At 38.5% G+C, this 144,179-nt stretch overlaps 3 protein-coding genes across 3 annotated transcripts; 1 reads left to right on the top strand and 2 right to left on the bottom strand.

Moving 5' to 3' along the window:
* Positions 1-2,556: 2,556 nt before the first annotated feature.
* On the top strand, positions 2,557-44,565 carry dachb (dachshund b). The gene is made up of 12 exons (XM_077205224.1): positions 2,557-3,141; positions 27,576-27,691; positions 32,640-32,759; positions 35,720-35,839; positions 37,882-38,051; positions 38,483-38,624; positions 39,799-39,870; positions 40,680-40,810; positions 40,896-41,043; positions 41,147-41,284; positions 41,375-41,440; positions 43,462-44,565. Exons 1-12 carry the CDS (start codon positions 2,699-2,701, stop codon positions 43,497-43,499), a joined length of 1,704 nt encoding a protein of 567 aa, XP_077061339.1. The 5' UTR covers positions 2,557-2,698; the 3' UTR covers positions 43,500-44,565.
* Positions 44,566-54,345: 9,780 nt separating this feature from the next.
* On the bottom strand, positions 54,346-60,534 carry cnpy3 (canopy FGF signaling regulator 3). The gene is made up of 6 exons (XM_077205227.1): positions 60,318-60,534; positions 59,547-59,673; positions 59,319-59,415; positions 58,925-59,047; positions 56,621-56,738; positions 54,346-55,876 (listed from the first exon to the last, which is right to left on the bottom strand). The coding sequence occupies exons 1-6, from the start codon at positions 60,415-60,417 to the stop codon at positions 55,611-55,613; spliced, it is 831 nt and encodes a 276-aa protein (XP_077061342.1). The 5' UTR covers positions 60,418-60,534; the 3' UTR covers positions 54,346-55,610.
* A 993-nt stretch (positions 60,535-61,527) lies between these two features.
* Positions 61,528-134,595, bottom strand: trpc5a (transient receptor potential cation channel, subfamily C, member 5a). Its single transcript, XM_077205223.1, has 11 exons — positions 134,415-134,595; positions 118,446-118,843; positions 106,036-106,557; positions 80,586-80,922; positions 76,911-77,050; positions 74,702-75,024; positions 70,355-70,550; positions 69,235-69,447; positions 66,313-66,354; positions 66,008-66,097; positions 61,528-64,785 (listed from the first exon to the last, which is right to left on the bottom strand). The coding sequence occupies exons 2-11, from the start codon at positions 118,830-118,832 to the stop codon at positions 63,904-63,906; spliced, it is 3,132 nt and encodes a 1,043-aa protein (XP_077061338.1). The 5' UTR covers positions 118,833-118,843; positions 134,415-134,595; the 3' UTR covers positions 61,528-63,903.
* Positions 134,596-144,179: the final 9,584 nt, after the last annotated feature.

The following is a 144,179-nucleotide window of genomic DNA, read 5'->3' as shown; positions in this document are numbered from 1 at the left end:
ACTCCATTTTCAAATCATTCCTTCACCTCTAAATGATTGAGTGTTTCTGCAGCTACAGCTTTCACACTTTTCATTTACTGTCCATTAACCATTTAAAGAGCAGCATGTCAGTCTAAGACTATATACAATCTCTCCTTTAAATTGGATTTGAATGGATTAACTCCAGCCTTGTTTCGCAGAAAGTCTCATTCTTACTGTTCATAATTATATTTCACACTGATATGCAAATTCAGGTCAAAGTGTCATTTAAGGTCATTGGCATCTTCCTTGCACTTTATCCTAATCCCACATGTTTTGACTTTGGTCTACAATGCAAAGTTGTGAAAGTGCTTCTCGTTATCCAAAAGGAGTTTTTCAAGTGTTCATAATGTTAAATAAATTGTTTAGATCATGCATTTAAATCAGTTTTGCATCAGCATGCTGTTTTATAATGGTTTTTCATGACTACTTCACTTATGTCGTCTGAGTCAGTTAGTTTCTAAATGTGTATATATATCAAAATCTCATGCTGAGATAAGACCATTGTTCTAGACATTATAATCTCGAGATAAATAGCCTGAAAGCTCTATAACAAAATAGTATCTACTGTAATTAGCAAACTGCTTCTAAAGCCTTAGGCCACTAATAAAAAATGCCTTTATTTTCCGGTTTATCTAATTGAATAGTACTTTTGTCCTATTAATATACAGTTAAATCATATTTTGCTACAAATTCTACAGCAACAAAGGTGTTTCTATCAGTGATGTTCAGGAAAATCGATTTAATGAGATATAAGGTTTAGGTAATCGATGACACAATTTTTGGTTGAACTATAAATTTTCCATTACAGAACACTTCAAAAGAGATTTTACAACTTTATTAATGTGAATTAAGAGATGGCATGCCTGATGGGAACACACATGTTGTTAGGGAGATGTGAGGGGTATTTTAATGGCATTTTTCTCAAAGGATTTCTCACGAGTCCCAGGAGAGGGGTGCACAGAAGTCTTTCCACAGACACATCCAGATGTGTGAGCTTGTTTTCCCAATGATGCTGAACAGATGGCATTCAAACGCTTGAGTACCTGACTTAGCCTGACCTATAAAAGACAAAGCTGATTCTTCTATTGCCTAAGGATCATGCTTCTTAATTCACGCTTTATTTTCTTGACATAGGACTATCGCGCACAATTTAGTGTGCATGAACAGTTTAGTGCGTATAACACAGTGGATTGCTGGGGCAGTTCCCCTTAAAAGGACATCTGTGTACCTTTTTTACTCCAAAAGGTGCATATACCTATACAAATATGTACCTTTAGGTACTACTATGAATTTGTGGTAAAAAAGGTACAAAGATGTCCTTTTTAAGGGTACTGCCCCGGTGATAAGCTTTTGCACCCCTAAAGGTACAATTTTTGCACCTTTTTTCCTGTGGAAATTTCAGTTACACTTTATTTTAAGGAGTCTTTGTTACCGTGTAATTATACATTTAAGTACTGAGTAATACATGTAGTATGTACCTACTATAGCATTAGGGTGGTTTAGGGTTAATTTATGCACTTAATGCATAATTTACTGTTATTACAGACATGTACAGTAACATATGTAACAAGGACACTAAAATAAAGCGTTACCAAATATTTTGGGAATATTGTATTTTTTTGGACAGAGGTTCATGTTGAAAAAATGGTTCAAGAGTACTTTATCGGATGGATGGATGGATGGATGGATGGATGGATAAATAGATGGATGGATGGTTAGAAATGTTGCCATAACTTAAAATAAGTTTGAAATACTAAAATTACTCAAACTGAAATATAAATAAATGAAAGCTAAGTACAAATATTTTTTTAAATTGAAAGCACATCAAAATTACTAAAATTAAAATTAAAGTTAATTCAAAATATGAATAAGTAGGCTACTATAATAGTAGCTATATAAATACAACTAAAATAGCGATATTTTAAAGAAATATGCTATAAATATTCCCTGTAAGTTTTGTTTACATAGTGTAAATGTTGTTTTCAACATGTGCAAATAGCATATCTGTGTTTATACTTTACAAAGTGTAAATAGTGAAAGAAGCTATTCATACAAAATGTAAATAGAAGTAGGCTAATGTGCTATTTGTATACTGTGGTAAATTGTGTGAGCAGAGTGGGCAGGATCTGTGCAAATAGCCTTCAGCAATAAAGTTTCATATTTGTAGTTACTTCAAATAATCATTGCCTATTAATAATTAGAAAAGCCTATATATATATATATATATATATATATATATATATATATATATATATATATATATATATATATATATATATAAGAGAAAAAACGTTTAGAATAATTTTGAAATTGATGGATGGTTTCAGATATGGGTTGGGATGTCTCGTCTGAATTATCATAATAGCTTGAGAGAAGCATTGAGCTGGACACTCGTTCAATAGAGGAGGAGGGCTGTAATTTCTCTCCCTCCAGTGAAGTCTTTACGCATAAATTGGAGCACATGTGGTTGGCAAAATGGTGCATCATTCTTCCAATGAGAGGCGGAGTCAACCGAACCGTGAAGCGCTCCGTTCATCTGAATTTTCACACGGGTAAAGAGGGGCGCGCGGCTCGTTGCTGCCAGTTTGCTCTCTGAACGCAGTGCATTAGAGAGTGAGGGATGAGAAAGTAGACGAAGTAAAAGGGCACAATAAGAAATTTAATTGTAATAACCACTATGGCCGTTCCTGCGACTCTTCCGGTTCACTCTGGGACTTCTGTGGTGTCCGGTAAACTCTTCAGAGCCGACCCGTTCTTCTCGAGTCCCACGGACTCTCCGCGTCTGATCAACTCGCTGAACGCGACGCTTCCGAGCGGCGTAGCGACAAACGAATGCAAAATCGTGGAGGTGCACGGGGTGAAAGTCGCTTCTTTCAACGTTGATGGCCAGGAGCTCATTTGTCTCCCGCAAGTCTTCGACCTGTTCTTGAAGCACCTTGTCGGCGGATTGCACACCGTGTACACGAAACTCAAGCGTTTGGATATAAACCCGGTGGTGTGCTCCGTGGAGCAGGTGCGCGTGTTGCGCGGACTCGGTGCCATCCAGCCCGGAGTGAACCGCTGCAAACTCATTTCCAGAAAGGATTTCGAAGCGTTGTACAACGACTGTACCAATGCAAGGTTCGTTTGATGATTTTTAAAAAATATATATATATTTATTTTTTCGCTGTGAGTTTAAATAATTGGTGTACATGCATTAACTTTTAAATAGCAGATCTTGAAGTAAACAAATAATTTACAAACTTTTTTTTACAATATTAAAAGCACCGCACACTGCGCACAGAAGCAAAAATGTGTGAAATAGACTGTATTTTCCATCAGGGTTGGGTAGAGAAACATAGTATCCCGTTATGTTGCTCTTGAGTCCTTTCAAATGGCGACAGAAAGCAACAAGTGGAGACCCAGTTTTGACTTTGTGGCAAATGAAAGAAATAACGCTATTAAGAATATAAATAAATATTAAGAATAAATCTATATAGTTTAAAACTCAAAAGCTCTAAGAAAGCTCTTAGAAATTAAATCCTTGTGTTTTTTTTAAAGAAAATTTCTGCAGATATTGATTTAATAGCAGTTGTCTGTTACTTTGATTAACTTTGGTTAACTGATTTTGTTTTACGGTTTTCCTTCCAAATGACAATGTGGCTTCCTGAATGTTGGTTACTTACATCCCATTGATTTTTAGTTTCATCCCAATTTTTTTTTTAAATATTAACATTTTAAAACTAAATTGCAAATAAAATCAATCAAATATTATGCCAACTAATTATTCCAACATTTATTTTTTAGAGAATTTAAACTTAATAAGACTTCATTTTTACAATCTAGAAGGTTACATTTGACATTTTTTACTTGAAGCAACAAAAGATATTAAATTACTCTAACTTAGAAGGTAAAAAAAAGTTCATGACAGAAGGAATGTTTGCAGACTGCATTCGGACCATCTCCGATATTCTGCCAATGCAAGGTCCCGCAACCCATGAGGGAAATTTTCATGATAAAACTTTTATCAAGGAAGTTTGCTTACCTTACAATGTGCTTATCTGTCTTCTCCATGGACACCCTGGAATACTTTCAGGGACCCCCAGGGGTCCACAGACCCCTGAATGAAAACCCATGGCTCTAATTGGATGGAATAGTTCCGTCAGGAACTATTAGTTCTGTGAATACACGTTGTGCGTCAGCTTGTGATTTTCTTTGAAGCCCAGTGCATGCCTGTCCTGTTCAATCCCCTTAGATCCTCACATACGTGACACAGATCAATTTTCCAGATCAAACGCATATGCATTGGTCAACTGTTTATCCACTTTCCGATCTCACTGCTTGTTTTTTATTAAGGACATTTTGAGCATCCTACGTTAAGTTGCATTACTAATATCAGTAATAACAGTCTTCTTCCACACAGAGAGAGAGAGAGAGAGAGAGAGAGAGAGATAGAGGGAACCAATTTGTTTGCATTTCCTAGTAAAGACCATATTAGTTTGGAGCCTAATACTTTAATGCATTTAAAAATTTAATTTGAGTAATGGCTCCTGTGTAATGACTAAGTGATCAACTACATGACTGTATATATTTTAGTATGTTTTGTACAGTGCTGTGAAAACACTGGGATCGTGTAACATCTACAGAGTCATGTTACGGTCGCGCTTTATTCACAGCAGACAATAGGTTAAAATATGGTGCTTTGAATGTGATGTCCTAATCCTTCTCTTTGTTGCGGTCTGTTTGTGCAGAGACCATGACTGAATAGAGGGGAGATATACTGTCATATTAGGTCATGTGTTTTGAAGAAAGTCTGTCATCAGGTTTCAAAGGGACTTTTGGATACATTCACAGGTTTGCAGGAAATATTTTTATGGGGTGTGAATGTCAGAACTGTTGCCTCTGGTGATATTAGGAGGCTAGTAATTTGAAGAAGAAAAAAGTTTCGAAATTTAAAACTATGATCCTTTAAGAAAATGATGAGAGAGAAAAGCATTTAATAGCAGTCAGGGTTTTTTTTTTTTTTTTGCTTGTAGATAATCATGTAATACGAACACTGTTTTGTGACTTTTAGTTCATGTCTGTTTGAGGCCATCTATTTGCTAGTGTACCGCTTAAGAAATCATAATTCATTGTTAATTAAGTTATTAATAAGAAAGTATCATTATAACTGAATGATTCCAGGAAGAACAATATACTTTTTGATTATATTAAGAATTTAGTATTGGTCACATTTCACCTTTGTGTTGTCTGGATTATGTTTCCTAGCTGATGGTTTACACTGCTTTGCATGAGTGAACTGCTTATTGACCTGTGAATTATTGTGGAGAAAACACACATACACTCGTGATTTTATTTCTCTGTATAAACAGTGATGTCTCACCATATGTGATCCTAAGAATACAGCTGGCTCAAATGGTGGCTTGTTTTATTGCCCAGCTTGTCATGCACTGAACATTACCATTATTAATAAGAATCTGTAGTAAAGCCATTTCTCAATTCCATCAGTGCACTTTGCTTAAGTGGATACAGTGTGAATACAGTAACCTGTTACAGTTTTTTTTATTCCCTTTTGGTACTATTTTCACAAGTAAAGTGTACATTTTCAAAACTTGTTCTAATATCACAACAGATCGTCAAAAGTGCACTTTTTTTCAAACATTTCAGCCTATTTTCAATTGTGTTAGTACAAAACACAAAATCACAAAGTATCCTTTTCACTACACAAATACAATTGATCAATATAAAGGCATGTTTCATTCACTGTAACTGCCTTTCATAAAGCTTTTACTATCAAACTTTATTTGCATCTCTTCTTGTTCAGTTTAATACATTTGTCTATTATTTAATCCAACTGATCTTAATGGTTAATCAATGTATCATTTAGTACACCTATAGATATTGATTCTAAAGACATAGTTTCTATAGAACTTGTTTGCAATTTACGATACAGATAACCAAATATAATATATTAAACAAATATACTGTGTACAGTAACATCAGATTGACCAGAGATGCATCAATAGAAGGGTCATACTTCATCACACCTTTTGTTAACACATAACATTATGGATTCAATTACATAAGTTAGGTAATGTAAGTGTATTTTCTAATGTGGCAACTTTAGCCTGTATTACAGTAATTCATTCAGCAACAAGGGTGATTTGAAACATCTTGCATTGTTTGCTATTAAATGAACTGATTGTTAAAAGTACTAAACTGTAAAAAGATCATTCTGTTGTGTTTCGGTGATTAAACCAAATGTTCTCGTTACATTATTACAATAATCTTGTGTTTGAAACAATGATTGAAAATGATGTGCAACTGAATGAAAACATTACACCGGGTTTTGCGAGAATGACTAGATGTGTTACAAGTGTGATCAGTTTGGATTTTTGTTCTGAGAGTTTTGAAAATGTACACCTTACTTGTGAAAATAGTACCAAAGCGAATAAAAAAAAAAGTTCATATTGGTGCCGCTTTAAATGCGTGCTCTGTAAAACAGACCACACTATGTGCTGCTTCAAGCAGTGAGTGTGAAAGACCAGGAGAGCAGCAGTCATTCATTTGATTCCTTATTGAGTTGTGTCTCAGCTGAGGTCATTCAGTACATTCAGTACTAATGAGCTTCACTAGGGGTGCAGTTGCACTCAGCGAGGTTAATGTGTAGCGTGAAGTGGACATTTTGATAACACTTAATTACATTTGTCCACATCAGAAGCGGATGTTGGATGGTACGACTTATGCGTCACAGCATTGTGCCTCTCTATCAAGAATCAGGCTGTAAATATGAGAAACTTCCTCTTCAGAAAGTTATTGTGTAGTCCAGGTGAACATCAGGAACATATGGATAATAAAGCACCTTTATAATGTTAGATTGCAGGTTCGGATAATAAAGCCCCTTTATAATGTTAGATTGCAGGTTCAGATAATTAAGCAACAACACTGTAAAAAATATATAATCAATAAGTTATGACAACATATGTTTTTACATTGCTCATCAAAATAATTTAAGCAATTTTCAACATTTATAAGATTCAACTAATTTTATTAATTCAGTTTGATGTAATTTAAGTTGAAATGATTTAAACATCCAAGTTAAAAATGTTACCTTTTTTTGTACAGTGAAGGTATGCTTTATACTGTAGATACTTTGGTGCCTGATTCGAAATTATATAAAATCACTTTGCTGTATATTTAGTCTTAAAAAAAAAAGTTTTAGAAATAACAACCTATAAATACAGTACACTACCGTTCAAAGGTTTGGGGTAAGTATACTATATTTAAAAAAAAGAATAAGAACACATTAAATTGATCAAAAGTGACAGTAAAGACATTTATAATGCTAATTACGGAGCCCCACACATGACATGTGGGAAAGAAACACATGTATATCGTAGCCACGGATTAAAAATTTGTTACCATGACTTACTAATTTGTCAGCACAAATTTACTAATCGTTCCCTCATTTTAAATAAATCATGTGCACCATAAAATAATTTGTTTTCTCGTTTTACTAAATCATGGCCATGTTGTTCGCATGATTTGCTAAAACGAGGGACTTAATGGGAAATGAGAATGAATTCTTAAGTCATGGCCACAATTTACTTAAACGCGAGAACGAATTCTTAATTTGTGGCAACAATATACATATTTTTGTCTGCATGTCATGTGCAGGGCTCCAAATAAAATAAATGCTGTTCTTTTGAACTTTTAAGTCATCAAAGAATTTTCCACTAAAATATAAAGCAGCACAACTTTTTTCAACATTGATAATAATGAGAAATGTTTCTTGAAACATTTCACCAAATCAGTGTCACGGGGCTGTGTAGTTATGATCCGAAGGACGATGTGTGACAGAATGAATGATTGATCATTTTAATAAACACCTAACATAAAAAAAAGGTAAGGTACAGGACCTACAAAAGGACCTACAAAAAAAGCATTGATGACACTGAACAATGAACAGAAAAAACTGAGGGTAAGGAATGATCAACAGAACAAGAAATAGGTGTATAACTCAGTCAGAAACTATGGTAGCAAACTATGAACGAGGCAAATGGCAACAAGGAACACGAAACCGAACATGACCATTAAACTAAACAGAACCAGAAACTAAAAATGACATGATAGTGACAATCAGCATATTAGAATGATTTCTGAAGGATCATGTGACACTGACGACTGGAGTAATGATGCTGAAAATTTAGTTTTGCTACCACAGAAATAATTTATATATGAAACCTAAAACCTTTCTTTTGTTTTCAGTTAGAAAGATACAATCCTTTACAGTCATAGGTAGGTTAAACCAAACAGACAATTAAAGCTTTAAGAGCTTTTTACAACTTGTGAGACAATAGCTCTGTGTAGTTATTAGAACACAAAGAGAAGTTCTGTATGTTACATCAAGCGATTAGCTGATTGTGAGGTGCTAAGTGACAGGTTAGCACGTTAAGTACCCGAGAAACTGAATGAAACGGGAGGAATCTGGCATCTTTTTTTCATGACCGGACGCTTGTGCGGTTCACAGACGCATAAATGAATGATCTCGTCTAGACGCAACAAGAGTCAGCTTGTTTTCAGACTAACAGATGCCCCATCTCACTTGTTTTAGCCATAGCATCATGACCTCCTTTATGACTTCTGTTGAGATCATGCGTCAGTGTTTGCATTGCGGACATGTAGACGGGTAACATGCGGATGGATAGATGCGTTGTGATAATGTTTCGGGTAACATGCGGATGGATAGATGCGTTGTGATAATGTTTCTCCGAACAAAATAAACCAGACTTCTGTTTGGGTCTCTTATCTGAGTGAGGGAGATAAGCTGTTGTAAAATAGTCTGTTTCCCCTTAAGACAGTCAAGCAGACAGACACACACTCCCTCCCCACGCTTTTTCCTGTTGAGGTGTGGATGTTATGGATGGATGTTAGACACATGATAAGCCCTCTCTTCCTACTCACCTCTCCATTAGAGGCTTGAAGAAAACAAAAATGACAAAATGGTAGTTGACAGTATATGTTTCAAAGACTGTTTTTTTTTCTCATGTCTTCCTTTTAAAGGAGCAGTTCATAATAAAAATATCTGTGATCATTTACTTATCAGCCACTTTTTTCAATGCAATTACAATGAAAGCTTTTAATACCTCAAAAAGTATGCAAAAGCATTGTGAATTTATCATCATGGTAGTCCATGACACATGCTCTAATGTGTGTGTGTGTGTGTGTGTGTACGCCTGTGTGTACGCCTGTGTGTACGCCTGTGTGTGTGCATGTGTATGCTCGTTTGTGTGTGTGTGTGTGTGTGTGTGTGTGTGTGTGTGTGTGTGTGTGTGTGTGTGTGTGTGTGTGTGTGTGTGTGTGTGTGTGTGTGTGTGTGTGTGTGTGTGTGTGTGTGTGTTTAAGTCATATAATAGCTTTGTGTGAAAAAAAGACCTTGGATTAATTAATCAGATAGAATTTGATTACTCCAATTTGTGAACAAATTATACAGAAAGTTTTTGTTAACCAGATGAATTGATTCATTGAAAAGAACTGATTCAAAACCATGATTCGCAAAATCAGACATTGCAATTTTTTTCTTGTGAAAACGCCAAGGAGATGTAGGGCAGGTGTCAAGTATTTCAATGAAAAACCACTTATGTTTTGGTGTGTTTCTCACACAAATCGTCAGAGGACTTAGAATATAAGAATAAGAGTTGTGTGGGCCACTTTTATGATACTTTAACGGTGCTTTTATGAAGCTTCTTTCCCTGTTTATTGTCATTGTATGGAAAAGAGCATGTCTTTTTCACTTTTCTGTATTCTTGTAAACAGTTGTTTTGTCTACACTTGGATGGAGAGTTTTGAATCTGAAATCTAACTGAATAAGCCACAGTGAATTAAATTACTTTTGGGATAAGTTGTTCACTTTTTTTAGCGGCCTTAGGGCCAGATTCTCTAAACAGGGCAATTTAGCGAGAGAGCTATATTTATTTATTTATGTATGTTTGTATGTATGTATGTATGTATGTATGTATGTATGTATGTATGTATGTATGTATGTATGTATGTATGTATTTATTTATTTATTTATTTATTTATTTATTTATTTATTTATTTATTTATGTAGTAGTAGTTAGCAAGTATAAGGAGATTGACTCAATTACGTAATTCACAGTGCTTCATGGGAGTGGGTGGACGGCAAAGAGTTCATTTGGCGCAATTTGATTGTTCCGATTCCCTGATTGGTGGGGATTGTTTTGTAGAATCATGGGTAAGTTCCCTTTCGAGAGCGGTAAATCTACATTGCGGGAACTCCTTCCTTCTCCACTTTTGTTGAAATCCTATGGACTAAATGTCACAGTGTCTGGTTTGTGTATCCCTGGGTAACCACTAGACGTCTTCTTCCCCCACAATGTTCTACACTTATTTACTACATTTCCCATCATCCTTGTCTGTCTCATCATTGATCATCGCACGCAGCTGTTACCCCTCACCTTGTTAGTATCTGTGTCTTTATACCCTGCCTGTTCAGTCATTGTCACGGAGTCCTTGTTGTATGTTACACTGCTTCTGGAAGTCTGTTACTCTTGTTTTTGGATTTCCTTGTATGGGCTTTGACCTTTTGCCTCCATGGATTTATGATTACGGATGTAGCAATGTTCAGGGAAGAAGGAGGCGGGAGCCGACGAACATTTAAACATACTTTATTTAAAATAAAATAAACAAACTAAAATACCGCCAGCAGCCCCTCGCGGACTACTGCTGGCTTACCCAAAATAAGCATAACGGCCAGCAGCCCCTCGCGGACGACTGCTGGCTAAAATAAAACACAAATACAAAAACCAAAACTCAACTAAAATACAGACCTGTTCCTCTCTCGATCATCAACGTCGTCGCTCCTCCTTTATGCTTCCGCTCCTCCGTGAGAGATGCGAGACCGGTGTGCTCACAGGTGTTGCTCATTATCAATCGCACCACCGGCCTCGCACCCTTCTCTCACGTCCCTCGGCCGTCCTGTTCGCCACATACCCCCATCGCCCCTCACAGGCCGGGGGGTACCCACGAGCCTGTGCCTACTCCCCCCCCGACGGCGGCGATCCCTGGGGGGTATGGACCGTCAAGCCGAGGGAAACGGAGACGGAAGCATGAGGAGCGACAGATCGAGAGAAGGGAGAGAGAAAAAAATAAATAAAATTGGTCCGGTTCCCACAACGCGCTGCCATCTGGTCCCCCACCAGCTGGGCGATCTCCTCCGCGGTGCCTGGCGGTGACGCTGGGTAGCCCTTGGTGGAAGGCTCGATGCTCCTCCGCCGCCCGGTGGACGGTGACGGCTCCTCGGGTGCCTTGTGCAGACGGTAGGAGTCCCCCGCTCCCTGCTCCTCCCCTTCGCTGGTGGACGGCAGCAGGCTCCAGCCCACGGCGAGCGGCGGCGACTCCTCCTCTCCCTCCCGGACGGCAGCCGCCCCTCCAACTCCCAGGCGGCCGGCAGCGAGCTCGACCGTCCCCCCGGCAACTCACTCCAGCGCACCACCTCGAGCGTCCATGGCCGCGAGTCCCCCGCTCCCTGCTCCTCCCCTACCCGGCGGATGGCAGCAGGCTCCGGCCCACGGCGAGCGGCGGCGACTCGCGCACCATGCTCGATGGCACCGCGGATTCCCCACAGCGGCGAGGACTCTCTGACAGCGCGTTCCTCCCTCTTCCCGGGTTTCGGCACCAGTGTAGCAATGTTCAGGGAAGAAGGAGGCGGGAACCGACGAACATTTAAACATACTTTATTTAAAATAAAATAAACAAACTAAAATACCGCCAGCAGCCCCTCGCGGACGACTGCTGGCTTACCCCAAATAAACATAACGGCCAGCAGCCCCTCGCGGACGACTGCTGGCTAAAATAAAACACAAATACAAAAAACAAAACTCAGCTAAAATACAGGCCTGTTCCTCTCTCGATCATCAACGTCGTCGCTCCTCCTTTATGCTTCCGCTCCTCCGTGAGAGATGCGAGACCGGTGTGCTCACAGGTGTTGCTCATTATCAATCGCACCACCGGCCTTTAGCCGTTCTCTCACGTCCCTCGGCCGTCCTGTTCGCCACAACGGACTACCCAATAAATGCACTTGGATCTTACTTGGTTGCGTGTGCGTGCCGTGACACTAATGCCAGCTTGCAACAGCTGGCCAATTGTCGCAAAGTATGCAAATACTGACAGGCTCACGGGCAGTATGAAATGCATGGGCGTGACAATTGCGTCAGAATATCTTTCTTCACGCTGCCATTGTGGAAGCTGCACCAGGAGGATTAGTCATCTTTTTCTCTAAGCATCCGATGGCTGCAATTTGCCAGATTTGTGCGTGCTCCATCGGCCTGCCTGACGAACATGAGTTCTGCGTCGCCTGCCTGCCTGGGTCCTTCATGGACTCCACGTGCCCCCACTGCCCCCACCTCTTCGCGGACGAAAGCTTTTGCCCCATCCATGCCGTCACAGACTTCGTTTCCTTCGGAGCTGGTGGGGATGACGACTCCATGTTGCTGTCAGCATCGGAGAAGGACTGGGCAGCGTCCGAACCGGACCGCCCCGACCAAGAGGGCCCTTTAGACCTCCAGGAGGTGCTCGTCAGGGTCCTCGGCAAGGCTGTCAAGGAGCTGGACTTGACGTGGAATTCTCCGGACGAGCCTACTAAGAGTAAGCTGGACTCGTGATATTCCCAGTCGGGCCGCCACCAGGCTGCTTGGAGGAGGAGGACTCCATTCTTTCCGGACGTCCACGAGCATGTGGTGAAGTCGTGGTCTGCACCCCAATCGGCGCACACCCACTCTGCCACGCAGGCTATGTTTGCCCACGTGAACCGGGCGGAAGCCCACAGCTACAAGCGCATGCCCCCCATCGAGGAGACGGTCGCTGTGCACCTGTCCTCATCCTCCTCTTCTCTGAGTACGGACCTTAACCTGCCGTCCAAGCCGACAGATTAACGGCCCACCAGGCTGACATGGCCTACGCATCCGTGGGCGAAGCAGCATCTGCTCTTCACTCCATGGCCATACTGCAGGTGTTCCAGGCCAAACTTCTGGAGTCCCTGGCGGCGTTGTGGACGCTGACGTCATCAAGGATCTGCGCACGGCGACGGACCTCGCGCTTATGGCGACCAAGCGCTCCGCCCAGGCAATTGGCCGCTCCGATTCAGTTTTGGCTGAAAACACTAGTCCCGCCGAGGGCGTGGTCTTCAGGTCACACACGCATTCCGGTCACTCACAGTTGTGTCAGCGCTCTGAGACTGTGGCAAAACCCGGATATGTTCAGCCCAGTAGTGCCTTTGGGAATAGTGACACAACACACCACACAGCGGTCTCAACGGATGCGTTGACTTCAGGCTAGAGAGCAATGTGCTTGGGCGTGTCTGCCTCAGGTCTGTGGTCAGAGTCACAGAGGGAGTGGCAAACCGTTTGGAATAAAAGGCGGTGTCCTTAGCCCTTGAAGCTTTTCGGTCGAGGTTGGAGCAGCAGCATGTACTGATTCGAACCGAAAACATGTCTGTGGTGTCGTACATAAATCACCAGGGCGTCGTGCGCTACAGAGCTCTTTTCAAACAGGCAGCAAGTCTCCTGTTGTGGGCGGATCGACACTTTCTCTCCATCAGAGCGGCGCATATCCCCGGTCTCCTAAACTGCGGAGCGGACATACTTTCGAGGAACGGGATTACTCAAGGAGAGTGGAGTCTTCAACCCGGATTGGTGCGAATGATTTGGAATCGTTTCGGGAGGGCAGACGTGGATCTGTTTGCCACGAGCAAAAACACGCATTGTCAGACGTTCTTCTCGCTATCTCACTCCCCACTGACGGTAGATGCTGTGACATCGTGTTGGCCGAAAGCCTGGCTTTACGTGTTCCCTCCCATGCCTATGGTGTTATGCAAAATCAGGGAGGAGAGAGCGTCAGTGATCCTCGTGGCCCTGAACTGGCCGAACCAGCCCTGGTTTGCAGACCTGAGAGAGATAATGTTGGCTCCCCCATGGCAAATCCCCCTCAGGAAGGACCTGCTGTCTCAGGCGAACGGCACGATATGGCACACCACCCCCAAACTGTGGAACCTTCATGTGTGGCCGCTACAGGGACCTTAAATGAGCGAGACAATCTGCCTTCAAGAGTGCTGGGCACACTCGTGGAGGGGCGAGTGCCTTCTATGAGGCGTCTTTACGCTCTAAAAATGGAAAGCTTTTGCAAAATGGTGTCAGGACATCGATATTGACTCGGTGATCTGTTCCATGTCGGATGTTTTGCACTTCCTACAGCACAGACTGGATAGCGGGAGTTTGCCATTCACGCTGAAGGTGTATGTGGCCGCTATTGCTTCGTTTCGTTCCCCGGTTGATGGGCAATCGATCAGTAAGCTGTGATGACCAAATTTCTCAGGGGAGTGAGGAGAATGTGTCCTTCATGGCCACCATTGGTGCCGCTGTGGGATCTAGCTCTAGTTTTGAGGGCTCTCTCTCTACCGCCGTTCGAGCCCCTCGTTCAATTGCTGTTAAGGAGCTCTCCCTGAAAATGGCTTTGGTCCTTGCTCCTTGCTCTCGCCTCTGCGAAGCGCATTGGAGACTTACACTCGTTCTTGGTGAACGGCGACTGTATTTGTATTTGTACTCTCTACACCCTTGTTTCCCTGCCCGCCTTATCTGATGAGCCGTCATCCTCGCGTGACACTGATGCTCAGAGCCCTGTTTGCCCTGTCAGGGCTTTGCGGATGTATGTGAATCTCTCGGCTGCCTTTCGTCAGTCGGACCAGATTTTTGTGTGCTTTGGTTAATGTACTAAGGGACGTGCTGTCTCAAAACACAGACTTTCTCACTGGATTGTGGATGCTATCGCATTGGCTTACGAATACCAGGGGAAAGATTGTCCCCTTAACATCAGAACGCATTTGACGAGGGCGGTTGCCTCTTCATCAGCCTGCGGTTGCCTCTTCGTGGGCCTGGTCTAGAGGGATGTCTATCCAGGATTTGTCTTGCTGCTGGCTGGTCTTCTCAGAACACCTTCGCCAGATTTTATAAGCTGGATGTACCATCTGTGGCGTTGCAAGTGCTTTCGGTGAGTTAAGTCTTTACTCATGTATTGTAACCAACTATGCAGTGGTTACCGCAATGCTGTTGACTCTGTGTATATGGCTTACATTACAGTTACATTTATTAATTTAGCTGACGCTTTTATCCACAGCGACTTACAATTGCTATAGGTCAGAGGTTGCACGCCTCTGGAGCAACTAGGGGTTAAGTGTCTTGCTCAGGGACACATTGGTATCTCACAGTGGATTCGAACCCAGGTCTCTCACACCAACGGCATGAGTCTTATCCACTGCGCCATCAGCACCCTACTAGTGGCTACTAGTGTTAAAACAGCTGTGTTTAACCCTCATGCTTGAGTGCTTATTGTGTTGTGTGTGCCCTGGATCAGTGCAGCTTTCGCTTTCATTGCGTTTGGATATGCAAATTTTGATCGGGTCGGAGCTGATGTCTCATCATTGGTCTAGTTTCGCCTATACGATGCGAGCACTCCTAGTGGCTGATTGTCTGTCTCTTCCGTGGCTGGTTTAGCTTGACACCGTTTCTCCGGGCTAATCTTAACTACTCTCACGGCAGGATTTAATACAGTTCCCGCAGGGTTGCTATTCAATGTAGAGTTACCGCTCTCGAAAGGGAACGTCTCCGGTTTCTATCGTAACCTCGTCGTGTTCGCTGTTTGATCAGCTGTGCAAGTGTTCAGTATTGATTCTGATGCAATTGTCACGCCCATGCATTTTATACTGACCGCGAGCCTGTCAGTATTTGCAACAACAACATAGCAACAATTGGCCAGCTGTTCCAAGCTGGCGTTAGCCCATAAGATTTTAATAAAAGTGGAGAAGGCAGGAGTTCCCGCAGCATTGCTATGCAACGTCTCGTTCCCGCCTCTCAGGGAACCGAGGTTACGATAGTAACCGACGCCGTTTTTCACCAGGAATTCTCATATTAAACATCAGTATTTTTTAAAAAAGTGGTTTAAATTTTGCGGGAGGATTGCTTCTACAAAATTATATGACAACATAGCTCACAGTAGGTTTGTCTTTAATGGTTTATTATTCATTGCTAAAAATCAATTACCTTAAGGAGAAAAGGAATGGGATTTTTTACTTCTGGAACCTGAATGTTACACTCTGTTGAATAAGTTTGATATTCATTTCTTTTTATCATGCCTAAGAAAACTCTTTTGTGTTAAAATCACTCTAACACCTGCCTTTTGTGGCATGTTGGTTTATTCCACTCCTGTCTAATATATTCTCCCAAGTTTTCCCATTCTCACTGTAGTACCTTTGAGAATGCTGCTCGCGTCTCTGTCCGATCACAAGGTGTCATCCCTGACTGTGCTGACTTAGCACTTTACACACACACACACACACACACACACACACACACACACACACACACACACACACACACACACACACACACACACACACACAGGATTGTTTATTGGCTTGCAAATATGTCCTCTATCTAAAGAGGACAGAGAGGGAGGAAAGTAGAGAGAATTGAATAAGTAAATGTTTTAATATGCAGGAGGCAAAGAGAAAAAGAAAGACAGGAAGAGTAGAAGAGAAAGAAGAAATATTCATGAGGTAGAGGCAGAATCAGAAAATCAGTCAATGTAGAATTTTGATCATTAGTGATGCTTACCCTTAAGAGTCACTTTTACGCTAATACTTTTGTGATTTAAAAAGACTGCGAAAACTGAGTTTTGAACTTTAGTGTGTTACTCATGTTACGCTATTTGTTATACTATTAATGCTAAAGACATAAATAAAAGCTCAAATTGGGAGGCTGGAAGAGGACTACTATTTCTAAGCTATCAGATATATGATTTTCATCTAGCACATAACAAGCTGGAAAACAGGGAAGATTTATACGGAGTCAGAGCCTTGGGCTCTTTTAACTTGTACCTTTTCGCAGCCACCTAATAACTACACATAACACCCTAGCAACCTCCCATCTGCAAAAGAGGATTGATCACAGTTGACACAATTACACAAATCTATTTAGTCAATAATGCACCTTAAGGTTGCACATTATAGTATAATTAGACTATTCACAAGCTTTTTGAGCAGATCATAAGTGTCATAAAAGTAAAACACTCTCATAAATTATATGTTCACTTGGTAGTTTTGTCTTTCAACGACATTTCTATATTTACACAAGCATTAAAAAAAATGCTTTAAGCCATCAGTTGTTGTTGTTTCCTTGTGCCCCTTTTCCTCTTTCACCCTATGAATAGAAATCAGCATTTATGTTTTCTGTTTGCTTCTATGATTCTTTTTAGACAGAGAATGAATGCCGCCTTTGTGTGGTCAAGAAACAGAGCAGCAGATAAACTCTCTCTCTCTCTCTCTCTCTCTCTCTCTCTCTCTCTCTCTCTCTCTCTCTCTCTCTCTCTCTCTCTCTCTCTCTCTCTCTCTCTCTCTCTCCTCCCTCCCTCCCTCCATTTCCCCCCTCTCTCTCTCTCTCTCTCTCTCTCTCCCTCTCCCTCCCTCCCTCCCTCCCTCCATTTCCCCCTCTGTAGACATCTTTCTTACACAGACCACTAAATACAGTTTACTCTGACTTTTTTAAAATGCAGAATTAATCAAAAACATGTATTAAAATGAATGGTCTATATAGTCTTATCAAGGCTGCATGTATTTGATCAAAAATATTTTGTTGTTGAATAATGTTGATATTTTGGGGTTATTTTGCGCACAACAAATATTCTCGTCGCTTCATAATACTAAGGTTGAACCACTGTAGTTACATGGACTATTTTAACGATGTTTTTACTACCTTTCTGGGCCTTGAAAGTTGCAATGCTGTCAATGGAGGGACAGAAAGCTCTCAGATTTCATCAAAAATATCTTAATTTGTCTTCCAAAGATGAATGAAGGTCTTACGGGTTTGGAACGACATGAGGGTGAGTAATTAATGACAGAATTTTCATTAATAGTATTCTAATTTCATTAGTAGTTTGTTCCTGTGATGGCAAAGCTGAATTTTCAGCATCATTACTCCAGTCTTCAGTCAAATCATAATCACATCATCCTTCAGAAATCATTCTAATATGCTGATTTGGTGTTCGGTTATTATTGGTGCTCAATTATTAATAAGGTTCCGTATTATTAATGTTGAAAATAGTTTTGCTGCTTAATATTTTTGTGGAAACAGTGATGCACTTTATTTCAGGATTCTTTGATGAATAGAAAGTTCGAACGAACAGCATTTATTTTAAATGAATTTTTTTTGTAACATTATAAGTGTCTTTATTCTCACTTTTGAACAATTGAATGCATCCTTGTTGAATTAAAATATAACTTAATTTCTTACGTACCCCAAGCTTTTGAATGGTGGTGTTCCACAAAAATATTATGCAGTACAACTATTTTCAACATTGATAACAATTCTAAATGTATCTTGAGCTGCAAATCAGCACATTAGAGGGATCATGTGACAGTGAAGACTGGAGTAATGTGTGTATATATTTGTACATTAGAGCAAATTGTTTTAATTTGATCTAATAATGCATAATGTTGTGCCTCTAGATTTTTTATAATGTACAACATTCTTTTATGAATATATACTAGATTTTTACGTTTTCTGAAGAAAGTGGGAGTTGTTCTCGCCCATACAAAACTCGTCACCGCCATTCCAGTGTGTTGTGTGTGCTTGTAAATATTAAGTATTATAAGCAACAGTCAGAATTCAGAGCCTAGGCATTGTGTTCTTTTTATAAAATACTGTACAATAAAAAGTGTCAAAGGCTGTAAATGAAATTGTTTTTAAACACTGAATAAGTCTCAAATTGTCTCACTGTGATCTAATTCATTCTCTCCCTCACTTTTCTCTGTTATTTTTTGTTATGGAAATTTTTTCCTTTCCTTTTGTGTGTTTTCTCTGTCATCTCCTGCTCTTCTCACTCAATTGTAAATGAGAGACTGTAATTAGCTCTTCTGTAGTCCACACAAAACCAGCCAGAGAAAGATGGAGCTATTGTATTTCTCGAAAGAAAGTCAATAGATGTCATTGTGTATGTGTGTATGAATGGGTGTGTGAATGTGTGATTAAGTGTGTGTGTGAGAGAGTGAGAGAGAGAGGGTGTGTGTGTGTGTGTGTGTGTGTGTGTGTGCGTGCGTGCGTGCGTGCGTGCGTGCGTGTGTGTGCGTGCGTGTGCGGCTTGTCTGTCCTTATTATCTTACTTGATAGTAGCGAGAAAAAGAGGCAAAGGGCTACACAAATTCAATACCTAGCTCAAATGAAAAGAAAGAAAGTAAAGAAGACAACCTTGACCAATCAATAAAGGAGGGAGGGATTCCCTCCAGAGCTGAGCACTATTACATCATAGTAGAAAAAAAGACAAGAAAAAAAAACCCAAAGAAAAAGATGCTCTGTCTTATCAAAGCATATTAATTCAGGTGTGTGATGCAGTAAAGCAGGTTGATTATTGTCTCGAAATGGTAAATGTGCTATTCTTGTAAATATATCTGTAATGCGTACATGAGGAGAGATATTTTGTATAGGTTGAGATTGGTAATCTTAACAGTTGAATGTCACAAAACCTGGTCACATTTCACCCCAAAATCAGAGAAAAAAAAGTTTTTTATTAACATTATTTACATTATAATTAAGTGGAAGGTGCAGGTACTTAAAAATACAATACCAAAAAAGAAAGAAAGAAAAAGAGTCGCTGTTTGGATTTAAATAGGCGAATACTTAAGAGTCTATGATTGTGTCATTATTGCAGTGATTATCATGTTTCTATCATGTTATATGTTTGGCAACAGTTCTTCTAACCCTAATTGATGGAATGTGGATGACAGACATAAGTATTTGTGTTGATTATCAGGGCCAGTATAGCTATGGGAAATCTAATAAAGACACAAAAGCTGTGTTTACATTTAAGTCTTCACATTTAGTTTTGCTAAATAAAACTTAAAAAATTCCATAGCCCTGATAATCAACACAAATACTCATCGCTTGCTCCATTTCTGTAAATCTGTTTTTATGAATGCATGACTCTCTCACCCGTTGCTCTATAGTTTCCTTCGTCAACAGCCGCTTGCACCTCCTGCTGGTGAGGACGACTAACAACTATGGAGATTATCAATCGGCAATCCACTGATATTCCTGCCGTTCCCGGATGTCAAATGTTGAATTTTCTGTCGAATTTGAATCACTGAATTTGTGGAAGCGAATTTGTAAGCGAAATTAAATGGACCGAATTGCCTGTCGAATATTATAGGTTGTATTTTTAAACCGAATGAATATTTTGGAAGTGAATATGAAAGGTAAATATGGATTATTGAATTTTTAAAAATAAAAACGTGTGTGAAATGTTTTGAATTTAAATATTCACAGCTTAATTATACAACCATGTTGAATTGCAGCCCATAAAAATACAACCCATTAAAATGCAAGCAGGGCTAATGCAATACACATTTTTTCAAGTAGTGCAATTCTTGCTTTTTTAAAAAAAAAAACATTTGTCATTATTTTACTTCCATAGTTTTCGACCAGCGAATTGAGGATATACTTGTTTTGTCCATCATTAGAATGGACACTTCTGAAGTATAAGTGCATTGTGTTACATTTTCATCAATTTGCAGGCTATAAAGTTCACTGTAGCTATGTGGGCACTCGTGTTAAACCTCATGTTTTTAAAGATGAAGTGCTACGCACAGGCTATTTAAGCAGTATTGGCAATGACTCGACGAAAAATGCCAGACTAAGACACTCTTCTCTGCTCCTCAAATACATAAAACATCAGCCTTTATATATACAGGTGCTGGTCATATAATTAGAATATCATCAAAAAGTTGATTTATTTCAATAATTCCATTCAAAAATTTTAACTTGGATATTATATTCATTCATTACACACAAACTGATATATTTCAAATGTTTATTTCTTTTAATTGTGTTGATTAAAACTGACAACTAATGAAAATCACAAATTCAGTATCTCCGAAAATTAGAATATTACTTAAGACCAATACAAAAAAAGGATTTTTAGAAATGTTGGCCAACTGAAAAGTATGAACATGTACAGCACTCAATACTTATTTGGGGCTCCTTTTGCCTGAATTACTGCAGCAATGCGACGTGGCATGGAGTCGATCAGTCTGTGGCACTGCTCAGGTGTTATGAGAGCCCAGGTTGCTCTGATAGTGGCCTTCAGCTCTTCTGCATTGTTGGGTCTGACGTATCGCATCTTCCTCTTCACAATACCCCATAGATTTTCTATAGGGTTAAGATCAGGCGAGTTTGCTGGCCAGAAAAGGGATACCATGGTCCTTAAACCAGGGACTGGTAGGCGTGATTTTTTTCCCAAACCACTTCAGTGGAAATCCCGCCCTGCAGCCGATTCTAAAGTTTTCATTGGTCATGTCAATCACTGTACTACACTGATCCCTAAACCTACCCGTCACTGTAACCTCAAGAACCACCACACACAGACGTATGCAAGACATGGGTTTCAGGTGTCGCATTCCTTGTGTCAAGCCACTCTTGAACAAGACACAGCGTCAGAAGCACCACGCCTGGGCTAAAGGCAAAAAGGACTGGACTGCTGCTGAGTGGTCCAAACTTATGTTCTCTGATGAAAGAAAAGTTTGCATTTCCTTTGGAAATCAAGGTCCCATAGTCTGGAGGAAGAGAGGAGAGGCACATAATCCACGTTGCTTGAAGTCCAGTGTAAAGTTTCCACAGTCAGTGATGGTTTGGGGTGTCAAGTCATCTGCTGGTGTTGGTCCACTGTGTTTTCTGAGGTCCAAGGTCAACGCAGCCGTCTACCAGGAAGTTTTAGAGCACTTCATGCTTCCTGCTGCTGACCAACTTTATGGAGATGCAGATTTCATTTTCCAACAGGACTTGGCACCTGCACACAGTGCTAAAGCTACCAGTCCCGCGTGATTTTTTCCCCCAAACCACTTCAGCGGAAATCCCGCCCTGCAGCCGATTTCATTGGTTTAGGTTACAGTGACGGGTAGGTTTAGGGATCAGTGTAGTACAGTGATTGACATGACCAATGAAAACTTTAGAATAGGCTGCAGGGCGGGATTTCCACTGAAGTGGTTTTGGAAAAAAATCACGCCTACATAACTAGACTGAGAGACCATTTAAAGGCCTTTGCAGGTGTTTTGAGTTAATTAGCTGATTAGAGTGTGGCACCAGCTGTCTACAATATTGAACCTTTTCATAATATTCAAATTTTCTGAGATACTGATTTTGGGGTTTTCATTAGTTGTCAGTTATAATCATCAAAATTAAAAGGAATGAACACTTGAAATATATCAGTCTGTGTGTAATGAATGAATATAATATCCAAAAATCACTTTTTGAATGGAATTACTGAAATAAATCAACTTTTTGATGATATTCTAATTATATGACCAGCACCTGTATAGTGTTTCTTGAGTAAAAAACAAACAAACATTAAAGCTGTAGCTTACTTATTCAATTAACCAGATAACACAACATTAAAATGTTACCATATACAAGTAAAAACATGTAAAAGTACCATGGTTAAAATATGTAATATTAAGTTAATACATATAAAAACACAAACCAACACATTCTCACCTGCGAAAGGTTATCCCAATTCTTCAGGAATTTGGCATCATTGATTCTTACTGTGCTGACCGGCATCTACGTATTCATATCTATGGTCCAAACGCTGTGCGTCACGTAATTCATGATAGAGGCGGGTGGAGTTATGAGGTTTGACCGACAGTTTGAGGATCCAATGGAGATAAAAGGTTTAGTTACAAGCTCGTTTTAATAGTTTTCATTGGTTAAATATTTGCAAAACCCACAGACAGAGGTAAAGGGTAACCAATAGTAATGATTTATGAAAAAATATAAAAATGACAAAATATAGATCGAGATCCAAGGTTTCCGCCCGACAGCAATGATAATACATAAGTTGAAGATGTTTTATTTAATTTTAATTTTAGGGAAAGTGTGACCCATGTACATGACATGTTTCCATCAGATTCCACATTAACAGTTATTGTTAGTGAACGTTTAAGAATGTAAAGAGGAACTTCAGTGAGACCTGTGGTCAACGGCTATGACAGCTGTTTGATATCTATCATGGGAATAAATAGTAGAGATACCCTGTGTGTGTGTGTGTGTGTGTGTGTGTGTGTGTGTGTGTGTGTGTGTGTGTGTGTGTGTGTGTGTGTGTGTGTGTGTGTGTGTGTGTGTGTGTGTGTGTGTGTGTGTGTGTGTGTGTGTGTGTGTGTGCGCCTGAGCTTTAATAATATGTCTTTGATCTCTGGGGGAATCCTCCCTTGTCCTCCATCTGCCACCAATCATAGCCGATGACAGAGTATTGATTGAGAAATGGTTTCCATAGTAACAGGCTCTTGGGTGTGGTCTGATATATGTTTTATGCTGAGTTGGGGGGGGGTCTTTGACAAAATGTAATAATATAATAATATTTAACCTACACTCAGTAAAACAGTAAAGAGTTATTTTAGTGTTCACGATGATACAGCAAATCATCAAAATCTCATACAATAGCCCTGAATGTATGTGAGCAATAATGTTTAATTAGATTACATTTGATTAGATAATACTTTATTGTTCACTATACTGTGGGAGTTTGTCTTTGGCTTCACAAACAAAACTGTGTACGAACAAACTAAACATTATATATGACAAAAAAATATTGTATGACAAAGAAAATCACAGTGTCCTTTCAATTAAAATAGATGATACATAAATTAAATAGATTAAGTAAATAATGTTGTGGGATTTATTTTCACATATTAATTAGGCTACATACAGATGTAGTCACACTGTTTTATGTTTTATTTTATAGAAATACAAAATACTAAAACACTCAGCTTTTTCAGATAATGATGTATTTTAATGATTTAAAAAAAAAAGTTTTACAGTTTTACCACTGTTAGACAGACTAAATACCTGGAAAATCATAACTTATATTGTGATTTATAAAAACACAATCTTGCTTTAGGACCAGAATGGGTGGAGTGCTCATATTTTGCTAATTTATATTCCCATTCTTCAAAAGAAAACAGAAAATAGAATCTAAAATAGAAATAAAAATGTGAATTATATATATTGTAACATACAGTAGCAAACTTTGTGAGATCTCCAGATTTTCTTTATGCATAGAATGTTTTACTAAGGATTGATTCACCACCTAAAAAATTATGAAAAGTACTATGGGACTGTTAAAATTGTGATTTTTGAATGTTTTGAAAATTTAATGATTTTAAATGATTTTACACACAGTCGGCTGATTAATTATAATCGGTGTACGATAATACATGCACTCTTTTTAATGTTGTGAATCAAACCCATGACCTTGGCATTTTTTTGCATCTTGCTTTTCCTATTGAGCTACAGAAATGCAGTCTTATCTGATGCCATGGTGTTGGCATGACAGGCTTGTTTAGCCAGTGTGTTTCCAGTTCATACAATCGGTGTTTCAGTCATTTCTATGAGTTTGTGTGCGCGCTAGTGACCTCTGCATGACTGCATCGCTTCCATCAGCGGCTCATCCTGTCGTTCACTAAAAGAGAGGGATTCTTTTCTCTCTGATAATACAGAACAAAAGAGCTGTTGTCTGTAGATCTGGATTAGGTTTTTTTGTGTTTCCGTGTGTGTGCACAGAAAGACAGAGCAAGAGAAAGAGAGGAGTGGTATCAAGAGATCAATGAATGAGCGTCTCCAAAGCTGCATTACTGTAAGCTTTGTAAACAGCGTTCTTCCTTTTGCCTGTGCTTTTAAGAAAGAGGAAACCATTCACACCCCCGTACATCAACACACCGTCCCACACACACTGCACACATTCCTGTTAGGCTGACACAGCGGGTTAGTGGATGTATAAACATTACACACTAGGATGAAAAGAGAGATATGAGCAGCTGAACTGCTGTGGAAATGCTTTTTTCCCCCTCTTCTTTCTCTCTGTTGGGAATTTTCTGCATGTGCTTGTGGCTCTTTTAGGCATCAAACTAATTAAGCGTGCAATAAACAGTCCTTATGTTTCAAAATGTCATTGCCTTTTTAAATGTACTCTTTTTAAAATCGAAACTGTTAATATTCGGAGATCTCAAAGGGGCGATATCAGAGAAAACAGGATTTTCCTTGCTTTTTTTAGACACAAAGTATTACATTTCAGTGCATAACACTCCCTGCACCGTTTACACTATGCTCATGAATAATTCTGCGAATTGTGTGGCTTGTTGAGGAGACCTTGAGGAGAGAATGATTAAAAAAGATAAAAGATCCCTAGGGAGGGACCCTAGCCATATAGAGACTTATGGCAGTAAACACCACCCAGAATACCTTAGCAACTAAATAACCTACAATTATGATAGATTTTCATATTATCTTCAGAAAATACAATTAATTTGCAAACCTTAAGGCTTCAAGTATATGTGATTGATTGCCCACTTTTGCATATCAATGCCTTTTTTTTTAGCATTCACTAACTTGAATGCCAGAACAGAATATGCTTATATGGGGAAGTCATTTACAGTTTAAAGTAATTTAACTGCTAAAGCAAATGTATTTTTTTTCTTTAAAGAAACCTTACAACCTAAAATGAATAACATTTTAAAGGGTTAGTTCACCCAAAAATGAAAATTATGTCATTAATGACTCACCCTCATGTCGTTCCAAGCCCGTAAGACCTCCGTTCATCTTCGGAACAAGGTTTAAGATATTTTAGATTCAGTCCGAGAGTTTTTTGTCCCTCCATTGAAAATCTGTAAATGTGAATGCGGATTGACAACAGAACCGGAAGAGAATACAATGCTGAATAAAGTCGTCGTTTTTGTTATTTTTGGAACAATATGTATTTTCGATGCTTCAAAAAATTCTAACTAACCCCCTGAGGTCACGTGGACTACTTTGATAATGTCTTTATTTTCTTTCTGGACAAGGACAGTATACCGTACATAGATTTTCAATGAAGGGACAGAAAACTCTCGGACTAAATCTAAAATATCTTAAACTGTTTTCCGAAGATGAACAGAGGTCTTACGGGCTTGGAACGACATGAGGGTGAGTCATTAATGACATAATTTTCATTTTTGGGTGAACTAACCCTTTAAGTTTAAATTACAATAATATTTGGGGGGAAATGTACAAATAAAAATGCGGTTTCTCTTTATTTTAAGGTGTCCGTGTTAAAGTGTACTTAGGAGTACACTTAAAGAGTACTGATTAATAATTAACTAGTTAGGATGAGGGTTTGGTTTAGGGTTAGGTGCATGTAATTATGCATAATTTATAGTTATTACTATAGTTACTTTATGTAATTTGTAACAGGGACACTGTAAAATAAAAATGCCACTGGTTCATGCTAGCTCACTGTACGTCAATGTCATTTTCTTGTTATTCACATAAGGGTTCATGATTGTTGCTCTATCACAGGAAAGATCACAGTCTTGTCATCGACTACCATAAATCAAAGGAGGGATGTTAAACTCAGTCTTTTTCCCTGTCAGTCACGGGCCTCTGTTTAAAGGTCTTTCTCTTTTTTTTCTTCCACATTCTTCCAGGGCAAAAGCCCCTCAGTGTCTTTTAACCTTTGACTGCTCAGAGATTGTGCCTCTATCCCTGAGATGAGCCTTTGGAGTTATAAACAAAAGCAAGACAGGCAAGAAAAGCTACCGGCTGTCTTCTCTCTTTCTCCTCCTGTTATCCGTACTGACTTTATTATTTTTCGGCTATTTTAACTGAATTTGAAGGGGTTTGTCTTTCTTTATTTGATCAGTTGTTGGTTGCTTTATGGGGGTTGTTCATATCCCATGATTGACAGGTGACATACAACGTGCAATGTTAAAACTACTTGTATATCTTCAAGGGAAGAACTAATGGGAAAAGCAAAAGCATCCCTTTTGAAGCATACAGAACAGTCTGAATCTGAACCTTCAGAATGAATTTCTTGATTTGACCTTTATAACACCTTTCAAGTCAGAAGGCTGAAACCTCAGTATGTGCACCTCACCATAACTGTATCTTAAGTATCCTCTGATACTCCCCACAAATCATTTGAAATATCAATATGATTTACTGAAAGGGCTCTCTCGTGTGACTAACATTTAAATTGTTGACCATGAAGACCACTAACATTCATAAAACAGTCTCATATTTATGTTAAGTGTACGCTACTGTTCCTTTTATTCAGCAAGGATGCATTCATTTGTTAAAAAATATGGTGAAGACATATATAATGTTACAAAAATACGAAATATTTCTATTATATATAAATATATATATATATATATAAATATATACTGTATATACAGTATTAAGCAACACAGCTGTTTTCAACATTGATAAGTATTAGAAAGGTAAAATATTTTATTGGAATATTGCTAAATGTAATGCCAAACTTATGAGTGGTGACCATTTAAGTTTGGAATGATACAAAATAAAAATGTTTTTGCAGATTGTGTAAAACATACTTCTATTTTTCTCTGGTTCTGAGACATCCTCTCGTCTGTCCCTGTTATCCTTAATAATGGGCACAATACTAATGTCTGTTTACACCCTCCACAGCTCTCGTCCAGGCCGCCCACCAAAGCGTTCCTATGGGGCCAGTGCACAAGAAAGCCCCAGAATCCTCCACCACAGAGCAAACAGCCTTCTGTCTCCAGCCCTGCTGTCACCCACAGGTAAACCCAACCGTACACACTCCCGGCTCGCTTTTCACCACGTTCAGTGCACTGTAAATTTAGATGAGCCTCAATTTACTCACAGCCCCCTTTAACACATATGAAAAGTATATGCTTAAATCACTCCCTCCTCTGCTGTCCTTCTGCTCATCTTTCATTCTCTCTCCCTTACTGCCGCTCTGTTCGGTCATCTTTCATGCACCTTCTTTTACGGGTGACAGTGATGAATGACACACCCCAGCGGGATCACTCATCCATCTGTTCATCCCTCTCTATTTCGCTCTTCCTCTCACTGGCCAAAAGCCTCACATTCCCCGTCCGCTCTTCTCGAATCTACTATATCACATTGGGAAGGGTGGATGCTAAAAATGTGCTGAAATTTGCCCAAAGAAATGTCTTATTTCCGCCAGAATCAGGGGTGTTGCAGTCATTATACCTGGAGGGGACATGTCCTTCCCACTTTCTGACGATTTTGGCTTATATTCAGGAATTTGTATTTATTTTTTTGCCAGAAAATCAGGAAAATGTAATTTACTTTTTATTAATAATAATAATAAAAAATTCAATTAAAAAAGGTACTGCTGAACTTTAAAGGAATCCCACCTCGGATCCAAAGTACCTTGGTATGAATCATCATTAACATAGCTTTTATGCCCTTTTCTTAAAATGGAACTTTCAATCCTGCATGTGGTTAGACAAATTTATATATATATATATATATATATATATATATATATATATATATATATATTGTATTTTATGTATATACATACATGCATGCATGCATAAACATGATTTGTGCCACTGTTATATTTAATTTATTATTAAATATATTCTTTTTAATAATATTTTAATAATTATTTGTAATTATCATTTATTTTATTATTGTTTTTGTTGTTGTTGCAGGGTAAAGATCAGTTTGTTTTTTAAATACCATTGCACCACAGCAGTGATTTTAGTATTATTTATATACTTGTATATTATTCATTACTCTTTTTAATGTTTGGATTTTATTTGTATATTTTCAGTTTTCGTTTTAGTTAAATTAGTTATTTAGTAAAGTTGGTAATTTTATTACTTTTTATTTAGCTTTAATTTATTTTTATTTATGTATTACTCATTTTAGTACCTGAACTTTTACTTCCATTAGTTTCAATTAACAAAAACTATTTTAAAGCTGTATTTGTACTTTTAGTTAACAATAACAAAACTGACACCTCACCACATTATTTACAACCAGTATTTTGTTTTGCCCTAAAACCGAATGAAATTATTTAACTTGATGAGGCCAATACATGTAAACTGTAAAATAATGAGCCCTATAATGAATAATGAAACTCTATTTCAATGTGTTCAAAGTAATAGCACAAAAGTACCCTCTCTCTCTCTCTCTCTCTCTCTCTCTCTCACACACACACACACACACACACACACACACACACACACACACACACACACACACACACACACACACACACACACACACACACACACACACACACACACACACACACACACACACACACACACACACGTTGATGTACCTACTATTATGAAAACACTCCGTAGGCGTAATGGTTTTTATACTGGACAAACTGTATATTCTATCCCCTTTCACTAACCCTACCTAAACCTACCAATCACAGAAAACTTTATTTTACATTTTTAATTAATAAAGCATTGTTTAGTATGTTTTTTATGCCATTTAATTACTAAGATTCAGGAAATGTCCCCACGTTTACTTAGTATTACCAGTGCAACACCCATGTTATTGTACAAATTTGTGTCCTCATAAATCATAAACATTCACACACACAAAGTTGTGGGGTCACCATGGAGGATGCGCTAGACTGTGCAGTGATATTCTGCCAGGTTTGAGCAGTTACCGTGGAGATGTCACTTAGAGTCTTGGCATCGTCAAGTGCCAGATGTCAGGACTCGTTAGGAATGAGAGTAGGGCAGTTTGCTTTGATTTGCCAAGTGCTCAGTCATTGTTTAGGGCTATGACAGTAAGGTTAAAAAAAAGAAAAGAAAAAGAACCTGGTGCCATCAATTGAGTGAATCAATGATTCTGTTCTAACAGCAAGATACAACAGGCCAACAAACACAGTGGAGACATGACAGTATTTTGCTTTGCGTTTGTGTTTGCTTACATATAAGAAAATCAGAAATATATTTAATATCTTAATTAAGATGCTTCTCTGATTCTTTGCCTGAGAAAAAAAAACCCCAGAGTAATCTCTTATGTTTCTTTATAGCTTCAGAAGTGATCTCAACAATGTCTCAAACTGTGTTCAGGTTTGCCAAAAATACTGTGCAATCAAATGTTTGGAAGCTTGTTTGTGCCACATAATAAAATGGCAACTTTTAATCTATCTTAATTCTGACTATTTTTTTCTCGCAATTGCAAGTTTATATCTAGATATTCATATCTTATATATGCGAGAAAAAAAGTCAGAATTCTGAGATTTAAAAAAATCCCAATTACCTTGTTTATTTTTTATTCAGTGGCGGAAACAAGCTTCAACATCTGGTCCAGGTATTTCAATATGAAACATAAAAAAAATATTAAAAAAAAAAATATATATATATATATATTTTCATTTATTTTTGTATTTTTTATTAAATGAACAGCTATACTATATAGTAATTACCTCAAGATTTTCTTTCTGGGATCTAAGGTATTTGACAATAGCATGGATTTTGTTTCTGAAAGATTGGTAAGTAAAATTTGACTTTGACATTCATTTAAATCTGTTATTTTCATATTTTCTAATCTCCAACTGCTCCAAAATGGCCTCGTTGGCATGTTTTGGAATTGTTGGGATTGTTTATGACAGGGGAATGACAGACAGCAGGGGGTGGTGCCAAACGAGTGAGAGGAGAGGAGAAAATGCAGTTTTTGATTTCCATATAATAAGTTAAAATGCACACAACACAAGACAGAAAACAGTTAATTTGTGACATATTATTACAATTCAAAATGAATGTTTTTGTTAATATATTTAAAAATGTAATTCATCCCTGTGATGGTTACTCCATAATATTCAGATTTGCAGCTCAAAAAAACATTTGTCACGGTTATCAATGTTGAAAACAGGTTTTGCTGCTTAATATTTTTGTAGAACATGCGATAATTTTTTTAATGATTCTTTAATTAATAGAAAGTTCAAAAGAACATAATTTAGTTGAACTAGAAATCTGTTGTAACACTGTAAATGTCTTTATTGATATTGATCAATTTAATGCATACTTGATGAATAATATATTAATTTCTCACACTGTCTGGAATACTTCACCCAAAAAAATAAAATTCTGTCATTTCAAATTCTATGATTTTAAACATGAAAATCAAATGGAGATATTTAGCAGAATGTCCCAGCTGCTCTTTACCATAAATCAAAATTGACCGGTGAATTACATTATTGCAAAGCTCCAGAAAATGACAAAAAGTACCATAAAACTAGTAAAATAAATGTTTGATCTTAACTATTCTCATGGTGTGTGGCTTTGACCTGTGAACTTTGTCTCTGGTCCATCATTATAGAGTTCAAGGAATAGAATTCCTCCCTCAGGACAGTCTCACTTCAAATGAACGATCGGTTTCCTTCTTGTCAAACAGCTTACGTAACTCAACTCAAGTCTCTGAAGATTATTTTCCCATGAGCCCACAGTGAAGCTCATGCAACAGTCAGCGTTTACATAGAGATATTGAAGTCACGATTAGCCAAGCAGTCAATGCTCTCCAAAGGGAACATGCCGGTCTGTACTTGTGTCTATGCGTGTGCACGTTAATGGCCCATTGTTTTTCTCCTTCTCAGCAGTCAGCATCACCTGCACTTTTCTTTTCCTTTGTCACAATCATGACCTTGTCAGATGCAATACACACGCTCACCCGAACACATATGCAAAAATATACAGGCACACACACACACCATCACATGCACACTGGACATCTCTAGAATTGCAGGGTCGTGTGTTGAAAGATCTGAACTATAATGAGAGAGGCAGCAATTCTAACATCAATCACTGGTCTCGAGCATTGACCGTCTGTCACTAATCAATACTTTTTTCTTTTTTTTTTACCTTTTTTTATGGTATCCAGGGTAACCAGGGCCAGAGCTCTCAGGCTGGCTAATTGCTGGTAGTAGGAGGAGTTTAAAGTGATTGATTGGTAGATGGCTATTTCTTGGACTACTTCCATGATATGCTCTCTGTCCAGTTAACAGAGAGTTATTTCAGGTCCCTTATCGCACTGCGACCCTCCAGTTGCTCTGGATAAAACTCTGCTGATGACAACATCCGTTCACTGTCAACTAAGGAATTTATTGCTGTAATTTTTAGTCTAATGTGCTTCATAAATAGCACATCACTTAGCAGCCTGAAACCAGTATATTTAGATATTCAAAACCAAAAAGAGAAGCATTTTTTTTTTTTTTTTACTTTTGAATGGCAGTATATCAGACACTGAAGACTGGAGTAAGGATGCTGAAAATTCAGTTTTACAAGCACAGGAATAAATTACATTTTAATATATATTAAAACAGGAAAAAAAGTTATTTTAAATTGTAATAGTATTTCACAATATTACTGTTTTTACTGCATTTTTTATCAAATAAATGCAGTCTCGGTTAGCATAAAAGACTTCTTTCAAAAACATTAGAAAATCTTAATCATTACAAACTTTTGTGTATATAGTGTATGTACAGTATAAAATAGATTTGAATGGAAAAGCTTAGATTATGTGGTTTTACAGCATTTTTTTGCATTTGATTGGAGAAAATCTAGGCAAATCCGGGCTCAGTTTGAGATATTGTTTAGATCTCAGCTGAAACTGTTCTGAAGACACATGTGAGTTTACATTTGATTACATCACTGCTGTGTGGGAGAAACAAGTGAGATGTGAGTGTTTTATGTACTCAGTTTTTGTGACATTATTGTATTGCAGGTCTAACAACAATGGCTGAAGCTTTGAAGATACAGAAGATGAAGATGATGATGACTCTACACAAGGCCCATAATGGCTTAGAATTTGATTCAGATGAGCTCAACTCTAATACAGATACAGGTATGGAGTGTGCTTTCACTATTTATTTGTTAAAGTGTTGTGTTAAAGGCACCTTGTTTAAAGTGCAATCTGTAGATGTGCCAGACAGATGGCCTTGCAATAGTAACCTGGGACTTTTGGGTGAGATGAGCCCCACCACAGAGCTCGCTCAACAGGCCCATGTTGCAGGGCTGTGCTTGGTTTACAGAGACTAATGGTGACATTAATGACTGCTGCCTGACCGTGCATTTAGAGAAGACCAACAACGGACAGGAGAATAGTTAATCGTACACCAGCCTTAGAGATTAAACAAGACATTTGGTGCAGAGGTGCTTGTGTTTGTGCGTATGCATATGCCGTGTTATATATGCACAATATCTGTGCGTGCTTCTATGCATAAGAAGATCCATCATTTGTGGTTTTATGAATTTTATATTTATTTTTAATTTGATTTAAACTAGATCTAATAATACACATTTATTTATATTTAATTATATTTGTTTTGTCTAAATATATTTATATCTATATTTCTCACCTGTCTGATGTGGTATAATACAATATTAGTATTGTAATATTATACAATTAATACGACAGAATTTTTTTTTTCAGGATTCTATATTGAATAAAAAGTTCAAAAGAATAGCATTTATTTGAAATAGAAATATTTTGTAAAAAAAACAAATCTTTAGACACTTTACTGACACTGTTGATCAATTTAATGCATTTTTGCTGGACAATTGATTTTAAAAAAAATCTCACCGACACCAGTGTTTGGATGGTAGTGTTTGTATATTAGAGCAATATTGCATTTTTTTAGTGTTTGCAAGACTTGCTAGTCAGATTTTTAGGCATCACATGAAATCTGAGTCTTCAAACACAGCTAACTTTGGCTAAAACTAACACAGATAATGTGAACTTCAAAGGCCACTCTCACAAGTGTTTAGGAGGAAAAGAGCACAGCTTTCCTAGTGAGAACAGCTGTGGACAAGCAGAATTTAGGAGAGAAGAAAAAAAGGCCTTCATCAGAAAGACGGAATGCAGTCAAGGAAAATCAGCATCAAGAATGACATCAGAAGAGAAGAGAGAGGCAGGGAGAGATACTTTTTCCCCCTGCGTTGACAAGTTGAAAGAAAAATTCCATGCATTATTTAACAAGATGGCCGAAACCTGTCATACGGGTGATTGCCTGCGTTAACAGAAACAGGTGTGAGATGTGCGCACATACGGGTGTATGTTAGCACATGTGTGCTTGTTTTTACGTCCGTGTGCGCTTAGCAGGGAAGTCGTGTCTAATGTACGCACACATTATCTGTTTGCCCATCTTTCCCTGCAAGCATATGGTCAGCATTTTTGGATCTTCACCCGTCCACCCCCTTTCTCTCTCTCTCATCTTGTCTGTTTGAAGTTGCCCTCATTTTTTTTAGGATGCTGTTTAAATCAGTAGTTTTTTGTGCATGCAATGTTTGTGTGTGTGTATGTGAGTGTGTGTTTTGGTGACAGCAATCATGTAGAAACACACAAATCTGTTCTAGTTGACTTTTAAAGCATTTCTCACTTGATCAAACAGTCTAGACAAGCTGACCATCTGGTGTTTATTAATTACTAGGATAGTAATTACTATAATTAATTACTGGCCAAAAATACTCCAAAGTGAGAAATAGCCATTTTTAGTGAGAAAGTTTTACCTGTTTTGACCTTGTTATTGAGGCAAACGTGGTAAAACGTGCCGTTCGCGACATTTCTGCCAAGTGATATCATGGATCATCCTATGTTGCAGTAATAACTTTAATAGTAAATTGTGCGCCGAGTGGGTTCCAAACATGGCACACGCACTTCTTTGGGATTTGCCATCATGGACAGATCTGCCATTATATTTCTGACACCATCCTTTCAAAACGTCAGTAATCTAAACCAAAGCTGTTCTAGACATCCACCCAAAGCTGAAAGCTGTTTCTATTTGAGTACTTGACACAAGAGAATATACCGTATGCACGTGTGCATGTTTGCGTTAGTTTTAGTGTTTGGCAGCACAGCTGCAGCTCTTGTTGTCTGATTGCTCCTGCTTTCCCTCCCCTCATCCATCTTCATATGTCTGATTACAGTGAATTTGCACCCTCTCACTTACGTTAGAACAATCCTACAAGATATGTGAGCGTGTGTGTTGACACTAGTCTTGATTTCCACGGACGTGCAGATCGTCGCACAGATGGCCGCTATATTGTACGGTATTTATGTCATGGTGAACGGTCTAGGTTGCGAAGCTGTCGTGGTGTTGTAATGCAACTGCAGTGTTGTGTTGAGGTGTAATGAGAGAGCTTATTGTTTTTAATCAAGTTATTTTTATGCGGTCGTGTGAAGACCTTATTGGCTGGAGTATGTGAAAGTCTTAAGGGGACCGACTTCATCCTGCTTTATCATTGATTCCTTTGCCACAATCTGCCACCTAAACACCATCTGCTCTCAATGGCACTGACATGAATGCTGATGATAGATTATTTCAGTTCATTGTTACTGCTGGCCCATGGACAACATACTATTTATTATTTCTTTATTCACTAAAAATAACAAAGTGCATATATTATAGTATATTGATAACTTTTTGGGGGATAACTTTTTTTACTTACATTTTTTAAGTACTAATTTAATTAGTCTGAGCACATTTGTGTGTATATTTAAGTGTACATTTAAATATGCACTTAAAGTTCACCTAAAGCAAGGAACAGCACTTTTAACAAACTCCAGTAATATTAGTCACTATCTTTGCAAGTTATTTTTGGTTTCAAAGTGCGATTAGGCTATAAAAATAAAATTATTAGGCTATTTCACAATGACATTACATCCACACCAGTAGGTGTCAGTATAAAGTCTAATGCCACAGTAACTTTAAAAAAACTACTTCTGAATTCTGGTTTCTGCTTACTATATGTATGTGTATATATTTTGTGGATTTGACTATGTCATACTCTTTTATAATTAAATAGGATGTAGAGCTTTGTCCTGGGAGAGAGAGAAACATTCATCACCTGTTTCAGAGAAAACACAGCACAGCTTGAACAACTCTCAGCTCAACTCTCTCCAACACACCCATCTACTGGCCAACAGTGAGTATTAACCATTCACATGCACACCCTGATGTGTTTAAATGGGTAATTCAACCCAAAACAAAAATTCTGTCAGTATTTTCTTACCCTCATGTCATTCCTAACCTATGACTTTTTCTATGTTCAATTAATGGGAAGCTTTCAACCTCAAACTGACATGTGAAGGCCAAGTATGGTAACCAATACTCAGAATTTGTCCTCTTAACCCATCTAATATTAGCCTGGATGCCAGACCGAACCCCCCCACAAAATTTTTAGGTCGGGAAGTTCGGTCTGGACTCGATCCGTTGAGGAGCTATTATGCCCGAACAAAAACTGTTCGGACCAATCAAATTGTCAGGGCGGGCTTTATACGATGATGGACAGATGAGCAACCATAGACATCATATCTATGTGAGCAGAGCAACGGTAACGTAACCATCCACGTCATCAGAGCGCTTGAGTTGAATTCATGGCTGCCGCTGGAGAATTGAGTTGTGTATATTCCGCTATCGTGTGTGTTATAGAAGATATAGACAGCGCATTCAGTTTAGAAGAGGAACAGATAACCGCGATCAAGGCATTTGTCGATGGGAAAGATGTTTTTGCCGTCCTTCCTACGGGATTCGGAAAAAGTTGAATCTATCAACTTTAATCTATCTCTCAACATACGTCACTTACTCTGTTGCTCTGATTGGTTCTAGGTCTATCCAATTGAGTGCAGAGGCCTTTTATTTCCCTTTTCGGTTGACACACGCCCCATAATCACAGCCCAATGGAGCAGTTTCATACTCACATTCTGACTAGAATCTGAGTATGACGACGTCAGGCTAATCTAACATAGTTAACCCATATAATTAATCTTTGCTACAGCTACAAAAGCGACTTTCTCTTTGTATTTTGTTGTTTGATTAAAGCCGGGTTCACACTGGATGATTTTGCCGTCTGAGACTAATTTTGAGAATCCTAAAAGATTCCTCTGATCCTGTTCCAAAATCTGACGTCTTTGATCGCTAGTTTGACATGTTCGCCGACAGCCAATTAATGACCTTTGCGATAAAATGGCCACAAAACTCTGGCAGTGTCAGAAGATTTGACACACAATGCTGCAGTGTGGCTTCTAAGACAACCGTCAAATGAAAAACCAATAGGAGTGCAGAACCTGATGACGCATTTAGTGAGACAACAATAAACCTCACTTGATGTTTTTGGGAAGACATGATCAAAATTAATGCTAGAGACTGTTTTTGTTTGCTAGCAACCATTTCTATCCCGCATGTAAATGCAGCTCACAGTCACTGAACGTGTCACGGATTGATGATGTAAAACTTGGATTCTTGCGTGCTTCCATTTTTAACATGTCTTGACTGCCGTACGGTCTGACAACTGAGATCCCAGAGTGTGACATGGCTTACAGCGAGGATCATGTTCATACAGTCTGACAAGCAACAGTCGTAAACGACTATTATAAATCGTACAGTGTGCATCCGGCTTAAAATTAATGACACAGACAGCAGCAGGAATATTAGGCTTTTGTCACTTTAAGACTGAATGCATGGATCCAATATAACAATACGCATCTGTTTTCTTTCACAATTGTTTGTTTACATAAGCCATAAGCAACTGTTTTTACAAGGATACTTGAGGAGACGGGCATTTTGACGTTCAAGCACAAATAAATGTGAAAGAGAATGGAGTTCGGTGCTTCGAATTGAGTTCTTTCGCGTCTTCTTGCGCTCGAATGTTTAAACTGACAGGACCTAAAAATTATAAACTTTCACTCTATGACGGTTGAACTTTGCAATTAATCTGAGAATCACGAGCGCTTCGAACTGTGGTACCTGGTCCTTACAGATCAACTACGATCCCCATACTTGACATTGCTCATCCTGTGATGTGACTGTCACGATCACAGGATGCGCAAGTCACGATATCGATGCTAAAAAGGTATATCGTGCAGCATGATTAAATTCCAAGTCTAATCTGAAGACATTCAATAGATTTGTGTGATAAACAGACCTAAATTTATGTAGTTATTCCATGATTTTTTCTTCTTTGCATAGGACTGGACCTGCCCTTCATGATGATGCCCCATCCCCTGCTTCCTGTTGGACTTCCTCCCGCCTCTGTTGCCATGGCTATGAACCAGATGAACCACCTTAATACAATTGCCAACATGGTTGCAAGTGCACAGGTGCACAGCCCCGTCTCCAGGCCGACATCTGCCATCAAGGTAGGACATGCTGTACACATCAGACACTAAAACACACACACACACACACACACATATACTCCAAGAGCTCTTTTGCTGCAAGGTCATCAGGGATCGTTCACACAGTTCTCGCTTGAGTTTATTTATTTTGAGTCACTTAAAGCAATTTCCTGGTCCACTTGGTATAAAGGGGTCCAAACTGCTTAAGGGACTTGTGCTGTGTTGCAAAACACAGCTTGACTATTAAAACTAGCTTCACATCAAAGCTGTATCTGAAAAAAGGGTTTATTTTATCTCATCTTTACGATGATATGAACATCAAGCTAATCTGACTCTCTGATGGATTTCAGACAAACTGGGGTGATGAAGATGTGCTGTCATGTGGGGAGAGTTTCTATGGGTGTATAATTGTTTACAGGACTGAACTTTTTATTTGTATTTTTTTTTTTCAGCAAGAGTGTTTTGAAGAGAGTGCCTCTTTGACACCATCCGTTGAGGGAATTGTTTCTCAGAAAACTGAGCCCTCACCTCAACTAAGCAGTTCAGTTCCCAGCAGCCCCACACACCCTTACTCACACTCTCCTCAAAAAACAGGTGAGTTATTCAGTATGGCTGTCAAATGAATTAATGATATGCTGAGACAAGTCAAGTCACCATTTATATAGCGCTTTTAACAATATGGACTGTTTCAAAGCAGCTTTACAGTGATAATAGGAAATTAAAGTAACAGAGATTGTTTTAGCTTTACAGCAGCTCTAGAATAAAGTTATTGTCCAGCTAAAGTTAGTTTTTATTGATTCACTTCCTTTGCAACGAAAACATTTTTTGAAAGAAATATGCTTTTATTCAGCAAGTATGTGTTAAATTGATCAAAAGTGAGAGTTAATACAAAAAAGTAAATTCATCAAAGGATCTTGAAAAATAATCAGAAATGTTTCTTGATCACCAAAAGTACATGTTAGAATGATTTCTCAAGGATCATGTGACACTGAAGACTGGAGTAATGATGCTGAACATTCAACTTTGCCATCACAGGAATAAATTACATTTTAAAATATATTAAAATAGAAAACAGTTATTTTAAATTGTAATATTATTTCACAACACTTTTGTTTTTACTGTGTTTTTGATCAAATAAACGGAGCCTTGGTGAGCATAAAAGACTTCTTTCAAAAACAACATAAACATTTGAATAATAGTGTAACTCAAAGACATTATTGTGCCATATGAGTAAACCATTGAAAAAACATTACAGAAGCAATCGCAGCGAAACGTTAATTTCATAAGCCTATTACTGGCCTATAGTCCACTTAGAACATCTTAGTAACTGTATAGAAGTGTACAAAAAAAACCCCACTAAGAATCCTGTAGCAACTGCATGGCAATATGATAAAAAACCACTCAGGACACCTTAGCAAATGCATACCAGTACCCTGGGCTGGCAACCATCAACAACACCCTAGCATAGTAGCATCCCCCCCCCCCCCCCCCCCCCCCCCAGTTATTGTGGTTAGCATCTTCATCTTGAAGTGTGATATTACTGTTGTTTCATAATATCTTGCGTATAATGTCCACAGTAAACAACATTATATGATTTACATTGAGAGAAAAAAGATGTTACTGTAAACTAATCAACAAGCCTTGCAACGATTTTGGTGCATACACAATAACAGCACAAGGCAATATGTGTTTGTAATAGTCTGTGCTACTCGGAAACTTCTTGTTTAATTTATCAACTGTCTTTTTGTATTTCTTTCTCTCTCTGCAGCATATGACGATCATGATGAACAAAGGGAGATGGACTCAGCTCTGCATATGAACAGACTTTCCAACAACAGGGGTGCATTTTCTCAACATAAACAATATTTCATTTAAAATAACAACATTTCTTATAACATTACATAAAAGTCTCTGACCTCCTCTGCTCTCATTATAGTTCAATTATTACACAGAGCCTTTATATTGCATTTAGTTGGGTGATGTAATAGTATATTGTTGGTTGTAATGGGATATTCTAGGTTCTATACACAAGTAATCTCAAAACAATTAAAATAATATGCTCATGCCTTACTATATATCATCCTGTACTGGAGAATATTTAAAAAGCATAAACCGACAGACATACACTAGGATCATGTGGCACTGAAGACTGGAGTAATAATACTGAAAATTCAGCTTTGCCATCACAGGAATAAACTACATTTTAAAATATTTTAAATAATATATTTTAAATGTGTAATATTTTAGAATATTACAGTTTTTACTATTTTTGATTAAATACTTGCAGCCGTGGTGAGCATAAGATAAATAATTTAAAAACATTTTTGATATTAAAAACAATTTAAAAAATCTTACCGACCCCAAACTTTTTTGGTCAGTTTTTATTATTATTTTAAATATTTCTAGTTTTTATTCATTTTTATTTCAGATTTGATTCAAGTTACATTTGCCTTGGCAGCTAGCTAAAATAAAAGAAGTTAAAGTTTTTTTGGGGTGGGTGTTTCAAGGAATGACATTTCTTTTTATGGTTTTAGTTGTAGTTAACTATAATAGAGTTAAATGCTGACAGTATAAAATGAATGGCTAAACTATTCCTTTATCAGTCAGCCGATCAGTTGAATTATTTTCGCTGTGTTTATTATTTTGCAGTTGAGCAGAATACAGTGAAGCCAACATTATTTGAGAAGGTCCCAGCTCAGACATTTCCCCCAGGCTTCCCTGCTTCCCTCCTTTTCACAGACGGCCTCTCCTCCGTGGAGACGCTGCTCACTAATGTCCAGGTACAGCCATGAAGGAATACACGCACAGAGAGACACGCGCACAAAACAATGTTCAACATCAATAACATGTGGACCTGTGTTTCAGGGTCTGCTAAAGGTGGCTTTGGAGAACGCCCGTCTGCAGGAGAAACAGCTTCAGCAGGAGAGGCGAGAGCTCAAGATGGAGCTGTACAGAGAGAGAGAGATGAGAGAGAGTCTGGAGAGACAGCTCACCTCTGAGTTACGCAGTCGGGGTAGTGTGTTACGTTGTAATACATGTATTGGAAAATTGAAAAACCCGAGATCATCCGGTTCCTTTTGATGTTTACGCATGGAACTTTTCCTTTTCTCATCTAGCCACCATTCAGAGACGTCTGAAGAAGGAGAAGAAGGCAAAGAGGAGGTTACAGGAGGCGCTGGAATATGAGTCCAAGCGGAGAGGGCAAATCGAGCAGGCCTTACAGCAGGCCACCTCATCAGACCCTCTCACACACGGTGAGACACACTCACACACACTCAGTGACTATCATTCAGGCCGATAGTCTTTCAGCAGGCTTTGTCAGCTGTCGCTGTCTGTTAACACAGATCCAATCAGTCTGGACATGGAGACGGAGCGCTGCAGAAGCCCAGAGGACAACTGCTTGTTACAAGGTATTGAATGGAACTGGCCCCTTTTCATATGTGTTTCATATTGCAGAACAACATATTTTAGTAATATTTTAATAAATATATAGTACAAAAGTTTGGGGTTCAACAATGTTTTTGAAAGAAGTCTCTTGTGCTCACCAAGGTTGCATTTTTTTAAATAAAAAATCAGTAAAAACTGTAATTTTGTGAAATATTATTACAATTTAAAATAACTGTTTTCTGTTTTAATATATTTTAAAATGTAATATATTTCTATGATAGCAAAGCTGAATTTTCAGCATTATTTCTCCAGTCTTCACGTGATCCTTTAGAAATCTGTCTAATGTGCTGATTTTGTGCTATTTTTATTATCAATGTTGAATACAATTGCGCCATTTAAAGTTTTCCAGGATTATTTGATGAATAGAAAGTTCAAAAGAACAGCATTTCTTTGAAATAGAGTTTGTTTATAACCATGTCAAAGTCTTTACTGTCACTTTTAATTCATCCTTGCTCAATAACAGTATTAATTTCTTAATTTCAAAAATCTTTTGAACGGTGATGTACATTTTAATGATAAAAATGATCATTCCCCGTATTGACTTTGAAGATAGTGCTAAAATATTTAGTATTTAGATTTTTTCTAGTAAAAAAAACATGGTTATCAACTCACTCCTGTATACAGTGTGTATTTATATGGACGTGCACAGTTTCAGTTATGGCTTATTCGGATTTGTTGTTTTGACCTCACTTCCCCTTCCCATCAGTCTTTCTCAGCAACACCGTGTGTCACTTGTCCGTGTCCTCCAAACAGATGAGATCATCGGCTCCCTCTGTCTCAGAGCGAAACCATTAGCAAATAAACACATAGATGAATCAAAAGACTGGGGACTAATTGCAAGTTTCCTGTGTAAGCAAAGCCTCACCGCATGAATATTCCAGCGTCGCCCTTCCACCCGTTTATCTGTTTCTGCAGCTGGCCGTTCTTGTTCTCTCCCCCTCTGTGAGACAGCTAAAGCTACATGATAAATTACTTGAATTACACCTCTTGTTAATTTTATTAAAATGCCTCCCTAATGCCGAGAAAATCTGCTACACGTTGGCACAGCACTGGACTGGAAGAGGTGTTCATTTACTGTTTAATGTCTTTTCACATGATGTGCGATTTTTTTCTATTTTAGAGTAAAAGGGCATTTGGAGTTGTATATAATATTTTAAGTAAATATTTTATTTGTATTAATTAAATTTTTTTTTTATTTTTATTATTACATTTGAATTTTGTTTTAAGCATGTTGGTCAAACATTAGGCCCACCTTAAGTTAACTTAAATCAAATTAAGAATTAACAATGTAACTGAAAAACTAAATGAACTGAGATATGAACAACAAAAAACATGCACTACCATTCAAAAATATGTTTTGAAAGAAGTCACTTCTGCTCACTAAGGATGCATTTATTTGATTAAAAAAAATACAGTAAAAATATTTTGAAATATTATTACAATTTTAGGTAATATTTTTTATTTTCGTACATTTTAAAGGCAAAGCGTCATTACTCCAGTCTTCAGTGTCACATGATCCTTCAGAAATCATTCTAATATGCTGATTTAGTGCTCAAGAAACATTTCTTATAAATGTTGAAAATAGTTGTGCTGCTTAATAATTTTGTGTAAAACAGGATTAATTTTTTCAGGATTCTTTGATGCATAGAAAGCATTTATTTGAAATAAAAATCTTTTGTAACATTAGGAATGTCTTGACTCTTACTTTTGATTAATTTAATGTGTTCTTACTGATTAAAAGTATTAATATTATTATTTTTTTTCAAAGTTCAACAAGAGAAGTTTAACACTATTAAATATTTAAATAATCGTTAAATAATATTGAAACGGGTGGCAAACACTTTTTGTGGTTTCAGTCTTTCCCCATTCAAGTACATAAGAAGAACATAGAAAGTACCATATTTTTTTTCCAGACTGCTGTGATTTACAGTAAACCTGTGGTTTAGTACTCTCAAACCTTCCTCTTGATGTCTCTTTTTTACAGAAAGCAGAACATACACAAAAAACCCAATAATGTACTAAGAGAAGGTGAGCTATCAATGAGATGCTGAGGATGTTCTCCATATCATGGATCATCCCTACACAAAAAACAATCAACTTCCAGAATGCAGTTTCCTGTGAAGAGAGGACTTCAAGGTTATACATAATTAGCTACGTTGGAGAAGATCTGAAGATTCGCCCAATCGATTGCTCCATTCACTCTTATTCCCATCCTCACAACATTCCAGATTCCTCAACTGTTGTTTTATACATATATTGTGCTTGATTCCCCGTTTTAAGCTCTGTGGAGATGGTTGACGTCCTGTTACTTGTTTTGAAGCTGTGACATTATCCCTTTAGGACAGTGACCTTCAGTCTAATGCCCTCAGGATGGGCTGATGTAAAAAAATTAGGGAAAGAGAAGGAAAAGAGATGATTCTGGCTTGTTTCATTCTTGTTGAAAGACTCTGAAGAGTGTGGAATGTTACATTGTGTTGCTTTTCTCTTGTTTGTCCATCTTCTGGTTCTTCTGTCCATTTATCTCTCTTTTGTAGGCCAGTTTAGCTTCTTGATACTGTTTAAAATGCTCCTCAGTTTGTGCTAGTTTTCTTTTCTTTTGTCACGTTAGCTATTTTATTGGCTTTCAGTCAGAAGGAAAATCTACTGAATGTGTTCATTCTGTATTTTGAATCTTTCCTAATGAGAAATACAGTATTACCACCATTTCATTCATTCAAAAGTCTCGAAACGTCTCCTTGAATGTTTTGCCCAGGTTTGTTGAAACCTGTGGTTCCCAAGCATTTACAGAGATTTGATTCACTAACCATTTTAGCATAGGCTAAAACTAGACACTGAGACCGCAGAGGATATTTGGCATTTACCCCAACATACGAGTCTTTATTTAGTCTGAGTGTTACTTAAAGAGGAAAACAGACTTCCCGCAGAACAGTGGTTCCCTGCTGCTGTTGTCAGGATGAGCCTTGAGTCATCATTCCTAGAGGCATTTGAATGCTAAATGATGTCTTGAAAGGTGTAGATCAATGTCTGTCACCGTTTTGTGCACCAGAAAGAACCGACGACACAAATAAACAATGCGATGCTCATGTCATCGGTGTCACCTTGTCGTCTATAACGTTCCTCATGAAGCAAAAGCCATCAAACATTCCTATTGATTCAGGTTATGCAAATGAGACTCCATTAGTTCCTTTATTGACACATATCAAAGTCCTCATTAACATGCAGTTTAGTGATCCGACATTTCAGACACAGGCTAAAGTGTCATTAAAGTGTGTGTCCTGTACTCATGAGTCTAAAAGGACCCTTGAAAGCACCAATTTCCTTTTCCAAACAAGGATATCATGACTCAAAGTACGGTACTGTAACGTGGATTTGTAATATTTTTCCTTTGCATACTTCAGGAATATCACCCGGGACCATAAATCTGTGGGGACCATAAATAGATTTGAAAACAATTTACTCTGATTTAGAATTGCACTCTAAAAATGGGAGATGACCATTTGGGAACGTGGGAAATGTTCGGTTTAAAAACTACAGCTAGCAAAAGATATGGGCGGAAGATAAACATATGTGTTTAGGATACAGAAATGGCATCTGTTTTGCAATGGTTGTTTTGTGAGAAATATATCGGCACTGTTGCATTTATTTGTGTATTCAGTCAATTTCAGCATCCTGGAAAATATGTTATTTTAGTTATACACAAGTTTTGAGTCATGTAGAAGGAAACTACATACAGGATATTGTGTGATCACTGACTAAGTAGGCTGGAAACAAAAAAATAAACAAAAAAAAACGAAACCATGGATGAACAACAACTGTGGGCCGTTTTTTCAATTCCCTCGAGCCAGATAAACAAATGTGACTGATACGTCATATTATTCCCAGGATGCACTGAGGGTGGCTGCTGTTTTCTCAGGGTGGTAAGACTATGACTATAGATAGTCAGAGGCAATGATTGAACGATTTACCCATAATACTCCAAACAGAAACATGAGTTTATTTTGTTAATCATGGAAAAGGCAGCTCAGATTTTTTTTTTTTATGCCATTTGAAGAATCATGTTGTGCCTACAGTGAGTTATAGAACCATTCCATGCACCACAGTCTTCAAATAAAGATACAAATTGTGAAGAAAGCACTTAAATAAGACATGAAAAAAAATTTGTTTAACTATTACCCATATTAGGGCACACTGGGATGGAAAGGGAGGAAACGCTTTGAAAGGAAATTATTAAATCGTGATTAAGTCATTGAACCCATGAACAACTTTTCTCTTGACATCGGAAGAGAACAGAGGATGTTTTTCCTCATTTAAAGTGACCAAAGTTCTAATCTTTTGACTTCCACCATATAGAAGACTGAGAATGTTTCTTTAAATGAATGACTGTTAATACAAGGAAAACATAATTTGTATATTTATAGACCTACACCATGTTGCAAAAGTTCTTTGAGATTTTTTAGTTCCTTATGCTCCCCAAGGCTGCATTTTTGGATCAAAAATACAGTGAAATAGGATTTAAAATAACTCATTATTAATATTAACTTTTTTTCTATTTTAATATTTTATAAAATGTTATTTATTCATGTGATGGCAAAGCTGAATTTCAAGCATCATTACTCCAGTCTTCAGTGTCACATGATCCTTCAGAAATCATTCTTATATGCTGATTTGGTGTTCAAGTATACATTTTTCTTTTTATTATTATCAATGTTGAAATAATGTGCCGCTTAATAATTTTGTGAAAACAGATCATTTTTTTAGAGACTTTACTGTTATTTTTCATCAGTTTGATGCATCATGCTGGAAAAAAGTATTAATTATATATATATATATATATAACGTTAATATTCAAAAGTTTGGGCGAATCAATATTTGGGTGAATCAAATGTTCATCTCGTAGCTGGCTGCCTTGGCTTGGTTCCAGACTTAAAACTCTTTATAAGCAGTTTAATGAAACGTCAAGGGATATATTGAACGGGGAAACACTTCAGAAACAGCATTGTGTTTATATATATATATATATTTGAGTGCGGATCCGGCCGAATTTTTTTTGTCCGAGCCCGGCCCGCGTCCGACAGAGCAGTAACCAAACCCGACCCGAGCCCGACAGGCATAAAGATATTTATGTCCGAGCCCGACCCGAGACCGACAGTTAAAATCCCATTTTTTTCCTCATACTAATGACACATGTGCGTTTGTTTGTGTGGAAAGCCTGCTTTTATTAAGCAACAGTAGAAAGACATTCGGAAATGTCAGCAGGATGAGTGCATCAGCGCGCACGGAGAAACAAGCGCACTTAACTCAGGCGCGCATGCACGTGTTTCGTTGTCACGGCTACATAAACAAATTTCCGCACACAGGAAGACAGACGTTATGGTAATATTTTACCGTTATAAGAACCGTTAAAAGAAAACGCTTAACGTGGCTTTTAAAATCACTGCCTTAGTAGCCTACAGTAAGCCACGTTAAGCGTTTTCTTATAACGGTTTTCTAGGGGAAGAAAATGCTTAACGTGTAGCCTAATTAAACGCGTTGCGTTCATATTTTGGACTCATCTTATTTTTTTATACATGATGTGTACTGAGTTTGGTCTTTTAATATCACTGTCTTAGTACAGTAAGCCACGTTAAGCGTTTTTCACGTTAAGCGTTTTAGAATGTCCCCCTCTCGGGACCACGTTGGTTGACACTGACAGCGGGAAAAGAGACGCATGCGCTTTTCACGTGTAAAACTCAAGGGTGTATGGGTAATGTAGTCTCTGCTCTCGGTGGGACGAATTAGGAAGTGTGCATTGTGAAGGGCGCTCTGCGGAAAAGCGGCAGCGCAGCCAAAGGATTAAAACAGATGTGCAAATCAGCGTACTGGTACGCTAAAAGCACGTTCTGGGTGCACGGAGAGGTGGCGGTACGCTCAAGAGCAATATTTGGAAGTGGCGGTACTGAGTACCGGCGCGTACCGGCCCACTTAAAGGTATTGTAGGTAGAAATCCCCAAAAATACTTTTTTCCAATTTTTTTCAAACTGTCTTTATATATCAATGCATAATTAAAATGTAAGTACTCTGGAAAATAAATTATAAAAATCGAGTGTCTGTAGTTCTCTCAGGACTGTAATAAACACAGCTCATTATTCCATTCGGGACGAAAGAAATGATTGGCTGGGGCGACTGTCACTCTCCCTCGCTACCATGGATACCACCTCTGCTGATACAGGAGGAGCCCAAATGCGCGCACCCGTTTGAAAAGGAACGGAAGCTAGTAATAACAAACAATTATGGCAGAGAAAGAACAGTCACAATTCTCAGTAACGTTACCTGCATATAGAGGCAGCGAAGTCAAACGAGTTAAAAAAAGGAAGACAGTATTTGAAAAGGCTATGAACAAAAAGTCTTTGGATAAATAAAGAAATCATAAGAGAGTCGGCGTGGCTTTCCAGCGTCGGCTACTACTGAGTGATCTCAAGGGGCTGAAAAGTGACTCCATGATGGCTTTATTTCTGCTGGACAGGTAATCTTGCTGTTTTCATTTTGATGGCATTTATTTTTTCATGAAGCATGTATCACTAGCACACATAACTACCTAATATTAGCCACCTAACGTTACGTAGCATAACTAACGGTACTGGCTTAGCTATGACAGTGTAACTTTGGTGTCGACTAGTATAACGTTACTGTTAGTGAGCCAGGGTTGAGACGATAAATAAGCAATAGGCCTATCTGCAGTTGAAAGCTGTTTTATTTAATTTCGCCGAATCTAACTTTAGGTTAAAAAGTTTAGGGGATCTATTTTTATACCTAGCTTTACCCTCTGCCTAAACTGTGTTCCTATTTTCACCGTGAACTCTACCTACTCCGTTTTTTCACGTTTGGTTTGTTGTTATATGCTCTACATATGTTTACATATGTCTTTATGTTGTATCTGTATGTGCTATACAATATATGTTGTGTGTGTGTGTGTTATATTATCTTGGGTCTGCAATGCAGTTGTGAGAAGGTGTTTGAGTGTATGTAATTCAGTTTATCTGTAAACAATCTTATGTTATGAATCTTACAAATTCACCTTCATCACAGTGTAACTGATAGTAACGGCAAACGTGTATCAATGAAGCTATTTATAGCTTTGCCTTATATTGAGTTTGATTCCGTTACGAGCTAGTAAAATATTTTAAACTTTACAAGTATCGTTATGCGAGCTGGATAGTGAGTACTAACAGCCATGTTAATTGTTTATATTCATACTGATAAAGTTAGTTATTTTATTACTTGTGATTCTGACATGATGTCACTACATCTGGTAAAGCTGGTAAACACGTCCGACTCTTCCAGCTGAGCGAATGGCCGGGATCGCGCGTTCATGTGTTTTGGGGGCGTGGCTTTGGAAGGAGCCGAGTAGGGAGGGAGTGGGAGTTAATGGAATAATGAGCTGTGTTTATTGTAGTCCTAAGAGGACTACAGACACTCGATTTTTATCATTTCTTTTCCAGAGTACTTACATTTTAATTATGCATTGATATATAAAGACAGTTTAAACAAATTTTGACAAAAAGTATTTTTGTGGATTTCTACCTACAATACCTTTAAAGCACTGCTACCAACAATAACCTGTTTTAAATTTAAAATGTTCAATGCCATATCGCGCTGATGTGACCGAGCCCGACCCGAACCCGAACATAATTTCTAAATATTTGTCCGAACCCGGCCCGGCCCGCTCGGGTCGGGTATCCATCCTCTAATATATATATATATATATATATATATATATATATATATATATATATATATATATATATATATATATATCCTATATTCTGTTGTAATATCTGTCTAAATATCTGTCCGAACCCGGCCCGGCCCGTCGGGTACCGTCGGGTCCCGTCGCGCTCGGGTCGGGTATCCATCCTCTAATATATATATATATATATATATATATATATATATATATATATATATATATATCCTATATTCTGTTGTCTGTTATTTGTGTATTGTTTAAAGCAATAATAAAATAAAATAAAAAAGACACTTAGAGCCGTTAAAAAATGGACGTCTGATATCTGGGTCAAATCCATAGACAGTAAGAGAAATCCATGGACAGTAAAAGAAATCCATGGTCAAATCAGAGTGGGTCAAATGAAAGCGAGGCTCGTTCTTTGAAGTCTGCCTCTTCTGGACAGACGCCTCCGGTAAGTCATAGGAAAACAGTAAAACTAGGTAAAAAAAAAAAGAGAGAGCTGAAAGAAATGTTAGCTGTCTGTATGTTTAACCGTTCAATTGAGCTATTAAAGGGGTGATGAACTGAGAAATCAAATTTTCCTTGAGCTTTTGACATCTAAGAGGTCACCATATTATAAGAATATCCTGTAAGTTTCAGAACTGAAAACGTCCTTGTTAGTCCAATAAATGCTTTTATTGACACCAGGCTCAGCAAACGACTCGTTTTTCAAACTGGGGAACTATGACGTCAAAGAGGATAAAACACCACCCCCGCAGAAGAAGATCAACGCCTACTTCAACACGGCCGGTTTAGCCCCGCCCACCGATTCGCGCATTACACGCATAGCTAAATAGGCCTACCTCGTGATGACAAACCGGATCGAGCTACCGAGCAGTAAACATGCCGTTTACTAAATATTGTGCAGTGCCTGGTTGTGGAAGAAGACAGTCGCTGCATAAGCTTCCTCTGGATTCCAATAGGAATGCATGGTTAAAATTTATTTTTAATGAGGTTCCAGCTGATGTGGGTAAAACATTGTCCGTTTGTTCGCTTCATTTCGCCGAGGACTGTTTTGTAAACAAGACATAGGTCGAGACAGGATTTGCAGACCGATTAAGATTGAAAAACGGTGCTGTGCCTTCTATATTGGATCCGACAGGAATGGTGCAACACACTTATGTGAGTAAAATTTATATAAAAACATTAAAGATAGCCTACATTAGAAGTAGCATAAACAATTAACAATAACTTACCACGCTGTCACAGGCTGAAGTATCCATTGTATTTGAGGTGTTGTTGGTTCATTGTCCTGCGATTCGGGATCGGACACTGGGTCGAACATGTATGGTCGAATCATTCCGGTTGCCATTTTACAACATTGGAAGTTTTCAAAACAATTTCCCCCACGTGCACTGACGAGTGAGTTGAAACTCATTATTATGCAAAACTGTTATCCACTCACAGCAGTGGGCGTTTACTTCCAAGGCTTCAATGCGAGACGCCCATAAAAACCGAGCGTTTTTGAGCTAGGCTCAAAACTAGGGTAGAAAATAGCCTATTACTTATTCATTTGGATGTTTTTGAATGTAAAAACCAAGCGAACGTCATAAGTTGCATAAAAAGCCACTTCATGACCCCTTTAATGTTAGCCAGCTCCGTAACATTAGCTAATGTTAGCTACGTTAGTTTGAATTTGAATAATATATTTTAAAAGGGACAATGCACACTAATTAGAATGACGTGACACTAAGTTGACCTTGACATAAAACCGCCTACACAATATCCGCGGTTAAACCCGCTCTGAGTCTGAAGAGTTGACTTTTAGACCACTGTATCTTTATAAAGTTGTTTTGAGATTCAGTTGGCCTACTTGTATTTAAGCTGTCTTGTCTGGTGAAGCAAAGTGAGAGCTTGTTTGGTTTTGAAGGCAAATTATACGGGAAACAACAAATGAGCCAAGCTAACGTCAACAATAGAACTAAGGTCAGTACAGATTTAGCTGATCATAGAGTGCCGAAGTTATGATGTCACTTTGTAGCCCAAAACGCGGAAGTGAGTTCCCTCCGGTTCCCTCGCCCTAAAGTCTATGGGTTTTTTGAATGGGTTTTTGCTAAATCGCCCGAAATCAGGTCTGTGGTTAACAAAACCTCTAAATATTTTCACGTTTTGATCTATGACATAAAACACACCAGTTATAACCTGTTTGTGATTTTTAAACTTTATTGTGTCTGCTTGTGGTTTTTTAAACTTTATATAGGCTTCAAAATGTATAAATTTTGGATTAACTTGTAAAAATTATCTTGATAGACAAAACGTGTAAGGGTCTTCAAAAGTCTATGGGGAAAATGCATAGCTTTTTGATCGAGGGAACCCACGCGCCGCTAACTTCCGAGTTGTCCTACAAAGTGACGTCATAACTTCAGCAATCTATTGCTGCTAGCTGAAACTTAAAACGCTTAAAGGACAAGTTCTCTGTTTTAAGATCGTTTCTGATGAAATAGAACGGTTAAGATTGAAATTTGGATAAATGTTGCTGTCCCGAGAATTTTAGGTTTCTGTGTTAGCACCCCCTCACCTCCACAATGGTTTTAATAGGGGCACTGGAAGAATCATTCATAAAACGCATTAAAATTTAGTTTACAAAGACGTGAAACTCACCGAGTAGTCTGGGGTGTTCACTGATATGCTCACACAAAAATCTTTGCAAAAGATGCTTTCCAACAGGTTTTATCGTAGTTTTTGTCCAACCCCATTGACTTGTATTGGATGTTCTGTGAGGTACGGTATTACTCCGCCGCCGGAGATGGAAATGTGCTTGTTTGTAATCTTTCTGTAGTTATGCAGTCGCGGTATCGTAGGCTACGCTATCCAAACATTGGCAAAGGTGCATTATCGCCACCAACTGGGCTGGAGTGTCTATTATTCAAGCTCTCAGTGGAAGAATGTCTGGTTGTGAGGCGTTTGGAAAAATAGGTCCACAGTTTTACAACGAATGGTAAAACACCTGTTGGAAAGCATCTTGTGCAGCGATTTTTGTGTGAGCATATCAGTGAACACCCCAGACCACTCGGTGAGTTTCACGTCTTTGTAAACTAAAGTTTAATGCGTTTTATGAATGATTGTTCCAGTGCCCCTATGAAACCATTGTGGAGGTGAGGGGGTGCTAACACAGAAACCGAAAATTCTCGGGACTGCAGCATTTGTCCAAATTTCAATCTCAACCGTTCTATTTCATCAGAAACGATCTTAAAACAGGGCTTTAAGTGTAAAATACCGAACTTGTCCTTTAACGTGAAAAAGCTTAATGTGGCTTAAGGTCGGAAAACAACGATCAATGATCACCAAATTTCTCATGGCCATATATTGTCATGAACACTTAAGCCTGTCAAAAAAACTAAACCGAAATCCAACGATTCTAGAAGTTATCTCACATTAACGTTTTCTTCTTCGTTGGGGCCTATGGCAAGGTTTAATTGACCTAAACAATGATCACCAAATTTCTCTCTCATATTGCTCCTCATAACCACTGAAAACTGTCATAAAATCGAAACCAAAGTCCAATTATTATGGACGTTATCTGACATTAAGCATTTCTGCTTCATTAGAGCCAATTTAACCACTATATATATATATATATATATATATATATAGCTATATATAATACCATTAAAAAAAATTATCCATTAATAATATACTAAATTAATCCCATCTTTTTTAATTAATATCCTACATAATTACTTTCCACACCCATATTATTGACAATTAATAATCTTCACTCCACCAACAGGGTTAAAAAAACAGGCCCAATTCTTTCAAATTAAATGTTAATTAACATGGGTAAACTGGTAACCATATACGTTATTTCACTGACTAAAAAAAAGGCCCACAGAAGAGATATTCATATTCTTGCTCACACATACTGTCTCTGGTGTAATATACCAATGTAAAAGATCAATATTTCAATTCCAGACTGCATTTTTATTCTCAGAGATTAGAGAACAATCAAATACTCGATTTTCTCCATCTGCCGAAGGAAGAATCTCCCGGCCTTACTGATAGCAAAATGAAAAGGTTTTAGCCTGGGTGCAAGATGTTTGTTTTTGTGAATTATTCATTGAGATGTGTTTGTGCAAGTGAATAGCCATTTTCTCCAATACTGAAGGGCAAATAATACAGATTGCTCAAACATAACAGAAGAGGAATTTGACATTGAGAAGTGGAAATGCGGACAAAGCCTTCAGGGTCACTTACTGATAAACAGTCCTCGTGACAAACGGAGCGACACTGAAGCTTGTTTATTAAACAACAATTCTTACTTCTGTCTTAGGAGCTTTGATAGATTTGTAGGATGTTGATTGTACAAATTTTTAAGAAAAGATCACCGGTAATATCAAATAATTTCCGTTTCTGTTGTTTCGATATTGTGACACAACCTATCCGAGTTAAAAGGCTTCTCGAACAAGAACAAATATTTTCTATTGATTTTGTTAATATGAAATAGATGGGATTGTTGTGTTTTGACAGGTTGTGACAGACACAAACACGTTGGGTTTCTGTGTTTTGTGGGGACTTTCCATAGACAAAGGATTTTTATACTGTACAAACTGTATGCACAAACACAACCCTCACAGAACACTTTCTGCATTTTTACATTTTCAAGAAAACAAAATTTGGAGACATAATGTTCCTCATGGGGGAGACATGTTTTCTGCAGGTTGGAGTAATGGAGAAAGGTGACTTCCTAGAACAGAAACTGACCTGACAGACAGCTTTCGCAACCAATGATAAAGACCTTTTGGCACGCCCATAAGTCCAATCTGCAGATACCCACACTTGGTGAAAAAAAGTCTGAACTAGGTCAAAAACTGTTAGTACGATACTTGTGAGGACATTTGGTCCCCATAAAGTCGTAGGGAATACCATGATCTCTCTTCTCACACACACACTGAATGCGAACCTAAATAGTTATGTTACAAAAAACCACAAAGAGACTATTCAGAATAATGTAGTAACATTACCACATTCACATAAAACTATAACAGAAAGGATTTGTTTTCTTGGCGTTACCACCCCCTTGTGGTAAAGGCTGCAAAACAACTGCTTAAAACACATTTTCTTAGGACATATTTAAAAATAATAATAATTCAACCCAACAGTTGCTTGTTGTTGGTTTCTTTTTTATTTATCAGTCATCTACAACTCGAAAGCATCAGCTAATGAGCTGGTCCCAAGAAACACAAACCGGCACATGTTCCTCCCATTACAACATTTGCATATCCAGTTCAATCTCAGGTCAACAACTTTCATACACACTCCACATCACACTCCAAACAACACTAATCTCAATAGACATACAAACACCTGCAGGAGCTCTCACACACACGCATACATACAGCTTTTGGAAATAGCCTGATATATAAACAGTTGAAGTAAACAATACCATACAGAAAAGTATTGAGGAAAAATTTAAGTCAAACATTCCCTGTAAGTGACATCACATACATAAACACTGCAAACACAAAAACAAATATGGACAGATCAATCAAAAATGGTACAACCATATTTTGATTTTAAAAAAGAAGGAAAGAAAAGGTCCATAGTTTCTCAGGGTTATATCTGCATTACTGAAATGAGAGATGTGGGAAATTTAGAGGTGCCAAGTTCAGACTTTTCCATCAAAAAAATAAAATGAAATTTTGGGGAGAAAAATACATCACATTTTATGAACATGTCAAATCACAAAAAAAAAAAAAAAAAAACATTTGTTGCATCACATAAAATGTTTTCATAAAAATATTATCCTATACAAAAAAAGGGTAAAATTTAACATTTTGTACCACCTAATCATATTAATACTGAAAAAAGATCCAATAATGTATTTTCTTATTTAGAATCTATGAGGGATCTACAATGATGAAAATTAATGGCAAGTAAAAGTAACAGTGGTTAAAAGACTAAATTTATAACCTATAACCTAAACTACATTTTAGGAAAGAAACATGAGTGAGAGAAATAGAAATGAGAACCATGAGCATGATTTCCAGAATCCATTCCAAGAGCTTGCCAGCTTCATTGATTCAAAACACTTCCTGAAAGGACAATTTTAGCATGTTATCAATGTCACCAACATGTACCAGCATGAGAACAAGCACAAGCAAACGTTTAAATCCAAGCTCTGATTTGATTGGTCTACAGTAGCTGCCATTTTTGGATCTGAAATGGCGTTTGATTTTAGCATTTTCCTGTTCATGTAACATTCAAGTGACATGTTCTGTCTGATCTAGAAAGAGGACCTCAATATTACCTCCTTCTCATGGACTTAAAACTCAACGTACATCTTGGTGTATCAGTTGTAATTTTAGATGTCAAGGGGTTAAGCATCAGAAAACAAACAAACAAACAAACAAAAAATGCAAAGGACTATATCAGAGTTCAGTTTTCTCCTGATTAAGAGGAACTTTCTTCTGAATCTCCTCCTCATCTGAGGTGTATCCAGCTTCTTCGGTTTTCCGCTTTTTGGTGTTGTGAAGCTTGGACTTTTCCTTCTTCTTCTTCTTCTTCACCTTCTTTTCCTTTTTCTGCCCATCCTCACTGTCTTTACCCTTCTTCTTTTTGCCCTTCTTTTTCTTCTTGTCCTCTGCGATAGCTGCCGTGTCTCCCTTTCTCCCAGCCCAGGTCTCTTTAAGACAGTCTGCAGAGAGAGTCAGAGGCACGTGTTTGCAGGCAGTCAGTATAAAGATCGGAACTGTGCACTGTTATTAGCAACAAGTGATCAAATCAGAGCTTCATGTTCGGGAAGTGATGTCTTTTTCTGGCAGATCTATATTGGTTGCTATAGCAATGCCAAATTAATCATTAATGTTCTATAACAGGAAGCAACAAGCTGGTGATATGAAGACAGACAGCTAATAATTTGTATTCCTACTACAACTATATAAATGACGATTAAAAGGGATAGTCTAACCAAAAATGAAAATTCTGTCACAATTTACTCATCCAAAGAAGATCCTGCTCATCCAACTCATGTTGTTCCGAAGAAGACATTTTGAAGAATGTTGGTAACCACCAAACAGTTTTTTTCCCATTGACTTCCATTGTATGCACAAAAAAATACAATGAAAGTCGATGGGAACCAAAACTGTTTGGTTACCAACATTCTTCAAAATATTTTGTTCATGTTCGTGTTTTAAAGCCTTGTCCATTTAGTTGTACAAACAGGCGCACAGGACACCAGCTGAAGCTGCTATATGCTTTAGAGTACATAATTTACTATTTCTCCTCCTGTGGCCTTGAGTAACTCTCTGATTCTTCCCAGAAACAACAGCTTTTAAAACCGGTGCCGATAAAGGAGATCAAGAGTTTTAGTCAGGAAGAAGTCATAATATTATGTCTATAATATTATGATGAAGTAAAACAGCTGTTAGTTTCACATTACCAGTGTCTTGTCCTTTCAGCACATGTTTTTCACATAGGTAAGTGGTGAGATCTTCCTCCTGGCTGCCTTTATACCAGTCTTCAATGACTTCTTCATACTGCTCTACCATCACATCACACTGAGGGAGGAAAACACACATCTCTTACTGGGGTCTCTCATTTACCTGGACATATACTGCAAACATGTATTTACACAGACTGTTTTATACACTTAACCACTAATATAATAACATAACACAAAATACAATAATATATGCATACAAACAATCCGAAGACATCAGAAATATATACAATTAACGTTTTTTTAATCTTTTTTAATCAATTTGTTTATCTTAGGAGAAAAGAACAGCATACCCGTTTTATAAAGGACATGTAAAATAAAGGTTTTATAAAGGTTGCATAGCAGTATTATAAATAGAAATGTATATAAACATACATAAATACATACCGTATATATACACCTGCGTACACAGTTTTTAATAACACATTAACCATAACGCGTTGTTCATTATAAACGTGGGATTATGAATTATATTGAGAACGTCGTAACGTTACCTAGATAATGTGCCGAAAACAAACTGGGGAGGGGGGAGGTCTTACATGCGCTTCATTAGGCACACACGCACATTTGCACACACACGCAAGGTCTCTCGTGTTCCTTATTACACCCAAGAACAGAACACCACAATCGCTCAGACGCCATTCTGCTCCAGTGTATCAACAATGGCAGACTACGCTGACAGCTCGCTCAGGGCGGGTCTGTGTTGAATCGCTGCTGTCAGTTATCAATCGTGGGAGGGGCATCCGATCTAGTGACATCACAAGATCGAACGGCTCAATTTGAGGCAGGGGAAAACATATAAGGAGATTAAAACAAAAACACTGGATGGATTTTAATCATTATGATGGTTGTGTACAGGCACTGCCAACACACATTTCAGTACAATCAACTTGTAAAAGTGCATGTACCATTATATGACCCCTTTAAAGCTGCTGTAGGTAACTTTTGTAAAAAAATATTTTTTACATATTTTATAAAACCGTCATTATGTCCTGACAGTAGAATATGAGAGATAATCTGTGAAAAAAATCAAGCTCCTCTGGATCCTCCCAGTGGTCCTATTGCCATTTGCAGAAATACACCGCTCCCGGTCAGAAACAACCAATCAGAGCCAGGAGGAATGTCTTAGCAGTGTCAATCACGCTCGTGTACGTGCTGATCACGCCCCTCTCTTGGACAGCGCGAGCGTGTAACGTCGTTCAAACTCAAGATTGCCGGTGTGCTGCAGCTGTGCTAATGGCGGAGAAACAACCTAAACTTACAAATTCTCGAGTGGCACCTGCTCATAAAACAAAGAGGTAAAAGGAAAAAGACCGATGACGATAAACAAGCGAAAAAGAAAGAATTAGACAGAGCCCATTGACTCGGTGTCAAAACTTTAGCCGCATAACATGTAGAAAAAATGTCACGCACTGTGGTAAGCAACTATTGAAACCTGCTAATTCACTGGCTTGTCATGTTGCTGAAATAATGTACTAGCAAACCTTATCTAGGATTACATATCGCTAGAATAATCTAACGTTAGTTACCTCTATATTAACGTTATCTTACTAGCTATTTATAACTTATAGAAAGAGTGCAACGTTACATGTATTGCAAAATACATAATGATTTGAGGACCAAGTTTGTAGTCAAAGTATGGGCAGGCCATAGTCAATGTAAAGCTTATTGTTGATGTTTCGTCCCTATTAGTGAATGTGCCATAACTGTTTATCCGCCCTCATCGGTGGCCCTGCGCGTTCACGGCAGGCTCCGCTGTGGGGGAGGAGCTGTGGAGGGAGGTCTGTAGCGCAGCAGAGAGCAAGGAGGCTGGACCTGTAAGTTTTACTTCTTCAAATTTTCAGGCCAAGTCAACGTTTTCTCAAAACTCCCTACTGCAGCTTTAAGATAATTGTTATTGGTGCTCAAGAAACATTTCTAATTATTATCAATGTTGAAAACAGTTGTGCTGCTTAAAACTTTTGTGGAAACTGATACATTTTTCAGGATTGTTTGATGAATATAAAGTTAAAAATAACAGCATTTATTTAAAATAGAAACTTTGTTACTTTATAAATGTCTTTATTGTCACTTTAAGATTAATTTAATTCAACCTTTCTGAATAAAAGTATTCATAAAAATAAAATAAAAAATTTGTACAGTAATGTACTTACTGTATTTATAAAAAAAATAAAAAAAAGATTTTCAGCATGAATCACATCACTGACAACCCTAATTATTACAATCTCTCAGACACTCGCACACCTGTTTTTTGAGGTCAGCCACTTCTGCACTGGTCTCATTCCACAGTTCAAAGGGAATGTCCATGACCACCTTCACGCCTTTATTAACCAGGTTATGTAAGGTAGAGAATGTCTCAGACATGCCCTGAGCAGAGAAAGAGAAATGATCAGATCTCACTGGCTATAATACAGTTTGACACATGACACATCACAGAATAGATATTACAGTAAAATAATTCACAATCTCAACATCAATTACTGTACATCCCTCCATTTACTAGATTATCAGTTAAAGAAACCTTTTGACACTACATTTATGGCATTCATGATATGAAATGTGATTATCTTTGGCACTGCCTAAGTGGTTATTGTGGTGCAAAAACATAAAGGTGGTAGAAGAGCATGTAGTAGCCGACCTTTGCGAAGCGATTGCTGCCATCTCTCTCTTTGTGTAGATTGTACTGCATAATCCTTGAGCAAACGTTCTCCATTACCTCTATGAAACGAATATCACTGAAAAGCAAAAGACAGCAATAGATGTTGCTCAACTCACACACTGCATCTAAATACAGAATGCACATGTCCACTAGACCAGATGCCTCATTATTTAGCTTAAGATCATGGTTTGCATTAAAAACACTTACGATTTGACATATTTGATTGGCGGTGCACCTTTATCATCCAGGAAACGGTAGTTGGTTTCAATCACTTCTTTTGTTTTGCCAGTCTCTTCAAATGCAGACTTCATCTCAATACTCACAAATTTGCACACTATACAAACATACAGACCATATTCAGATTTAGAAGACCGAAGAGGAACAGAAAGCTGCTGTGTCTCAAAACCTAGTGCACTGCCTATATAGACTGCACTTTTGGTCATTATAGGCCCATTCAAACGTTCCAGGCAGTCTAGGTAGGCAGCACACTAGGTTTTGAGACACTAAGTAAGCTCCATTGAAAAGGGGAATATGCTGCTTAATACAAATACAATACTTTGTATTTATAATGTATTTATTTATCATAGTTATTAGAATTCATTAATCATTAGAATTGTTTCGTACAATATATTATTCCACATAATAAGACAGGTAAAATAAATAATGTTGGAATATCAATTAGTTCAATGTTCGGACCGTTTTTAGAAATTTAAATGATTCAAGTGATCTTTTTCGATTTAAAGCTTTTATGACACAAAACACTAAGTAGACTGCTATTGATATACATATTGATATACATGATGCACCTGAAATGAGTCTGAAAAGGATCTTAGACATCTTGTATTATGTAAAATATGTGTGTGCGATTGCATTAAAGCATGATTTTATCAAGCATTGAAAATTGGTGTTGAAATGCACAAAATATCATGATGTATTTCAAATCAAAATACTGATTAATTATAAATGAGGACAGTTTACCTTCACATTTATCTGGCAGATGCACCCACTCATCGTCCCCGCTTTTTTTAGCAGCTGCGGCACTTACGAGAAATAACACGACGCAGGTAAAAACATTCATTTTTGTTAGTGGGAAATATTTACAATGAGAAATACTAAAATACCGGACATGCTTATTTAACTAGCCGCTATTTCCACTGAAGCTTTCACTTCCGCTGTGGCAGGTTGACGCAGACACTGAGCGGAGTGGACCAATCACGGAGGCCGAAGTGGCATGAGCTAGCCAATGAATAATGTAGGCGGGATCAACGATATATATTTTTGCATAAGAGATGTTTATAACAGAATGTCTTGACGTATTTTTAACAGTAAGTTAATTTAAAGAAATTTAAATATCTTAAATTTGGTAGAAACTCCTTTTAAGCAGGTCAGGTTCTAGAACAATACAACTAAACAAATCAAATCTAAATTAAACTAACAGAGTATTTATGCAATGGGTGTACGCAACCACTAGAGGGCAACGCACTCCACATAATTAGATTTTCAACAGGAACGAAAAATTGCACTCATAAATTAGTATGTCATGTGTTTGCAGTGTTTACAAATCTTACCCCTGCCAAAGACCCATAGGAACATTTTCTCTGTCATTTACAAGTGTCCCTCATTTGCAGAGGATGTCAGCTTCGTTTTTCCTGTTCCACCTACAAAGTTCATGGAAATACTAATATATGTGTACTAATAAATGTTCTCATTTAAGTGCATTGTTTATTTGCCTTTATACAATATATATTTTTAGGATTGTTTTGGGTGACCACTTGATGTCTAACGCAATTGTCCTGCATTAAATAATTTTACATGCATACATTTTTATATGACATGCATGTTGCACCTGCAAAGTCCAGCTTGATTTAACACCTTGAAACACAATCAAGTCAATACTACACTTCTCACCTCAGTGACTGAATGTGCTGATTAATAAAGGTAATTAAAATGCAAGGCAAAAGTCATCACATTTATCTGAATTTGCAGTGCCAATTTGACACAACTACTGTACTGTGGTGTTTGCATGGATCCCTCAGGAAAGCATTGCATATTTGCATAGTATATGTACTTGTTTTGTTAATACCAAAACTCTGTTCTCAATTTACTGTACATCTTAGAGCCAGGAAAAAGCAGAGCACATATCAACATTTATATCTTGTCAGGAAATAGCAAGAAACCAAAAACATCACCAGGGTTATTTAGCTTTATTGAATCTGCATATTCGGCATTCCCTTGAGTTCAGTTTCTGGCTGTCAGAACTACTATTTATCTTCATCGTATGTTCACACATTTCCAAGGAAAAGTAGAAACTTGTAAGAATCAAACAAGAGTAGCATGTATTTCATTCAAGTGTTTACATAAGCATTTACAGCGCCTTGGCAAAAGTATTCAGGCCTTGACCAATTCTGTCATGTTACTGGATTACACAGTCCCACATTGCAGTTGTGCCCATTTCAAAGCACTGAAACAAAATTCTCAAAATGTGACATTGTTTTGTTACATTTAATCCCTACATTGCAATATTTTGGAACCTTTTTACAGCTATGACAGCATCACTCAGAAATGTTTAAATAGCGTAATTGTAAGACACTCCCCTTTTTGTTGAATTTATATATATTTCATACCATTAAATATCATATCATCAAATACACTGCAAACTGCAAATTTTTTGATAATTTCTGCCCCAGACCCAACTTTTATTCCTATTTTCCAACATAAACAATGACAAATTAAAATAACTTCTAAATACAAGTATGTCTAATGTCATATTTATAACTCAGCAAAGTATCAGAGCTGGTTAAATGACTGAATATTTTTGCAAGGCACTGTATATGGTTCATCAGCATTCATCATCGCAGACCAGGGGGATGTCTTATTCGATGCATCTCCCCCATACCTGATTATAATAATATACTAATTAATATTCACATACAGTAAAAAGTAAGCAGTCAAAGAAAAGAAAAAAACAGCTCCAAAAACAATATAATAGTATAATCTATAAATAATATCTGTCTATACTAAAACAGTCTTGAAATTAAATCATTTGTACATGCTATTCAAAATACAAAAATAAGATTTCAGTCATGTTAGATTCTAGCATAACTTCAGCCCTCCGGGTGCATAACACAAGTAACGTCACACTATGATGTGCACGTATCATAGCACTAAAGTGAGAAACCTTCATCGGGTGAGTGCCAGCGGCTCACTGATCAGTTACTGAGAAAAAAACTATTCAAACCTGTTCCACCAAGAGCATCATGTCCTTAAACGTTCACTGTAAGTCCATATCAGATGTGTTTCTTGCTCAAGTACACTTTCCAATGAGAACTTTCTATGAAAATTAAACAAATTATCTGACAATGCTAGTGCACATTGCTGATATAGTGTATTGACTGGTGTGGTTTAGGGTTTACGTCAACATGAAATGGCACACGCAAACAATTTTTCTTATGTAATGTGACATTTTTGAGTGAAATAGGATATTCAATATAAAAATGTAGTGTGGGACTCAAGTCCACCATTCCCAAAAGTATCCCATTAGTAACGCTTTGTAAATCAATCAATTATGTGATGTTATTCGCGTAAATTTATTTCAATTTTAACTTTAACCAACATTAAATTGATGCACTAATTGATGCAAAAAGATGTTAGAACATCTAATTCATAGCCTGCACAGTCTACGCGACATCAACCAAAAAGACAAGTCGTTTTAGTGGCGGAGCAGGTTATTACATTTTGATTTATAATATTTGTATCTTTGGAATAACATGTATTGATGCACAATACAACCAGAAAAATTGATTAAGAAAATAAATTGTCAATTTTGATTTCAAGTTGACTTTTAGGTTCACCCAAAATCTTAAACCTCATGTTGAGTTCTGGTCATTTTGACCTGGAGAGGATTTTCTTTTCCCAAAAATGTTAGTTAATGTTATCGCGTTAGAATAAAACTTACTGATTTCACTCACACAGTGTATAACTACTTCCCAATTTTTTGGGAAAAATGGTTGTACTTTTTTGGGAGATTTTCCCCAACCTTGTTACACTTGTGGTATTACACTTGTACAAAATGGAACAAAGCCACACTTGTGGTGTTCCCGGTCAAAAATGACCGGCATACAAAAAATAGCTTATAAATCTCTCGTTATGCTATATTATCACCAAATATTGGATTCAATCTTTTTCTCAACTTGATTTCTTTCAATTAGGACAGGTTTTCCATTTATTTTTGAAACTGACTGATTTTTTGGGTGAACTATCCCTTTAATGATATGATGCAATGAAGACACAAAAATGAGTCCTGGTTCAAAAATGAGTTTGTCTGTTTTGCTGATAATGGCCTTTTCTGTCCCTTTCTGAATCTCGGTCATCCGTCATTTTATTTACTCACCGCATCTGTCTTGCAAATGACTTTCGATTTGGTTAAATCTCAGAGAGAAATGAAAAATATTGCAGCAGCAAACAAAAGAACAAACAAGAATCGGTTGTTGTTAAGGTAATAGTTATTGATATCATCACTGATTATTGTTATTATCAAAGTGCTGTACAGTATAGACTAGCAATACTATAGCTGTGTGGTCACCGAATCGTCCTGTTCCGTTACCCAGCGGGACGAGTCTGGCGTTCGTCCGCCGCTGGGCCCGAGCAATCCCTGAAACACGTCCTCGTTTGAGTCCAGGAGGCGGGAGCTGGAGGCGGAGAAACTGGAAGCACAGTGAAGGGAAGAAGGTGGAGACAGAGGTCCTAATGTCAGTAAAACATCCCTCCCGTTAGCTCTCTGTCTGGTTGACATTGCAACACTATCGCCCTCATTTAAAGCGGCCACGTCCACCTGATTAAGGTTGGTCTCGCTGCGGGTGACCGGATCATCGCCTCTGGTGAAGCCCAAGTCCTGCCAGGCCCCCGGCGGGTGAAGCAATCCGTCTGAGATAGTGTATGTTGCAGCAGTGACGCCTGCGGCCTGCGGGATGTGGCTGCCCATGCGTGAGAACAGCAGCCCGAGCCGTCTGAAGGAGTTCTTCTTGGAACTAGAGAAGCGTGAAAAGCGCCTCCAAGTCCGTGAAAGTGCAGGTCTTGCTGGAGCCACCGAGGACAGAGAAGAGGAGGGCGAGGGATTCTTCCTCAGTCCGTTGATCTTTGGTTTACCTTCCCTGTACGCAGACGATGCTGCCGCTGTCGTCGCCGTCGTGGAGGGCTCCATTCCGGAGATGGAGCGGAAAAGGGCGGAGACTCCGTACGACGGATCTGAAGGCGTAATGGTTTTGAAAGAGACGCCTTTGGCCCCGATGCTGCTCCCGTCGCTGTGGTAACAGGCATCGCCATCGTCGCTGGCCTCGTCTCGAAGCGTGGCCTCGCTGCTCGAGGAATAGTTCCGCCGGGGCGGCTTTCGGTTGCCGAGAAGGTCCAAAACTTCGTAGCGAAAGCTGGATATGTCCTGTTTCAGCTCCTACAGCAGAGTATTACAGAATTACATGATGCATTCGGAAAAATATCCTTGTTTTAGCACAACAGAATCCAAGATTCTAATATGATGCGTGACAAAAGTAAATCACTACTGTCAGAACATATTCAATGTAACTATTCTGATGAACTGTTTTTAGGAACCAGATTTCACCGTGGGTTGAGGAAGAAAACTAAAATTAAGGCATGGAGTGATTGATTTATGGCTTAATGTGCAAATTATCATTGTAAAAAAAACATCTGTGAAATTTATGGGGGAAAAAACAGCAGCTGTGGTTGCCAGACCTTGGTAAAAAATAAATGGTAGCAACATTTTAAGTTTTACAGATTGAACTTAAATTTACTGTAAAAAATACGTATTTCATTAACTGATATAATGTTAATGGTAACACTTTAATTTGAGGAACACATATTAACCATTAACTATGACTTTTGCCTCAGTAAATTCCTAATTTACTGCTAAATTAACAGTTAGTAAGGTAGTTGTTGTAGTTGTTAAGTTTAGGTATTAGGTATGATTAAGGGATGTAGAATATGGTCATGCAGAATAAGGCATTAATATGTGCTTTATAAGTACTAATAAACAGCCAATTTGATATGCAAGCTAATAAGCAAAGAGTTAATAGTGAGAATTGATCCCCAAACTAAAGTGTGACCATGTTAATATACAAAAGTACTAAAATCTGTCTTGTACCTTTATAATATACTGACAACCACCTTAGAAATAGAGAAAGCCACATGATGAATCAAAGTAGCGTTTCCACAAGCTGAGGTAAATACTAATTTCCAAAAAAAAATTTAGCAAAAAATTTACTGTAAAATTATATGATTTGTCCTTTTAGATTATAGTTTATCACTGTATATTGTAAGGAAAGTACCATTACTGAACAGATTTTTTTACTTTTAAAATAGTGATCATAATATATATTTCACGTTTTTTCAAGTTTTTATCAAGTGTGCTAGTGTAGTGTTAGTGTAACACGTGTGCGCTAGTGTACCAAAAATGTTTGTTACATGATAATTAGTAACAAAAAATGTAACAACTGTGAATATAGATAATAATAATTAAATACAAAAGAATATGCCCAGATTTTCTAGAAACACTGGAGCATTTGAAGAATGATTATTTGTGACCTTTTTTTGGTAGTGAGCATCCATTTTCTAAAGTCTATGCAAGATTAATAGAAAGCAGTCAGTTTCAGAAGCACCTTAAAATTCTCCTCTGTCAGCCCTTCGTTTGTCTTAGCGTTGCGGATCATGGACGCCACGTACCTCTTCACTAGACTACGGATGACCTCCTGAGGGATTGAAGGAGAAGAAGAGAAAGCAAGCAATCAGAACTCCCTAATCTTGTTAATCTGGAAATGTACAGCTGTATTGTTGGTGTGACATTGCAAGGAAAAAGAGAGACGGGAAAAACAAAGCCAGAGGCGAAGTGATGTAATGCAATTACATGCACAATGCTGTTTTCTTGCATATGTGTGTAATTGCAGAGCTTTATCTGCTGGCATACCTGATAATGCTGATTCTGTATCAGCCTGTCAGCATGCTTTTCCTAAAAGGAGAAACAAATATTCACACTGTAATTATAGGGTAACTGAGCTCATTGACTAATCAAATACACGCCACTTATTTATTTGCTTGTTGGATAATTAGTCAATTAAACTTCACTCATTTGATTAAAAATAATCTGAAATATTATTCATGTGATGCAAAGCATTACTCCAGTCTTCAGTGTCACATGATTCTTCAGAAATCATTCTAATATGCCTATTTGATACTCAAGAAACATTTCTGATTATTATCAATGTTGAAAACAGTTTTACTGTTCATGTTCATGAAAGCTCACAAGAACAGCATTTATTTGAAATAGAAATCTTTTGGGTTACACTTTATTTTAAGGTGTCTTTGTTACACTGTAATTATACATTTAAGTACTGAGTAATATTGAGCAACTACATATCTAAGGTTTAGGGTTAATAGCATGTAATTATGCATAATTTAGTAACTGCATGTAACATAACTATGACACTGTAAAATAAAGTGTTACTCCAAACTTTTAAACAGTAGTGTACTGACGGTGATGATAAAAATGAAAGTTTGACACTTGTTGTATCTGTTGACATTCAGGCTGCTGCATATTTTTACAAAAAAAGTTGGATAGTAAAAAGACAGTAACTATGGAAACAAAAAAATATCAACACTATTACATCAACACTTTCCTTTCACATCCACAATGAGGGAATTCATCAAAATTTTCAAATTCTATTTAAATGTAAATTCTCATGTGCAGCCCTACAATGCATTTGCACTTTATCGAGATGTATTTATCCAGCAGATGCTTTTTCAATTGGATATTCGCACACTCTGAAGACAAGGGAAAAATGTGATGCACATGCAAAAGGCATTCTGATATTGCAGTATGAGCTGTAAAAGATCTTTAATATTCTTATCAGATATTGCAGGAGAGCTGCTCTCCTCTTAGCTCTACATGTAGGCAGCTTTATATAATGATCAAGGTTTGATCCCAGCACAGCAATGCCGGCAAACATGTGGGAGAGAGTTTTGAGTGAGTGTGCTTCGGTTGTGTGTGTGTGTGTGTGTGTGTGTGTGTGTGTGTGCGTGCGTGCGTGCGTGTAATTTTGATTTGTAATAAAAGTGCATCAGGTGGAACAAGAGAGGTTATATTCGAAACAGAAATGACGAAAGTCCCGGGAGTTTCGAGGGAAGTTGCATGGCAACACAGGAGGTTAAGGGGAGGGGGGCTGACAAGCTGATTGTGATGTCAAAAAAAGGCAAAGTTCTGTCTCATGAATATTAATTAGGTCATGCTGACGTTGCTAGGTAACCTTCCTGCCTATCTAACTTAATTAATATTCATGCACCAAGCCTTTGCCATAGTAGCCCTAATAAATGGGTATTTCAGATAAAATGCAGCTGACCTGCAATGTGACATGCTAAAAACTATGTTAAACCGCATGTTGCTAATTCTTTTATAAGAATTATCCAAGCTGTTTTCTTTTTCATATTAATTGATAGACTACATATAATAATTGCACTTTTAAAAATGTACAATGCAAGACCATTTAAATAGTACTACTAAAGACAAGAAGTAATGGTGACCAACTTTCAGTTAAAATATACACTACCTAGACTACAATATTTTTATCCAGCAAGGATGGAAAAAATTGAGCAAAAAGTGACAGAAAAGACATTTAAAATGTTACAAAAGATTTATATCTTTCTATTGATCAAAGAATTACGGAAAAAAATGATAACGGTTTCCACAAAAATATTAAGCTGATTTCAACATTGATAATTATCATAAATGTTTCTTGAGCAGCAAATCAACGTAAATTATTTCTGAAGGTTCATGTGACACTGAAGACTGATGCTGAAAATTCAGCGTTGCATCACAGGAATAAATTACATTTTAGAATACAGTAGAAAACAGTTATTTTAAATTCTAATAATATTTAACTGTTTTACTATATTTTTGATCAAATAAATGCGGCCTTGGTGAGCAGAAGAGACTTCTTCGTCTTACTGACCCCAAACTTTTGAACGGTAGTGTATACTGTACTTTCCCTTAAAATAAATGTATTTTTGAACCTATTGTCTTAATGTTAATAGAAAAAGAAAGCAACCCAATGAGTGTCTGTATATGTGCACTGCAGATATGTTTGAGGTGTAAGGTGTTGTAGACATACAACACTGACATCACTGACTTAATCGGAAGATCAAGGTTTGAAACAGAGTATTTGATCTGATGTTGATTTGAATGTGCTAGATTTTTCAAGTTGTTGTCTTTCTTAAAGTCAAAGGTTTTTACATGTACACTATTTCTTTCACCCAGTGATACCTGGTAATGCATGATGATACCAGTCTAAATACAATTACTGCAGCCCACTTTGTGTCAAAAAAACAATAGTTCAAAAGCAATAAAAATGTAAATGAGCTGTTTTAGCATTCAACATGCTGATATATGTGTGTGGCTGTGCTGTTAGTCACTGTAATGGGTAATCAGTTATACAATGAGCCGGCTGCATTGTGCTTAAAGTGTCATTTAAACCAGAACCACTTGATCAGATTAAGATGAAAGTGAAAGTGACACGTGATGGCCAAGTATGGTAACCCATACTTGGAATTTGACCTCTGCATTTAACCCATCCAAGTAAGTGCACACACATTAGGAGCAGAATAGTGAGCAGTGAACACACACACACTGCAAACGTGGATACACACACCCGGAGCGGCGCCCGGGGAGCGATTGGGGGTTAGGTGCCTTGCTCAAGGACACCTCAGTCATATTCCTGCCGGTACTGGAATCGAACCAGCAACCTTTGGGTCACCAGTCCAACTCTGTTACCATTAGGCCATGACTGAAATGAAATCACAGAGAGAATGTTCAAATTAATGCAGGGTTTTTCTTTACCGTAAACTCCTTCAGATTCTCATGTTTATGGGGGTTTTCTTCAGGTGGAGCAGTCTCCGACCCGCAGAGCCGCCCATGTATCCACAGACACAGGTACCAGAAGGACTTAGGACTGGGGACTATATTGAACGGTGGAGGCAGCGTCCCACCCTCATCAAAGTAACTCATCCACAGCTTGGTCCGAGCAAACTTCCATTCGATGTCAGCATGGTCCTGAGGCACAGTAACAAAAGAATTAATAATAAGAAGAACTGAATCATAGTAATCAACTATATATTCTACCAATGCATCTAGTACTGTGGTTCTCAACCAGGGGGCCTCAGCAAACTTCCAAGGAGGTCGCAAGATGAATTAAAAGTATTTAAATGAATAAATTATTATTAATATATTCAAATAATTTCACTTAATAACTATTGTTTTAATTGAAGAATATACAGTTCTGCAATCACAAAATCAATCATGGTTAACAAATATATCAGTACTCCCAGTTTCTTTTCTTCAAAACATTTTAAAACAACAGCTTTGTCATAATCATGGCAGACATACTGGAAATATTGTATAGGGGCTTTGAATATTGTGTTGGACAGGGGGGGACCACTGATATAGTATATAGTAAAACCAAACAATATTTATATTACACCGTATGTTATATTAAAAAAAATATTTTTTATTTTTTTTAAATCCGAGAATGGATTAAACTGATCAAAAGTGACAATAAGGAAATTTATACGGTTACAAAAGATTTCTATTTCAAATACATGTTTCTTTTGAACTTTCTATGCATCAAAGGATCAAATCAACATATTAGAATGAGGGATCATGTGACACTGACTAGACTAATTCAGATTTGCCATAACATGAATAAATTGCATTTTAAAATATATTGAAGTGGAAAGCAGTGTAATAATATTTCAAAATATTATTTTATTATTTTTGATCAAATAAATGCAGCCTTAGTGAGAAGAAGCACAACATATGAGAAGAAACCAACCTATAAACCATACCATCAATTTTTAAATGGCAGTGAACACCTATTGAAAAGACTACATCTCTCGTATTCGATCCTCGGATGCTGAAACTGTATATTTCTGGCCTTTGGATTATTGTACTCAGAACTCACAGCGATCAGCTGGTAGGAGTTGTTCATCATAGCGATGAGCATGTTGAGGAGAACCACCAGTGAGATGACGTTATAGGTGCCGAACATGGTGGCTCCAACAAACTCAGTAAACTCGTGCCGAGCCTTCACATTGGTTACATAAAGATTCAAGAGGCCAAATATTGACCAGAACAGAGACTGAAGTGTCTCAAATAACCTGAAAGATTAAGGGGAAAAAGGCAAGAAAGAAAGAAACATGATTAGGAATATTGTGCAACATCATCACAGATGCATTAAGTATGGGCCAGAGAAGATCACAAAGCTCCAGGGGTAAACAGTTCATTAGGAAATAATGTGAAAGTTATTAATGTGTGTGAATGACTGTGAATGTGAGAGATTATGACTTGGAGAGATGGGGGCAATTGTAACAATTCACCCCCACCCCCCATAAAAAAAACCCAATAAAATGTGAAATTATGTTCCCATATTCTAAGTATGTTAGTAAATATAAATATAATGTGCTTACAATGCATAAAAAATATGCTTACAACGCTTATGCCTACAAATATATATATATATATATGCCCTCAAATAAGCTGATGCTTACATAAATATATATATATATATATATATATATAGGCTACGGAGCGCTATAGACTACGCTGCGCTATAGACTACGCGTTGGTTTTCATTTATACTTCTGCGTTGTTGTCCGCGTTGACGCGCAATTACACATGCAGAGGGAGCATGTGAAACGCGAGGGAGGGGTTCTAGGAGACCAATCACTGCGCTTGCGTCCGCGTAGAATTGACGCGTTGTTGCATTTTTGGAGAGGTGCATGTCAGGGTACGCCGAAGGGTATGCGCGCTACGCACAGCCTACGACGTAGCTACGGCGTGAGTTCGACGCAGAAGTATAAATTGGGCTTTAGGGTGAAAGGAATAGTGATTTTTCCCCCCATTGCATTAAATATTCAACATCGTCAGCATTCATCAAAGTTTTGGCAGAGATAAATACCATATGGTTTCCAGAAAATAGGGAAAAGGAGTTGAACAGAACAGAAATGACATAGCACTGTGGATCGTGCATGGGAGCAGGTATTAAACTGTGTGTGATAGCATTTGATGGGAGAAACTTCAGTGGCACAGACATATAAAAGAAACACAAAAAGGCTAAAAGCTGAGAACGAAAAGTGCAGCATCCGGGATAGGTGGGGAACAAATATTTTATTGTTTGTAACAGACTTCTCGCTGCATTTAATTCCCAACAGCAGTGGCTGCCCTGACTCATTCTGTGCCCATGGCCCAAAAACAAACAAACAATAAAAATAATAACACGTGATAGTTTGTAGTATATTCTTCCCAGGTAAATGGTGCAAATGTAAAAGAAACCAGGACTTGACGAGCAAGGCCTTCTTCTATTGAACCAAGGTCAGTTCAGACGCTCATGTGCCCATTGTAGGGGCTTTCGGCTGTGGACAGGGGTCATCATAGCGACCTGGAGCAACACACTAGGCTTCCCATTTCAGAAATGCTATGACCCAGTCGTCTGACCATAAAAAATTTGATCTTGTCAAAGTAGTTGCTCAAATCTTTATTCATCCTACATACAAAATACAGTATATATGTATATACACACAGTATATGTGAAGAGGCAAGTGACCTCCGCAGGGCATCGCTAGGCTATATCTGTGTGAATAGTTGTGACTTTTTTGATCAAATGGGCCAAATTTAGAAGGCTGTATCCATGTTATATTTTGGCCACAAAATTAAAAAAATAAAGCGTGTCCAGCACCTAAACCACATGACTGCCGTGCCAGACCTGCCGTGGCAGAGCTCTAATGGAAGCACACAGGTTTGCCTCAAGCACCTCACTGACTTGTCAGAGATAGTGACATAACCGCTGGCAGCCCACTAGAGCCAGCAGCTCTGCACATCCTGTGCCGGTTCAGCCGACATTTGGCATTTCAAGCTTTCCAATTCAAAGGCCAAAATAATGGAAGTGGAAGACATGAATATTTTTTTAGTGTACTGTGAGTAAGACATGTCCTCAGAAATCTTTTTTGCTGATATGCACTGCAAAATAATAATAATAATAATAATAATAATAATAATATCAAAACAAAAACTAAAATATCAATTTTAATATCAAAACATCCATAAAAACCAGATACATTTACTTGAGAAGCAAAACATTGTAATTATTAAAAATAAATGCTGAATAAATGTAAAATTTAATTTTCAATTATTTGAGAATACTTGAATCAAGTTCATTTTTCTTACCCTATTGGGACATTGTTCTTTTTCCCCAATATGGTCTCAGATTAAAAATGCTAATAGTGCAAGTTTTACTGGGAAAGCAGACAAAATACCGATTAATAAAAACGTGTCTCTTTGAAAGGCTCAAGCCTTATGGGATGTCAAAGACTTTAATCTGTGAAGGGGAGTCTTTGTGAGTGAACCTCAGAAAACACCACAGGAAGCCTGAAGGAGCTTGTGCTGCTTCAGATGTGATGTGAGTTGAGGGATTTGATATCTCGGTGTGGTAATGCCACATACAGCTCATATGCAGCTGCAGGCAAAAAAAACAAAAAAAACAAAAACAGAGTTCTGATGGAAATGCAGGAAAATCCCAGGACGTTTCAACAACATGCTTAGATATTTTATGTTTCAGGTGTTTATGTTTCACAGAGCATCTGCAGTTTTCTGAGAGACACAGCACAGATTTATCTTCTTCTTTCTCAACGCTTGCTCTCAAATATTCATGAGGTGATTCTTGAATTTATTGTGTTATTGTGCAGTGGTGGATGATTGTGCAGTTATCGATGTATCATTGATCAACAAATCACTGGAAAAGCAAGAGGTCTTGATGAATATTCAGAAGGAGCATCAGCATTGACTGAGCCTGACATGGAGCAGCCGTGCAGGGAAGGATGGATGTATGTGATAAACAATCAGTGTTGAGCAAGATTCCTTCAAACAACAGTCAAGGTACCATTTTGACTACATAGTGCTAATAAAATGTAGTTAACTACATTGAAGCTATATGGGGGCCAATAGATTGCTGCAGGATGACATATTTTTGTACTTGTGGTTTCATTGTCCTGAAGTCAATGGATTTTTTGAATGGATTTTTGGTTAAATGCGTGAAATAAAGTCTGACAAACCCTCAAATAAGGTCTGTTTTTAACATATGCTCAAGATATTTTTATCCTATGGCATAAAATACATCAATAATACCTCCTTGTGATTTTTAAAAAGCTTTTACTAGTCATGAAGAAAGCAGTTTTTAACAAATAACTAAATGGGATCAACCCTATCTGAGGGTTGTCCACCACTGAAAATATCATTAAAACCACAGTGCGTATTATTATACTTAAAATAATTTTGTAAGTAGTAAAACAATACAAATGCAAATTGAGCAAAAATAAGTTTTAAGTTTAGAAAGATTTTGAGTCCCCCCTCCCTTGCTTCACAGTGCTTTGGTCCACTGCCTGCTTTCCCCCTTTATAGTGTTGTAAAGTCTGCGGTTTTCCCGCAAAATTGGGCTACGTTTACACTGGTTCAAGTGTTGAAACGTGCTGAAGAGACCCCAGTAACGTGATATGTACCTCCCAGAATGTGATTTTTACCAGAGAAACCCTGCCAAAAACCTTTTTTTTTTCCACCCCCGGATTTTACCCCCCGGAACGCGATTGGGATAAGTAGACTGTCAAGGCTATTTTATGCACTTTAAACATCGGATGAAGTGATTCTTTTCTCTTTAACACAGATGATGCTGAGTCATTAATAAATTAGTCATGACAAAAAAATGATGATATCCAATGTATTTTTCCACGAGTCCTCTATGCTAGCGATTATAATGGCGATAAGTCTATGTTTGAACTGATATTAGGCTAATATTGTAGATATTTGTGTTGGGTTTTGCTCAATATGATGTTAAGTGGCAGATCAGTGGGCTTGCTGCAGTTGAAGAAAATACTATATATGTGGAGGACGCAAATAATTAAATAATTGTAAGGCTTTTCTCTGTGTACACATATCCTTACAAGTACAATTTTGGCTGTATTATTTGTGTCCCTTTTAAAAAATTGCTCTAGAGAACTTTTGTTTATTGTCCCCCTAACAGTTAGATGAAAATTACGCTAATGCTACCAATACCCTAATCAGAGTATTTTTTTCACATTTTTTACTGCATCTTTTTTTTACTGCAGGGACAATTATTAATCTGTGACTGTTTTTTTACTGATTCAAACAAACTGATTCACTAAAGAACTAAAAGAACAAAATAACACAACAAACGGATGACAAAGGGAGGGTTAAAGAAATATGAAGATGCTATCCCGGTCATAAAAGCTGATAAACTCACGTAGAGAATGCATTGTTCTGTTTCTCGCAGCGGATCCCCTTGCAGTGGTTGGGTTCGTCTGCTGCCTCTGTCTCATAGTAGAAGTAAAGCTGGTTGAGTCCATTGGCAAAGGCCAGCAGCACAAGACAGTAGATGAAGAGGAACTTCAGGATGTCCAGCAACATACGACCCAGAGAAATCTGCAGTGGGCCCAGATGAGAGTTGGCTGTGAAGAGGGAGATGAGCCGAAGCGAGCTGAAGATGTTAGCAATGGCAAATAAAGCCTCAGCGATCAGGGTCGGATGCCACATCTCCCATTCCTCTCGTGGACGAGAACTGTTATACTGGAGAGAACATAAAAACATTCAGAAATATTGCTACTTATTTCATGATTTAGTTTCAGCGTTAGAAGGGATTCTAGCTACACAAACATGATGGAAAAGTACTGCAAGAATGCATGTTACATACACTGCCTTTCAAAAGTTTAGGGTTGGTTAGATTTTTGAAAGAGGTCTCTTATGCTCACCAAGTCTGCATTTATTTTATCAAAAATATGGTAAAAACAGCTTCCTATTTTAATAACTAATGTTTTTAAATGTAATTTATTCCTGTGAGGACAAAGCTGTATTTTCAGCATCATTACTCCAGTCTTCAGTGAGATATGATCCTTCAGAAATCATTCTAATATGCTGATTTGGACCTCAAGAAACATTTATATTATTATCAGTATGGAAAATGATTGCCCTGCTTAATATTTTTTGAACAGTAGTGTATGTACAATGGGACCATCCTTACAATTGGTTGGCCAAGAGTGTCCATATTTGTGTAGAGTCCATTTTTAGCCTTATTTTCATACTGTAACACCCACAGTCCAACATAGCAGGTGCTAAATGCATTGGTATAGCGCTGCATCATGCATATTTAAATTCATTGCCAAGTCACTGCCATTTGTTTCTGGGCAAATAAGCCTCCTTTTTATGCAAATGTGGCTCAATGGATCGAATTCACAAACATGAACGGATTGGCTTATTTGCCTGATGCAGTTAACGCTGCGCTATGACCACCTGCAGAAGCTGACAGTAATTGTATTTAAAAAGTATGTTTGTGTACATTTTCTAGTGATCGTGGCAGCAGTAATTCATCAAAATGATCAAAAGATGGAGAGCAAAAGTCGTGCTGTGTAGTCGAGCAATATTTAGCCATTTAAAAGAGCCTAGATTGCAATGGTGAAGAACTGCAAAGAAAAAAAAATTAAATGCAAATTGCAATCAGCACTAATTTTGTGGGCGTGTTTGCACCATTACCTGATTTGCATAATTCCTTGAGTTAATCAGGTGCTGTAACAATACAGACAACAGATGCAAATGACACAACACTATCAACAGGTTTAAATCATTAATGAATTCCCTCTAGAATGTTTTTAAATAAAAAAAGGAAAAATTTGACATTTTTAATGCAGCAACTACTGATCCATTAGTTTTTGTTTTTGTATTGTTTTTCCAGGCAGTTGAGTCAACGGGTTCTTGCACATTTCCTGAGCTTTTGCCTTGCACAACTTGAGGGTGGAACAAGACGGCTTCTTCCCTCTGCACCATCCTTCAATTCCATGTTTCAGTGGGCATGGCTTTTGAGTGCAAGGCATGACCGAGCTCTTCTTGCTTTAAATTCTGCTCTCTACTGGGACTAAGACCACAATATTAACTGACTCATAAATTCCCCCTCTATTCCCATGTTTTGAAATCATACTATAATAGGATAATACATGTAGTCAGGAACATTCACACAAACATTTATAGCTTTAAATGCATTTCTTGAAAACATGTAAAAATGCAAAACATAAATTATATGGCTTGGACCATTGGATTTCTCATCTCACAAATGTACACACACACACACACACACACACACACACACACACACACACACACACACACACACACACACACACACACACACACACACACACACACACACACACACACACACACACACACACACACACACACACACACACACACACACACACACTCTCTCACACACACACACACACACACACACACACATGCTGTAAGGGACTTGTGTGGGCTGAAACCCTTCCATGCAGGGTGACTAACACAGCTGCAGATGGTCATGGAGTCTGGAGTGTGTCTGTGTCCATGTGCTCGCGTACATTCGAGTATGAGCGAAGATGACTGAACCAAGAGCAACAATAATTAAGGGAGGAGCTCACCTTGACATAAGCAACGATCTTTAAAGAAATAGTGGCCAAATATAGAGAATTCATAGCAAAGTCCATCAGGTTCCACCAGTCATGGACGTACTCATTAAAACCTCCGTCCCACATCTCCTTAATCTCAGCCCATATGAAGCCTATGTGCAAAACAAAAACATATAGGAATAAACTTGGTATGCAATATATCAGTTATTGAAAAATACTTTATTTGATCATATCGGTTGATATAACTGGATATATATTGGATAATATTGCATTAATAATTGTGCATGCTCATTTCCCCTATATTTACATTTAAATTAAAAAACGGTTAAACTTTATTTCGATTGTCCAGTTTAGACCTACAAACGTCTCGGTTACATATGGTAACCCTCGTTCCCTGAAGGAGGGAACGGATACGTACATCGTGACCGACGAATAGGAATCTTGCTAGAGAGGCCACTTCAGTTTTTTGCTGAGGAGCCAAGCCTGATAAGCTGGCCACCCCGGTGGGCAGCAGCAGATGTGATGAAGGGACGTACGTCTCCATTCCCTCCTTCAGGGAACGGGGGTTTCCATATGTAACCGAGACGTTCCCTATCAGTCGGTCACTCTGGCATACGTTGTGACTGATGAATAGGAATCCCTACCAAAGCGCCACAGCTGCTGCACCCCATTCAGCGCCCTGTGCAAGCCTCTACCCCTTCTTGCCTGGAAGGACGATAGGAGAGGGCTTACACAGAGTGTATCTGTCACTGTTGTTCGTTGATACCCCATACAGTGAGATTATTGGATAACACTGGGAAAGCATGCCCTTTCTGTTAGGAAGGAGAACGCTGTGGAAGCCACTTTCTTCGAAGGAGTTATGTGCGGAAAACAATGGTGGGGATGGCACAGTGGATAAGACACATGCCTTTGGTCTGAGAGACCCGGGTTCGAATCCACTGTGAGACACCAATGTGTCCCTGAGCAAGACACTTAGCCCTTAGTTGCTCCAGAGGCGTGCGACCTCTGAAATATAGCAATTGTAAGTCGCTTTGGATAAAAGCGTCAGCTAAATGAATAAATGTAAATGTGAAATACTGGGTGACTTAGCCCAAGGGAAGGATACGGGCTTCCCTTAGGAGCAGGCGTGGAGAAAATTTACACATGTGTGATCCCCGTAGGGTCACACATATGGGACCCAGCCTAGACCCAGTTCAGAAGGATTCAGCGGATAAAGGCCTGGTGCCGGACGCTCCGCCATGTCCGGGCCGAGGGTGTTGGAGGACTCAGGTTTTTCCTCTGGAGCAATAAGGGTGCACAGTAGGGTGCAGCAAGCCGACAGAGCTGGACCTCTCAGTGCCTCTACTCGTTTAGGGTGAGAACACGGGAGGAGACTGGCTCTACACGTAGGCTATAAAATCTAGCGAATGTGTTAGGTGTCGCCCAGCCCGCAGCTCTGCAGATATCTGTTAGCGAAGAGCCATGTGCCAGCACCCGGACAAAGAGCTGGTCTGAGGTCCTGAGACTTTGAGTTCTTTCCATGTACAGACGTAGAGCGTGAACGAGACAGAGCAAAGCCAGGGCTGGGTCTGCCTCCTCCAGGGGCAGCGCTTGCAGGTTCACTACCTTGTACCTGAAGGGAGTGGTAGGAACCTTGGGCACATAGCCAGGCCGGGGTCCCAGTACAACGTGGTTCTCACCCGGCCCGAACTCTAGGCACGATTCATCGACCGAAAATGTCTGCAGGTCCCCTACTCTCTTGACAGAGGCCAGTGCAACCAGCAGCAGAGTCTTCATGGAGAGAAGATTTAAGTCTGCTGATTGCAAAGGCTCAAAGGGAGGATCCTGAAATGCTCGAAGCACCAGGGAAAGGTCCCAAGAGGGTATGGAGGGGGGTAGAGAAGGATTTAATCCCACGGTGGAGGATTCCACACAAGCCCGATCCTGCTGACGGCCCAGGAAAGCATGGCCATCATCTCCCGGTCCAACTCGGGTACCGCTGGCACACCCGAAGGAGGCAGGGCGTCGAGTCGTCGTCCGCAGAGAGGTCTGACCCACCCTCCGATGCACCGATCGACATCTGATCGTCCCGGGGAGCACCAAAGGAAACGACTGGTACACAGCTTGAGGATGGTCCAGCACGTTCCGTTGGTACCTCAACTGGCTGCGGAGCGTAAGAGGGATGAAGGTTCCTATGGGGTTGGTACCCCCAAGGAAGCACGCTCACTGAAATCCTCAGGTCTCCCGTGTCACGGCCCGAAGCAACCCTCTGGGGAGGGTTGGATCGAGGCAGAGGCACGGGGACTCCGCCCCTTTGCAGGAACGAGAGTCTCGACCGCAGCTCCGCAATGGTCATCTTCCCACAATGGGTGCATGACTCATCCACAAAAGTTGTCTCGTCGTGTTCGAGGCCCAGACACACGAAGCAGTGATCGTGACCATCCCGCGATCCCAGGTAATGACCGCATCCAGAAACACACAGATAGAAAGTAATCTTGAAAATACGCGTTCTATCTGTGTAAGCTCTTTTAGGGACTGCTCTCGCTGGTGCTGAAGCACGCAAGGGAACGGTAACTGCGAACACAGACAAGAATGTGCACCTGTCTGTGCGCTGTCTCTCTCTGGCTGGTAGGGTCTTACCAGCTGTAAAAACAGCTTTTGAGCACTCTCACTTGCGCACCTTACCAGCTGTTAGAATAGCCTTTTTGTTTGCTCTTAGAACAAAAACAAAAAATAGAAAGGAGAGAGAGAGAAAAAGACAGCTCGCGCTGCTGTGCTGTCGCGCCCGCACCAGGATGGAGAGGTCCAAGAAAGGCTCGCCTTGGTTTCACACTCTGTGAGTTTGTAGAACTCCAAGTGCTAGGCTCCGAAGCAAAAAGCTGATGTGCAATCGCCCCTGCTGCTCATTATATACCCGCGCTGCGCGGCTGAACAGCTGATGCAAATGATTGCACGCCAATGTGCATTGCCTTGTTTAGTTTCACTCAAAGTAGATTGGCCTCTCTAGCGAGATTCCTATTCTTCGGTCAAGACGTACGTCAGAGTGACCGACTTAACGCTGTGATGCCTGAATTCACTTGTAGATTTGTTTTAGTTATTGCTGTGTTAATTTAATTGTTCATGCTCATTTGCACCACTTTTACATTTAGATTAGCTTTGCCATCATTTAACACTCACTTTTATTTTTAAAACACTAATAACTTAATAATTTAATAACACATCTAAATGTAATCGAATCTCACAATGAATATCAACTGCACATTATAATGCTGTGATGCCTAAACAGTTTTTTTAGACAAAATATAATTTAATTTTAATCGTATTATAATAGGCAATAATAGGATAATATATATATATATATATATATATATATATATATATATATATATATGCATGAAATAGACGTTAAACATTACAAATTAAATCAAACATTTAAATCTATGTCAGTTATATTTTGAATTGTAAGTCAATGTGAAATTTTTAAACTTTAAACTTAAAGGTCTAAAACATGCCTGAAAACACTAAAATAAATTTCAAAATATACAAATATCAAAGCTGAAAATAATCTACAAAAAAGTTGAAAGCTGTTAGGGCTTAATTATAATTGCAGGATTTTATTACTTATGCAATTTCATTATATATTTAATTACTAATTTTTACAAGCGAAACAACCTACATACCCATCATCACACATACAATCATACTCACCCAGCACCCAAGGTAGTATCATCCACTCCACCACAGTGGGCGGAGGGCCCTGTATGTGTAGGTTGGTGCGTGCTATGTGCTGTGAGGCCAGGAGGAGGAGGAAGAGGAAGGTGAGGTAGGAGGCTGTGTGGCAGATAAATTTAATGAAGGGTTTCTTGATGAAGAGCCCCAGCGCGCTTTTGGGAGCCAGCAGGTAGACCAGAGAGAAGACAGGGAAGAGCAGGCCGATAATGAAACACATGACCAGCTTAACAGCCCAGTGACGACGACGCCAGCCAGGAAATCCATCATACCATAGTGTGGCCAAGAGCTGCTGACAGTTTGGCTGTGCCACGAACTGGAGAAAAAAAAGAGAGCTTTGTAAATGGATTTGTAAATGCTCATGCATAATGGCAACCATACGCAGAAGGACTAATTAGCTAGTAGAAAAAAGAGCATTACTCACTCTGACAAGAATGAGCAATATTTCATCTAGATGGGTAAAACTACATATTTTCATAATCCTCTTGTTGGTGGGTGGCATGAATGACTAGTTGACTAGCTAATCTTAAGGAAAACCTGTATAATAACGGTCCACCAGACCAGACTCAAAATCAGATATGTTTTTTATGGGACATTCACAGGATGTATTCAAGTGTCAAAAAACAGCTAGATGGAGCAACATAATGGAACAAGATTAAGTGCAATATTTGGTCTTGAGCTGAACTTGTTGAAGATGTTTTCAACTTCACATGCCAACAATCATGGTCCAAACTTTTGATGGGTTCTCCATTAATCACATTCATGATTTATGATGCATCTTACCAACAACAATACAATTTCTCCTTTAGAGTCAAATGCAAATGCAAAAGTATGCCTATATCTATAAAAATGATAAATACATTTATTGCATAAACATGGCTCGCTTTAAAAGACACACTAATACTGTGATTCATTTCTCTGCGTTTGTTGTTGATTGAAACATGTGTGTTAACACATTTAACTCTGAAATGTCACTCATTTGCAGCTGAATGCGAATGTTGGAACAGGAAGACAAATCACAAAGACAAAGAAAGGGGGTTGAAGCTTTCAAGTCACAAAAAGGACACAAAAGCACAATAAAATTGTCAGAAAATAAAACATATAATGTGCTTGTTATATTCACAATCTTTTAGGGTGCTTTCACACTAGCACTTTTGGTGCATATCCGGGTTCATTTGATGTCAGAGTTCGTTTAATTTGGATGATGTTAACTCTTTTTTACGAACTCGGGTGTTCACCCGTGAACCATACCAGTCTGCATAAAAAGGGTGGCCTAGGGTACTGTTCATGTGAAATCAAGTACGGTTTGCTGCTGATATGAACGCAATCGTAGTAAATCGCAGAAGTGAACCTCTATTAATGACGTATGATTTGATAAAACTGCGTGTTTGAGTGTGTTTCACTCACTTTCCTGACAAGCGTGACTGACGTACTGCAAGCAGAGAGAATGTGTATGTAATTTCTGATCTTCTTCAGCAGAAATGGACTCCCGTGTTCTTTAGAACATTTGCAGTACATTCGCGTCAGACAGACATAAGTGCCATTATGTGCTGATGCTTTGGAAACCAAAGGATCAAAAACCAAAATCTAAAAGTGAGGTAAGCACCATTATGCATTTTGCCACCATCTCCTGCGTTCTCGTAACCATGCAACAGGGGTAAACAGCTGCTGCTTTAAATGCAGTTCTGACAGAAATAATCTAATGTGAACACAATCCAGCGGGGGCAGCAATCGAAATCGGGTTTGAACCAGGCAATCGAACCATGTGTGAAAGCACCCTTAAAGCCATTTAATAACTTTGTGTAAGGAACAGATCCAAATGTAAGCAGTTAATTACTGGAAAACGTGATTTTTTTTTGTCATTTTGAAAGCCCCAGTTATCATTCACTGATTTCCATTACACGAGAGTAGATGTTAAAACTTCATGCTGATTTGTACTCGGCTTTCGCCAAGATAAGCACCAACTAAGACGTAGCTTTACAGTAACCTATGCTTCTCCATCCATTTACGCTTCTTTCCATCTGGTGACGTGAATCTCCTTCTGTCTGGTGTTAATAGTGTATTTGCGCGTCAGCACACACAACGGCTGCAACCACAGTGCGGTCCCCCCATAACAACCCTCTGGATTGAGCGGAGTAGGGAACATCTCTAGGGTCTTCAAGTGGGCACCTTCCGTCCTCAGTGTTTCGTCGACTAGCCCACGACACCTCAAGAGGGCTCGACAGTGACTCTGGCGTCCCAGAGTCAGCCCCCTCCGTCCCCCACTCAACTCAGCCCAGCTTACTGACCTCTACTTCCCTCTTGCTGCTGAGACCTAACCACAATCTCACAATCTCTCCGCAACCCAACCATACGCGCCAAGCCGTTTGACTAAGGCTGTCGAGCCCCACTGGTGCGTTAATATGCAGTTTCAGTGGCAACGGTTCCGTATGGCATACCACCTACCGCAAATCACAATATCTGCCCAACCACCCGTCATTCACGCAATATACAGAGGAACGTAATGACTGTAAATACTATACAACCTCTACAACTAAACCAACAGTGCTGGTGAGACCTAACCACAATCTCTCCGCAACCCAACCATACGCGCCAACCCGTTTGACTAAGGCTGTCGAGCCCCACTGGTGCGTTAATATGCAGTTTCAGTGGCAACGGTTCCGTATAGCATACCACCTACCGCAAAACACAATATCTGCCCAACATCCCGTCATTCACGCAATATACACAGGAACGTAATGACTGTAAATACTATACAACCTATACAAATAAACCAACACCCTTCAAGTTTTCAAGAATTCTACGAAACCGTAGCATGGCGGCCTGTACTCAGCCAGCTAGAATCTTTCCGTCTCAACCACAGCCAGTTGCTGCTCCTTTCTGCTGCTTCAGATAAGTTCTTTACTGTGCGACGCAACTCTTGACCACTGAATCCGACGTCTCTGAGGAACCGGGTTGTAGAGTGTGCCACAAAACCTCGACAACCCACTTCCACTGGATAAACCTGGACTCTCCATCCTCGCTGTTCTGCTTCAGTGGCCAGATGAGCATACCGCAATTTCTTTCTCTCATATGCCTCATCTACCGCATCCTCCCATGGCACTGTTAACTCTATCAGTTGAACAATGCGTGCTGATCCAGACCACAAAACAATATTAAAAAGACTGGCCTGGACATTCTTTAAAAAAATTATGATAAAAAATAAATAAATACAAATACCTTCTGTGATCCACACAAAGTAGGTCATATGGGGTTTCAACAACACGAGAGCAATTAAATAATTACAAAATCTTCATTTTAGGGTGAACTATTTCTTTAATGATGCAAAAAGTATCATTATTATCAATCATTCTCAAAGGAGGAAGTGGAGGATGAATGGAAAAACGCTTCTTTCGAGTGTAAACAAAGCTAATTACCAGTTTAGCACACTGCTGTAGGATACTTGCTTGTAGGAGAGCGTCCTCAGAAAACATCTGCTTTGAAATGAAGCGAGCCAAGAACTGACTCGCCTCATATTTCATAGCCCATTTGTGATAAGTTATCTAGTGGCTATAATGGAAAATTCTGCGTGGGATGACAACACTGCATGATAGATGAGCAACAACTCTATCTCAGATTTAAAAGTTTCAATTGTCAAGAGTTTCTGTAGCAAGCCGGAGAAAGCAATGGCTTCTGAACCAGCCGTGCCCCTCTGAATATCCGCTAAACCCACAGCCAATCATTTGTATCCCACAATCCCCGCTCAAACTCATTGCATATATCACAAAAGGTCCCGTAGGAAAAAGACAATCTACCTCCACTTAATCAAGTAAGCTAATAGAAACACCTGAACCCTAGGGAAGGGATGTGGAAAAGGGTAAAAAGGACACAAGAGTGAATTTAACAAAGAGCTTTGAGAAAGGAGATAGGACAGTAATTTCCTTCAGGTTTTATTTTATAATGAACAGTTTGGGAGGATGGGTCATTTCCCCACACCTGACTTCCTGGTATTTTGTCCATGGTGTGAGAGTAACACTACAGCAATAAGCTTCTTCATCCATCATTATGAACACTAACCTTCAGGCGGCCCTTTGGCTAACAACATCATTCCTCAACCTGCCCACGAAATGAGACTTACAACATCCCAGCCAGCATGCACCACAACAGACTGTAGTAATGACTGACAACACGTGGCTTGTAAGTAAATAAGTGGCTTGGATTCTGACCTGGGAGAATGGTCTTGAAGCAGGGATGGCGCACATATGTACTGCAACACTGTGTTGAAGATAAATGAAACTGAATTACTGTAAAGATGGATGAGTTTGCTGTAGTGGTGTTTCAGTCGACTCTGATATGAATGAAGTGAATGAATCGTTCTTTCTCACTTTCATGCAGTCCTGCGGACTAACTAACTTAAAGTAGTGATGCTACTAACCTAACCACATTCTCTGAACCGTGACAGAAGCTCAGCCACATGATAGCTTTTCCAGTAAATCTCTCAGTACAGAGATTCCCAATCAAGGATAGTTCGCAAAGATTTTCGTCTTGCTTTTTTTAAAGATATAAACCCAAAAGTATGACTGAATTGCATTTAATTTATAAATAAATGAGTCTTTCTTTTGTCTTAATGATAGCCCACAGAACTAAAACCTGTGAAAGACAAATTTCGGTGGCTCATTGAAGGAAGGAGAACCTATGTTTTTTTTTTTATTTGCATTCATTGTTTTAGTTTATACGTGAATGACTGTAATAATATCCACTAATAAATTAAATGATAGTGTTTTGAAGGAATATTTTGGGTAAATGATAAAATGATTTACTCATAATTGAATTGGCATAATGATTCAAGCTGAAGAAATTTATCCGTAAATTAATCTTTTTGGTGAACAGATTCAAACGAGTCAAGCCACTGGGTTCAATTAACACTATAGTCTGTAGGTTTACTCTGAGCGACCTTTATAAGACAGGTCAAAGGGTGAAGAGAGGGACAGGTAATGATGCAATCTGTTGTTCTTCTGCATTGTTTGACGGAAGCGATTACAGAACAACAGATGTCCTGTTCATGTTCTGGTTGCTAGGGAGCAGTATGCTAATGAGGATTGATCTCCAGCTCTGATAATGCAAAGAGTTTAGGCTGGCTCACTCTTGAAGAGTAACTGACTCTAATGCAGAGTCAAAGAATACATTAACTTCCCCTAACACTGTTAACACCTGCATGAGATGAATTTGACCAGCATTATATAACCGTGGCCCCAACAGTATTTGGACACTGATGTCACGCTTAAAAATGTATGAATGCATTAAGTAACAAAATATCAAAACAGCATCTGCAAACAAAGTATGTTAAAGGGTTTTTTCAGATATGGAAGCTTTAGCATTAAATTCTGCCAGGAAGACTCAATTGCTACGTCACTTATTACCTTCTCATCTATCCAATCATGTCTAATACTTGCGGTATAAAAGACCGGTACTTACACATGTTTGAGTTATCAGATGCTGATGCTTTCATTTACCTCCATCCTCCCCACCACCTCCAAGATGGTTCCTTCCCCTCCATCACCAGGATGGTCCCTTCCTATACCTCCCAGGGGGTCGGCTGCGCCCCTGCCTTCGTCTTCAGGCAGGAAATGCAGAGTCCGGACCCTCGGATTGCGAGCTATGGACGGGGTCGACGCCAAAGAACTTTATTGCTTGCTGGGCTATCAATAAATGTATTTATTGTCACAGTATTTATTCTCCAGAGTCTTTCTGGTAGAACTGACTTTTCTGACCCATTTTTGGTCACACTTTAGATTATGGTCCAATTTTGCCTCAATAAACTCCTAATTATTGCTTATTAAGTTAGTATGGTAGCTAATTGTTCATTTTAGGTATTGGGTAGGATTAACGGATCTAGAATAGGGTCATGTAGAATAAGGTATTAAAATGTGCTTTATAACACCGTGTTCTAACACGCGACGCCGCGACACACGATAAAAGGTATCTTTGAAGTTTTGTCCTAACCAGCCGTGACGATTCTGTTTTAGAAACGGTTTCTATTTTTCTGCGACGTCGCGGCTGGAGCAACAAACGCAAAGTGTGGCAATGATAATCTCAGATACTTATCTCAGGTTTATGTGCTTTATTTAATGTTAAACGCTTGTAATGTGACTTTGAATGTCATTTAGTGCTCGCAGCTTTGTAGCTGTAAAAGCAACAATGGATAATTCACCTCAGATCTTGAAATTAAACAAATGGAAACAAGAATGTTCGAACTGTTAACAAACAAGTGTATTCTTTGACAAAGATTTTTTTAGTAACTCAGTTGCCTATGTATTTGAATAATGTTTAAATGGTAGGCATAATATTTGTGTATTTGATAATGTACTGTAGCCTACTTATCAATTTTCTTGAGTGCCGTCAAGATTACTCTCTGCTGTGCACTTGCCGCAAGACTCCGTCAACATGCTGTTCTGATTGGCTGTGGGTTTTGATTTATTTTTGCGCATCTCGCAGCAACATCTAGTGTGGACAGACAGATTATTTGTCGCTTGAATCTTATCGCATCGCGTCCGGTTAGGATACGGTTTAAGGACTAATAAAACAGCCAATTTCCTAGTAATATGCATACGAATAAGCAACTAGTTAGTAGTGAGACTGAGAATTGGACCCTAAACTAAAGTGTTATCATGATTTTTAGTGGACGTATCAAGTCAGTTACCTGCGCAAACAGGTGTAGATTATCACATTAATTATGACTATGCTGACTAGCATAATGCTGACTTGGCAGAACTTTGGATCGTACCACACAAGTCGTGTACGTGACCATTCAGCAAATAGTTATAGCCATCTAAAGATTTATATGCCCTCAGTTTCTCTTTATGCTCGGTTTCAGGTAGGTGTAGAAGCCAGGCCACTCAACCGCCACTCAACCGGAGGTAATCCTGTCAGATCGTCCATCCATTGAGTAAGCGTGTAGGCCTACGGGTCGGCCAATCTGGTTCCGTCCGTTAAAATTAACTTTTGCAAATAACAATCGCAGTCCTGGACAGTGAGGCACTTAGGATTTTCTTCAGTCATTCAAAACTTGCTAACTAGCAAGCTATAAAAACTTGCTAACTAGCGTTAGTTAAAGGTGCTCTAAGCGATGTCGGGTGATGTCACTTCTTGTTCACGTTTAAAGTATTGTCAAACAAAATGGAGGCTAGCTAGACCCTCCCTCCTCCTCAACCCCGCACTAACCCCCCAAACCCCACCCCCAAATCCTTCTTGTCGGTTATTGGCTGGTACAGTTTGTTATGTTTTGTGGTGCGGGTTAGCCCAGTTGTTTTTGTTGCCGTTTTTGGAGCCTGGGGTGTCTGCAGAGACCACATTTTTTTACAGTGTGTTCAGGAGACAGGCATCTAGGGGATAGTGAGGAGATGTTTGCTGTATGTGACAAAAAATGTTTTGACCTAAAAACGCGTGACATCGCTTAGAGCACCTTTAAGCGGCCAGAGGAATCATTCTGCCTCCACCTAAGCTCCTCCGACAAAAAAAATGTCACCATGTTTACTAACTGAAAAGGGGTCTATTTTTCTATCCAAATTTTATTGGAATGGTTTAATGCTCTTATTAGCCATTAAATAACTACACAAAGGACAAATCATGTTTGTGACTCATAGATTTTGTATCATGGGTAATATTTTCTTTAATATACCAGAATATTGTAAAGTTTCTAGGACAAACTGCATTCATCAACAATAACCAATTTTGGAAGTTTTCTCTTTTTAAAAGTATTTATTTGTCAACTCCATGATATACTATGATTTATTAATGTCTTTTAGTGTTGTTTTCTTGTCTGTATCAGTACAGACAATTCAAAACATTTTAAGAACCACTGCCTTAAAATGCAACTTCATTGCAATATAAACAGCCACCAGACAGTTTATTAGGTATACCTTGCTATAGTACCAGGTTGGACTCCCTTTCACCTTCAGAACTGCCTTATTTCTTTGTGGCATAGATTCAAAAAGGTGCTGTTCAAAAAAACAGATTGAGAATATTTGATTTTTGTGACATGGTGCGTTATCCTGCTGAAGTAGCCAAAAGAAGATGGGCACACTGTGGTCATTACATGATGAAACTGGTTAGCAACAATACTCTATGGGCTATGGTGTTTAAACAATGCTCAAAAAATTTCCTCTTGAGGACAAATAAAAATCTATCTAATTGAAGGGGCCCAAAGTGTGCCAAGAAAATCTCCCCCACACTACCACCACCAGCCTGGGTGGTGCGAAATTATGACCCTACCATCTGAATGTCGCTGATGCAAATCGGTGGGGTCCTCTGCTGTAGCCACCAAACAACATCTTTACTGCAGTTTTCTTTACTGCAATTTTTTTTTCAGACAAATTAAGTTGCCATTGGGGATCTTATTGTTCCCTAAACCCCAGACACAGCACCTCCTTAATCTTTTAAAATGGCTCTTTTCTAGGAAATTGTTTCTGTAAGGGTGCAATGATTCCCAAATCCCTTTTGAAACCATCTGCTGTAAAAAGGCTTTGCGCATCAAAGTTTCTCAATATAAGCTGGTGGACTAAATTGCATACTGTATCTGGCAATAAAGTAGGAGGTGAATCAAAACTCATACTGCAGTACAAAAGAGCGCTAGAGAGCGAGGGAGAGAAGGGATGGTGATTCGTTTTCATCTTCAGTGCAATGCAATAATCGTTTATATTCAAATCTGAGAAAAACAGTCATTAAAATCTCATTATACACAGGGTAAAGATTTTCAGCAGTCTTGAGGCTCAAGAACAATTATTAAAAATCCTGATGTCCATAAAATACATATGATTTTTCTAGTATCTTCATACTGAAAGAAAATATTAATATGTTATAGGGAGAATGGACAAAAGGTTATTCAGGAGGTGCATCACTCCCTTTATGTTACCGAACAAGCACTATTTAGCTGCCACTTTGACTTTATTTGAGTAATGGAACTTGCAGACCTGACAAGGCAGTGGGTACAGGCTACAGGCTACTTTAAGTCGCATTAGTACAGAGTTATCGGCATGTCAGCTGCATCTACTTGAATCACGGTCTGAAAAGACAGTGTCTCATTAAGTTCCTCAAAAACAGAAGACAGTATGTTTGAAAAAAGTTATCTAGAGTAAAGTAAGCAATTACCGGCTGCTTTTTTCAGGATTACATAACAGATTTTTTCCCCCTCATGATGTTTATTTGGGTTTATTTTCGATTTTGAAACATACTGTAAGACATGTTCATGGATCAACATATTTTGCTGATCCTGGAACAAAATTACTGTCCAAAATGTAGTTCTAACCATATCCATACCCCTAAACCTAACCCTACCAATAACGTATCCCTAAATGCAGAGGGAAATAATAGATGAATAACACTGATGTAGAAGCACCTAACCCTGGCTGTAAGCCTTAACTTGACAAACTGTAAGCTTGTCTCTCAAATCTGATTGGAATTTTGTTCCAGGATCAACAAAGATGGTGATCCAGGAACACGTTGTACTTTTTGTTCTAAAATAAATGCAAGAATAACTTTATAGTGTTAGTAATATCTCAAGATGAACACTTACTGAAGCAACTGAAGCAAGCTTTACTTGATTCTTTATTAATAATTTTTTTTGAGAAAAAAATGATACACCATGCTTTTAAAAGATGATCTCTAACTCATCATTCTGGTTGGTTACACTTTTTTTAAGGTGACGTACAGTAGTTACATTGTACTAAAACATACGGTAAATAAAAACATACTTTAGCCACCAAACAACATCTTTTCTGCAGTTTTCTTTTCAGCAATCTCAAAAGCTTACAGAAAAACAGCAAGAGTACACTTTGATCAGTATCTTTATTTTATTTTATAAAAATAGCAACATCTGTGCCAAATTACATATTTTTGCCCAGTTTGTGCCTCCATATTCTCATGACCTATATCATACTACACGAGTCATTAAAGCCTGATGTATCAAATATAATATAATATTATGGTATACAATGACAATACAGTTATTAATTGCTTATTTAAAATGCAATGGTCTAATTTTCTATCAACAAGTAGTCCTTTTTTGTTGTTGTTTAAATTATTGACCAAATTTTAGGGTTAGCTTAGCTTCGATACTTGGGGAGATCAGGTATTCAAACTCTACACTTCTAATCTTTCCCTCCCCACCATGCGGTTCTCCTTCAACCTCCCCTAATAAGCGTTCAGCTTGCTCAATTTTATTTTGCACAGTTCAGGTCAGATGTGATTTAAATGCTAATTCACTTAGTCTCTCCAGTCCCCATAGCTGCATTGTTGCTGCAGTGCCACTGCAATTCTGTAAAGCCCCGGCAGCGCTCCAAACGACAGATCACGAACACTGTAAGCAGATTGTCATTTGCTCTTTAGCTGAGCATGAGCAAGCCAGCAGATAATGCACCGCTGGCTCCAGGATGTGTCGGGTGCCACTCCAGCCAAACTTCACAAATCATGATGTCAATTCTTACTTGCTCTGCACAACAGAGGAGTAAATATTAATTTCATATTGTTCAACTGCATGATGTAATTGTATTTCATCATATGCACTCTCAATGACAACATTATAATTAAAAGAAGTAAATTAGTTTGGATTACATAACAGTCTCCCCTACAAAGGGTAACCAACTGCATATCCAATAATGTCAAAGACCTTTAAAGCATTATAAGATAATCGTCAGGTGTTACGAAGCAGCAAATACTGATTATTTACCAACCTCTGCCTTCAAGCAAATCAGGAATAATGTCAAGTTTGATAGATCTTTAAATAGATTCTTTATTAGATGAAAAAATAGCTTAACGAGAACATTTTAAACCTGAAGTACTTTTTAAGAACTTCTCAAGGAAAAAACCCTAGGAAATCATTTCACAAGCACAGTTGTCCTTCCTGTGAGATATATACATATATATATATATATATATATAAATTATTTTTTTGAACAAGGAAGGACATATTAGGGCAGGACATATCAAAGTACGGCATCGTGCAGCAACAAGCTTGACCACAAAATAAGCTATATCACACCCATATATATTAAGGGCTTATTATGGCTTAACATCATATTAATCACTTTAATATAAACGTGTGATTAGTCGACTAATGGATGACCACTAGTCAACTAGAAAAAACTTTAGTCGGGGAGAGTCCTAATATAGATGGCCTTAAAGCTACCAGATATAAGCTACAGTATAAGCCACTGAACACCAATAATGATGTCAAGGGTCTTTAAAGAGCTATGCTCATAATTTGTGCTCAAATAGAAAAATGCTCAAGAACAATATAATGGTTATATTCCACTAACCAAGCTCTACTAAACACCAGTCTAACATACATCAGAAGTCCAATCGCAGTGCTGTACCGCATGAGAAAACAAGCTGTAAACACTTCCCCTTATTTCCTGAGTGAGGAATCATCTGGACGTGTTCTCCAGGGCACAATCCACCAGTGAGAACTTTTACAACCTGTACACTCACTCACCAGCAAACCCACAGAATAGATAAAAATAACCGCTGCCAGTGATGGAGAACGAACGAGAGGGAGAGATTAAGAGATGGAGGCGGAGGCCAGCGAATAAGTGAGAGATGCAGAAATGCAAGTGTAAGACTCTGGAGTGAAGAATAATCGCTCGCAGCTTTTTCCACTGAGGTCTTCTGTCCCTGTTTGTACTGTAGAAACAACATAGGGAGGGGAGGACGCAGAGGGGATAGCTGAGGGAAAAAAGTCAAAGAGAATCTTGATGAGAAAGAATAAGAGTAGGATGGAGACCAAATTTAAAAAGATGGAATGGGCTGTTGGAGATACAGTATGGATAAAGCACTAACTCTTGGCAGATGTCACGGCCGCTGTCCTCACAGGTCTGAGAAATGGTGTTTCACGGGCATATTAATAGACATCGTGCCACTTTAGTAAGCTGTGCCCGCTGGCATGTTTAACTGTCAAAATGACATGGCAAACGATCCCAATATTTCTCTGCACAATGTGTAAATACCGCTTTAATACTCGGAATTGAATTATGAACAATGCTAATGTATAATTCAGCCATTTATATGATGAAATCCATCATAATTCATATTTAATCTGGCCACTAAGCACAAAACAACTTTGAGCTAAGCGCAATAAATATTTCATGGCAGAATTCAAAGTACAATCGGAGGTGAAATGTTCAGATCAGCAACCACACATTCAGATTTTTTTGAGTAATAATGAATGTCATTACAGCACAAGAGAAAGACAATGATATCGAGCAGAGCAGATTGTGAACAGTGAAACCATTGATTTTAGTTTAACTAATCTGCCTAAAATGCAGCTGAATCACAATTATACACTGAAGTGCTTGCTGAGGTGTGAAGTGGTTTAATCGATACATAATATAAACAGTTGTAGGTGACGTTTAACACAAGGCAAGTAAGTTGAAAGATATAATTAATGCCTTGCTGAACCTGATGCAGAATATGCATAAATGTCACAACAGCACACATCAGATGCTGAGAAAATTCAGAGAATCTTCTTAACAAAACTGTGCAACTATCCAGTTTACCTACAGCAGTGTTAACATAGTTTATGAAAAGTTTTACTTTCATATTTTACTTTTTATGCATTTTTTTTTGTCATGATCTCAACATAGCAAAACATGTTTTCTCAGGACCCTGACTCAACTCTCAAAATACAATATTTTACATTATATACTGTTTCAAATAAATGATCACAGTTTCTACAAAAATATTAAGCTGTTTTCAACAGTAATAAAAATAAATGTTTCTTGAACAGCAAATTAGCATATTGAATGATTTCTGAAGGATTATGTGATATTGAAGTCTGGAGTAATGATGCTGAAAATTCAGAATGGGTGGTTAAAACATTCACATTAACAAATATGTATTGTCAACTATGCACCAAAAGCCAAGATAAAATTTTGTCTAATGGGTTATCCCTCGTCATAACTTCCTTGTGATTTTAAGTTGTTGAGAGAAATCGGCTTGTCACAAAAAACACTGGAGTGCTGGTTAATTTATGCAGTTCCTGCTATTCTTAACGAGTGAGATGAATAAATGACAAGGCTGGGCAGGGTAGTGTAGTGTAGTAGAAGCAGACGGGCAGTGAACTGAAACTCTTGTTCTCACACAAGCTGCCAAGAATAAGCCTGATGTTACTGTATACCCAGAAAGTCATCTCTCTTTTTTCCTGGCTGGAATCAGCTTTGTCTCTCTTTCTCTCTGCCTCTCAGCTTCCTTTAACCTCTTTCCCCTGCGTCCACCTTCCTGCTTAGTCCAATTTACAGCTCATATTAATGTTTGATGAGGCTATGAATGAGCAAAACAGCACATATATAATTTTTACCAGTATATGACATCACAAGTAGGATAAGTGCGCACAAGAAGCTTGTACTATAATTAAAACAAGACTGTACAATATGTCGATTGCCAGAAAAGTGAGTAATGTTGCCAGTGCAGGCAATATGTACTGTAACGGTAGAAAGCCAATGACAGAATGTAGTGTTTCCTTAACATCCTGTCTACTAAGATTTCTTTATCTGGTTGTTTTTAATAGACATAGTATCCTTCACTGTCCATCCTACAGTCTTCACTGTATCTCAGTGGTTGAAATAAGTAAATTAATATAAAAAATCATCCAAAAATACTATTAATACCTGCCTCAGGACCTTACACAATATAGAAAGAGTTTTTTAAACAAAATGCAGGGCATATCCCCTGTAGCTTGTGGGCAAGAACGGGACGCACAATAGGTCAGTATTCACCATTAACTGAATGCTTTTCACCTGCCTTACAGCTACCAGACACTCCGACTGATGCATATGATCAAATAGACAGATAGACATGCATCCCGCGTCTACTTCTACTCTTATTTAGCCTACCTATTTGCCAACTGAGGCTACTTTATATTTTTTCTGCTGTTTTACAGCTCTTGTTTGTCATCTTATCTTTTGTTTATTCGCTCTTTTTGTTCATAATGAAGCGCGCGTGTCGGCTCCACCTAAGCGTCGCGCCAGCCACAATTTCATGTCGCGCCTGCCTCAAGATCGGAAAGGCGCGAAGCTAAGTTGTGGCTGGCGCAACGCTTAGGTGGATCCACGCGCTCCTAATGAACAAAAAGAGCGAATAAAACGTAAAATAAGATGGCAAAGAGCAGTATTTTACTGTCTGTTTGCACACGTGCATCAAATTGAGTGTCTGGTAGATTTAAACAGTGAGAGATCTTGAGCCAGACGCGATGCTAGGTTGTGGCTGGCGCAACACTTAGTACATAGGTGTCAAGACTCGCTCTCCAGATTAAAACGGCGGAAAAAATATAAAGTGGCAAATAGGTAGGCTGAAGAAGAGTAGAAGTAAACGCGGGATACATGTATATCTGTCTATTTGATCATATGCATCAGTCGGAGTGTCTAGTAGCTGTAAGGCAGGTGAAAAGCGTTTAATTAATGGTGAATACTGACCAATTGTGCATTCTTGCCTGCAAGATACAGGGGATACGCGCTGCATTTTGTTTAAAAAACACCTACTATATTGTGTAAGGTCCCGATGCATGCGCGTATAACGGTGACGGGTCGAGTGGCAGGCACATATATCCGTGACGGGTCGAGTGGCATGCGCATATATCCGTGACGGGTCGAGTGGCAGCTGCCCCTAGCGGTGATGGGTTGAGTGACATGTCGAGTGGCAGCTGCCCCTGCCACCCAGAGATTTTACCCCCTCTCCAACGCTGGCGAGAGTGTGCACAGCTATTAGTCATCCACACCGTTAAACTTCATTGGTAAGGTGCATATAGCTCTTATTCATCTAGGCTGGTTTCAAAAACGTAAATTAATTTAATTCCTTTTTTTAGTCATAGTCTTTCAATCAGAGATCTAATCTTGTTTTAATTTGTCACGATGCTACCAACATAACATTATAAACCATTATGCTTGTGATTACAGGAGGATTGCCTTCGTCTGTCCAACTAGCCACTGTTTTTCCTGGGTTTAATCATTCTGTTTTATTTTTCATTTCTTTGGATGTATGTGCGTGCCTCGGAGATCTGCCACCATCGTTCAGTGCGGACCAGGAACTAGGTTGGCCTACGGTGGAGGCCTGTTAGTGATAGCCTGCAAACCTAAATGTTTTGTTTGTTTGTTTTGTCTGTTTGTTTGGTAATCATTATATCACCGTATTTGGCCTATATGGCATTGTGCAATATCTCCTTTGCGGACAGTGCTTATTTTGCAGTTTTCACTAGTGTGAAACGCCGTGTTAGTGTGTGTGTGCAGCCTATTTGGTGTGAAGTATCTCTTGCAGTGTTGGAGTGTGTGTATAGTATCTATTTATTCGACTTTATTCACTGTAGCCTATGTATTATGAGACTTATACTGTACACTATAACTCATCTACTATGAGACTTTATTCACTGTGACTTTTTATTATTGTAGAATTTCGTCCACTGTTACCTACGTGGAACATTTGCTTGCTCTGAGTGCCAACCAGTATATTATTGTCTAGTTTTAATAAAGTTTTAAGTTTGAGTAAATCAGTCCCATTGGACATCACCTGCCTAGATAGCTTGAAGGGGAGCGCAGTTTTTTTTTTTTTTTTTTTGCTTAGTCTAGCTTATGTATTCAAATTTTGCGCTTGAGAGCGCCCCCTGGGGGTCACATATGTAAATGTAAAAAACACAACCAAAGGGAAAAAATTATACGTGTTTGGTTAAGTGATACAGTTTTCATTTAACGCACAAGGGGACCCATGTTCAAATTCTGATCTAATAATGAAATATTACAGTTATAAAATAATTTCAAATACCAAAATGACTAAGACTAAAACTGGTTAAAGCTAAATAGAATAAAATAGAATATTAAAAACAAATAAAAATGACAACAGCACATAACAAAATTAGAATAACAAAGTAAAATGACAAAAAAATGAAAACATAAAAAATAAAAGCAAAATAATTTTGAATAAACACTATGATAGTATATAAATAATACTATACTGTTTATTACAAAATACACTTTATACACATTCCCCAAGAATTTCCTATAATCTCTCTATTATCCTATGAATATAAGGGTCAAAAAGAAAAGCAAGAAATTGTGGATTCCTGTAACGAAATAAGTCATCAAAGCGGAGAAGCATTGATTGTCTTTACACACATGGCCTAGAACAGTAGAATAGAGCAGCAGAGTGCTATAGAGAAAGAATAAACCTATCTCTCTCTCCTCCCTTGCTCTATCAGAACAAAAGAAGCCATTGCGGCTCAGTTGGCCGGGAGCGATCCAACCTGCCGACCAGGCAGAGTGAGAAATTGATTTGTGTTGTATTATTCAGCAACAATTTGTTCTCAGTCAGATACTTTTACTGTCTTTTCTTTATCTATCCCTTATCCTTTCTGCCCCTCCTCACTCTGTATGTGTGTTTGACTTGGATCAGTACGAGAAAGAGAGAAAATAATGTTTTGAGAGAGGGAGCGGAGGGAGAGTACTCTAATCCCAGGGTGCCATTAGTGAGCGTGCAGTGAGAACAGAGCGAGCAATTCCTCCGGAAGGGTGCAGAGCTAAAAATAAAGGGAGATATCCAATGTTCATCCAGTATCCAGCATGAAGACCAAGCGGGAGATCAGCGGTCTCCTTCACCTGACCTGTCTTAGGGTACGTTTACACGACAACTGTGTACTAAAAACAGAAACGTCTTTCCTTTGCGTTTTTGAAAAGTTCTGCATACAGACGACAATGTTGTCAAAACAATCCACATTCACACGGATCTGCCAAAATGACACAAAATATATATATATATATATATTATGCATGCCAGGCTAGTAATGGCGATGTCACTTTGTAAAGAAACACTACGTGATTACGCACATACACATTCTTCTACAGTGCCAGACTGAACATGCAATACAGTGGTGCAGAGATGACATAATTTTGTAGGCCAAAACATGGAAACAAGTTAACTTCCGGTTCCATTGTCCCAAAGTCAATGGGTTTTTTGTTATATGCCTGAAATGAGGTCTGTGGCAAACACAAGCTCAAGATATTTTCACGGTTTATTTTGTGACATAAAATGTGACTTTTTTTAACCTTTTACTTGTTTTGAAAAAGTGGCTACTAACAAGTGGCTAAATGGGACTATAGAGGTTGACGGGGACATTAAACGGCATCAGCCGAACAGGTAAACTCATCTACTCACTAGTCCGCTATCACACCCTCCTTCTAATCGCACTCTTAAAAACTAGTATTAACTTAAACTTTAAGGCAAAAATGTTTTAAAACAAAGAGTTGTCGGAAGCTCAGTGATGGTGATGTTGAAGTCATGCGACTGTGGTGTAATTCGTATATAGACAACGTTTAGCTTTAGACTCCTGATGATTGTATGTATGCAGGCATCCCAAGTCTCCCGGAAGTTTCGGGAGTCTCCCGCATATTGATAGCGGCTTTCTGATGCAAGCAAACTAGTTCAAATCTCCCGGAATCTAGAGCTTGCGAGCTCCAAACCGTGTAGCGCGCACGGCAGAGAGGTAGAGAGCGAGAGACCTTGCGTGTGTGTGCAAATGTGCGTGTGTGCCTCATGAAGCGCATGTAAACCCCCCCACGTCAACAAAACCGAACAATGACACAAGGTGGGTAAATGCTTCATGTGTCTTAAAATTACTGAAATGTCTTTATTTTAATCAAACTGAAGAGTTCTATTCTGAGGTACTAAATGAAGTTTGTTCATTTAGGCTACTGAGATATTCAGCCAAAAAAAAAAAAAAAAAAAAAAAAAATATATATATATATATATATATATATATATTTACACATTAGTTTAGAGACCAATTCTCACTATTAACCCGTTACTTATTAGCTTGCATATTACTAGCATATTGGCTGTTTATTAGTAGGCCTACTTATAATGCACATATCAATGCCTTATTCTTCATGACCATATATTCTACATCCCTTAATCATACCTAATACCTGCCGAAGAACTTTTTTACAACTGGTTCACTTTATCACTTGAGAATACAAGAATACTGAATAGCAAACCGAGTTCAATTTCCCAATTTGCTGAGTCTAATTACTGAAACTTGAGTTTTGATTTCTGTTTCAGAAGAAAAAAAAAGAAATCCAGTGCATAGATTAGTGTCCTAGAATAATATTTACAAAATGTACACACTTCAGCTTGATGAGGTCATTAAAGCTTTAAAGTAAGCATGAAACAGAAATAGCGATCATCTTTTTCTTCTTTGTTGTGATGCATATCCAAGTGTATGGAGCCCCAGACATGAAATGTAAAAAAAAGGAAAAATAAATAGTTTCCACGAATTAAGAATTTCTTCCAATGATTTATTAATTTGTTCCCACGTTTTAGTTAAGTCGTGGCATTGATTTAACAGCAGGAGGGAACAAATTAATAAATCATAGGAAGGAATTACTACAACTTGACCATGATTGACCTAAAATGTGGTAACAGATCAACTTATCAATCACTTTTAAGTCCCCTTCAATAACACTGGCCAAATCCCAGAATCCACCTCTGTACAGTTAGAACAGCAGCAGTTGTGTCTATCGATGCGCGTGAATACAGCACAGATTTCAAGCAGTAGTTCAGATGAGAGGTGAGGTAAGGAGACTGAAGCACAGCAGTTATTGAGCGAAGTGCTGCTCAGAGTATATGGGGTATGTAATCCTTATCGATTCAAAAAGCGAATGTTGTGATGAGGGAATGGGGGGAGGGGGGTTTAAATCAACTGCAGTAAATCAACTTTTCTCCCTCTTCCAAAATTACAGAAAAGAAGAGATGATGGAAGGACAGGAGGTGATGAGAAAAAAAATGATGAGATGGGAACGACATCAGAAGAAGGATAGAAAGGGACTATAGAATATTTTTTCTATCTGATTGCTTAGAAACCTCTCCACAAAAACCCCCCACATAATTCAGGGTATCATTCATTTTCATACAAACAACATGGGATAAGTTACACACCAAACTGCAACTAATTTCAATAAAGCTGATATCAAATAAAAGTTGAAAACTTACAATAAACACAATATAAAATGGCATCTATTTTCAATTCTTTTTGGCTGAATATTATCCGCAGCCGAAATTTCAGGGCATCACTAATTTCAACATTGAAAAAAATGACATGCTTTTTTTTTTAAAGGACAAGTTCGGTATTTTACACTTAAAGCCCTGTCTTAAGATCGTTTCTGATGAAATAGAGCGGTTAAGATTGAAATTTGGACACATGCTGCTGTAAAATAAGTGCGCCTCTAGAATGCTCGATTATGATTGGTCATTGACTGTATTCCGTCCTGATCACCCTGTCTTGGTTTATTTTGTAATAATGAATTTTGGACTGTACAAGGTGGACATGTAATATGTAAAAATAAACATGCATAAATAAAATAAAAAATAAATAAAAAGAAATTAAAGCTAAATAGAAATATTTAAAAATTACCAAAAAAATTACCAAAACTTAAATTAAAATTAAAATAAAAACTTAAAATATAAAAATAAAAGATGATTCAAAATATAAATAAATACTATAATATAAATACTAAAATAACACTGATACTTAATGTTTGAAGCTTGTTTCAATCCCTATAGGTATCAGTAATACTAATTGCATCTACAAGATGAAAATCCATAAACCAAGCAGATGTCTTGCCAACGTTTTTGTACAAGGTTGTACAACCCTTTATCAGCAACAAAAACAACCAAAAAGACCAGAACGTTCAGAGACCAGAATCATCCCATTAAAGGATAGCTCTAAGCAAAAGCCCAAAGGCTCTTCCTCAGACCTGTGAGCATATACCGGTAATTAAATCCATAAGCAGCATTATCTGTCACAATAAAAACCTTGAGTGATGTTTCAAGCAAGCCTGTCTAGCTGTATTTGATTCTCTGCACTCTCCTCACCTTTTCAGCCCAGTATTATGCCGTCATCTTCTCTGACTCATTTCATTGTCATATTAACAATTTATATTAGACAAAGCGCTGTGTGAAATCTCAAGTAACTAGCTAGAAATCTCAAGCTAATGTTTTCTCAATTTTTAATCTCATCCTAAAACTTTAATCACTACAAATATTATGGCACACTAAATGTGCTCATAATAATCTTGATCCCTCTTTCAATTGTAATTGGCTCATAGCGTCACATCTGTCTTGACCATCTTCCCCTTGTGTGCATATGCGTACAGCATTCTGATCTGTATTCACAGCAGCTTTCCTTGAGGTGCACAAAACAATTAGAGCTAATTGCAGGAGCAGTCTCGTAGGGCCAGGGCTGACATCACCTCTGACTGACAGGAAGAGAAACCAACCACTTTGACATAGGCCTCTCAAATCCTCCATTGGATCAAGTGTCAGTTCTGCAAGACTGTTTGGGTTTCAAAATGAAAAAGATCACTGGGATCTCCCTAGAGAGCCCATGACGGTTTTTAAAATTGATTTACACAGTCTCAAGTAAACATAACTTGAGGTGGTTTCCAATGCACCATTATGGTGTTTTTCACACAATTTTGATTGAAAAGCATGATAACCTTTAAAAAATGTAGTAGACCTTGGATGTTTTACTGATATTTTTTTATGGAAAACGTAATAATTTGATGAATAAAATGTCAAAAAGAACAGTATTTCCCTATCAGTAGCGCACGTTCGAGGTAGTCGATGTGTAGACTGATTAGGATCATGCCAGGGAGCCTGTCACCTTCGAGTACTGTTAAAACGAGCCAATGCACATTGGTGTGCGTGAAATGCATCACACACTCCGCCCCCGCGGTGCGGGTATAAATACGGAAGTGGAATGCATGCAGTAGTTGTCTTTCGCTTCGGAGCCAATTGTTCTGATGTCTCTGAAGAGTGCTGTTGTTATACAACGAGCGAGTGTGTCGGTATTCTTCTGGAGAGACTCTCCCGGTGCTGGTAGTTTTACAGTGCAGTGCAGCGGTAATCGCAAGCTTTGAAGCTCTCAACTGCTGTTTTTACAGCAAGCTGATTTCTGTGTTTGTGTGTTGACGGCCGGTTGAGGGCGGAAAAGTGAGTGCTTCACTATTTCAGTTCACTGATTTAATGTTGCCACGGTCATTCCCTGTGTGCTCCGGCACTGGTGACGGGTCCCATTTCTAAAAGGGCAACACGAGTTTGCGTCTTTTTCAAGATGCCATTCCATCCATGCGTTTCTGGATGCGTTAGGGCTCTGTCCCCCTCTGACGGTCACAAGAGCTGTATCACGTGTCTGGGTTTAAAGCACACTGAGGCAGCTTAGCTCTACGCTCCCCACGCATGTCACAATTCACCCGCCACCTCCTCCTCGGAGTCAGATGCTTCTAAGGTTGCTTCTTTCCATTTATTACTTCTGGCCTGCTCAATCGTGCCGCTGACGAGCCTCACGACAGCCTCTGGCCCAGAGAGAGTGGAGACTCCGTCCCCCAGGCGGTGCAGCTGTTGGGACCACTTTGGGCCACACAGCTACATTTGTTGCCCCTCCAGACTCGTCCCTTCGTCAGTTGTTTTTTCCTCTGTCTGAGTGGACTCCCCTCGACACAGAGAGACTCTGGCCACAACTGGCCCCGGGGCCCCTCGCAGAAAAATGCGTTCCCCAGTGAGCCTTCTTGCACACATCTGTGCTAAAGTCAGAGAAGAGATGGAGCCTCTCCTCTCGACAGCCCTTCCTGACTCTTTCATCTGAGTACATTCTCAGGGATGGGGATGATGGCACCCGGGTTTAGACCTTGCAGAATTCCAGGTCTATTTCTAAAAGAATGGGACGCGGAGGTTCTGGTTGCTACCGCAAGAAGTTTTATGTCATATAGACCATCAGCAAGGAGACTGAATCTGCCTCTTTGTCCTCTTGGGACTTATCTCTGGTGCTACTGCACTGCAGAGATCTCCCTTGAGCCCTGCAGGCAGTGAGTTAAAAATCCTGTTTTTAGAAAAAAAGTTCTCCTGCTTGCTAGGTCTCTATCTAGAGGGTAGGGACTTGCACGCACTTTCAGTCAACGAATCGTGCCTGGAATTCTGGCCAGCTACTCTCATGAAATTCTGAGACCCCGCCCTGGATATGTGCCCAAGGTTCCTACCTCTCCTATGGGACTAGGTGGTGAACCTGCAAGTGCTGCCGCGGAGGAGGCAGACCCAGCCCTGTTTTTTCTCTGTCCGTCCACTCCATTGCGGTTAGACGTGCTCAGAATGCAAAACCTGGACCTCAGACCAGCTCTTGTCTGTTACGGAGACGAGCAGAAGGGAAGGCTGTTTCCAAGTAGAGGTTGGCCCACTGTAATAGTGGTTGCCTTCATCTTGGTGAGAAAGTTTCCCAAGATGCATGTGCCCACCTTGGTGGTGAGCTCCTCCTATGTGAGAGAATTGCTCGCTCCTAGGCGTTGACACAGAGTGCCTCGCTGAACAGATGTTAAATAGAGTTGGGGGCTGGGCGAAACCTATCACATTCGCTAGAGAAATACCCTATGTGTCAGTGGGGATTTCTTTAAGACTGCAACGGAAGCTCGGCTTCCCCTATAATGTTAAAAAATTAATGGTCAAATATGTACTATTGTGTTAACATTTGATTGCAGTTTCGAAGTGTTGGCTTGCTGCGCCATTCCCCTCCCATGGACTGGATACGTACGCTATTCTTGCTCCAGTTGAGTCCCCCTTATTTGCCGAACCCTGTTGAGTTCCTCCATACCCTTCGGCAAAGGACCTGGCAGAACGTCCGAAGCCAGGGCCTATCACTCGTATGCACTGGTGGAACCTGTGTTAGGCTGGGTCCATATGCCGTGATCCCTGCGGTGAGCCCGTGTCTTCCTGCTGTCACTGTCCGGTTGAGTCTCCCCCCTGTCATAGGCTGGAGCCACCCCAGTGACATTACATATGTTGTACTGCCCAGTCTTCCGCCCAGTTCATATGTGTATTTCCACATGTTACTTCCCTTCGGGCAGGATGTGGCTTCCACACCGTCCCTTCCTTCCTTGAGAGGGCACGCTTTCCCAGTGGTCCTGTGGAACAGCAGTGATTTCCCTGCCTAAGCTCTTCCATCCCCGCCTGAAGTTGTGGGAAGATCAGGAGGCTTTTGTCTAGGCACTGGTAGGTGGCAGCACTAGTGCCGTTTTAATTGGGATCCCAATCAGTCGACACGTTTTCTACGTTGAACGTGAGTGACTGAAAGGGAACGTCTCGGTTACGTATGTAACCCCCGTTCCCTGGAGGAGGGAACGGAGACGTATTCCCGTCGCCACTATTGCTGGACCACCGCTGACTCTGAGTTACGCTCGGCTCCTCAGCGAAAAACAACTAGTGTGTGCATCCATTTCCTTATTTATATGTATTTTTATGTTAGTGCTTTAAGTTTGATAATGTCAAGTAAACAGTAATAAAGAAGTAAGGAATTATGTACAACAAACCAGTCATTATCATAAAATTAACCCAATATGCAAACCATTGCCCTAAAAAAGTTTATTTTGACTAAACATTATCCCACTTATTACACGCAGTATGACCAAAATAAACCCTCAGTTGGACATTGATATTGTTTTTGATTTAAATATTTGCTTTGTGATGGAAGGCAAAATAGCCAAAATGTTGAAAGAAATTCAGTTCAAATGCTACATTTGAAGTACAATTACTTCAAGTACAAATGAAGTCTACATCCAAATATGTTCAGAAAATGCTGCAAACATTTTACCTAGCACATCACTCCCTTGTTTTTTCTTCTTCTTCCAAAACCTAGTGATCTGCCAACAGAGGAAGCATTTTAAGGCATTATTGGACTGCTTCCAGTATGAAAGCGGTTCCAAAAGGTAGGTTTCAAAACTTAATTATGCTGCCTTCTTTTGGCCAAATTCTAAGACAGCATCATGTATCTTTTGTGGAGAATGCAATCCCATAATGCACTGCGACAAGCTCAGTGGAAAAAATAAATCCAAGATGGCAGATGAGGAGAAATGGAGATTACATGTATATTGCATTCAGTACTAAGAAATGTCAATAAAAATGGTCCAGTGTAATTCAAATATAACCCAATATTTGTGTGTGATGTATTTTTATGTTTATAAGAGTATTGTGTCATTTGAAATACATTTTAAGTCAAGTCTCAATTGCAAAGCTCTATTTATTTGTTGCATTGATTGATATAACCTAGAGAATTTCAAATTACTCCCAATTTGGATGCTGACTTAGAAAGCAGCTGCCTATAGGCAGTAGGCAGTGTGGCAGCTCACAAGGTTTTGGAACAAAGCTCCTGTCTTTCATCTGCCTAGTGCTTCTTTCTCATTGTCTCTATCTCCTGTCTTTCTAATCTCGTCAAACCTCTGGTCTTCAGCACACATCGTACCCCCCTGTGGATCAAAAAGTTCAGAGAGAAAGATAGAAAGGCACTTACTGCTTTAGGTTTGGAACAAGACATTCTAAAGTAGAGAATATTCCAAGGGTCTGCAGAATAATAAATTGCACACAAAAAAAGCGAGTGGACTTTTGCCATAAAATGAAATTCATTCATAAGCTAGATTTTTCTCTTGCTGCTAAAATTTTGGGCTGCTGAACTTTTGGGTTGAATTGGCTTATGTCATGCACCTAATGGAATAACAAGAATGACAATAAAGGCATGACAATTCAAAATTGATGTGTTTATGCTCCATTGCTATGGCAAATTTTTCTTTTTACAAAAAGTTTAAATCAAGTGCAAAAAATGTCATGGTGTATATGGGTGCATCTCTGAAACCTGTAAAGAACATGTCCAACATTTCACTCCAAAATGATATTTTGCTTAAATAATATGAAGACTATTTTTATAAAAATTTAAATTAAAATAAAAACGAGACATTTTCGAAAACGTTTTCTTCTGAAACTGCATTACAATTACATTATAATGAATTCAATAAAAAATAAATAAACAGAGATATAAATGTAAAAAAATAATAAAAAAATAAAGCATATATACTACATTGTAGCATTTTTGTACTGCTTTTAATTTATGCTGATTTCAATTTATATATATTATAAGAACAACTAAAGAGAATACTGAGAATTAATGGGGGGGGGGGGGGGGGGGGACGTATGCTGATGCATTATGGTATTGACAATTACATACATTTCCCTCCTATAAATGTGACATAAAAAATAAAAGGCTTCATTATTTTCTACAAAACTATAAACTTCCTTTAGATTTGGGGGTGATATTTCAAGATAATGTTTAATGGACATGTTTTCTTGAGATTCACACATAATCTTCAAGTGAGGTCTGTGCTGCCTATGCTGAAGCCATAGCAAGCAGAGAAGTAGTATGTCCATTGCTGGAGGTAAATCTCAGATACAATTGCAAAAAACAGCCAGACTCACAGTAATAGACACTTTCTCCGAAAGCATCATTCAATAAAGTGAAGGAGAAATCTCCCATCGTACGGTCAACATCAGACTGGGTAGAAATGACCAGCAACAGGTTTATTCAAGAAGCCAATGGAAGTTTCCTCACCTCTTTCTGGTGATATTTAATGGCCAGCTTGAGTTTGGCCAAGTCTCTGCACTCTCGCGGGTCCAGCTCCTCGCTTTGGTCATCACGGTGATTGAGGATGGTCTCCAGCTCACGGGAGCTACGTGCCTGGTCCAGCAGGTCTTTAGCAAAGAGCTTACATTGTTGAGAAAGCTCCTCGTACTCTTGTCGAAACTCGTTCTCCACTTTACTGAGCTCCTTCAGTTCCCAGCCCAATCTAAAGGCAGTTAGGATGGGATCCTCGCTGGAGAGGGCGATGAGAGAGGGGCTGGCGAGTGCTTTATAGATGTTGAGACGGGACCGAGAGTGACGCAAACTGTCCACTTCAGAACTGGACACACACTCCACACAGTCACAGCGGATCTGGTGCGGCCGAGGGATGGTGACTTTGCGTTGGACAAGGAGTTTGATGATCTCATAGTTGTTTGTGTGGGCGGCGAGCATGATGGGAGTAATGTCAGGTGTGAATTCGGAAAACTGGGCATCCATCATTAATGATGGAACCTGAGAAAGAGGGGACAAGAACGAAAGTGTGAAAAACACAAGATTAATGGAGCGTTTCACCTGCACAAGCTGCTGAGAGTCTATCATTATCGCAATCCACCAACCTGCACTGCATGTAAACACAAATTAAAGCAGCAGAATACAGATGACTAGACAAGAGTGCAGCCAGTTCTCTAATATCACAGTTGATTGCTGTACCAGACATAAGATTAAATTAAGAACAAATGGAGACTTTAACTAGTCAGTGAAAAAGGCCCTACAAAAATCTGAAATAACGGCAGCTGCAGTTGCCAGACCTTTACCATATTTCAGTTTATATTTCATTAACTAAAATAACCTCTAATAAAAACTGAAACCTTTATAATATACTGGCAACCACCTGGCAAACACAGTTGATAAAAAGAAAGCCACATGATGGATCAAAGTTCAGCTTGAGGTAAATACTAATAGAAAGTACTCAATGTCATAATAAATACAAAACCCCATCATAGTAACAGACATGACAAAATAAACATTAATTGACTGTCCCATTATATCCATTACAGTTTTTCACTGTATAGAGGAAAGGAACTTATTGTACCTTTAACCAATGAACAGGTTTTTAATGTAGCACTTTTACAGTCTTTTACCGTTAAAATTATGATTTCACATGCGTGTCTCCTCTGAGTAGGAATTGGGAAGGATTGGTTGACTCTGTATTTTTGCATACTGTCTGTCAGTTCAATAAACCTCTCCTCCTCTCCTGCAATAAATGCGTGAGTCCAAGCGCTCACTGAAGCGTATTGCTTCTCTGTCCGTGAAGCGATTTTGCATCAATCTCTATTAGATGCTTTCTTATGAAGACTTTAACAGTTTGAAAAAGAGTACAACTAAAATATTCGCAAATGCGACAAAAAATAAAAATGTGTGAAAATAATTTAAAATCTGGTCTCCATTGACAAAAGACCGGAAATGTGTGGCCATTTAAAAGATTTCATTCGAAATCATCTATCTGCAGGTAGCAACAAGCACAGTTTGACTCTTATGAACTGGTTCTTTGAGTCAATTAAAAAGATACACAAAAGAGCTTCGAACTCTCCCCTTGGCTGCGTTCCACTCCAAATGTTCATGCCCTTTACTGGCTAACTTTTTTTATTCTTCCTTTACTTGCTAACTTCCCTCCGTCTCGTGGACTCGGAAAGTGCATCATTACTTATGTTGCAGGAGTGCCCACTACTGGCGGAACTAGTACATAAGGTTAAAATGGAACGCACTTGATCACTTGGAATTCACTATAGAACTGATTTATTATTTAAACCCTTTTTTTACTTATGAATGTGTTTTATATACAATTCTATATGCATATAAGTTGTTGGAGAAAAGATATAAAATCCTATAGCTGTTGGAGAAAAATAATATTACATAAACAGAAAAAAAAATCAATAGTATAAACTTTGACTGAGAACAAAAGGTAGTTGCGATTAAATCTCAAGATAATTGATATATTATACACTATTATGTGATTAATTCTCAAAATAATTAATATTTATTATACACTACAGTTAAGCATGATTGCTATGACGACGATCAAGTTTTATATAAAGAGCTGCTTGAAGTGTACATCGGAGTAAATTGGCTCCCTAGGTCAAAATTGAGGGGACAAGGGCCTATCCACATAAACTTCCCTCACCCACTTGACAAAGTGGAACTCACTTCAAAATTGTGGCACTTAGTAGTTTGTGAGTGTATGTCTAAAAGCGTAGTTGGACACACAATGAATAGGACTTTGAATAGAACTCAGTCAATAAAACGTTCAAAGCCTTTTCTGAGTTCATAATTGAACTACCAATAACCGTGACTCCAATTCAAAATAACTTAGGACACAATAATAATTCCTAAGTTAAGAATAACTTAAGTTACTAATAATAACTTAGGAACTTACTCTTGTGCTGTAAACATTTAGGTTCATAATTAAGATATAAGGCTCGTAAAAAAAAAAAAATAATGAGAGAATTTTAATTTATTTTGGATTTTAGAATAAAGAGAAAGGGAGTGGACTGAATACACAATATACGCATGTCAGCGGGAGTAGCTAAGACTGGAAATTTATATTTTGACATGTTTTCAGAGTTGAAAGAAGAAATGTTAATTTGACAAGAAAAGAGAAGTGGTTAAAAAACAGAAGGTTCCAGAACATGATGTCAGACAGTTCAAGGCCCCGCCTCCTCTGCCTTTCACTCCTCCCCTCACAAACAGGGAGGCTACACAAGAGACATGACAGAAAGACTGTTTAGAGGATGAGTGAACAAAAGAAACAAGCAATGATGGAGGAGAACTGCTTATATATATAATGCTGTCCTTGCAGCTGTCAGAAAGATGAACCTCAAGCCAGTTAAAGCCTTTCCTATCTTTCACCTCTCCTTCTTTATGTCTTTCACACCGTTTGTCTCTTTTCTCCCCATCCATCACATCCACAGTCATTCAGAGGTCTTCCCATGAACCTTTTTGTTATTCCTTCCCTTTTTACACTGATTGTTTACCTTTGTTTAGGAGTCAAGGGCTTTACTTTTAAGCACAGATGACTACATGTGAATACACAAACACACTTAAAAGCATATCATATGCATGACGCCATTAATCCATTTTTAAGTGCCAGTATATGACCAAAATACTCAATCCTATCATATAGACAGCAATATCTGCCATGAGAACATTACAGAAATATGATTTTTGGTATGGCGGTTCTACAAGCCAGTGATTAAGTGCATGAGGTTTGCAAAATGCATTTTATTTTGAGATTTATTTTCAGTCCATTAGTATAACAGTCCTCGCCCAGAACTCCCAAGTGTCTGCAAGGGTTGCTATAGTGATAGCAATGCAAAATAGCCCATGCTCTGCGAATGGCATGCACATGGTACATGGGCTAGATTCCATTTTAGGCCCCACGGCACTTCCCGCAACAATCACACTTGATGTATCAGTACTAATCTTAAGTTTTCACTTTAGAAAACCAAATAATAAAGCAAATAGAACAAACCTTGCTACCAGCTTTATTTCCCCTCATGCTTGTTCACTCTAACATCAAAACTATAGGAAGCCTGTGCTTCTCTTCTGAACAGTATTAGTGATGTAGCACTTCACTTCATAAAAGTATATGTCTAATCCAAGAGGGAGCACTGGAGCTGCATAAACATCATCGCTCACTCGGGGCAGTCACTCTAGAGCAAATTCAACATATAATAAACAATATTAAATTCAAATATATAACATTAAAAAAGAAATAGATTTATTGACTTCAAAAATGTTTACCAGAAACATTCAGGAATGTTAATATTCAGTCTCTCATCTTAATAATTTTGCATATTATTGGGCTTACCCAGCTAACAAAAATATGTTCTAAGAACATTTTGCTAGCGTTCCCATTAAGTTATGAAAAGTTATTTCTGAATGTTTTTAGAATGTTCAAAACGTCCAGTTTTTTAAATGTTTTCCTTGGTTATTGTGAACCTTACAGAAAACATTAAAGCGGACCTATTATGCTCTTTTCACAATATGTAATATAAGTCTCTGGTATCCCCAGAATGTGTCTGTGAAGTTTCAGCACAAAATACCCCACAGGTAATTTATTAGAGCTAGTCAAATTTGCCCCTATTTGGGTGTGAGCAAAAACACACCATTTTTGTGTGTGTCTCTTTAAATGCAAATGAGCCCCAGCCCCTTTTCCAAAAGAGGGCGGAGCCTTTACAGCTCGCGCTTCGGATACTTCGGCAACAACAAAACTGGGGAATGTCACACAACCAAAATGTCAGAAATTGTCAGTAGCGCTGTTCAGCCTTACATGTTCGACCCAGAGTTGGATACTGATGGAGAAACTCAGGAAAAGTTACAACTGTAAGTTTCTGTATAAATGTATGTAGTTGTTGTAGAGTTAAGTTGATTCAACTAATCGACTAGCATGTACAGTCCTGTTAATCTTTTGTGCAAATCAAGCATTGAACTGAACCTCATTTGTGAAGCAGTCACGTGTAAAATGATTTGCGCACATATATAACACTTTACCAACTTTCTTAAGCACATTTCCTTAATAAATTAAATTCAACCACGGTGTCCTCCTCAGTGGCTCAGATGCTGGGAGTCTATGGAGACTCTTATGTTTATTGGTACATCCAATATCAGAACATTTATAATGTTTAATGTTTAATTTATAATGAAATGGTGGACTGCCGCGGCGCACTCAGGGCAGTATCTATGCTAATAAGGCAGATCGTCACCAGTCATGGATGGGGCTTCCACCTATTCGAGTAGGGGGAAATCTAGAACCGTTCGTTTGAAGAGACTGTTTATGATTTATGGGAATAATAAAAAAAGGAGTGGGTGAATTTTTACCATTATAGGCTGGTTGTTTACACACTGTGGACACACATCTGAGTTCAAACACCTTATAAAAGTGAATTTTGCATAATACGCCACATTTAAGGGAATGTTTTCTCTATTTTATCATTTTTCAAGTGTTATGGGAACATTACTTTTGAAAGTTATCTGAACCATTTGGGAAAAAAACGAATTAGTAATGTTTGTAAAATTCAATAAAAATATGTTCTCAAAAATAATTAGTAATGTTTGAAAAATATTGGACTAACGTACAACTAAAATGTTTCAGAAAACCATTCCATGAATAATGTGTACATTTTTGTGCTAATGTTTTGATAATGTTATTCAAGACCACATATATTTTAACGAATGATCTATCAACATTACTGGGAAAATGTTTGTCCCTAACTTGAGAGAACCTTGCAAGAGTGTTAGCCAATGTTTGAGAACATTGCTAGTTAGCTGGGTAGGCAGTTTATTTTGATATTATTGTTTAATTTTAAGGACCGTGTTGTTTACTTACAAATAATAAAGTAACATTTTACTATACATAAATTAGTTATGTTTTTCCAACCTAATGTTTATGTACCATATGTGTGCCATGTACCACTTGCAGCCATTTTTAATCCTCCCTCAGTGTGTATAAACAAGTGGAAACCGTGTTTAGAATAATATTACTGTTCACAATACATAATACACTAGCAAGCAAGCTACAACCAAAAATCGAAAAATACCACTAAATGACAAGCTTATTTTTTTTGCCTTGTGACATATTGAAGAGCTCATCCCAAATAAGAAAATTATTTTCAGTTTAAAAGGATAGTTTGAAATTATGTATTAGGTTGACATCATGTTGGGGATATTACAAAAAAACGGGATATTCCATTAAAAAAAATCCTGCTGGTACAATTTACATAATTACATAACAAAAATTCTAGCCAATAAAAATCTTTATTTATTATTATAAGCTTGAATAAACTATCACAATTTATTTTTACAGCATGCAGTCTGTTTAAATTTGTTAAACAGAAGTTTACTCAATCCATTAATCCTCTGCATGAATATTTTTCATTGGCAGTAACACTTCATTACTGAAAAAGGACAGATAATTTCCAGTTTCCAGTATGCTTATCATGGGACTGGCTGGGGCCAGTAAAAATTGAAATGAAGTCTTAGGGCCTGTTTACACCTGGTCACTTCATGTGTTTTCTCTGATCGGATAGCTTTACTTGGTGTTTTAGAGGATACCCTTGTGGTGAAGAGTGGAGCTTGAGTTGATCACTTTGTCCACCTCAAGAGGTTACAGTATGTGAGATAAGACTAGATAAAGTGTAAAAAGATCTGATTGTTCAGATCACACAGCAGCTGAGCTCCTGAATTGATCTACATCTACACATGAGTGAGAAATTCGAGTTGAAGCGAAGAAACTCAAGCACTAAATTCGAGGAGTTTACAGATTACTTTAATGTTAACAAACCATTATCTCAAAACTGAATTAAGTTCAGTGAATTTGTAAAGAAGTGTAAAGACTTCTCAATGGAATTGCACTATAAGAAAAAATATTTAAAAAATATATATATATATTTTGTGAGTTTCTGCAGATTCTGCATTTTCTATGCTTGGATCTATTCACCCGGAGATGGGAGTGATTTTATGTGCATAATTGATTCTACCCCTAAAAAGTGCATTCATAACCTCAAGCAATGATAAATACATAGTGATAGCTTTTGTGTGCATGTGGCTTCCTTTTGGCACTGTGCTGTACAAATCGAACCCTGGTTCCCAATGAATACTGCTGTCATACCCTTTTTCAGAGTAAATGCTAGCAGAACTCTCTTGAAGTTACATTCCTCTTCATCCTCCACTGGCTACGAAATCAAGCATGCCACAAAGCACAAACTGTGAGAATACAGGAACGCAAGCATTTCAGGTTAATCTTACCATTGAATGAGGGAAAGATTAGAGGATAACAAAATGCAATCCAATAAAGATTTGCAGTGCTACGTGAGGTGAAAAATCAAATCTGATAGATAAATCTCTGCCATCTCATCTTTTCTATTAGCTTTGGAACACCCACTCATCCGAACACATGCACATAGAGTACAACCACAAAAATGAACAGTTCCCACCTGCATGCACACTGTTCAATAACAGACACTCACTCAATACACACTAACAACGATTAGGCATTGCATAAGGAGGAGGACACTGACAAAATCCATATGAAAATTCTGTATATATATATATATATATATATATATATATATATATATATATATATATATATATATATATATATATATATTGTGGTTATATACATAACCAGGTGCATCGGTATGGGAATGAAAAACTGGTTCTTATTCAATATCACAACAATGTTTCAAGGCCCTCCAACTCACAATTTCTACCCAATAAAATATTTTAGAGCTTGGCATAACTAGAGGAATGTATATTCATTATTATAAATAAGAAATATCTACACTTTTAGTTGTTTTAGCTCATTTTAATGCTTGCTTTGTCTTATTTTAAATAAATTTAAGTCACCTCTAGGCCCCCTTGGAAGTTTGTTGTGGGTCACTGTTCTATAGGGTTGTCCTCACTGATTGTATGCAAGAAACATCCCATTCACAATATCACATTCGACCTATGTGAATAAATTCTTCTTTTTAATAATTGAGTCAATATCAAACTAATGATTTATTGGATTACATTTTTTAAGAAACTTTCAGGACCAGTCTAAGACTTACTGTTATGAAGTCCACTGGAGGCAAGTTGCACAGAACCCAAGTGCAATTTATTTAGGATAACGTGAACAAACATAAAATAAAATCATGGCGTGGCATGGCATGAACTCAAAACAAAAGCGTTGCGTGGCATGGCGTAGCATGAACTTAGAACAAGACTTACCAGACAGTAGTTACACAAATAAAACTTGACAAAGACACATGGCAAACATGAGGTCACAATTCTAATGAAAGGACAAGGGACACCTGTGAACAATGAAACAATGAACCAATGACAACAAGACACATGAGACAAGGGAACATATGGCAGGATCACACGACTTGAACAGGGGATCACATGATAGACATGAAACAGGAACATGAAACATAACCAAATCGTGACATATCCCCCCTCATGAACATGAAACATAAACAGAGTCCAGGAGGGTGGTCTTGGGGGAGGGATGGTGGCCCATGGGCCATGGAGCGTGGGTGGACCTGACATTATGGGCGCCGACATTACAATGGGCCAGGGCGGAGTACAGGGGACCAGGGAGGCACGCCCTCTGCCTACTGCCGTCCCAAGAAATTAGCTTTCTCGGGACGAGACTCTGGCGTGACGGACATGTTGGGTGAGGGCTTACGGGCTGGGCCGATGAGTGTGCTGCCCACACACACAAAACAACAGACACAGGCACGACTGACATGGCGTTAACAGTCTCTGGCTCGTCAGGCATGACTTGAAAAGTCTCTGGCTCGGCAGGCTTGACTTGAAGAGGTTCAGGCTTGGCAGGCATGACGTGAAGAGACTCAGGCTTGGCAGTTACTGTGGGGTTGCGGGGCACCTCGAACGCAAAACAGACAGTAAAAGTTGCGCCGCTTAACAAAAGGGCATAGTCAATGTATTGCTCAAGGGAGAAATGAGAATTTTTTCCCCAGGTAGTCCTGAGCGCAAGGGTTCGTTTAATCCTTGAGTGCTACCTCATTGAAATCCACTTGGTAGGAAACTTCAAGAAACAGGAAAACATAGTCCTCAATGGCCTGGTCACCTTGACGCAGATTTAGGCTTGACTGCTGGGTTCATGGTAGGTCAAGTTTACTGTAATAAAGTCCACTGGAGGCAAGTTGCAGAGAATCCAAGTGCAGTTTATTTAGGATAACATGAACAAACATAAAACAAAAGCTTGGCGTGGCATGGCATGAACTCAAAACCCCAGTGCTCCCACTACAATCCTCCCTCATTTAACTAATACTAATTCAAAAGTAATTCCTGATATCAGAAGTAGACATTGTTACTAGAAAAAGTGCATTCTTAATATCAAGAATTCACATTTTAAATAGTACAAATTTAATTATTGATATAAAAAATGCATCATGTGAATGAATAAAAGCTAAAAATAATAAATAAGAAGCAAATATATAGCAGACAATGTAATAAGGCGCCGGCACGATGACTTGCATTCCACGACAACTGGAGCATGTTTCCACCACAGAGTGAAAAATAAAAAATGTAATTGTGATTTTTTAATCTCACAATTCTGACTTTTTATCTCAGAATTACGTGATATAAAGTGGCAATTGCAGGTTAGCTATAAAGTCAGAATTGCGTGATATAAAGTCGCAATTGTATGTTATGAAGCCAAAATTGCGTGATAAAAAGTGTGTGAAATATAGCTTGACTTTTTTCACAGAATTGCATGTTTATATCTCGCAATTCTGACTTTATAATACGCAATTGGGAGATATAAAGGCAGAATTGCATGATATAAAGTTGCAATTACGTGTTACAAAGTCAGAATTGTGAGATATAAACTATTCTGAGGTAAAAAAAAGAATTGCGGCTTTATTTCACGCAATTGCGACTTTATTTCAGAAATTCTGATTTTATAACACGCAATTCTGAGAAATAAAGTCAGAATTGCGAGATGTAAACTCGCAATTGTGAGATAAAAGTAGCAATTATCTTTTAAAATGTTTTATTCTATGGCGGAAAACAAGCTTCCATACTAGGCTATAGCCTATTGCCTGCCCTATTTAAGTAGCCTAATTAAATTAATATAAAGGGGCGATTTGTCCACTAATGGCTTAAATGAACAACTAGTCGACTAGCAAAAAAAATAAAAATAGTCGGAGGCCTTATTCCACATATCTTCGAAGTTCGAACCAGCAGGCCATTCTGGGTTGAGCGAGTGACCCTGCAGAATGAGCGAGCAGAGCGGAATATTCAGAAATTCGCTCTCCGCTCACATGCTCTGATCGGAACAAACCCGAACACTGTCTGCTGCATTTGCTCAGAAACATCAAAATAGACATAACCAGCTTTTTAAAATTGTTTTTAAAACTAAACATTTAGACTATTTTAGCACAAATTATGAGCTTATTGGCGATTTTTTTATAATTCTTGAAGAAAAGTTTTGGGTGGGCCTAGGCCCGTCAGGCCCGTCACCCATAACGCCGTGCCTGATATAGCCTATAAATCAGTAGTCAATTTGCTTTATTGCAGAGTTGTAACTAAACTGACTTGGAGACTAGATAATAATTGTCTTGTTTTAAAAGTATGTGCGCCTATAATGATAAGTGATAAGCCTATAAGGAGTGCCATCACGCCCATATTGTACTGGTCCCCACATTGTACTGGTCCCCACAGAGATGTTTTGCTGGAAAGTGCGCTTTTCATTTCGTGCACACTCATATAAATTGCATGTTAATGCGCAATGCGGTTATCTTTTCCGAGCTGCAGTTTATAAACAAACACCGTTGCCCTTTGTCGTTTATCAAACTTAATGAATAGTTGTATTTTACTCTCACCTTTTTTGTCAGGCACAAAGTCACAGAACACAGCCCTGGAAGTGGCCGGCATTAGCAAGCAAGACACAGAAAGTCCAAAAGATGCACTGCCCAGCTGGGTTAGATATACAGACAGACTAGAGGGAGATGCACATCAACTTAACTTTACTGTTCTTTGCTGACAATCAAACTTGGAGAGGAGAGAACACAAGCCTACCTGATTGCTGTTCCCGAAATTCACGCTTTGACATGAGGGGGAGGAGGGGCCTTGAGTTATTTGTGGGGCTCTAAGCAACTTGCGTAGTGTGCGTATAGGGCTGATCGGCTCCATGAACATGAACATGAACAGACAGTGGTTACACAAATAAAACTTAAAGGGTAACAAACCCCTGGTCAGAGCCTGACTCCACCCACTGTCAATATTTGAAAAATGCTGGAAAAGTGGGCAGAGTCCGGCGGAGATAGAGGGGACGAACCGAGGGCGGGGATGAGCTGGGGGGCGTGCACCTGAGACCTGCACTGACGGATTAATTGACAGCTGCTGTCAGACTCTGAGGGGGCTTTCACACTGGCAGTTTAGTTTTGAACGGGGCACGGTTCGCATGAAAAATCGATAATGTGAACGCTGTCATGTGGACCCAGGTGCACACTGGGGTACCGAACCCGAGACTACCTGTAGGAGGTGGTCTGAGTTCGGTTGCTCCCGAACCGTGCTGCGGTTCGCGTGTATGTGAAAGCAACACAGACTCAGGTGCGCACTTGTTCAGGAATAAAAGTATCTTGCCCATGCGTTTTAGCCGATTATGATGTATTTAGTTAAATAAAACACATGTAAGGGATGAAGATTTACCTTGGATACGTGCAAGAGTGATCCTGCAGTGTATTCGAGCGTAGTGCGTGCAATCAGGGCAACAAATTAATGGAAATCCACTATCTCCTTTTACAAGCAGCGGAAAGACACCTTATGCGACACACACACACACATACACACACACAGTAAACCTGTGTTGTTTACTCAGCTATGCATAATAGCACCAAATTAATAAAAAACACAATATATTGACCCGCGTAGTGTTTTCTGTCATGCGCCGTGCACGTTTGCGATGACGTAAGATGCACACAAACGTTGTTGTAGGGAGATACCCAAGGTATAGCTATGAAATATGACAAGACCAGAGTGTTAAGTCCAGTTAATTCATTAATTCATCCTGATCGTTTTCAATACTCGCAATTCCAACTCCTGACTCGCTCGCTATGGTGGTTTTGACGAAACAAGATGGTTTTTATACTGCCAAAGGGCGTGTGAGCTTGTACCAAGGGCGTGGTGAGCTGGAACCTGCTTACGTCACCTGCCACCCAAAACCTCCAATAGGAAAATTCAACTGCAGTAGCCACCGTTCAACCTGAAGAGGGCAGCACTCAGATGTTTTTACACCATATATTTTAGATTCAAAACACTTTATACCCAAATATCAAAAAAGTTACTCGAATCAATGAACAGCACTAATAAAGCCCCACTCTTACCGATGATTAACTAAAAAAAGTTGGTTTAGGGTTTAGTTACCCTTTAACAAAGACACATGGCAAACATGAGGGCTTAAATACACACGAACATAGTATAGCCCTGTACTAGATAGTTGTCATATTGGCTGTAACACAATGTGGAGGGACAAATTATATTTGTTGCATTGCACCTGGTAAGTATTCAGTGTAAACCAGTTGAAAAAATCACCAGCTTATGTTGTGCTGATATACCTATCACGCTGCTTAACCCAATAAAACCTACTGATGTTTGATATACTGTTAAAAAAAATCTAATCGATTTACATTACAAGCCATCAGAATTTCATCTTACTTTTTGGCCATATGTAACAACATCTGCACCAAATTGCATATTTTGTCTCAGTTTGGGGTGGGGTTTTAGAAACTATACAACATAAACCAACCTGGACCCCAATAGTTATAATAATGATATAGTCTAAAGCTTTCAGCAGTTAAAATGCATTTAAGTCTGAAACACAAACATACCTGTTTCTCTCCACTGGGTTTCCTGTGGGACAGCAGTAACTCCACAGCTCCCACCACTTCTTTGCGGATGGCGTAGAGCAAAGCATCTCCAGTGTTCACTCCGTGACCCAGAAGTAGCTCTATCACCTCAAGGTTCTCATTCTCAATAGCAATTAGCAGCGCGCTGCGGCCTAGTGGATCCACACAGTTCACATCAATGTTGTAATAGACCTCTGCCTCACGCAGTGCATGCTGGACCCCTGCATAGTCGCCTTTTTCCACAGCCAAAAGAAATGAACGCTCCTCTGGTGACAGCTCTACCTCTGCCCGGACGATCTGTAGAGGGATCCGGTCCCGGTATGGAGAGTAGCTGCTCTTTTTGTAGTATAGATGTGACATGGGATTCATGATGGATGCTGCTACAAGAAAGAAAAGTGAGATAGAGAAGCTATAATTATTTATTTTTCACTAACAAACAGGAAATAGGCACTTGATGAAAAAAAAATTCATTACAAAAGTCAGACTTGCTGGAAAAAGTGTACATTTATAAATGATATATCTTTTCATTCCACATAAGTAATTTCTATCATCTCATCATTTCAATCAGAGATACTTGTAGACGGATGTGGGAAATTAATAGGTGACCTTAATGTTCACTACATCTACAAAAATACTTAGGCCCGGTTTCACTTGTAATTCAATTTTAATACGTTTCTGGGAGTGACTGATGCTTCAAGTCATTTTTCCTAATGGCCACAACATGGTCACAAGCAACAGCTATCACTGTTATTATGTTCAGTCATCATACTGTGGTGCCAATAATTCAGCCAGGCCACAAGGGAAGAGCCATTTGCTATGCTTTTTGTGAAATGCTAACCACACACATGTATACCTCAGGTTTCTAACAAAAGAAGTAGAGCAAATACATTTGTGTTGAAACATGATGGTGTTATCGCACTCTTTTGTCACCCTTGCTTTAGGGGAAGTCCTTTAGAAAAGGAGTGCAGTGATCATTTAAATCATTATTACATTCCTTATTTTATTGATGTTTACATTTGGTGTATCTTTAATGGCATTCTCATACTTATACAGATATTTATAAGTGTCTGTTGATAGAGTGTATGGAAGGATTAATCAGAATCAAAATCATATGCAGTCAACTCTTAAAGCTACATTGAGTAATTGTTTGCACTAGTGGCACCAAATGGAATATTAAAAATGGTTGTTCAGACTAGGGAGATTTTGATTAATATACAAGTTGAAACTTATAAACCCCTTCACTAAAAATATTCTTTCAGATTTATCCATTCATACAAAGACTAAATTAATGAGTTAACAAGGGGCAGGTGGAAACAATAGGTTCCTAACAAAACACACTATAAACTAGGGCTGCATCCGAAATCGCATACTTCCCTACTATATAGTAGGCGAAAAACAGTATGTGACAAAAGAAGTATGTCAGAATTCACAGTACTCATAAAGGAATAGGCAAAAAGTACCTAAATGACCTACTACTACCTACGAGATTCTGAAGTGTACATACAATTTACAATCCCATGACGCCACGGGAGAGGATTTGTGAATGGCAGATGCAATTGATGCTGGTAAGTCACATGATAATGACAACATTGCTAAAGTATGACGTCTGGATTACATTCATACTACACACACTCATACTATACTTTTTTTAGCGGTCTTGGAGTAATTACTTGTTCAAAATAAGTACCTACTGAAGAGAGTATGAAATTTCGGACGCAGCCTGTCCACTAAGGAAGACCATATAAAAAACTGGGAACACAACTTTTCAAATCCACACACTCTAACCACAAGTGTAAATACTGTGTCAGGTGAGTCCCAAAATCATACTGCCTACTCAAATCGATTACTTTTACACTTAGTTGTCAAAACTACTAATTAAACGTACTTGATTGCTATGTGTGGACAAAATTGTGGTTTAGACAGAAGATAATACAGTATTTGTATATATATAAAATGTTAAATGAACATTATTTACACAAAAAAAACCCTGTAAAATATTTTGTAAAGTGGGACTTGCTGGAAGAACCTCTGATTGTGCCTTTCTAGTGTAATTCCTGTGGGTGTAGTTCGCAAAACTTGGCTGTTGGCTCCATGTAAACAGTTTGTTATGAGTAGTTAGGTCACATCTTTCACATGGTATTCCGGATATCTTCACATGGAACTAGATTTACATTTTTAGCTGGCCATGATATTAATTTAAAAATCGAATAGAACTCTCTACATACAGAGTAGGTGAGCAATACTAAACTCTAAACATGTATTGCAGTTCACCCGCTTGCCTGCAAGGCTGCTATTATGGTAATACACTTATCAAAACATTTCTCTTTCAATCATACACACTGAAGGTTGAAATTATTGTTTGGGGTAATCAACAGCGTTTTTACAGATGCGGCCCATAAAGTAAACCCAAATTATCCCTTTAAGGAAACCTAACATGAGTTGCCGTTTTGTTTGGTCAAGAAACAGGACACATATTTCTTTGTTTTGTTTTGTTTTTTTCTCAGTTTAGTGTTATTGGTAAGCAAACCAGTGGAATTCTAAATTTTACAGTTTACCAGCAGTTCATCTCGACTCATTCCAAAGTGTACCGATCAGCAATGAAACATATCCCTCTAATTTCAGAATAAATGGGAAGACTTGAGTAATTACTGTGATTGACTCGGTGATGATGTTGTGTCTTGCTTTGATCTTCTTCTCTGAAGAAGATGAACAGACACACCAGGTGGCGTCTTCCATATGGTCTCGCTTCAGCTGACACCACATATGCACACACACACACACACACACACACACACACACACACACACACACACACACACACACACACACACACACACACACACACACACACACACACACACACACACACGCACACACTTATCAGCACATTCAGACTCATTAGCACCCAATTTACACGTTGCGTTGAATTTTATATTATGGGCTGTAACCAGTGTCTAATAGATGCAGATCCTCTAATCCACTAATAACATAATGTCATGTTATTATAATGTCTGATTTATTTTATTTTTTTACAGGGGAACTACAGTAACTAAATACAGTGACTTAATTTAATAGAATTATTGTAGCTTGTCATGCTGGACTTCTCCAATCATTTAGTCCGCTTAATCTCCACCCCCACCATCGACCTCAAGCTCACATTCAATCTGCAACCATCCAATCAACCACCAATGAATTGCCCTACTTTTTTTTTGATAATCACTTTTACTCAGATGTACGTCACAATATGGAAGAAAATACCTACTTCCGTTACATCGCAACTTAAATTTTTTTATAGAAAGAAAGCCTGTGGTACCTATAATTTGACCAAATAACAAGCTATAACTAAATCCAAGTTCTTTTTCTCAACCTCTCTAAATATCCACACCATGTTAATCCGATGCTGGTGAACACATCAGTGCACTTGCCCCCACTGCAGCTGGTACACCCACACAGCTTTCTGCTACTTAATGCTAATTTTTAGATACTGGATATGCGCATGCACAGGCGAACAGGTCCAGGATCAGTGATGTTTTCTAAATGGATTCTGGTTGCTTTAGGAAAAAACAAAACCATTGTGTTAGAATGCTGCTGGTTAGTCTGAAAAGATTGTAGAGATTGTAAGAACTGAGAAGTGAGAAGCGAGTTGTATATGCTTTCCTATAGAGAATTCCTATGGAATCTATTCCAGCAGAATTTAGATGAAAGCTCTGCTGATAGCCATAGAATTGAAACGTTTTGACATTTACAAAGTTCTATACATCCCCTGTACCTTGCGTTTTTGTAAATTGGCCGATTTGATAGTTCTCTCAGATATCCCAAAAAAACACTGTTTAACACATTTTACAATGCTAAATCCCGTGTTGATTTTAGTAGGTAATAGGTTTAGCTTATGGTGACATTAACTTCACCTTTCATTACACTTTAAAAGCGAACAGTGAAGTTAACTAAATGAAAGTAGTTAATCTCACTCAAATTTTACTGAAATTTCATTGTACTTAATAGAAAAAAGTTATGTGAACTTAATAACTGATTATATGAAGATGAACTTAAAATTTTACTGTAATTTTACTGTTAAAATTTTACTAAGTTGCTGCAGTAGTTCCAACCATGTTTCTCCTTCGTCAGCTCACTGCTACTTAGGTAAGTCAGAAGTGATTCTGACGAATGGGGATTGCTTGCGAGAGCCTATCTACTTCGAGTGAAACTAAACGAGCCAATGCACATTGGCATGCAATAATTGCAACAGCTGCTGTGCATCGCGGCACGAGCATATAATGAGCAACAAGGGCGTCGCACCCTTGTCTTTCCTTTCGGAGCCAGATAGTGAATGCTCTTCCTGTCTCCTGCAAGATCTTCGTGGTGTTTTTCTGAGTTTTTGCAAGGAAGAATCTCTGTTCCTGGTGTTGGTGTGATGGCGCGGACAGTAGTGGTCGCGATCTCTCTGTGTTCCCCATGATAAGAGCTAAACAGCTATTTTCACAGCTTTTGTTGGAGGGTGTGACCAGAGAGAGAGTGCTCACACAGGATTGTCTACCCCCTGTGTGTGTAGCTGCTGCTATCTCCCTGTGCACTTCAGGACCTTGGAGAGCACTTCTAAAAGAGCTTACATGATCTGACCCTGCGTCTTTCTCAAGATGTCATTCAGATCGTGTGTTTCTGGATGCGGCCAATGTTTGACTCCGGCTGACGGGCATGATCGCTGTATCACGTGCTTGGGCTATAGGCATGCTGAAATGGCGCATATGGATGACTCATGTTCCCATTATGGGAACATGACCACCGCAGCTTTACGGTCGAGACTCCTTCACCTCGAAAGAGGTTGAGCCCCTTCCCTGCCCAGCAGAAGAGGCCTGCTTCGGTTAATAGCCTTGGTGACCTGAGGATCAGAGTGAGAGGTAACCTGCCGAGCCAGTCTCCTCGGGCCCCTCACTCCTCCATAACGCTACCCGCAGAGTCTCCAAGAGAGCACGCTGTGCCGTCCGCGGCTGTCCCAGCCGTTTCTTTTGGAGCTCCACCAGATGATCAAATGTCGGTCGCTGCATTGGAGGGTGAGCTAATGTCCTCTGGGGATGACGACTCAGCTGCACTGCAAAACCTTGAATCGGGCCCTCCACAAGCTCCCGTTCAAGATGCTCAAGCAGAAATGCATTTTTGAATGCATCCATCCCCAAGATTGGTTGTCTTTGAAGACGCGTACTTTCATGTCTCGATTCTTTCTTGACACAGACCGTTCCTGCGGTTTGCGTTCGAGGGATGGGCATATCAGAACAAAGTCCTGCCCTTCGGGCTGTCCCTGTTGCCCCGCGTCTTCACAAAAGTCGCGGAGGCAGCCATTGTTCCACTCCGAGAACGTGGCGTTTGATTTCTCAACTATCTCGACGACTGGCTGATTCTGGCTCATGCTCCTCGCGACAGCACTTCCTTGGCCCATTCCCTGAGGAAGGACCTGCTTTCTCAGAGACGGGGCACTCTATGGCACCCGTATCCAGACCTCTGGAAACTCCATGTCTTGTCCCTGGACGGGATGTGGAGGTTCTAGGTGACCTACCCCAGGCAGTGGTAGACACCATCACTTCTGCTAGAGCCCCCTCAATGAGGCGCCTCTATGCTCTGAAGTGGAACCTGTTCGTTGACTGGTGTTCTTCTCACCGGGAAGACCCCCGAAGATGTGCAATCAGAGTCGTCCTTTCTTTCCTGCAAGATGGGTTGGAGCGAAGGCTGTCTCCCTCCACCCTCAAATTGTATGTTGCCGCTATCATCACACATCACAATGCAGTTGAAGGCAAGTCGTTGGGAAAGCATGACCTGATCGTCAGGCTCCTGAGGGGAGCGAGGAGACTGAATCCGCCTCACCCCCTCCTCTATACCCTCTTGGGACCTGTCTCTGGTGCTCAGTGCACTGCAGAGACCTCCCTTTGAACCACTGCAGTCAGCTGAGTTAAAGATCCTGTCATTAAAGACAGTGCTCCTGACTACTCTGGCTTCCATCAAGAGGGTAGGGGACCTGCAAGCATTTTCGGTCGACGATTCGTGCCTAGAATTTGGGCCGGCCAACAGTTCACAATAAAATCTATATCATTCATTTATGTACCAGATAGGGGGAAATTTCATTATTTCACATTCTTTCTTTAGGCTTCTTTTACTTTCATGTGGTTGCTGTATAATGATTTCTAACAATCGATGACCCATAAACTTTACCCTGCTTCTAACCCTGATGAGAAGATAAAGGGAAGGCATGCTTTGGACAGCCTCAGTGACTCCACTACAAAGCACCACTCTGACCGAGCAATTATCTCTGCAGTCTAATCGCAGATGGCTTAATTGTGTAATTAATCTGTGGTTCTCAGTCCTCTAAGGGCTGCTTATCTCTGAGGAATATCATTAGAGTATAAGCTGGGCCAAACATTAGCTGATAAATTACACGTAAAATAAGTGTGCAGGACAATCCCCAGTGATCTATCTGAAGTGGACTGCGCTTCTCTAGTTGGAATGAGAGCCATTCTGGAATGCCTTAACTTAGTGATACTTCCTTCCAAAGCATCTAACAAAATCATTCATTTATTTACTGAAATAATGAACCACACTATCTGAAATAGATTTTATTTTTTTCAGTACCAGAACAGTATGTGAAATATTTTACAAAAGAACAGTAGGTCACTAATCAATGTATCACAATCCTTTATACAAAGTAAATTTTGGTCTGTTTGTGTAAAATGTGGATCATCTGGGTTTCCTAAAACTTGCGAAGTCCATTATAACTTGAGAGTGCATGCAATCATTATGAAAGCACAAGGGAGAAATGCCAAATACTAAGACAGGGTTCCTCAAATCCAGCCCTGGAGGGCCAATTTCCTGCAGAGTTTAAATCAAACCCTGATCAAACACACCTACCAGTAATCTTAGTAACTTTGAAGACTTTGATTAGCTTGTTCAAGTGTGTTTGATTAGGACTGGAACTGAACTCTGCAGGGCAGTGGCCCTCCAGGATGGTATTTGAGGAACCCTGAAATTCATAAGCATTTTTCAAATCATCTTTTGACAAGAAAAAAAATGTTATGCTGATAATGCAAAAAAATGCTAAACAACAACATATTCTTGTGGCTTTTTGAACCCCACTGTAACATTGTCTTGCAGAAATTGCTTTTTGTTTTCCCTGTTTTTAACCTCAGTAAAAAGAAACAAACTGTGCTCTGAGGGGAAATAACTTTAACTTGTACGATCAATGAAAAGCCGCTGACAGGGTCCGAATGGGCACACTGATTAAATCAATACATCGATGAGTATTTTCCAGATTGAATCAGACAGAGAGTATTGATCTCTCAGGAGAATTCTCAAGAGAATCAAACACAGACGCTCATAAGAATTCATTTGGGCTTGGTCCTTTCTCTGGTCCTTTGAGATGAGTAAATTAATTTAAAAATGGCCCTGACACAGCACAGTTGTGTCTTGAGGGCAGTTTCCTTGAATTATGGGAAGCAGGGAGATTAGCACATATAGCTTAGGTCGTAACTAAAGAGGAACAAGCTGGCAGGGGTGGCATGCAACTGGGAAGACATTTACGGGTATTAAAGACATCAGAAATGTAAGCACGGCTACAAAACAACAGCCGACTGCAAAGGATGCCACGTTTATGCCACTGTAATCCAATTAGACTCTTTTCTGTGATGTGTGTTGAGAGAGAGACAGTCTAAACCCGTCTGCAAAGACGAATAAGAAAATGAAAATTAAAACTTCACCTCTATCTGTCTATCTGTCATGCATCTTTATGTACTGTATGTCTGTTTGTCTTACAACCTATTACATAAGGCCTTAATTAACATTAAACTTCAATTTTTTAAAAGCAAAAACAGAGATTTTTTTGATAACCTTCCTTTTTTCTAGCTTCTGTTGTTTTTCTGATGTCGCAATTTATTATCGTGGTCAATATGTCGTGCCCTACAGTTAACATTTAGAGAAAACCTCTGTCATTTTTTCCATTACCCATTCGACAAACCCTAACAAACACTGACAGGCAGACGTAATGAAAATTTAACATATGTCTGAGAGGAAGGAAAATGCTTCCTCCTGTCAGATTCCCCAACAATACAAAGTGACTGCTCGCCTCACCATTATATCTTTTCCTTTTAGCAAACTCAGCCATGTGCTCCAACATTATGTCATAAAGCCATGAGCAAACCTTTGAGGGTTTTTGGGAAATCTTTACATTTTTATGAAGAGCTAAGCTCTGCAATCTCATGTGATCCAAAACAAACTTGCGAAAGAAAGCATGGAAACATCTCCGCCTTGTCTGGTGTAAAGCATTCAAAGACTAAAAGAAGTACTATGCCTGTTCTTCCCAGCATATTTTACATATAAACATGAAAAGCCCAGATCTGCTTCTCCAAATGCTCATCTGACAAGCAGGAAATGGGCTATTTTTTGTATATTACTGTAGCTGCTTTGCATTACATTATCAAATATGATCAAAGATATTCTTTTCTAGCTACATTCCTGGCATATGCTGCCAATCCTGAAATCTGTTGTTTTCTCTCATTAGAGGTATCTATTATTATTATGGAAAAGCTGTTTAATTCAGTAACAACGATAATTACAGGAAAGAATAAGCCACGAGTGAGTTCATCTTGTGAGTCATTTTCAGGGTTAAGAGCTGTGCGCCGTGACATATGGAGACATGTGGCAGTGGTATAGAGCATCGGTGTGAGAGTTTAATATGCCAGGCACGTTGAGTTACTCTCCTCTCCATGAACTTAAACGATACTTCAAAGCCATGCTTTTGTCATGTCTAAAGAATGTGTCATCAATGTGAGATGGGATCAAAGTTTCTGATTTGTGTGTCTGCAGCTCTGTTTCACAACCTAGCGAGCATCTAGAGCAGCATCCTAAAGAGTAAGTAACCTCAAACGTGACCGATCTGGAGCACTCTATCCATGTGCCACACCAATAGCTCGTCTCACAGGAAACGCATGGGAGATTCAACTCACAGGACTCACAGGAGACATTATCAAGAAATTCTAAACATTAAAATCACAAGTATTGGGATTTTTTTTACATAATTTCACAGATTAATTTACCTTGCAGCAAATGTTACTGATATTATACAGCAAAATTTGAAATTAAATTTTTGTTAAACAAAATTTGATTTCAAAATTAAATTAAATTCCAAACACACTAAAGCTTCTCTGGTACTATAATGCATTGAAACAATTGTTTATGACTGGTCGGTAATTTTTAAGCTTTAGATTTTGATTAGACTGTTAATCAAATTTAAATAAATACATAAACAAATAAATATATAAATAAATAAACTAACATTATATAACTGTAAATAAAACACCAATTTATGTTTTCCCAAACGGGCAAAGTGTGTAGGCTATACTTTAGCATGAGGCATTTAAAAAGATCCATTTTAAAATCACACGGACCAATAATTTAAACGTTAGATGTAACAATGCCTCCAAAGCATTTTTGTCATGACCAAAACAGTGTAGTACATTCAGCATTTCCAATAATGGCACACTATTCGTGCTAAAGAGCACTGGCAGTTTCAGTAATGAGCCCTGATTTGATAAACCACGTAAGCAGCTTGTATGAGTCTAGGCTTTGATGGAGGTGACTTCTGCTGGTCTCAAACACTCCAGACAGCATAAGCCACCAGACACCCTGCAAATCTATTAGATTTATTATCTTCTCACTAAGTAAATCTGACCTTCTCCCTTTGTCCGTTTTCTTCCTCTCCCACTCTTTCGCTGTTTTTTTACCAATGTACCTTTTGAAGAATCTATGCTTTGCTTGGTGCTAATAAGTCTGTTTTATCTTCTTCATGTTCTGAATGATCCCACAACGACAAAATAAGCAAGAAGAATCAAGGATAAGAGGTCATCACACATGTTGTTACTCTTTTTCCTTCAAGAAATCTTTTTGAATGCTTTAACATCCTTAAAATCACTTACTCTAAGTACTGTACTACAGGTCCTTCTCAAAAAATTAGCATATTGTGATAAAGTTCATTATTTTCCATAATGTAATGATAAAAATTAAACTTTCATATATTTTAAATTCATTGCACACCAACTGAAATATTTCAGGTCTTTTATTGTTTTAATACTGATGATTTTGGCATACAGCTCATGAAAACCCAAAATTCCTGTCTCAAAAAATTAGCATATCATGAAAAGGGTCTCTAAACGAGCTGTTAACCTAATCATCTGAATCAACTAATTAACTCTAAACACCTGCAAAAGATTCCTGAGGCTTTTAAAAACTCCCAGCCTGTTTCATTACTCAAAACCGCAATCATGGGTAAGACTGCCGACCTGACTGCTGTCCAAAAGGCCATCATTGACACCCTCAAGCAAGAGGGTAAGACACAGAAAGAAATTTCTGAACAAATAGGCTGTTCCCAGAGTGCTGTATCATGGCACCTCAGTGGGAAGTCTGTGGGAAGGAAAAAGTGTGGCAAAAAACGCTGCACAACGAGAAGAGGTGACCGGACCCTGAGGAAGATTGTGGAGAAGGACCGATTCCAGACCTTGGGGGACCTGCGGAAGCAGTGGACTGAGTCAGGAGTAGAAACATCCAGAGCCAACGTGCACAGGCGTGTGCAGGAAATGGGCTACAGGTGCCGCATTCCCCAGGTCAAGCCACTTTTGAACCAGAAACAGCGGCAGAAGCGCCTGACCTGGGCTACAGAGAAGCAGCACTGGACTGTTGCTCAGTGGTCCAAAGTACTTTTTTCGGATGAAAGCAAATTTTGCATGTCATTCGGAAATCAAGGTGCCAGAGTCTGGAGGAAGACTGGGGAGAAGGAAATGCCAAAATGCCTGAAGTCCAGTGTCAAGTACCCACAGTCAGTGATGGTCTGGAGTGCCATGTCAGCTGCTGGTGTTGGTCCACTGTTTTATCAAGGGCAGGGTCAATACAGTTAGCTATCAGGAGATTTTGGAGCACTTCATGCTTCCATCTGCTGAAAAGCTTTATGGAGATGAAGATTTCATTTTTCAGCACGACCAGGCACCTGCTCACAGTACCAAAACCACTGGTAAATGGTTTACTGACCATGGTATTACTGTGCTCAATTGGCCTGCCAACTCTCCTGACCTGAACCCCATAGAGAATCTGTGGGATATTGTGAAGAGAAAGTTGAGAGACGCAAGACCCAACACTCTGGATGAGCTTAAGTCCGCTATCGAAGCATCCTGGGCCTCCATAACACCTCAGCAGTGCCACAGGCTGATTGCCTCCATGCCACACCGCATTGAAGCAGTCATTTCTGCAAAAGGATTCCCGACCAAGTATTGACTATTGAGTGCATAACTGAACATAATTATTTGAAGGTTGACTCTTTTTATTTATTTATTAAAAACACTTCTTTTATTGGTCGGATGAAATATGCTAATTTTCTGAGACAGGAATTTTGGGTTTTCATGAGCTGTATGCCAAAATCATCAGTATTAAAACAATAAAAGACCTGAAATATTTCAGTTGGTGTGCAATGAATCTAAAATATATGAAAGTTTAATTTTTATCATTACAATATGGAAAATAATGAACTTTATCACAATATGCTAATTTTTTGAGAAGGACCTGTATAAGGATGTCATTTTTAAGGAAACATAATATTTTATGAAACTTTCCGATAATTTATTGAACATTATATAATGAGAGATTGCTAAAAGCTTGACGATCCACTGTTTTTGGAGACCTGTGAGCGGGCCAGTAAATACACACCTGTATTTGCTAAGTCCTAAATCTGTTTGTCTTATGTAATGCACCATTAAGCGATGTAATCTTATTAAAGAGACTAGGTCACTCACTTATAATCAAGGGTTTGAAAGGTTGGACCCTGATGGGTCCTGTGCAATTTCATTACAACCATGGAAATGAAAAACTGGGGACAAGGTTAAATTGATCCCTGGAGACATTAGCCCAAATGAACCCTGGCTTATAAACTCAAAAAGTCTCTCATATACCAACAAACTGAATGTTATAAAGTAAAGATTTTTTTATCTTACCTCCTAATAGTGTTGCTTGCACCAATTTCCTTTTTTCCCCCCTGAGCTAACCTTGAGGCAATGTGCATGGACAGTCCAAACCCTGTCTACTTGCCTCCCTTTGGTTTCCACTCAAAACAGCACCTGGAACAAGTTTATAAACCATTGTTCACACTCCTCAGCGCTCAGAGATGGTCAGGTATTAAGGTATCTGCACAGACATCCCATGACTGTACTAAAATATACTAAAATGTGATAAAATATGCCACTGACCCATCTCATCTGACCCTCATATCCAAACCAGCTTTATTTAAAAATGTATGTGTTTTTTTAATTTCTATTCATATTATTATTTTTTTCTTTCTGAACTTAGAAACAGCATGTTCTCACAGATATACATCAGGAATAGTTAACGGGGGAGCAAATGCGTAGTAAACAGAAATTGAATAAATTAAAAAGGGGTGGGGTGGGGAAATGAAAAGAGAACTATGAGCAAAACCTTAAGTCCTTTAATTTAACCACAGAAACTAACCAATAACACGGCAGAATCATATGTATATGATTGTATAAAAAAACGGCGACTGTGGTTGCCTGAAATTTACCGTAAAAAAAATAAGCTAGCAACATTTTTAGGTTTTACAAATTGAACTTGAATTTACAGTAAAAACTAATTTATTCATTAACTGAAATAATGTTCATTTGCCAATCTATTGAAGTACTAATATCTGGTTTGTACCTTTGTAATACACTGACAACCAACAAAAACAGTACGGTGATGAGAAAGTCAAATGATGAATCCAAGCTCATCACAAGGAGCTTTTCCATAAACTGAAAGGATAAATACTAATATAAAGAAGGTGCACAGTGTAATTCACACAAACACTTAACACCACAACATAAAAAAACGCAGTTCTTTTATTTATTTAAAAAACATTCATTTAACATTATATGTAACATGAAACCCTAATGTACATATAACTGATTAGAAAAAACTAAGAAGAAACATAGTTATTTCAACGAAAATACATCAAATGTGAAGTGTTACAGGGAATTTGGGTACTGTCACTTTACGGTTTTCTCTGTATTTTACTGTAAAAATAAATGGTTAGATCTTTTTTTACTTATCATAGCACGGACACGTTCTGTTAACAAATTAACAGATTTTCAAGATAGTATTTTTATAGTCTTTTACCATTAAGCCTGTTTTATGCTGCGTCGAATCGACGGCGTAGACCCCGCAGACCCCTCTGCGTCGCCGCGAACCCCTCCGCCTTAGCTCGACGTGCACCTCCAAAAAATTTTAACTACGCGTCGAGGCGACGCAGACCACAAGGGCTGTGATTGGTCAGATGCACTGCGATGCAACTCGACCTGACGCAGAACCATAAAACGGCCACGACGCCGTAGGAGTGACGGCGTAGCTACGCCGTGGAGTTGACGCAGAAGCATAATGAGGCCTTTACAGTCCTATTCTTGTACTATTCTTGAAATTGGGCTCCATCTTGCCTCAAAAGTGTTTGACTGAAGTCTATGGGAGTAAGTTATTTGTTCCATTCCATAAATCTCTCGGACCTACTGTTCATATGGTTCTGTGCATCATGATTTCTGAACTTAAATGGTCATGAATGCTTCGGAATGCATAGCTAAGGTTGGAAATCACTTTAAAAAAATGTAATTACTTTTTTTACAATTAAAATTAAGTGCTTTCCAGCCTGTCTGTTTTCCTTAGTATTTATGATAATTTAAGTTTAGAAAATTTACTGTAAAGCAGGTATAATGGGGGGGAAAAAAGAAAAAAAATCACAGGATGAATTTTGAGTGTTTTCTTTTGATGATACCAAATTATTAATGATTACTAAAATATGTGCTGAGGGAAAAAAAGCAATAAAAAAAACATGTCAAGTTTCCCACTACTGCACTGACAGCTAACCGGCTATAACATTTTACTACATAATTTCTGAATTAATAATGTCTGTGCAAATGCACCTTTTATGATGCATATCACTTCATTTCCAGCTTCTGTGCCGCAGTGTAAAGTTGACATGCAATAATTCATGCCAAAAAGAATGATCTTTGTTTACATAACCATTACAATCTAAAATGTTGAACTCAAACCAACACTGCTGCACTAAGCTCTTTTAGGAAACTCTTTTAATATGATGGAAGCCAAATATTATTCAAGACACACAATTACAATATAATATAATGATGTTAGACTCTATTAACTAAACAGAACATAAATTTTACAACAACTATCAATTGAATCCTTTGTGACAATTGCCTGTGAAATATTAGCTTCCCCAAATCATTAATGATATGCATTAAAAAAGGCTTCATTTACATCACAGACAAAACTGTTTAGCTCACACCAATTTATTTTCCCTAAGCTCCCTTGAGGCAATGACCATGGACAATCTATTGGGACAAAACCTGTCTACTTCCTAACCTCTGTTTCCACACGTGACAGCACCTGGAACGAGTGTATAAATCTTTGAACACACTCTATAGCCCTCAGAGAGCAGCGCCAGCGAGTATCAATAATTATCCTGCAGAACGTTGTGCCTCGCTACTTTGCAAGTCTTAGATGCATTAATGCATGCAAAAAAAAAAATATATATATATATATATATATATATATAGTTTTTTTTTTTACATAACCATTATAATATGGCATTTTGAATAGATAGGCTACAGACTGATAATCAGTTTGACCAATATTTGTCCCGATAATCATTCTTTTCAAGTTATCAGCCTACGGATATATGATGACACTTGGTTGGTCACTAATATGGAAAATCACCCAACAACAATATTCACTAGAGCAACTAGTTTAATGTATTGTTCAGAAAATTACTTTACTTCTTAAATAACAGCCAGAGAAGTGAGAATTGTGTAGTTTAATATTCAGACAGCCCGAAACCATCTAGATCACAAATCAACTTTGAATAAATCATGGAAATAATAATAATACATTATTCAGAAGGCATATCATTTTTTGTTGTTGTATAATGATAATTATGTGTCAAAGCAGGAAAAATAATAATAGTTGAAAATCTGTAATGCATGTCGGTATATTGGACACATCAAAAATAATCTGTATTGGAATCGTCAATAAAAAAGAAATATCGTGCGATCTCGAAGTTGAACTCAGACCAACACTGCAGCATTAAGCATCCATGCAGTAATCAGGATCGTTTTTTTTTTTTTTTTTTTTGCTCATAAATGGCACGAGAAATAAAATTCGTGGTATAGATACGCACTTTCATGAGATTGTGTTGAATGAATTGGTCTCAGATGGCTTTCAAATCTCAAAAAGCTTCCCAATTGGTTAAAATCTGCATGAAAACGCTTAATTTACTGTAATGTATACTTTGCAGACCAGGTTTCCGTTGCCAGTTGTGCGATGTCCATTTTTGTTGATCAAGCGCACGCACTGACACCTGCATATGCAGGTACGAAGGCGCTTGTGCGCTTTCACTTTTGCGGCCCATCAAATGATGCTCGACAAAAGACGCTTTAGAACTTCAATGCGAATGCAACCCCCGTATCGCTTACCTGATGCGTCTTACTGTGTGGATATTCAATCGCACCTCGTATTAAACAAGGGGTCTCTAAGGAGGGTGTTCCGTGGTCCTCTTATGTGGCAGCTGAGTCTGGAATACTATTTATCTATGGCGTCCTCACAAGATCCTCATATTCCCCATTTAGAGCAAGTGGAACGCGTGCGGTGAATGTACAAGCCTTTTTTCTTTCCTCTATTTTCCTTTCTCACTCTCTCACACATGCATTCACACGCATAGCACACACGCCCCAGTGGGCTCTCCACGCGTAAACGCCATGAGGAGCATCCCTGACTCCAATGCGCATTTCATCGCTCCTGGTTTTGGTGTATTCAAACCAGCGCAGTTCTTACGGTACAGAAATATTAAGGTTTAGCCAACAGAAACGCTGTTTAACTCACATTGCCGACGGACGCTAGAAACAGGTGGTTTTGCAAATCTCCGACGTCTTCTTCCAAAAGTGTGGAGCAAGAAATATTTCAAAAAAACAAGTGCGTCTCGCGCTCGTATGGCGGCATCTTGTCTTCATATTGGGCTTCGCGGCAGCAGCAGAGATTCCAGCGTTCGCGCGCTGCGGTTGTCATGGTGTCAGACTGAGGGATGCTGCCGTGGCGCTTGATTCGTGACATCACACGACACAACCGTTAGAATTGCTACAAGTTTTCTTTTATTGGTTAACAACACTTACTGGATTTCCCTTCTTATAATTTAACTCTTAAATGTTGGAGATATAGATGAGTTTACTGCAATATTAAACCTTCTAAAAATGGGAATGATTCTGTTAGAGGAATAGAACATCTTATGAAAATTCCGTAATTTTTTCAGCCGTCATTCCAAATTCCTATGCATTTTCTTCTGTAGAATACAAAAGGAGATGTTCTGAAGAATGTTTTTGCGGTCTTTTTTTCTCCATTCCGCAAAAGCATATCGTGTATTACCAGTCAAATGAACACCAAAAAAAAAAAAAACTGTTTACAGTATGTTCCATGACAATTAAAGCCATACACTAAAAAAGGGATATGATTAGACAATACATACTCTAAAACACTACACGTTAACAAGTTATCATATAAAACATTTTAAAGAACAGCAAATGTAAATTTACGCTACTGTAAAATAATGTAGCTATTATTTAAATCGCTATGATTTGGAATTGCAGGAATTGTTCACACAAAATTTAAAAATCTGTGATCACTTTAAATTAGGGTCTATGTCTCTATTTCTCTTCTATTAATATGCAAATTAGCCCACTCACTCACACCAGCTCAGAGATCCACTTGTTGATGTTGATGTAATTGGTTACAAGGAAGTTTGTGACGTCAGAAACAACGATTTCAAACCGCGTTTTTGAGACTGTTTTTGGTTCAAAAAAAATCTCTATTTTGTCATTCACTCAAAATTCTGCTGTAGTTATAAGATCTGCAAAATCAAACGTGCTGATTGTTCAGCATCAAACACTCAACACTAAGCACCAAAATGGCAACTGATCACCCTGTATAAATATGTGGATGAATACCAATAAGGCTGCCGTCAACAAATAAGGTTTACTGCTAAATATCTCTTCACTTTGACTTGCCTGTAATTGGGAGCGGAATCAGAGAAGTAACCGTTCTCACTCTCCAATGGTTGTTTCAGTGATGTGTTTGGATAAAGCTTTGGAAATTTATGTCCCTGGGCATTGACTGGTGGTTCTTCTAGCTGCCTCGAGGCATATGTGATTCACAATAGTTGTTTTGCCCTTATTAGCTAAAGACACAAGAGAAACATTACAGAGTCCCGTTTTGATCTTACACTCATCACCTTTAAATAATCATTAAATACACACCTCCTCTCTGCTCAATCCACCATCAAAGGAAGGTTTCCCTCATCTTGTCAGATGAATCTCTGTCCCCATCATATAATCTACATCTTTCTCTTGAATTCACATCTCACTTTAAAGTCTTGAAAACACAATGCTCCAAATGCTTTTTTCCATGTTGAGATCTCCAAAGAACCTTTTAGTGAAAGTTCTTTAAAAAAAAACATGTTTTTCTTGTGAACATTTTAATAATCTAAAGAACCCTTTTCCACCATAAAGAGTAAATCCCTGGATGTCAACGGGTTGGTTGATTATGATTTCAATTTTAGTTAGTGTGTAATGTTGCTGTTTGAGCATAAACAACATCTGCAAAGTTACGACGCCTAAAGTTCAAAGCAAAGGGAGATATTTTCTTTTACAGAAATTGCTTTTTAAGGACTAAGTTACAAGAAACGGCTGGTATGCTAATCGATTACTTAAAGATAGTTAACTTCATATCAGATTAGCTACATACATTCATCAACTAACCATTCAAAAATGTCCTGTTGCTTCTTGAGTCTCTCCATCTTTGTCCGGTTTGAATATAAAAGGCTAAAGTTTTTGAAAATTTTAGTGCGTGTCAGTATGAGGTAATTCGGAGCTGCTAACACATGAGCTCTTGAAGCTCCGCCCTCTGTGTATGGTGACCCACCATCAAACCAACCAAATGTGGGACGATTATAAGTTTGTGTGGGACAATGTGGGACATGTTGCAAACACTAGAACATAACTGGAAACTGTTATATAATGATCATCTAACTTAATAAAAACATTTGTATTCTGCCTTTCAGCTGATAAAAATTTCTTTGTTCTTTAGTCCCTTCTAGAAAACAACATTAGCCTTCATTCACAATGTAGCATAACCCGTCTTTATTTTACATGTAATTTAAACATTTACATTTGTAAATCACATTTTGATTGACAGCCGTCACAACCTACTAGTGACCGTGTTTACTCCTTTCCTTTCAACCATTGGATAGGATTTAAAAAACGGCTGTTGTATTTGTGCATCTGAAGAAGAGCTGTTATAGGTGAAAAACTATGCCGCAAAAAAAAAAAAAAATGCTTTCTTAAAAAGGCAAAAGAACGCATGCACGTTTTCTTATTATGACAATTAAAAACCAACAGACTGATGAAAATGCGGGACATTTTCTCAAAATGCAACGTACGTGCGGTACAACGCAAAGCGGGACGGGTGGTCACCCTACCTGCCTCTGTGCCAGGAGCAGCAGCTCGTTTGCATTTAAAGGGACACACACACAAATACAAAATTTTTTTTTTGCTCGCCTTAAAAAGTGACAATTTAAACATGCTATGAAAAAAAATATCTGTGGGGTATTTTGAGCTAAAAGTTCACATACATAGGCTACTCTGGGGGCATCAGAGACTTATTTTACATATTGTGAAAAGGGCAATAAAGGACCCCTTTAAAGGTTCTTCAGATGCCAATAAAGAACCAAAGTGTAACGGGGCTTTAGCGAAAACTACCAAGGGTGGAAAGTCCAGGTTCAGAAAGTAAAAGTCCTCCTCAGTAGTTTGTTCCAATCACCTGGATTTGCTAATTAGCAGTTTTTCAGCCAGTACTAATTATTGATATCAGCTGGCTGAGTTCATGGGTGGAATAAACTTATGGCAGGACTTTAACTTTCTGACCCCTGAACTTTCCACCTCTGAAAACTCCAGATTATACTTTTGCCTTTTTGTATTCCTTCCCACAGACAGTCAGATCGACAGAGGGATATTAACAGAACAGTTATTGTAAGGGTAGGTTTATCACTGAACTACTAAGGTTATTGTACTGTTATTGTACTATGTCTACTCTTTAAACAGCATTATTGTACAAATGGAACACTATTGTGTGCAGGTAAGAAAGATGTTAACATAGAGTTTTGCTTAGTGGGGTTGGGAGGAACTGACAGAATGGACGTTTTTTACCCCTCCGTTTGGAATAAATGGCTGTGTTCGTGGTCATCCAGTTTGAAATGTTGACTACAAACGTGTTGGTTTTTCAGATTATCCATCGCGACATTTTCTCTCTATTTACAATTCTTTGCAGCTTTTAGCCAAGGGGGTAATCCATCAGCCGGAAACTGCCGGAAACCTCGCGGGGCCCGGCATTGTAGCAGAACTTCACCTGCTGTTAGCATTCCATTGACTCCCATTCATTTTGGCGTCACTTTGACAGCAAATAACTTTACATCTGAGGCATCCATAGACTTAATTTGTCCATTGTTTATTTCTAAAGAAACACGACAATGTATAAAAGGCTCCATTACTTTGTATCTTACGTTATGGCCCCTTAGAAGCCGTTTTTGTAAAAATAGGCTAAAGATTGCGTCATAACCATGCGACTCTCTTGTTGCACAATAGAGAAATTACCGTATAGACAGGAGGAGAAGCTCGCAGGCAATCTTTTACTGTCTATGAGGCAATCAGGGGGACATGGAGAAATAAAGTCAAGGGAGAAGCCCATAGATGCAACGGGACAAAATATTTCAACAAAGTTTTTGAGGAATTGGAAATAATTCAGTATGATTCAAGATTAGGTGATTCAGATTTGTCTTGGCACAGCTACTAGAAGATTTACAACTGTCAGACAGGTTGATCACGTCACATCTACGTCGTCAAGCTCAGTTTGAGTCTGTGCAGTACGCTCAGACATCAAGAATTGAGTTCTTCTAATGGGCTTCACGTTTCTCCGTTGAAATCAAGGGGCTCGCTGTGTCCATTTCTTTTACTGTCTATGCTTTTAGCCACTGCCTACAACGCGCTAGATCCCTCACCGGACACCGAAAGAAACGCTCTCCCGCTAAACATTTAGGCTATCTTTGAATCATTATGAATAAAGTTTGCTAAGAAGTATTTCCTATAAAGCAAGGCAGTATTTGTCATTATACATTTTGGGTGTTGAAGCTTTCCTACATTTGGCAAATTCCTTTTTTTCTCTGTTTTCTCTAGCACCGATTTAAAAAAAATTGCCTTTCTACTGTATAAGCAGACAAATTTTATTGAAAGCCCATTTGTGCTAACCCTATGTGCTACAATTAATATAAACTAAGTAGTTTAGTATCAGAAAGTCTATAGTATGCCAACATTTAGCTGTTTAGATTTTTAGCTGTGGTGATTTCAGGTTTTACTAACTGCATTAATTCCAGCCAAAACCTGACCCACACATGCTTAATAATGTCGTTATTAAAATGCATTAATGCTAAATATAAAAACAATTTAAGTGTAAGCAAAATCCACACCAGGATTGAACATTAAATGTGTGTGTTACTGAAATTCAAGATATAAGCTCGATCTGACTACTTACAGTGACATCTCGTTTCCAGTATGAAAACTGTTTATTACTGAAATGAAAGCATAGCACACTTATCTATAAATGTCCACATGTAGCAGATGTTTCTGCCTAATTTTCTATCTGTCATTTCAAGTGATGATAAATTAAAAAAATGTGCTTCCTCTCCACAAAGGAAAAGGGCATTCTTCTTCCTTACATCTAATGCAAGCCATTATCCAAAATAAATTCTACGGAGGTTTCATTATCCATCAATATTGCTTTGTTGGAAACATAACATCACAGACTACATCAGATCTAATAGACCTCAGTATATAAGTTATAAGGCTTGTAGTAAGTGGATTTTTCCCTAAACCTAACTGCGTACCTGACCTAATTATTTTAATTGAACACTATCACTTTTGATTGATAGTAAGGTCTCTATAGTGCTTTTAAATTGAACACTATCACTTGAGATTGGTAGTAAGGTCTCTAGTGCTCTTTTATCTGGGGCGCCCAGTTAAATCGCCCAAGCGTCTACTAATCGACACTATACATCCTATACATCAGCGAGTCTACAAATCCACTACAGCATCCGTTTAAAATCCTATACTCCAGCGAGTCTACTAATCGACTACAGCCGAGTTTACATTGTATTAATTCTAACTTACCCTAAACTAGCCTGCTGTGCAGCAGAAATGTCAGACAGACTACAGCAAATATCCTTTAAATGCTTTAATCAGGGCCAGGAGAGTTCTTGAGCAGTTCTCAGAGAATCTCCCTAGAAGAAGCAAGGCGGGTGGATCTCAGACAAATCCCGTTGAGAATCCCACCAGTCAACACGAATACAACAGTTTTTATAATGTAACATGACATGATAAATGATCACATGCTTTCAAACTCAGACATCTCAAAACAGAATCATCATGACTAACATGTCAGGCTTTTCTCATCTGGGCTGGTCTTGCTTGTTTTCCAATAACAATTTTTGTAAATAATTTTTCACACCAAATGTGAAATGAATAAGCCCTTAGGCTGAAGGAAAAGCAAATTCACACCTGTACAGAGGCAGCAAACAAACCTTTAAGCTGTGCTGCCATTCTGAATTTCAGAAGAATATGACGCAGGATAAGAAAGTTCAATACTAAAAAAAACTAGATAAACATCACATTTGTGTTTTATTTTTTGCTTAGTCGTATGCTTGATTTGGATCATAAAGGGTCAGCTAACAAAGAAATTGATTAATAAAGTGAGATTAAATACATAAAGTAGATTTGTGTTATTTAACATATAAAATTATTGCAGGTTTGCCTAATGTTCTGAGTTTGCATTTCATAGTTTTGTGTTCCTTTTGAGGAATACTGAATCTGACATGTGTAAATGCATGCTCACATTTAGTCTTGATAGAACAACAAAAACCATCATGTTTACACATCACACACAACGCCTCTCTACTTACTCCTGATTTCTCTCAACATGGAGAGCTGTCAGTCAATAAATGGAAAAATAAACTTGCATTACTCATTTAAAAAATAACTCAGATATTTTGTTGTAAATTTAAAAGTAATGCATTACTTTAATAGTGTCAGGGTTCTGCTCTGGCAGCTTTGTCTGTGTTATCTTTGTTTCATGTCTCTATGTTTGTGTTGCGCTTCAACATATGGTTTTGTTTGTGTTGGCCATGTGCTCCTCTGTTCCTGCCTCCTTGTTTCCCTGTACCACGCCCTCTTGTCTAGTTGAGTCCTCGTTTACCTGAGTGTTGTCACCTGTTCCTTGTCCAAGTGTTGTCACCTGTTTCTCATGTTCTCTGCTCCCTTGTTTGAGTCCTCGTTTACCTGAGTGTGTTCACTTGTTCCCTGTCCAAGTGTTGTCACCTGTTCCTCTTGTTCTTAGCTCCCTTTATATGTGTGCTCTTTCCCTCATGTGTTGCCAGTTCATTATGTTGTGCTATTTACTTCTGTGTTACATAGTTTGTTTCTTATTAAAATCAATTTATGTGTAGAAGTTTTTTAGTGCTTTAGTTCTGCAATCAGTCCTGTCTGTCTTTTCTCCTGTTTCTCGTTCCGGTCCTGTCCTGCTAGCAGAGCCTCCCTGGCTGCTTACTCTCTTTGCTTTGGAGCAAGCCTGGTGCTGAGCCTGAGATCCCTGAGTGCCTTGCTGTTGTACTTGAAGTTCCTGTCTGGCTATTGCTAGTATTCTCAGTTCTCATTCTGCTCTGCCATTACTACTCCCCAGCCTTCAGTCATCTTGTGCTAGTTACAACTGCTGCTCGGCTAGTTACAACGGCTGTCATTGTGTCTCAGCCCTGCCTATTGTCTGGACTGTTCACCTTTCCCATCACATCTTGTCATCTGTCTACTGTTTGTCAATGAACCTGTTAATACTCATGCTGCATTTGAGTCCTCCTTGACAGGCCCGTGACAACTAGTTACTAGTAATCTGATTACGTAACTCGCATTTCTTGCATTACCCCAAATGCTTATTGCATTAAAATAAATAAGACTTGATTACGTATGTGTGATTTAAAAGTATAATTAAATAACACAAATAATATTCAAACATGATTGTACAAAACATAATCGTTATTAACATTTAAAATATGGTTTATACTCCCAGGAAACTTTGGATCTATTATGTTAAACTTTCTGATAATATATTACGACAATTTATCCACAGTTGCTTGCTTCAATCATTCCTGGGAATTAATAATTGATATAGAGCTTAAATGAATTCCACTAAGAACAGAAACCTGTACTACCTCTCACTTCTTATTATGAGCCACATTAACAGTGAACAGGTCCTCCATGCTCATTTGACAAAGTGATGTATTTGAACTGCCCTGGACGGCTCTATTAAATAATACATTAACCTGGGTGCAATTTAGATGCTTCCAAAGAGAAGTGCTGGAATTGGTGGAATGAGATTGTTTTTCACATTGACATCTAATTACAAATGAATGAGAGGGTGAGCAAGCGTTTAAAGATTAGTCAGAATGACAGCCTAGTGGCAGTGAATTTACACTACCTCTATGCTGTCAACAGTTTACTGCAAAACTTTACTGACCCTATTTAGTCACATTGTTGTTAGGATAGTTTTAGTCAAACTTCTGCTCAACCATGTGATTAAAAAAAAATTTTGCATCAAAATGCAGATGCTACCTTTAAACTCCCCTTTGATATATACGTTTATGCCCCATTGGTTATTGAAATCATTTGAATACCAATACTATTTTCAGACTGTACTTTTTGGTGACACAAGCACTATGAAACTTCAACTCTAACTCTGCATGTTCTGCCAGTAATTTCAAAACAAAACAAAACAAAAAAGTTTTTCCAAGACACAAATCTTGGAAGTTGAAGCCTCTGTGTAAAAAAAAATTATATATATATATATATATATATATATATATATATATATATATATATATATGTAAAGGATTTACAACAATTTTGAGGTCAGAAATTACAACATACTGTAATATCATCAGCGGTGAAATATAATTGTTATGAAACATATAACACTCCTTTTAAACCTTAGTAGCTGTAATTAGATCCAGTCATTTTGGTAGCTATAGAGTGATCAGCAGTAAAATAAAAGTGGGAGTTTTCGGTGTTTTCAGTAAAATTGAAAATGAAATTTCAGAATTACCTGGTATAATTCCTGGATAAAGTCCCCATGAAGGGAAACCTAATGAGAAATAGGGAGAGAGAAACTGACAGGAAAAGAAAGAGAAAGTCAACAGACCGTACAAGCTCACTGAAGGTTAAATTTGCAGATGGACAGTCCCTCCTCTCTCAAATCAAATGTCTCCAATGATAGAAGGTAAAACCTGGTCACTTTAACTTTTCGTAATGACCATTAATCCTTTTATTATAAGCTTATTTAATAGGTTATCAGGCTGATTGTAGGCCTACTTGATTATCTAAAACATAATGTTAAATCTTCCCCAACCTGTCATCCTTAGCATCTCGGGCAGAAGTGTGCTCGCACAGCCTTAGATGGTTTATTATTAACCACAAAAGAAACATTTTATAACTGTGTCCATGAGTTGAATAAATCACAGACAGGAGAGAAATATTTCTACAAGACATCTGATATCCAGTAGATGGCAGTATTTATCTGCTGAGATCAATCCAAAATCCTTTGGTTTGCCTATAAATCTGCACACAGTAGATTTTTATGTTATGTGAAGAGTTTTATGTTAATGTTTTAGCTAAATTTATCCAGGTCTAAAAAAATGCATGAACTGTTGATTTATAAAATTGTTTAGTTTAATGAAATTCAATGTATTAATTAAATAAAGAAATGTTTATTTATTTATAACTGAAATTATAATTATTATTGTCGTATGAAACATATTAACTTAAAAGTATTAACTTAGCGCATTCCACAGACGAGAATCCATGAACTGAATTATTAGACCGTTTTACTAAGGCTGCACGATATATTAAAACCATTTAAAATCATGCAGCAAAATTAACAAGCGCTGCGATTCAATTAAATATATAAATATATGCCCTGCAGCAAGGTTTAACATATTTGCATGTGTGTAGGTTATCAGATTTGTAAGTTAAATAAATAATTTATAAACCTACGCCACGCGAACTGTTTATCGCGATTTCAAAATAAGAGTTTAAACCTGAGTTTGCATGTTATGATGTCCACATATTCTTTTGAAAGAAATTACATGTAGCATTTCTATAATAAAGAAGTTGCCAACAACAAAACAGCAATGCAGAATGGCAGAACAGCTGAAAGGTTTGTTTGAGCTTCGCCCAATGTAGGCCTACAGGTTTGAATTTGCTTTTCCTTCAGCCTGAGGCGTATTCGTTTCAATTTTGGTGTGAAAGGGCCTTTACATTTGCCAAAAATATAACTTTTTTTGTTATTAAAAAAAATAGACATGCAAGACCAGCCCAAGTGATAAAAAGTAACGCAAAAGTAACACCGCATTACTTTCCATAAAACGCATACTTGGCATTGTATCGCAAATCCACTCTCAAATGCAAAAAAAAAAAAAAATGCATTGCACTGCTAGTCCCATCACTGAGC

Source organism: Siphateles boraxobius, unplaced genomic scaffold (assembly GCF_051911475.1).
Source record: "Siphateles boraxobius isolate OS27281-9 unplaced genomic scaffold, OSU_SipBor_1 53, whole genome shotgun sequence".
Lineage (NCBI taxonomy): Eukaryota > Metazoa > Chordata > Actinopteri > Cypriniformes > Leuciscidae > Siphateles > Siphateles boraxobius.
This window is presented reverse-complemented; position numbering and strand designations above follow the sequence as displayed.

Bases quoted from the DNA above. Each gene is read 5' to 3' on its own strand.
- dachb (XM_077205224.1), top strand. From the start codon at position 2,699: ATGGCCGTTCCTGCGACTCTTCCGGTTCACTCTGGGACTTCTGTGGTG. The intron at 40,811-40,895 runs GTACAGCCATGA...CCTGTGTTTCAG, and splicing joins CGCTGCTCACTAATGTCCAG to GGTCTGCTAAAGGTGGCTTT. The intron at 41,044-41,146 runs GTAGTGTGTTAC...TTTCTCATCTAG, and splicing joins CTCTGAGTTACGCAGTCGGG to CCACCATTCAGAGACGTCTG.
- trpc5a (XM_077205223.1), bottom strand. From the start codon at position 118,832: ATGAATCCCATGTCACATCTATACTACAAAAAGAGCAGCTACTCTCCA. The intron at 106,558-118,445 runs GTATGTTTGTGT...CCTCTTTCTCAG, and splicing joins AACCCAGTGGAGAGAAACAG to GTTCCATCATTAATGATGGA. The intron at 70,551-74,701 runs GTGAGTTTATCA...TTAATCTTTCAG, and splicing joins CAGAACAATGCATTCTCTAC to GTTATTTGAGACACTTCAGT.
- cnpy3 (XM_077205227.1), bottom strand. From the start codon at position 60,417: ATGAATGTTTTTACCTGCGTCGTGTTATTTCTCGTAAGTGCCGCAGCT. The intron at 56,739-58,924 runs GTGTGCGAGTGT...TTCCTCCCTCAG, and splicing joins TGGCTGACCTCAAAAAACAG to TGTGATGTGATGGTAGAGCA. The intron at 55,877-56,620 runs GTAATGTGAAAC...CTCTCTCTGCAG, and splicing joins GCTGAAAGGACAAGACACTG to ACTGTCTTAAAGAGACCTGG.